Genomic DNA, 113,227 nt, shown 5'->3' with positions numbered 1-113,227 from the left:
AAGTGAAACCACTGTGTTAGCAGCACTGATGTGATCTTCCTTTGAGTGCAAGCCTGGGCAGTGTGTGGAGGTCCTGGGCTGGTTAACTTGTTGTCTGTGGAATGTAATTTATTAAATTTGTATACTGTACTTCAGCTGTAGCTCTTGGGCAGTTCACAACATAAAAATACAAGACCATTGACTTAGTGTTGTGTTAATCAGGCCACTGATGCAAAAGCATATATAATGGGGACTGGAATGAATGCTCTCTGCAGACTGAAAATCATTTTTACCTATGCAGAATAGCAGTCATAGGGAGCCCACTGCTCCTGCTGTAGCCCAGCCACCCCCCGCCCACCCCCAGTGCTATTTGCTTTAGGGGAGAGTTCCCATTTAGCACCAATATGGGTTTTCTTCCCACTGTAAACAGTAACTACAGGAGCAGAGGTTACACCCCCCCAGTTGCTATTTACTTAAATAAAAACCCAACCTCACCATTAATTATGTAAACAATTATTATATATAGTTTTAACTTAAGTACTGATATTTCAGTTCTTGAATTTTGTTACAGCTCAAACACACTTTTAGTTGCTGTGCCTACTCAAAATAAACTGGCAAAGCAAATTGTTGCAAGAGCCACCAGCAGCATAACATTTCATCCCATTGTAAGTCACCCCAAAAAAAGAAAAGCTAAGCAACCAGGTGACAAATTCTGAAATCCAAGTGGCTGAATACAGGTGAGCACAATGTAGTTTTATTGAAACGTGTTTACAAGGAGTGGACAGAACAGGCCACGTATTTATAAGAATGCAAGGATAGAGAATTCAAGCTGCCATGAAACGATATTTAACAGACATTTTAGCAGCTGTACACAAGGAAGCTTTTAATGTGGCACAGAGAGGTACCTCCAAAGAATAGACGAACTGTACATGTAAGTAAGGCATCTTTTACAAATGCTCTTTTACATGAAGAAATAAATGCAAGCAGTATTTCAACTGTTTATACACCTTAAAGTAAAAGATGATCAAGCAAGAACTCTCACTTGTGCTTGGGGTGGGGGAGGGTGAAGCAAGGAGGGGCGTAGAAAAACTGGGTGGTCTTAGAAGGGTATTTCCTCTAAGTCAGAAGAGGTTCCAGCTTTGCCGAGGGATCACTGAGGAAGAACTGTGAAATGCGGCAGTCAGTTCTTGTCTTAGCTCTCTCAGCAGAGGCACTGTAGACTCGCCTTTTGCGTTTAGAATTCTTTCAAAGAATTTACTCCACAAGTCACTGCCAGCAGACCTAAAACCAAAGGAAAGCAATTTTCATTCAGAATGTCACACACATGGATGCTTGAGGATTCTTGCTTATATGTCAATCTCTCAATTTTCACTGAAAAGGGTATTTTGAGTCCATAGTTAAGAGTAGATAAAATTATTAAATTTCTAGCCTACAACTTTTAACACAAATTTTAGAATATAATTTACAGTAATACTGTAAACTGTACACTGACTGGATGTGGCAGATTTGAAATTTACTGCAGATCACCTAGGACTAAAAACCAGCTAGTTGCCAGTAACTAATACAGAGCTACAAACTGAAAAACTTGCACACTCTTTACTGTTTGCTTCATTATGCCATATTGCTTCATTCAGTTTGTTTACCCAAAGGGCAGGCCCAGTTGAAGACAAATAACTCCAAGGAGGTATATATTCACTGCAGCTCTTGCCTCTTGCAATGCACCTTTTACCTGTTAACCAACTTTTTAAAAAATAGTGTACTGGTTGTACAAGAACCATACTGTAATAATTTTCGCTGGCTAAAAAAGGCAACACCACATTTGCATTCACATGCTTCATTAATTCAAGATATGTACTCAGAGTAGTGCAACAGAATTCAGACTCGCTTATAAGATATGCACATTGTGTCATAGAATTTGAACTTTAAGTCTGGTTGCTAATATTTGGCCACGTTTCAAAAGCAATAGTCTATATATATACACAGCTCTTTAGAAAGTTAGTTCTTGCTTTAATGCTACAGGCATGCAGAGATCTCCTTTCTAATTTCATAGATAGTATATGCCAAGTATTGACCATCCCCCTTTAAAATGGAAAATATAGTTGTGCTTAATTCAACAATCTAAACTCTTTTGCAAGGAATGCAATTTGGCAAATATTAGTTAATATTTGATCACTCAATTTTGTCAGCCTACAGCTTTCTGCTTAAACAGCAGCACTGGAAATCTTTGAGGACATGGTAACATTCAGCATAAACCTTTGCACAAGGAATCAAATTCTGCATGGGAGAGTTCTGTGACACTTCAAGTAGGAATGGGAAACCTCTGAGTGCTCCAGAAGTGTTGGGCTACAACCCTCATCATCCCTGGTCATTGGTCATCCTGGCTGGGGTTGATGTCCAACAGCATCTGGAAGGTTACAGCTTCCTCACCCCTGACCTAAAGCATTCCTCCTACCAGCTCTCCAGAAAAACCTCATCCAAGAACCAGGAATGAAACAAGTTGAAACAAAAAGCATAACAACACCAGCAGCTGCAAACCCCATGTAGTGCAAATGTGTTTAGTATCTGTATTTTAGAGAACCAGGCTTGCCTAGACAGAGTGTTAAGTGTTAACTGAAACACCTTAGTCAGTTTTGCCTATCTGGAAATCTTCTATCTACGTAATTTAAGATTCAATTTAAGAACAGGAACAAGGAGTTCCTGCATACATACACAAACACTTTTGGCAAAGGCATCTCTTTTTCTACAATATTCTGAGCCTTCCAATCAATGTAAGAAAGCGCTGAATATACTGCTCCTTGCAAACCCATCACACCCACACCATGAGCCAGCTCCATGAAGAACGGCTGCTGATGTAAAACTATCTATATTAAGCCCATCTATAAAAGCAGATGGCTATAAAAAGGCAGCTTTGTTCCAACTCTTTAGAACACATAAAGTGCAACAGATTTTCTTCTGCATTGGAACAGACTTAAACAGGAATTGCCAGGATGGCTGACAGCAAAAAGGAAAGGCGGAAATTTGCATCACACAACCATCTATATACCCCCTTGATTCTACTTATGTAGGGGATTAACAGCAAAGTATAATAAAGAGTAACAGCAAAATATAATAAACAGCAAAATATAATAAAGAGGATAAGTTGATTGGTAAACATTGCACAGCAGACCACTCTCTTGGGCAGCCTTCACCATTCGGATGCCCTATGGATGTTCTGCACTGCAATTCCCATCAGAGTCAGCCAGCCCAGTCTAAAATGTTAACATTCCTCCTTCAGAGAAAAGATTGGTGTACTACAGATCTAAAACACATATCATTCCATGTCTGAGATAAGTCAGCAGGTGCAAGGTCAGCCAAGTCAGTTTACTATGGCAATGGCCCAGTGCCATCTTTATAAGTAAGGCGAGCCAGTGAGTGCTGTCTATGAGTCGGAGTCTGTGTTATGTCTTGAATTGCTGGAGCAAATAAATATTTCCTACTTGCATGCAGATGTATCTGCAAAGCCTACGAACTGAAGCTTGATCTTCTGTACTTTGTTAACAGTTTTGGACCTTAAGCTATCTCTATGTGGTGACTAGAACTGGGGACAACTTCCACCTCGGGGGTATCTCACCTAAGATCTCCAACACATCATCCCTGACCATTGGCCATATTGGCTGAGGCTAAAGGAGTCAGAATATATCATCTGGAGGGCCACAGGTTCCTCACCCCTGGGTATAGGGCATTGGGAAACAGAGAAGCAATGGTATCACAGCTGATGATGTCTGGCCTCTGACACCTCGGCTTCCAAGCTAAAGATGTTGGCCTTTCCTGACCCAGAATGGTGTGGTTATAAATTTGCTCCAGAAAATCAAACATTAAACTGGCTTGAAATTCAGTTGCACAGCTACATTGGTATCCCTTCTCCTCCCTCAAGACCTGTTAGCATCCCTCACCACTTTACAATATAAATAGTTGGGGAATAGGGATCTCCTAACAACTCTCAGCACCCTTAAGCACACTTCCCAGTGTTCTTTGGGGAAGCCATTGCTGTTTAAAGTGGTATGATATTACTTTAACTATACAGTGCAGATGGAGCCTGCAATTTGCTCTGTTCATCAACTGATCAATACATGTAGTCCTAACTCAAACATGCACATACCATTAGCTGGCAGACGTTATCACTTCTACAACTATGAATCAGAACCAGTCAATAGAGTAGATAGAACTAATAGTCTAATAGAGGAGAGAGAACTAATAGTCTAATACTTACTGAGATAAGTCTCTCATAGTTTTCCAGTGGCCTTTCTCCTGATAAACTTTCATGGGCTCCCCAAACAGTATTAGATGTATTGTGTCTGCAATGCCAAGCAAGTCCACCTAAAATCACAACATCATTAGTCAGACTTGGTATTGTCCTCACCTGCAGTTTTAACACCCATCATCATTTAAGTTGCACAGTAAAACAATTTGAAAACTACTCCAGAAATACCATTATCAGCTTCTATGATATGTCATCATGGAGTCTTCCAGTAAGTGATGCAAGAATTTTTTTTTTTAGAAAACAATTCTTTCAAATTAAATATAAAAAGCAAATAGTGGCAATTAGCTGCACATGGGAATAAAACAACAGGAGAAGTAGGCTGCCACCTTCTTTCAGCCAATAGAAGAAATGAAGACTGAGATGAAAGGGGTGTTCCCATATCAGAAAGTCTTGCATGGTTTGTGTGAACAGCTCCACAAATCCAGACTACATGCCATCTACATAAAAGGTCAGCACATCTGATTTTTCATAATGGCCAAGGGCTATCAGTAATATTTTTTCTACAGCTACATGTATTCACCTGGTGAGGAAGTGATTTTTCATCAAGAATCTGTTTCCCGTTCTGGGTCTGAGCTATTGGAAAACTTTTTAGTGAATTCACTGCTGGCTGCAGCTGAAGGTCTAAGCTGTGGGAGAAATCCACTATTTTCAGAGCACTGGCGGTCTCTGCAACAGCATTCGGATTGCAAATTCTGAGGAAAGATGTGTGGACACAAGTTTGTTGAATGCTCCATTGCACTTGCACTTCACTATGCTGCTAACTCCCTCTAGTGTTTGTATTAAGAACTGGTACTAAAAAGAGTTTACACTAACAGCAAATTATTCTATTATAGTTCTCAGTGTAGAATTACTGTGGATGAAAAAAACGTTTCTGCTCCTTCTCCTTCTGTCCCCTTATTTGCCCCGCAAAATCTTCTCCAGAGGTTTGGGAGAAGGAGTTAAAGGAAGAAGTCCCATTGCATTAGTGCAAGTACACTTAACCAACATTAGCTTTTTCCCTATAAGAACACATCATTACAGACTGTAGAATAATCAGAATCTCACCCTCTGTTGGCATCAACCAGTATAGGACCATTTCTGCTACAATTCCTACGTTTGAAAGCCAACATCCCCAGGGTACTTGTAGAAGTAAGCGCATAGTATAGCTACATATTTATGATCAAGACCATCAAAGGCTACTGAAAGATTCAGCCAGGTCAACAAGCAGCTTAGAAGCCTCAAAAAAAGGTAGGGCAAAAATAGAATCAACAAAGCTTTAATTTACTAGCAACAACTTTCTAAATTATGATACTGTAATGATACAGTATATTAATAATATTAATAAATACTCTGCATATTCTATTAACTCACAGCACTAGTACAAAACAAACATCCGACATTTAAAGTTCCAGCCATCTGAACACCTTCTCCTCCCACCCACCCTGATCCAAATTACTTGTATCAATTCAGGATTAACTTTAGAAAGCACAAAGCCCAAGGCGTGGGGTATGGGGTCACTGGAAAGGAGCAGCCAACCTGTCTCCCAAGAATAGTGTCCTTGGATGCAAATTTCCATGGACTATCTCCACTCTGTGTAATTTCTCCACCACTTCTAGAAGATTGTTGACAATCCACATTACTGCTTCTTGGGGCAGGGTATGAATCATATCCTGAGAAGGAAAGAGCAACATAATCTATTACAGTACTATGCCACCATGGTCCAAGCAGGTACATTTGATCATAGGTGGGAACCTATTGGGCTTGAAGAGGGTGATTTTGTCAAAACGTAGAAAATAACAAGCATAATGTGTATTATAAGGACTCAGAATTGGCTTCCCCTTACTCAACCAAGTGATCACACTGATAAAACAAGTCTCTTGTACTTTTCCGCATTTATATGACCAAGACTCTGGATGGATCATTTAAACAGAAACATGTACTTTAAACCATTTAGCACAAGTTATACTGGAAGCGTTTGAGTTCATGCATAAGCATCAGCATTCTACTAGGTGGGGGCAGAGGGATCTGCATTATTAACTATATGACTCGGGTACCACTCAACACTGTAGCAGTGTGCTTTGGTACAATTGGGGTTACGGTCATACTCTAGATCAGGGGTAGGCAACCTAAGGCCCTTGGGCAGGATGCAGCCCAATCCCTTCTCAATCCAGCCCACGGACAGTCCGGGAATCGGCATGTTTTTACATGAGTAGAATGTGTCCTTTTATTTAAAATGCATCTCTGGGTTATTTGTGGGGCATAGGAATTTGTTCATTCCCCCCCCCCAAAAAAAAATATAGTCCGGCCCACCACATGGTCTGAGGGACGGTGGACCGGCCCACGGCTGAAAAAGGTTGCTGACCCCTGCTCTAGATAACAAGCATAGAAAATCTCAGAGTGCCAGAAAACAAGGCCAAGAAGATGCATATATCACCTGCACCTTTGGATTGATTCTCACATGCAAGTCCTGCTTGGCTTTTTCCTGCACTGTATTGCTTGAAGATGCAAACTGTAAACTCAGGGATTTATTTATGTGGCACCATCCAAGTTGCACATCATACTTGATGCAAATAATGAGGTGACTTTCTGCCCAACCACAGCAGACTTACACTTTAAACAAAGGCAAATGGGAGGTGACAGGAAATGGGGAAGGAATTGGAGGCAGGGATAAACAGAAGACTACTGTATGCTGTTACTGCAGTTCCTCCAGCTTAGTTATGGTAGGGATATGGGGGACTCCTATAATCACTTGGTGGGGGAAACTAGAGAAGATGGCTTCCAGCTCTGTCTATGCGCTGCCTAGTTCATAGTAAACATTTCTTCACATGGTTGTGTCTATGCTCACATGGCCACATGGAGAAGGATAAGTGGAACCAACATTTTCAGACTCATTTTCAATATGCACCTCAACTCTGCCCATCATACTAGGGTTATCCACACTGACCTGGACAGTAAAATCATTTATCCCCTTGTGCAGAGTCACACAGCCATTGTGGTATAAGAAACAAGAGCAGATTGCATTAAAGCTCTGATCAAACTCAGTCCCTAGACGCTCTTGGAGTTGCAGCGTGATATAGAAGTCCCATGGCAGAGGTTCTGAATGCACCTAAACAGAAGGAAAATAAAAATACCTATAGTTGAAACTGCACAGTTGACCTAAATGATTGTTCACACAGAATCCAGATGACTTCTGTGCTGGATGGCAGCCTCTATGCAGCATATTATAATCCTGAGCTGATATGACAGGCCTCACAGCATAACTAGGAAGCCCATTTTTATACTGTCATCTCACCCAACGACATCCATGCTTACAATGTGCTCTAGAATTACTGCCAATACAACTTATATTGGATAACACAGCACAGCTCCACCAAAGCAGTTTGGAAGAGATGTGAATGCAAAGTGGCCCATCCCAACCTAAACATCTTACAGTGAAGTTATAAAGGACCTGAAGAAGTGTCCATGGACACAAAAGCTCATACCAATAACAAACTTAGTTGGTCTCTAAGGTGCTACTGGAAGGAATTTTTTAATTTTGTTCTGAATTAGAATGTTCCCCTTCATGAAGATGCAAGAATACGGTAAACAAAAAGAGAAATCAAAACATGAGGACTCCTCATTAAAACTTGCAATCTTCATCAAAACTCTCACCCAGCTGAAAAGTAAAGTTATGTTATACTGCTTATTTAAATTGAACTGCTAAAAGCTGTTTTCCACACACCCCACTACCAATAATGTCTGGAACAAGCAAGCCTTCAACAGCATGATAGAGCCCATTCAGAATATTAAATATAAGATAATAACTAGTAAAAACAGCACATGGCAGAAATAGTATATCATTTAAACTTTATAAAACCCCAAGAAGTCAAGAAAAAAAGAAAAGGAACCAAACACATTAACCATAGGTGATCAAGGATAAGACCTTCTCCACTATAAAACCTGTGTTGTTGAAGTCCCTTCCCAAGAAAACTTCAAATGGTATGAAGTCTCAGTTATGGACACCAGGTTAATAGTTTTATTCTCACATGCTATTAGCTGAACTGAACTTATGATTTTTTATAACTGCTGCTCTTTGGATAGGCTATGCCTTTACATTTCAAAGTTGGTTTTATGGTGCCTTTCTGCTTTTATGCTGTTGTAAATTTAAGATACTTTATAATATCAACACAGCAACATTTTATTGTGTATTTTTGTTCCTAATTTGGGAGCTACCTTGGAGATTTCAACAAATTGAAATATGGGGTATCTAGCTCTTCAGAACAGAAATAAGAGGGCCCAACACAAGTCAAGCAAAAAAGATGAAGGGGGTTGATAAAGGAGTAGTGAAGATACTGTGGAGTTGGGTGAACTATAAGGAGGACACTTATATACCTTTATTAAAACTGTATTTGAGTCTTCATCTGCACAGCTGGTTGCTACAGCAGAAAACAGCTTGTCACCTTCACTGATCAGATGCTCCTGAGTGATAGAGTATTTTACACCCCCTGTTGAAACAGCATTTTAAGACTGAAGTAATCATGACCACCACATGCTGAAAACAATCTCTGGAGAGAACATTCTACAATATAGATAATAAAAATTTAAGAAAGCTGACTTCTGTTGCCTTTAATGTTTTCAAACCTGAAGTGTGAATCATGGATAAGATCATCCACCCCTTTCTACAAATTTGCAAATAACATGTTTTTCAATCACTGCCTCACAATGGGCAGGAGTCAACTAATGAGTCCCACCAGCAGAAGCACTGTGCAAGGACTTCCACTTGCACAATGTGGCTCCTCCCCCCCACCAAAAAAAAGGCTTTGGGGAGGGGAAGGAACCTACAGAACTGCATGTGGAGATGGGGGGGGGGGCGTTACATCTGGCAAGCCAAAATGCTTTCCCTGACATAAATTGTCTTACCATGACATCAAATTCCTGCCCAGAATTGACAGGTGCTGTCACATATTTTTTAATTAATTCGGACAGCTACAGCTTGCTTTGCTTATCTACTATGTATTTTGGAAAATGGCCCAAGGGTTCTCTATGCCTTTGGATACCTCTTAAGATATTGTAACCAAACTTTGCATTTTGGTTCCTAAGCTCAAAGTGTAGGCTTTTGTCTGCTTGGATACAATTAGACAATTTTGCGTCAAGCTGGAGGCTTCACCTTTTAAAACTGTACTAGTTTTGGTATTTCTTAGAATTTCTGAGCAATGCCAAGTACAAGGCTGCTAGTGTTACATAACAAAATACTAGTTCAAGCAAATAAGTAATCCATTCAAGATACCACAAGCTAGGCTTAAGAAATACCGTATTTTTCGCTCCATAAGACACAGTTTTTTCCTCCTAAAAAGTCAGGAAAAATGTCTTATGGAGCAAATGTGTGGTCAATCGCTGGCTCCCTTTCTGGCCCTGCCCCCTTGCCCAGGCCTCCATTGTTGAATGTTCTGCAGATGGAGGCTGTTTGTTTCCCCAGCGACATGTGACTGGCTGATTAGATTATCTGTCTGGAAACTGTAGAAACGGCTCCCTTTTCTTTCCTAAAGAAGCTACAGAACTGTGAGTTGAACCCCATAAAAACAGGATTTTTTCCCTTTGCAAAGTAAGCTCAACAACTTTGAGCTGATCCTCAAAAATAGGGGATTTTCCCCTTTGCAAAAGAAGCTGCACAACTGTGAGCCGATGCCCCCAAAAATGGGGCTTTCCCCCTTTCCTCCTCTAAAAACTAAGTGTGTCTTATGGAGCGAAAAATAAAGTATTCATAATACTACAAAGTTTACTGACAACTATTCTTCCACACAGCAGCATTATGAGACCAAGCAAGGTGAACTAGGTGGGGAAATAAAGCATACTGGTTTGAGAGCTTGTGTGTGCACATTTTTTATATTTCAAATAAAAAGAAATCAGAAACATCATATGCAAACTAGGCTACAGGTTTTAGGCTGCTCAGAAGAATTCTAGCATAACAAAAAATCTAATTATCTTTACCAATACAAATTTCTTTTCCTAGCTCCATCCAAGGCATAGGCTGAGCCTCCAATTTAAAGTCAGGAGACTTTGTCAACAAGTCTGGAAGGGGTTGCAACAGTTGTTTGCGCTGCTCGGCATTCCACAGCCTGTCAGGAGAGTAACCTAAAACAGGCAAGTAAGCAAAACTATCAGTTACAAGTTACAACTACTGATAAGGACTGCATGGGCATCTCTCCCCATTGAAGATATTAATATTTCTTTTATTTCCTAATACATTCTCAAAATTCAATCATTCAAGCAATTTAAACATTTTTGTTCTAGAATCAGTTCTGCTTTTTCTGCCTTAACACTTAAGATCACTTCTCTTTTAACCTCTGCTTACACTACTAGCTTTAGCTGATTTTTCACTGTCATTTGATAAAAATACTTATTGTGCCATCGGTCATTTATAAAGGTAAAGGTAAAAAAAGTAAAGGGCCCCTGACGGTTAAGTCCAGCCAAAGGTGACTATGGGTGCGCTGCTCATCTCAATTTTCAAGCCAAGGGAGCCGGCATTTGTCCACAGACAGCTTTCCAGGTCATGTGGCCAGCATGACTAAACCACTTCTGCCGCAACAGAACACCGTGATGGAAGCCAGATAGCACGGAAACACCATTTACCTTCCTACCACAATGGTACCTATTTATCTACTTGCACTGGTATGCTTTTGAACTGCTAGGGTGGCAGAAAGCTGGGACAGAGCAACGGGAGCTCACCCCACTGGGTGGATTTGAACTGCCGACCTTCCGATCGACAACCCCAAGCTCAGTGGCTTAGACCACAGCACCACCCACTCCCTATGGTCATTTATAAAGAACTTGGAGGAAGAAAGCAAGTCATCAGCAGCATACTCACTAGAGCCATTTTCAACATCACTGACAAGTTCATCAGTTGAGGTATGACCCAACTCCAGCTTCTCTGGGATTTGTTGAAATTTAATGGTGGATATATGTGTAGGGGAACATGTAGACACTGAAGATGCTGAAGAAATGGTATCTTCCTGACTTGCCTCCATAATTGGGCTATACATAATTGAGGAAAGATATTAAGATTTGCATCTGACAGATTTATTCATACTCCCTTGACAATTCATAATGCAACAGTTTAGGATCCTATCCCTTTAATGAAAAGAAGTTTCAAAAGCATCATATAAAGCAGAGATGTCCAACAGGTCGATCGGGATTGACTGGTCGATCCCCAGGAGGTTGCAATCGATCGCGGGCTCATTTTCCTTTGCTTTTGCCTAAGAGCACCCAGCCCTGGCCCCTCTCCCCTGCCTGGATTTTCTCCTGATATCTGTAACGGAAGATGGAGTTTTTGCTGCGAGGCAAAACGCTTTCACAGTGCTGTTTTGGTGAGCAACTAATCCCATTCCCCCTTAAAAGTCTCCCCCCCCCAAACAGAACCCCAACTAAATGGGCATTAAAAAAGTCAACAACTTTTACTGGAACCCCCCAAAAACAGGGGTAGATCACTGTCAGATTTTAATTCTGAAAGTAGACCGCAGTACCTCGGGAGTTGGCCACCCCTGATATAAAGCATAAATAAAAATGAACTAGTTCAATTTTTAAAGAAAATATTAACAGGTGCTTCAATATTCATACCAAATTGTCCAACTTGAAACCTGTTCGGAAGCTATTTCACCCCAGGATTCTACCCAGGATTATTTTGGGAGTGGTCCTCAAGATTGTGCACTCATCACCCATGCTCCTTACCACATTTTTGATACAAACCTGGAGGTGAAATAGCATCAAAGCAGATTAAGTTTTCAGTATCATGAATCCATTAAAGCTTTCAAAATTCTCACAGGACCCACAGAAAATGAAGTTGTTTTTGGAAAAGAATCAGAGAAAAAGGCATTACAGGCAAAAAAAATTAGATGTGTAATGAGAGCAAAATAGTAAGCAATATCTTAGTATATAGGAAGAATGTCTCCATGCTGCAGCTTGCATGGTTGCCAGTAGGCAAAGAAGGCCACTGAAAAATTTGAGCCACCATGGAACACTGGATCATGCAGTTCCTAGTATATGAAGGCAAGGCAGACATGTGTCCCACCCTAGATAAAACCACATGAAGCCCACTGAATCCTCTTCAGGTACCTCAGCTTCTTTGTAGAGAGGGCCTCAGCGTATTGATTTTCACTGAGAATTGTCTGCTGGCTCAGAGATATAGGCTTAGATTCTGGATGTTCTTCCTTTGGTTTGTCTTCAAGCTTGTCATCAAGCTGATTTCTCTGTTCTGTTGCCCCATGGAAAGGGGTTGATGCCAGGTGGGCAGCTCTAACAAAGTCACAGGTGTCTTCAGGATTAGGGCAAAGGGTTTTGTTCTTATACGAGCTTGTGACAATTGCATCTTCATTCAACGGTTCAATTCCATTGAGTTCAGCCTAGAGAGAAACACATAATAGCCACCACCAAAAGGTATTTTTTGTTTTCAGAAATTTTGTCCCCCCAAAAAAATCTACCTGCTGAACAGCATGCAGGTACATCTATGGTAAGAATTTACTTCTGCACCACTTTGCTCATTACCCAGGTAAGAGACCACCTTCTAAATGAAACATGAAACCAGGGAAATTAATTCAAGTCCAGCATCCAGAAGGGACCCAAATTTATAGCAGCTATGCAATAGGGCAGACCTCAACTTAACATGGTTATTCTAGCTGAATCACCAGTTACGAAAGTCTGCCACAAGGGGCATCAGTACAAGGGTTTTATAGGCAACACACAAACAGCTAAACATTTGAACATTCTTAAAACAAACATCCTTAGGATGGAGTCTGAATTCGGTCACCCATATGTCTTAAGTCAGGGAGTATCAATTTTGAATTTCTCAGGGGACATGCTCTTCTCAGATACTAGTCCTGAAAGCCAGAAGGAATTACGCGAGACTGTGGGTAGGCAAACTAAGACCTGGAAGCCAGATTTGGCCCAGTCACCTTCTAAATCCAGCCCACGGATGGTCCAGGAATCAGTGTGTTTTTACACGAGTAGAATGTGTGCTTTTATTTAATTTGTGGGGCATAGGAATTTGTTCATTCCCCCCCCTCAAAAAAATATAGTCTGGCCCCCCATAAGGTTTGAGGAACAGTGGACCGGCCTCCTGCTGAAAAGGTTTGCTGACCCCTGCACTAGACAAACCAGCCCCTTCACAAAGTCAACAGCAGCAGCTTCAAGAAATAAGAGCTTTACCTTGGGAATGCCTAGGCTACTGAAATCAGAACATTATTATTAAAGTGTGGAAACAGAATTATCTTTAAAACTGTTGAAATTTATCTCTCACACTTATACTCTCATAGGGTTGCTGGAGGCCAGACAAAATTGGTTTAGTGGTCTGACCCAGCTCAGAGTTGTCCCACCCCACCCCCCGCAAGTCTACACTGGTGTGAAACTGATTTAACACAACAGATCCTTCACACATGATGGGTGACATATATTTAAAGGTAAGCAGTGCATACATATGTACACTTTGGTCAATGTGTGAAGTGGTCCTTAGTGACAAGATGCCACAAGTGTTCATGTGTATGCCTTCATTTAAGAAGTAACAGGATATTCTACATAGATCTCAATGACTCTAAGCTATGAAAAACTTACAAATTTTTCAGGGGATATATTTTCCTTGGCAGTTATACTTTCTGAAGGTTTGCGAACAGCAAGAACTCGTCTGGAACGTACCACTGGAGGGCCAGTAGAAAGACTAAAGGAAAAAACAAATATATGAACAGGTTGACTTCGAATGTCAATTCATTCCATTCAAGAATTTCACCACTTGCATTCATTTTCTTCTGGGTTACAGGATTACAAACATACTGTACAAATACAGCTCTACACGTAGATTTTAAAAAAACTTATAGGTGGTATAACCCGTATTTTAATAAACTGGTTTTTGTTTATTTGTTTGTTCCCCCCCCCCCCCAATTAGGTTTTATTGTAATTTCATTGGTGTTAGCCGCCCTGAGCCTGGCTCTGGCCGGGGAGGGTGGGGTATAAATAAAATATTATTATTATTAAAGCATAAAGAAAGATCAATGAATTTTCTTGATCATGAAATTGATCCCAACATAGAATGCTTTTAAAACAAATTGAGATCACTCTGTCTCCTGCTGAGAAATTAGTTACACACAGTTACCTGGTACTCGCATTTTCTGATGCAGATTCCTCAACAAATATAGAAAATGTCAAAGGATTCACTGCAGAAGGAATCTCAAAATCTGTGGAGAGGAGAGCCAATAGACTTTAAAAGCTGTTTGGAGTTATTTGAGAATATACTTTTTACTGAACACATTGCAAAGGTGCAGTGCAATCAGCCAGTTCCAGTAGCCCATCTTCACATCAGCTGACCATCTAGCTCACCAGCAAGTTTCACTATAACAGTGAGGATGAAAACCTTTAGCAGGAGGCACATGGTATCCACTAAAGAAGTTCTCAAAGCAACACGTGTGTGAAGGAATGCAACTGTTTCAGCCATTTTAAATTCTGTTTGTTGTAAAAGGTTTAGAGCTTTCTGTGCAGGAAGAAGTTCTTCCTATGACACTGACACACAAAAGGAAAATGGCAAGTCTAGCAACTAAAAGGGGGAGAATAAGGAAAGGTAGTTAGGGGGAAATCAACACACATAGAATCTACTGTCCTGATTGGTGAAAAGGTTGCAAGACTTAGACAGAGTAACATGATGAACTCAGACTAGATGTTCTCTTGGCCTAACATACGTCACATGCTTACACTTTTGCGGATCTCACAGTTGCTAGGAATAGATTTTAAAAGAAACAAAATGGGTTTTGTTTTTAAAACTGTAAATTCTACACTTCTGTTAAATAATTTAGATAAACATGCTAGCTCCTACAGTTAATCTACAAAATGCATTTGAGCTAAGGGAGACTCCCTCTTGTCAAATGAGGAACCAATTTTATCATTTCATGTATTTGCACTCATTTTCATCTGAGGAAAACAAGCTGTTCTACTGTGACCAGCAACTTTCAAGTTTTCATTTTTGCTTGCTGCTTTGTTTTTGTGAGGGTGAGGATGGATCAAAGCAAAGTAAAGCAGGAAGGAACAATACTGGAAAGAAAAGATGGGTTGCTGACTTCTGTGAGTCCAGGGCCTTATGGGAAGCCTTCCAGAGTCGCACCCCAAAGCGGTAGGCCCAGAGTCAAAGAGCAAGCAAGGCTTCAACAATTATTAAGTATCAGTAATTAGTCAAATATTGGTCACCCAAAAGAGATTAAGCATAAGTAGACATAGGGATCAAGTGACAGGGGGGGACTGAGAAGTAGGGGGAAATGAGAAAGAAAGATTAGAGGCAGTCTCAGATTCTACTCTATCAGGGTAAAGAAAAACCTCAAAAACAAGTAGGCAGACACACACTGCCCATTGCCCCCTCCTGCTGCTCCTCAAATGATTAAAATTAGCCTCAGTCATTTAACAGAGTGTGCATACTGCTTAATTGTAACTAAAACCTCTGAGTGGTTTTATTGAACACATAGGAGGAAAGTCAAGAGACTTCCTTCAAGCAGGAGCCTATGAACAAAACTTACCACTGGAACTTGATTTCTCGTGTGGAACATTTCCAACCAGATCAAGATTGCTAAAAAGAAAGCATTGGATTAAAAAAAAATACAGGGCACCGTTCAGATCACAATATAGACAATATAGTAAGCCACCCCACACCACTCTGAAACATATTTTGAACTGGCATATCATTTAAATATCTGACAATTTAAAAACAGAATTTTCTTTTCTCCAGAGCCAACTCCCACCTTACCTTTTCAATGAATAAACATCTGAAAGGCATTCTTCAACAAATGCTTCATCATCCGCCAGAGAGAGCTGTCTTTCCTTTAAAGGATCCTTCAGAATCTCAGCCTCTGCCTTGTCAGAAGGCACACCTGCAGGCTCCTGCTCCACTACTTGCTGAAATAGTTGAAGAGAACAATCTGCTCACAAACCATACTCCAAATTACGTCCCATATGCTCTAGAAAGGCCACTGCACACAAATAGCCTACCAGAAATTAAGGTGGGATATTACCTTATCATTTCCTTGCTGCTCTCTCCAAATCTTCTCCAACTCCTCAATCTTCCTTTGTAACTCAGCTTTTTTCTGTGCTAAGGCCTGTAGTTCCTCTGTATGAAAGAAGGTAATAAATCACCACATATTCTCCACAATAGAAGCACAGCTAGAAAGACCACGTATAGTCCCAACCCTTTTCCCAGGTTGCCCTGTTGTAGACTTGGGGTGGGAAAGGGACTGCACATCTGAAGCACAAGGCTCCCACCAAAAGAAAAGAAAATGGACGCTAGTCCCATGTCAAGTTTATTTCCTACCACCTGCAACATGCAGTGGAACTCTGTTGCTGACTAAGTTGAAATACATTTCTCAGAGGAGAGGGAAACTGAACTGAAGGCTGCAATGATCCTACACAAACAAGGTTGCTGAACAAATAAATACCGTAAGGCATTTACACATTGAGTATTCTAGAGTAAAGACTTGACTAACTCAGCTTCCATCTCTGTTTTTTTGTTTAGAAAGAGGATTGCCCCAAGGCATAGACTTACACAGAAGGGCTTACTAGCAGACAAGGCAGGACACTACAGTACACTCTGCCCAGCTTAGAAAAATAATCTACAGGACGAGAATTCTTTGAAGAAATAGAGTATTTGATGATGAAAGCATTTCCTCGACTTGTAACATGATCCAAAAGTGCTTTTCAACCAATTTCTTTCTAAGAAACTAGCGCAGGCTCTGGAAATCTATACATTTTCTGACTAACATTAAGCAACACTGGAAGATTTTCCTGAATTTGCCCGTTTCTAATAGATACCATCTCTTCTCTTTTTTGCTTTCTGTCGGTAGATTTCAGCTCTGATCTCCTCCAAGGAAAACTCCTCCACTCCAGCATACACTTTCTCTTTACAATACATTGGCTTTTCTTTCTTCTCCTGGCCATCCTGTTGATGGCTTTGCACACGATGTAGGGGATCCTCCTCCTTTCCAGGCTTCCAAGTGCTTAGTACACAGTTTATGCTGGACTCGATTTTACAAGGAGTCCTAAGGAGGGAAGTATGAAGCAAGAGTGAGGATCGGACCAGGTACTTAAGTGCAAACTATTAGGACGAGCCCTCTATCTAATGGGTATGGGATTATGCAATGGAACAAGTAAACAGGGTTGTAATTTTGGTATTTAAAACTGCCAACTATGTTAACACAAATATCCCTGGGAAGTTACTGTCATGTTCAACAAGCAAATGTTTGAAACCAAAAGGAGGAAATGGTGATATGGTATAGCAACATACTCAACTTCATACGAATCAAATTATAAACTAAAATTTTACTATGTGTTCAGGAGCAATTTAAAGTCAAAATCTGTCTTGGTCATCCTGATAAATGCCCTTCTTCGTGAGAGGGACAGGACAAGTGCAACACTTGCTCTTGCTTGATCTCTCAGCAGCTACTGATACTGTTGGTCACAGTATCCTCCTGAACTGTCCCTGTGAGCAGAGGGTTGGTGGCACTTTGTTTGCGTTTCAGTGTTCTACTTCAGTTAATGAGGATTATGCACCCATGCCATTGCAGTTGCTATGTGGGATGCTACAGGGTGCTATTATGTCCCCCATGCAATTTAATACCTATTTGAAGCAGCTAGGAACACTCATTAGGAGTATAAACTGATGACATCCAGCTCTTTCTCTGCAACATTTGAATCAGAAGAGGGTGTGACTATTTTGAACTGGTCCTGGATGCAGTGATGAGCAAGATGCAGACCAGCAAGTTGAAACAGAATTCTGTTAAGAGGAAGACTCTGTGGGCAAGTGGTTCCCAGTTCCAGGCACTCCCTCAGAAATAACAGGGGGTGTTTGCGGGGTGGTAGTGGTGTTCTAGAACTATCCTTGTCAATGAAAGCCAACGTAACTTCTAGGGAAAGGAACATCAATCAATATAAGTTGCTACACCAACCATGCCCTTTTCTGGACAAGGATAACTTGCCATTGTGATTCAAGCACTGATAACATCACAGTTGGGTAACTGATCCAGGAGCTGTAGCTGATGCAGAATGCTGTGGTCAAGTTGAGATTATACCAGAAGGAATTGCACTGGAAGTCAACTGCCTACTGGGCCATGTTCAAAGTCTTGTTACTATCACACGAGAGCCCTCAACAACTTGGGGTCAGATTACCTGTGATACTGCCTGTGCCTTTATAAACCTATAAACTCATTTATTTCCCCATACGATCATTTAATCATAGCACCGCACCCTACAGAATATCACTGAGTGGGTGTGTTACCCAGGTTCAAGCATTTTCCTGCTATTTGTCTTGCATCCCTTTACCATGCATGAAGCATCATCAGTTGCTTTTGACATCTTGTAAAGACATACTTTTGTTCTGGCCTTTCCTAACCCATAAGATTGAACATTAGTTAATACTGAGTTTGTTTTTATTATACAAAGGCATAAAACCTACATTGTTTGTTGTTGTGCAGACTCTTCAACATATGGAGTAAAGCTGGGGACTACAGCAGGGGAGACAGTAGCAGAATCCAAATTGTTCCGAGGACGCTAAAGGGAAAGAAAACCAGTATCAGTATGTTCACATATGACCACACCAGTCTGTCATAGTGGCCTTTTAGATACTTCCATCAGATAAAGGGAACCCTGACCGTTAAGTCCAGTCATGAACAATTCAGGGGTTGTGGCGCTCATCTCGCTTTACTGGCCGAGGGAACCGGTGTTTGTCCACAGACAGCTTCTGGGTCATGTGGCCAGCATGACTAAGCTGCTTCTGGTGAACCAGAGCAGCGCACGGAAACGCCGTTTACCTTTCCGCCGGAGCGGTACCTATTTATCTACTTGCACTTTGATGTGCTTTCGAACTGCTAGGTTGGCAGGAGCTTCCATTAGATAAGCCCTTTACAAAAAAAAAGTGCACCATATCAGCCCTGCGAGCATTCCTCAAGAGTACCTAAATATAAAACCTGGGAAGCAACATCACTAGAGACTGAAATTTCTTCTTCATTGGTTCATTATAGCAAGATAAATCAAAGCTAAATACAAGTCAAGAGCCTTTACTGTCCCTGTGTAAAACCCACTACTTTGAAGTTAAAGCCGTGACTTCAATCTTCTGATCCAAGCCGCAAAGTATACCTTGGGTTTTGCCTCCTACAGAACAAATTTCTTTTCCCCACATTTCTTCTTATGCAAAACAATGCACAGAACACATTTCTCATCCAAGGATGAATGGCAAAGCATTTTGGAAAGTGTTTATATATCCCATCTAAGGCCTAGAGAATGAATAACCAGGAGCTGCAGATTCTCCAGAAGCCCAGGAGGTATCCCACACCCAAGGTTAAAACATCAGATGCTACCTGGTTTATGCATGCTAACCAGTGCTGCATGAAAATGGACTGAAAGATAGATTTAACTACCAGGACATTACGACAGGAAATACTCGGACCAAAAACTTTGAATGGTCTGAAATAGTCAGAGAGAGAAGAGCTTTAGTTTTAGACTGAGCCCAAGATTAACATTAAGAAAGCGAAGGTGTATTCCCCACATTCAAAATAAGCATTTACTTTTGAAAGATATTCCTACATAGGCACCCATTATGTTCCAACTGTAGTGGGAAGATTCACCCTTTTTCCTTACCCTGCCTGTGTTCCAAGGTCCTGCCTGCAGTTCATTCTCCTTAGCCTTTACTGCTGGCGGTACAACCCATGGCTGTGGTACAAGTGCAGGAACCTCAGCTCTAGGAGCTACAACTCTGTTCTCATCAAATATGGCAAAGCCTGGGCGATGTGATGCTTGCTGAGATGAATTATGGAGTCTCTGTTCTTGGCTTGGAACTAGAAGATGACACTGAAGTTAAAGGTAAGTGTTCATTGTTCACATGTGAGACTAATTGTTTCTAACATAGCCAAGCTCCACTTACGCTTCAAAGCATTTCCTACACGGCTGATTGGCGCTTTCACCATTTTCTTTCCTCTTCCCTTCAGTTCTGCCAGTGTAGCTCTTTGGGGTTCAGAAGCAAGAGCACCCAACTCCTCTTCCCCATCAGCATCTTCTAGATCTTGCAAGGCCTGTCGAGACACACGGGCCTGGAACTGCCTAGACACAGAAGTAGCAAGTTCTTTGCAGTGTCAACGACATTACTAGGGGTTTTTTTTGGGGGGGGGTTGCTTTCCGTATTCCCACAGTCCCAGTCTCTCTTGTGATAGGTTACCTGTGATGGGACTCTAGTTTATCTAAAGGCTCAGCTTTGAACTGCAACCCATCCTGGAATATCAAGTCAGCTTTCTGGTAATTCCCTCTTGCCTCAAGTTCCTCGGCCCAAGTGATGTAGAGTTGTGCCAGGGATTTGCCTATCCCTTGGCTGTACATATAGCTATATAGGTCCAGTGGTTCACTACAACAGCTACCCTGCAAAATGCAATAGAAAAGTAAGGCTTTGTTGTATCAAAAGGGGGAGGTACAAATGTTCTTTTTCTAGACTTCATCAACTTGCAATGCTCTGCAGCAATATGGAACAAAACAAAGCACACTTCTAGTCCTTGGGGGTCTCAGAGACATTGGACTATGGGAGAATGAAGTGTTCTTTAAGCTGTTCACTCTCATTCTGTGATAAGCATGATCACCAGGATACTAAACAGTGCTCAGTCTGACCTGTGTTCAACATTCAAACTGGCCCTCATCAAAACATGAGAAGCAATTTTAAATTCAAATCATTAGCCCTTAGTCTTTTCTTTTTTGGGCTTATTTTTATTTTTTGTAAGCTGCTTAGAGGTTTTATTGTAATCAAGTAGAAATTAATACGGTTATATTTACATATGGTTAAAACAATGTTTCTAAAGCAAGAAACATGCTTAGTTTTTAGATAACTCACACATGACATAGCAAGCATCCCTTCCTGGATGGAGAGAGAGGAAGAATGCTTCTTAAGAATCTACTTGGCACCTACAGATTTTTAAGAGATCACCTTATATAGTGTGAGAGTTTCTCCTAAAGGTCCCAAAGAGATCAGAAGCCTGCTCCACAGTAATTAGGAGCAGGGCTTTCAGTGTATCTGCCCGTTCTGTGGAGCAGCATTCCTATTGAGATATGGCAGGTGATCACTATCTACTACACTTTCAAGAAACAATTGAAGGCATTTTTATTCTGACAAGCTTCCCCAGTTGATTCAAGAAGTCCCTGCCATGGGCATCTCCTTATTTTCTAATTCATCTGCTGTTATTTATTGTACTGTTCTTAAGCCATTTGTATTATATTGTGTGCATTGTCTGGAGACGTATTTCAAAGGTGATTAACAATCAACAACAAATGTATAATATATATAAACCACCTGCTTAATCAGGGCTCCTTCTCAGTTTATTATTACATGTTATGTTGTTATAAATTATAAATATTACAAATATAATAATATATTTCCCTGCCTTCTTCCCAACCTGGGACTCGGGATAAAAGCGTTTGAATCCACACTAAGTGCTGTTCCAAGTATTTCTGTATTTATTGTTAAGGGTTACATTACCTCTTGAAGAATACTGCAGCATATGTAAAACAGTATTTTTGCACTTGCCATATTTTGTGAAAGTGATATGCAAATAGTTGCTTAGCACCTAGCCTGTCTCATGGCATTGTCATCAGTTTTGAGACGTACGGTTTTGATATTGTAATAGATGCAGTACAAGAGACATGTCATATTAGTATTAAACTCTTTTGGAAAACTAAGTCCAAACATGATACGGTTGGATGATTCAGAGGAGAGGATCAACTAGGTAAAGGTTAGATTCTCCTCCTCCCCCACCCATGAAATCTAACTTTTTTGCTGTGGCGCGTGTGTGATTTCATCATGGGCAAGAATTAGCCAGTGCAAATGAATGCACACATCCTCCCATAAATGGAGACAGTTCATGTGGAGTGAACTGCCCCAAGAAAACTCATGAAGTACAATAACTTCTGTGATAGAATAAGAAAGTCAATGAAACTTACTGATGTTCAGTGCATAAAGTAACCTACTACAGTCTGACAAGGCTTAGAGCTCAGCAAGCTGGAACAGAATACACATGAGAAAATTCAAATAATATATCTATCACTCACAAATTTAAGCCAGAGACTGAGATAGCGGGGGTCTTGGTAATATCTCTGCTGCTCATTCAGTGCTTTAACAGCTCTCTCCAAAACAGCAGAAAGGTTGCTCTCTTTACCACCTTGAGGAAAGGTTTGTTCTGTCCATTTAATATACCTAGAGATATCAGAACAATTATGAGCACAAGGAAATGACACCTCTATTTGAGAATTGCCCATGTTCTCATTTTATTATTATTATTATTATTATTATTATCCATCGATCATCTGAAGACCTCAGGATATAAATACAAAATAAATAAAAACAAGAACAAATAACCCCCCCACAACAAACCAATAATGCCCCCCCTTCACAAAAGCTTACCTGTCCCAGACATCCAGTGGATCATCTCCATTATAAAAGCGAATTTCAGATTCAAATTCCCTAGAATTAAAGCAATCAATACTTAAGTAGCTAGAAATATATATTTACCATTTCTTAGCATAATTTAAAAATTAGCATCAGAGGTTTTTCCTCAATTAAGTCTACTTTTCCTCACTATATACAAAGTATTTGATTAGCAAGATACCACATTTTGGAAAATTCTTTTTCAAAGGTAGTAAAGATTCCAGGTTTATAATAGTGACTAGCTTGTTTGAAATACTATTTTGAGGAGAACAGACAATGTTTTACTTGACTAACTTGTGCCATTTGGATCTCAGGTAGAAGGGCTAGGAAAATTCAGATCAAAAGTCACTGAAAGTTGAAGGAGACAATACTGAACTAGATTGACCAATGGTCTGAATGAATACAAGATAGCTTCTTATAGCTGGCTTATAGTAGCCTATGTAAATATGAGGTTCCTGGATCCAGCGCAGATTCAATTGCTTGCTGGAATAGCCCGGTCAGCCTGGTAATGGCCCTATGGATCCTTAAGAGAACAAAGGGAGTGACTGTGCCAGAGGGCAAATGGGTGGGCCTCCTTTAACTGTTAGAAAGAAAAAATGCCAGAGTTAGTAGTCATGTAAGCCCAAAGCTGAAAGAAAAGCTGCAGGCTGCAAAGGCAGAGAGGCAGCCATGTTTGGTTTCTATTTGAATCTAAGGCCACTTAAAAACAAAGACCTTAAAGCGGTGGTTTCCAAAAGGTGTGGCACTCTGGGGTGCCTTGAATGATGGTCAGGGGTGCCGTGGGCAACACTGGCCTCCATTCCTCTTTCCTTCCCTGCCTCCTCTGATGCCCTTTCATGTCTCTGCCTCCCAAAGGCTTGCATGGCTGTTTGTTGCAGCAGCCCTGGCTACAAGCTCCTCAGGTGAGTGGTGCCTCTGGGGCTGGCCAGGGGGTGTTGGTTGCCAGGAGCTGAGGTAGCCTCTGAGTAAGCAAGCAAGTGCGTGAGGAAGCCCAGCCAGCCAGTTAGCCAGCCTTTGCTGTTGCGAATGGACAGATAAATGGGTGGCCAGGCAGGCAGGCGCTGCACTGGACTTTCTTGTGCTTAATTGCGCAATGCCTGTCTAGGAGCTGAGTGCCCGGTGCTGAAGGAGAGCCTTTCTGCCATGCAGGCCCAGTAGTACCCGCTGCTGCCAATCGATGTAAGGTGCTGGCCTCACGTTCTCCTTTGGCCAGTCTCCGTTGAGCCACTAAGGCTGAGAGCATCCTCTTCGCAGGCCTCTGTGGGGTGGCATGAGGTGGCATTTCTCTTTGGGGCAGGGGGGGGCAGCTCAGAGACCAGGGTCAGCAGCCCAGAAGACTCCCAAGGAGAAGGGAGAGGAGAGGGTGGGAGGCTGAGGGAACTGCTGACATAACTGGGCTCCTGAGCCCCACAGGGGTGTCACAGAAAGAATGTAGTTGGTCAAGGGAGCAGTGGACTCAAGAAGGTTGAAAACCTCTGTCTTAATGGATAGAAAGACAAACCATACTATGCTCACCGCTTTTGCTGCTGGATGGCTGTATGGCTGGAAACATCCAGCTGAGCCAGAGCTTCCTGTAGGGTAGCCATCACTCGTCCTTGCCTAAGAGGTTGCACATTCTCCTTGCTCAGCTCCCACTCGCTCCCATCCGAAGACATGGTAAACTGTATTTTATGCACACAAGGCAACAGCGCCTAGGCGCACGACTCCAGGATTACAAACCCTAGTGATAAAGAGAAATGAAAACAATGAGGATATTTGTGTAGAATGATAGCTTGTTGGTATATTTCCTAGCAACCTGACAGTATACAGTTGCAGGCCACCCCAATCTGAGTGGTGCAAGATTCCAGGGGTTCCAGGTGCTTACCCTGGGTTCATGTTTCCTCAGAATGGGGGACAGCAGAGACAGTCTTTAGGATATATGGCTTATTTACACACATATATACAACCTGAGCTTACGATGGAGGGGCTCACAGCATTAACACCCCAGAGGATATTGCTTCTCCCATAGCCACAGCCTTGGATTCCAGGAGTAATCGGGCAGGCTACCTGCATCTAGCTCACTCTTTCTCACACACAACTCTCCACTGTCTACTTGCGTGTCACAACTGCAAGCAAACAAAAACGTGGGAGGAGAAAGAAGCGTGTAGGTTCTTATGCTCTTGCCATTCCCTTCGCGGGAGCAAATGGTTTAGCAAGAGCCTCGCCCCTCCCTAGCGCCGTATTTGTCCACCGGCTTAAGCGCGCTTAAGAACTGGCTCTCCACGCCAAAAACAAACGAACAGGGAGAAAGCAGAGACTCGCCACCCTTCGGCTTCCCTGCCCCGCAGAAGAACCGGCTCAGCTAAAGGAAAAGCAGAGCGACAACCGCTCACCTCAGCCTCTCGCACGGCCTGGGCCCGGGGGGGGGGGCGGGGAGGCGCCTTCCGAGGGAAGCTGCTTCTCCGGGCTCCAGCTCCGAACTCTCGAAGCTCCTCAGCCAGTCTCTCCTGCGTCCACGTTCAAATATTAACCGCCGCACACACGCACACCCCTCACGAGACCCCGCTCCGCCTTATTGGCTGCCTCCGAATATTGCCGCCTGCCATTGGATGGTAGGGAATGCAAAGCATGACGGGTCCGCCGGTGCATGATGGGAACGGTAGTTCCCTCTGGGTGTCGCTTGAAAGCGAGGAGAGCGGGCGAAACGGAGCTCGCTTCGCAGTGCAGCCTTCTGCAGGACTTTCGCTCCCAGCAGCACGCCCGCTATCTGAGCGAGAGAAGACACTTGGGAATATGCACAGTGGGGCTTCCGAGTAAGCAGGCGCAGGGTCGGGGGCGGTGACCGAGCAGTGTGCTTTACGGAGTACAAAAGAGCAGGTCCCTGCCCCGAGGATCTTACCATCTTAAAGTACAGTACAGAGGAAGAGAAGGGGAAATAGTGTGTTGCAGCGGGCAGGGGCGGGCGAACACGCAAGTCAAGAACATGCCTCGTCAGGGCCGGATTTGGGTTTGATGAGGCCCTAAGCTACTGAAGTTAATGGGGCCCTTTATATGTCCAGCTGTCCTTTGTCAACATCAAATTGTCACCATTTTTGTGTTGAATATATGCTATGTGGTAATCTATGGACCTAATAGGTATCTAAAGCCATGTGCACATGCAGAATGTAGGCACCCTATATATAGAAATGAGCATATTTTAGGGAGCATGCTAGCAGGCGGGCCCATTACTTACATCATAGGAGCCTATACAACACAAAATACTGTTGCTGTACATAGGTTTTACTTTCTTTGTTTTTTATCTTATATTTTGGAAATGTACATCCAGGTTTTTTTTTCTTTTAAATTTTTTGGGCCCCCCCCCAAGAGAGTGGGGTCCTAAGCTACAGCTTTTTTAGCTTATACAGAAATCTGGCACTGTGCCTCATGTTCATGCATGGGGACACTGGAGCGCCAGATTTGCACATATGTATGCACACATGCGATCTTGCTTTTTGCTCCTAGTGTTGCCAGGGGTGAAATATGTCGGGTGGGGAGAGACAGTGGCTTTCCAGGTGTTGCTCAACTCGCATCATCCCTGGCCTTTGCCATTGGCTATCCTTGCTGGGACTGATGGGAGTGGCCTTCAGCAACGCCTGAAGGATCAAAGGACCACTCCCCTCGCCCCACACACCTGCAATATGTGATTCTTTCAGTGAATTAAGCTAAGGCAGGAGCTAGGGAGCTGTGCCAAACAGAAGAGTAGTTCTTTGGGCAGACTTTCGAATGACAAAAGCATTTCTGGGTGCAGTAGAACGATTTCCTGGCTCCACACTTCATTTGCTACTGCTCACGCATATGGTCTAATTCAATCCCGAAGAAAAGGAGTCACGTTTTAGCAGTATATATTGGGAGTAAATTGCAGTGAATACTGCAATTGATGGGGTGGGGAAGAATGCAACCTTTGCTTGGCTCAGCTGTAACTTTAGTTCTTTGTTTTATTTTATTTTAAAAGGTTTTTGTTACTGTTTTTGAACAATACAATTTAAGCAACATGCAAAAAAATAAATAAAAAGGGAAATAATACAAGAAACAGAGGCATGGGTTAAGGCAGGAGTAGGCAACCTAAGGCCCGTGGGCCACAAACGGCCCACAGGGGTCGTTTAACCGACCCCTGAGCCACCCCCGAACCAAGCCACCTGCTCGGCGAGTCCCCGTGCACTGCGCTTAAACCAGTGCAATGCAGCGTGGTGACTCGCTTCCGTGGCACCAGAAATTGCGTCTGCACAGACACCAGAAATCGCCTTTGCGCAGATGCAGACGCTGGAAATCGCAGGTGCGCTCATTCACGTGCGCGCACAATCTGGCCCACGGAGGGATCTCTGCTGGAGTGAACCGGCCCAGGCAAGGTAAACCTTGCTAACCTCTGGGTTAAGGTGTTTTGACCATATCAGTTGTTAAAATACAAATATACTGGACTGCCAGCTATGATTAGGGTTGCCATATTTCAAAAAGTGGGAGCAAAGTTGTTGAGCATTTCCCACTAACTTTTCCAGTCCTGTAACTAACTACCTGACCCTTTAAACCTTTTCTTAAGGAATGTCATTTGGGAAGATAATCACATTGGGTGGTGCAGAGGAGGGGAGCATACAGAAGTAAGAGCTGATTACAGGGGTACCTCGGGTTACAGACTCTTCAGGTTATGTGATTTCGGGTTGTGCACCGCGCCGAACCTTGAAGTACCGGAACAGGTTACTTCTGGGTTTCAGCGCATGCGCAGAAATGCTAAATCACGCTTTGCACATACACAGAAGTGCCAAATCGCGACCCTCGCATGCACAGTCACAGCGCTGGGTTGCGAACACTGCAGGTTGCGAATGCTGCGGGTTGTGAACGTGCCTCCTGCACGGATCACGTTTGCAACCCGAGGTTGCAGTATATTGGAAGCAGGAAGTCAATCTCATTATATATCTCCCCTTGAATGATGATGCCTAGCCTTTCTATCTATCTATCTATCTATCTATCTATCTATCTATCTATCATCTATCTATATATCATTGGAAGCATATTTTCCTCTTAACGAATTCTGGGCAGTTTGAGCAGGGAATGTGCTTCAAATGTGCTTTGAAAGTATAGTATGTGGAGCAAGACATTTTCACTGTAGTTTGTTTCTTTGCATTTCTGGCCGCTAGGTGCTGCTATTAGGATAGGATATATATATATAGATATAGATACACACACACACACACACACACACACACACACACACACACCCACACCCCGACTAAACATTTCTTGTCACAATCCAGCTGCAAACATTTCCTCTTTCCTAAGACAAGCGTTCAGAACTGTACAATGTTCACCCTATGGAATATCTCTTGTGAATATAAACAGGGCCAGTCCAGAATAAGGGGCCTGTCCATATGGCTATTGGTAGGAAATAATTATTAACCCAGGTGCACTTGGTGAGTTTCATAAAGCAACAGATACCTCTTCACCTGACACCATGTGAAATGGCGTTACACTAGTGCGGGTTGGTATCCCTTCTAGCAGAGGAAGATGAAATCAGATACAGGATTCATATTTTTGAAATTAAAACCTGCGCATTTATTCTACTAGGCTAGATGTCTTCAAAACTTACTTCAAATAGGAGAAAGACTTCCTCAATTAACTATCCACAACCATTGGTACTATGTATCGTGACTTGAAGCAAATTGTTTGACTTAATAAACTTGTCCTGCACTCTTGATCAAAAGTAAAAGCAGTGTGTAGAAACATATCAGAGGCACTATTTAGGCAGGGAACAATTGCCCCTCATTCCACGTTACATTGCACATGTACTTATTTTTGTTTTTTGTTTTAATTGTATTTATTAATTTCATTTATATCCCACCCTGCCACCAAGGAATTCAAACATGGTTCTCCCCCCCCCCATTTTATCTTGCAAGGTGGGCTAGGTTAAGTGAGAATGACTGCTAAAGGACACGCAGTAAGCCAGGAACTGATGGTACGGCGCTGCAGAGCTGCCATCCCAAAACTGGCATTGCTGCAGCTTACCTGGATGCTGTGGAGGTGGGGTTATGACAGCAGCAAAAACAGAGTTGTGCAGGCACACCAGCGATAGCACCAGATTGGCTGTCAATGTGGGCACATTGGCAGTAGTGCCAGATTGGCTCTGCCGGCGAGTTTACATAGCCCCCAGTCTCATCATCATTCTGCCCTGAACCAGCTCTGCAGCTGGTTGTGCAATAGCCACACTGGAGTGGCTCATCCAGTGGGGTGCAGAAGCAGCAGTGTCCCAACAGCAGTATCACTGCTGTTTACTGGGAGGGTAAGGTTGAAGTAGTGGTGAAGTTGGGGTCATGCAGGTAGGCTAGTACTTGCTCAGCCTCAACCACACTGCCTCCTCCTCCGCCTGATAAACAGCAGCAACACTGCTGCTGGGAGGCTAGTGCTGTGCCTCAGCCCCATCAGATGAACTGTCTTGCACATCCTCCTGAAAGCCTGGCATGGCTCCCTTGAACCTCATTATCATCTTGAACTAAGTGGTGTTGTGTTTCTACACGAGGCATGTATTGTGGAATAGTCACACTTCATTCATTCACTGCAGTGGGTCAGTTTTATCTATCTATCTATCTATCTATCTATCTATCTATCATCTATCTATATATCATTGGAAGCATATTTTCCTCTTAACGAATTCTGGGCAGTTTGAGCAGGGAATGTGCTTCAAATGTGCTTTGAAAGTATAGTATGTGGAGCAAGACATTTTCACTGTAGTTTGTTTCTTTGCATTTCTGGCCGCTAGGTGCTGCTATTAGGATAGGATATATATATATAGATATAGATACACACACACACACACACACACACACACACACACACACACACACACCCCGACTAAACATTTCTTGTCACAATCCAGCTGCAAACATTTCCTCTTTCCTAAGACAAGCGTTCAGAACTGTACAATGTTCACCCTATGGAATATCTCTTGTGAATATAAACAGGGCCAGTCCAGAATAAGGGGCCTGTCCATATGGCTATTGGTAGGAAATAATTATTAACCCAGGTGCACTTGGTGAGTTTCATAAAGCAACAGATACCTCTTCACCTGACACCATGTGAAATGGCGTTACACTAGTGCGGGTTGGTATCCCTTCTAGCAGAGGAAGATGAAATCAGATACAGGATTCATATTTTTGAAATTAAAACCTGCGCATTTATTCTACTAGGCTAGATGTCTTCAAAACTTACTTCAAATAGGAGAAAGACTTCCTCAATTAACTATCCACAACCATTGGTACTATGTATCGTGACTTGAAGCAAATTGTTTGACTTAATAAACTTGTCCTGCACTCTTGATCAAAAGTAAAAGCAGTGTGTAGAAACATATCAGAGGCACTATTTAGGCAGGGAACAATTGCCCCTCATTCCACGTTACATTGCACATGTACTTATTTTTGTTTTTTGTTTTAATTGTATTTATTAATTTCATTTATATCCCACCCTGCCACCAAGGAATTCAAACATGGTTCTCCCCCCCCCCATTTTATCTTGCAAGGTGGGCTAGGTTAAGTGAGAATGACTGCTAAAGGACACGCAGTAAGCCAGGAACTGATGGTACGGCGCTGCAGAGCTGCCATCCCAAAACTGGCATTGCTGCAGCTTACCTGGATGCTGTGGAGGTGGGGTTATGACAGCAGCAAAAACAGAGTTGTGCAGGCACACCAGCGATAGCACCAGATTGGCTGTCAATGTGGGCACATTGGCAGTAGTGCCAGATTGGCTCTGCCGGCGAGTTTACATAGCCCCCAGTCTCATCATCATTCTGCCCTGAACCAGCTCTGCAGCTGGTTGTGCAATAGCCACACTGGAGTGGCTCATCCAGTGGGGTGCAGAAGCAGCAGTGTCCCAACAGCAGTATCACTGCTGTTTACTGGGAGGGTAAGGTTGAAGTAGTGGTGAAGTTGGGGTCATGCAGGTAGGCTAGTACTTGCTCAGCCTCAACCACACTGCCTCCTCCTCCGCCTGATAAACAGCAGCAACACTGCTGCTGGGAGGCTAGTGCTGTGCCTCAGCCCCATCAGATGAACTGTCTTGCACATCCTCCTGAAAGCCTGGCATGGCTCCCTTGAACCTCATTATCATCTTGAACTAAGTGGTGTTGTGTTTCTACACGAGGCATGTATTGTGGAATAGTCACACTTCATTCATTCACTGCAGTGGGTCAGTTTGTCTAGCTGTTAACAAAAGGATTGGTGGTTTGAGCCCACCCAGGGGCAGCTGTTGGCAGGATTCCTGCATCACAGAGATTTGGACTAGATGATCCAGCATGGTGTAGTGGTATAGTGGTTAAGAGCGGTGGACTTGTAATCTGGTGAACCGGGTTCGCTTCCCCGCTCCTCCACATGCAACTGCTGGGTGACCTTGGGCCAGTCACACTTCTTGAAGTCTCTCAGCCCCACTCACCTCACAGAGTGTTTGTTGCGGGGGAGGAAGGGAAAGGAGATTGTTAATCAGTTTGAGACTCCTTAAGGGGAGTGAAAGGCGGGATATCAAGTCCAAACTCTTCTTCTTCTTCTCTTCTTCTTCATCCTCAGGATCCCCTCCAACTCTACAAATCTGTGTTTCTATGATACAAGACATCTACACAACATCATCCAGTTGCTGCATTCCTGTGTTCCTCGCCCCCGTCCCGCTGCTTCCATTTTTACAGACTGTTGAAAATCTTATTTTCTTTTAAAAGAATGGCAGTAGCACAACCTTCATAGGTGTGGATGACCCCTTTTATTGTTTTTTTGGCTTTTTCAAGATGTGTGTAGTGACATACTGGGCAAGTGAGTCTATCACCTTCACTGTTACCTTTCCAGTCAGCACCATATCAGCTGCATATTTTAGTTAATCTTTTAATGTTATTACTGATACATTTCTTGTTATTAAAATATTTGTACAATAGCGTTTAAATAAAATAGGATGGTTGCATAAATTTTAGAAACTGCATTGTTGTTTTAAAAGGGAAAATTGCCATTCTGTTTTTTCTGCTCACTGCTATTTTTATCACTGTGTTGTTGTTTTTCCAGGTTTTTAAAGTTTATTTTCTCTTCTACCCTTTAACGCTGAAGTAATTGTGGAATGTGGGACGCGGGTGGCACTGTGGGTAAAACCTCAGCGCCTAGGGCTTGCCGATCGCATGGTCAGCGGTTCGAATCCCCGCGGCGGGGTGAGCTCCCGTCTTTCGGTCCCAGTTCCTGCCCACCTAGCAGTTCAAAAGCACCCCTAAGTGCAAGTAGATAAATAGGTACCGATTTATAACGGGAAGGTAAACAGCGTTTCCGTGTGCTTCGCTGGTGCTGGCTCTCCAGAGCAGCTTCGTCACGCTGGCCACGTTACTTGGAAGTGTCTCCGGACAGCGCTGGCCCCCAGCCTCTTAAGTGGGATGGGCACACAACCCTAGAGTCAGACACAACTGGCCCGTACGGGCAGGGGTACCTTTACCTTTACTAATTGTGGAATACTGCTGAAATTCAAAAAGTACTTCAGCAGGTAGAGGCTAATAGGCATTGTAGTCCAAAACATCAGGAGGTCTCCAAGTTGGCAAAGTCTGGATTAAGGTGTTGTAAGTCTTTTCCTTAAACTGCTAACAAAAAATTGTCAGTGAAGGACGTATTTCAAGGGAATGGTGTAGAGCTGATAGTTGTTCTTTAGGAAGCCATTCAAAATGACCAGGGGTTTCATTATTTCATTGTTTTCACTTGTAACAAATATTCAGAGCATTGTTGGCTGCCCACTCTCCACCTTAGAACAGATTTATGCCACAAGGTGCCATAGGAAGGCACTGGACATAGTAAAAGATCCATCGCATCCTGGTCACTGTCTCTTCGAGCTCTTGCCGTCGGGACGGAGACACAGGACGATGAAGACAAGAACGAGCCGTCTTAAGAACAGCTTCTTCTCCAGAGCGATCTCGGACCTGAATGGGAAGCCCGGACTTTGAAAGTCATCTAATCTCCCTTGCTGTATTATACTGTATTGTTTAATTAGTGTTTTTATGGAGCAGTCAAGTAATTTCGTTGTCCCTGAAGGGGGCAATGACAATAAAGATATTATTATTATTATTATTATTATTATTATTATTATTATTATTATTATTCTGCAGTTTGGTAATGATAACTAGGAACAGCCTCACCTCAAACCTTTAATTAGAAAGTACTGTACAGGAACTGGAAATTTTAAAAGAGTACCAAGCATCATTGGGTTTGCAACATTTATATGCCTTATCTGAAATCATTGAGCCCAGCTTGGATTTCACATGGCTGCAACTCAAAGCAGTAACAATGACATAAAATTCACAGATTAGAGGGCTTGTTGTATTAACTGACTGTTTCATTAAGTGCTTAACATCTCATCCAATTGACTATCCACATAATACAAGCCACAGAGCTTATCATAAGCAGTACATCATCACCAGAAGCCGCAATTAGGAGCTAATATTGTTACAGAATGGTGCTTGTGATATCATAAAATTGTAACAACCTGCACATTACATGTTGCAGAAATAATGAAGTATGATGATAACAACCTGTATGCATGCACACACACCTTACCCGGTACCACCCACAGAAACAAACATAAATAGAATCCAAATAAATAGAATTCACCTTGTTTATGATGGGCACACATTCACACTGGCTTTTCCTAAATTCCCTGGGAGTCGCTATTATCTATCCCTATTTTCTCTTTTGAACCGTGGCCCTAGTTAGGAGATACAGCTCTGGGAAGCTTTCCCACTCTTCAGATAGTTACTCTGTTACTGTGCATTTGTTTAATTAATTGCTCATTTTGTTCTCAGGCTGTTGTGTTGGCCTGGTGTGTTTAAGGTATGCATGAGTGCCTAAAAGGTGACAAGCCTCTGAAGGATGACTCTGTCCCTTTCATTTATTTATATGACTTAGGCACATGATCCCCTGTTAATTGCAGGCACTGTTAGCTTAGTGTGACTTGAGATAATGTAGTGTTGGCTCCAGGCCTCTTAGCTGGCCGTACGCTGGTATATTAACTCAAGCCTATATCATCAAGATCCAAAAGTGGCAGGCGTTCTCCCACAAAATGGGCATGCGAGTTCTAAAAATGTTTATTCTTCATTTGGCATTGGAGGCAGACAGGTTGAAACTAACCTACAGGCGAGTTCTGAAATTGCAGAAATCAATATAAGGACAAGGTGTCAAAAGGCATAAGAACAGAGTGTCTGTTCATAGAGAAAGCTTAGCATACCCAAAGAACCCACATCCAAGCACAGGACGATGTTAATAATATTCCCTGATCGCTTGAAGGCAATTCTAACTCGCAAGTACAAATCAGATGATCAAGCAAGTGGTTGTTTACTAGTCTGGCATTGGCCATCAAGACTAAGACTTCCACTCCATGCCAGCAAGGGTGATCTATCAATGGCAACAGGCTTCTGGATGTGGATCCCTGCACTGGAGGCAGAGGAAACGGGTGCTACAAGGGAGAAAAATGCTTCAAGCAGCTAGGATTCAAATATCATGCTCTTATTCAGGAATGGGAATATTTTAACAAGCCTGCTCAAAGATGGTAGTGCAGAGCATCCTGTTCCCCGTTGTATATGAGGGCCTCTATATCTTTCAGAGGGTTGCATGAGTTGTTAAGGTATTTTTAAGTATTTATTTCTTCATTGAAAGTTATAGCCACAGTATTATTATTATCATTCCCCACCCATCTGACTGGGTTGCCCTAGCCACTCTGGGTTGTTTCCTACAGAATATAAAAACGCAGTAAAACATCAAACATTAAAAACTTCCTTATACAGTGGTGCCCCGCAAGACGAAAAACTCACTAGACGAAAGGGTTTTGCGTTTTTTGAGCTGCTTCGCAAGACGAATTTCCCTATGGGCTTGCTTCACAAGACGAAAAACGAAAACGTCTTGCAAGTTTGTTTCCTTTTTCTTAACACCATTAATACAGTTGCCACTTGACTTCGAGGAGCAACTCATAGAACGTGGTGTGGTAGCCTTTTTTGAGGTTTTTGAAGACTTTGGTGATTTTTGAAGCTTTTCCAAAACTTCTTTTGCAGCCATTTGGTAAGTTAAACTTTTAAAACTTTTTTGGGGGTTTTTGGATTTTGGGTTGGGGTGTTTGGAATTCAACGACTTGGTGTTGGGGAGGGGTTTGCAAGAATCTGGAAGCTTGTTCCCCCCCCCCCTGCATTTTTATGATTTTCTGTGACCATTGGACCACTCTGCTGTTTTTTTAAAAAAATTCTGGATTTGAATTTCTGTGTGGTGGGTGGCTGGGGGAACAGTTAAGGAGGGGGTTCTTCAGCAAGAAGCAAAGAGTGGAAGAGGAACCTTCTTCGAGTTGTCCCCCAGAGTCTTAGAAAATGTACTGTACACTTTGTTGATTTTTAAATGCTTTTCTGTCATGTTTAGAAACTTAATTTACTGTTCCTTCAATTTTTGAAATGCTCTTTACAGTATGTGTGACTTTAAAGAGCACTTAATAAACTCTTGTTGTACCAAATTTGGCTTTGTTTGGACTTTTTTGACCATAGGAACGCATTAATTGAATTTCAGTGCATTCCTATGGGATTTCGTGCTTCGCAAGACGAAAGATTCGCTAGACGAAAAAACTTGTGGAACGAATTAATTTCGTCTTGCGAGGCACCACTGTACAGGGCTGCCTTCAGATGTCTTCTGAATGTCATATAGCTGTTTATCTCCTTGGCATCTTATGGGCAGGGCAGACACCACTACCAAGAAGGCCCTCTGCCTGGTTCCCTTTCTTTCTTTGCAGCACTGCAATCTTCAACATGCTTATCTGAATTTAAGGCCCCAACCCTGCTTACCTTGGAGTAAGTCCAATTGAACTCAGTGGGACTTATTTCTGACTACTCATGAATAGGATTGCCCTGCCAGCTTCAATGAAATCTGCAAGGATAAACACGTAAGGATTGCACTCTAAATCCCAAATAAACATAGTTAGGATTTGGTTGTACTTATTTGCCTGCTAGTAAGCCCTACTGAATGCATTGGGAGTTACATTTGAGTATACCTGTATAGCAGGGATAGCCAGTGTGCTTCCCTCCAGATGTTGTTGGACTACAACTCCCATCATCCTTGATCGCTGGCCATGCTGGCTTGGGCTGATGGGAGTTATAGTCCAACAGCATATGGAAGACATCACTTTGGCTACACCTGAAGTATAGGATTACATTTGTAAACCAGTCTGTCCTAAACTTTAATCAAATGCTAGGGAAATGACCTCAACATCTGGAAAATGCTCTGACTTGCTGTGTTTTCAAAGGAAGGACTAGGGAGCAGCCACATACAGTTATCTCTGCACCGTATACAGTGGTACCTCAGGTTACATACACTTCAGGTTACATACGCTTCAGGTTACAGACTCTGCTAACCCAGAAATAGTGCTTCAGGTTAAGAACCTTGCTTCAGGATGAGAACAGAAATCGTGCTCCGGTGGTGTGGCAGCAGCAGGAGGCCCCATTAGCTAAAGTGGTGCTTCAGGTTAAGCACAGCTTCAGGTTAAGAACAGACCTCTGGAACAAATTAAGTACTTAACCCAAGGTACCACTGTATATATTTTTTGTTCAAACTGTATTCCATGGAAGCCTGGAGTTCCTCAATGAAGGAAGTAATGTTCTTTGTTCATTGGATTTATATCTTGCTTTATCATAGCTTCAAGATGGCTACAATAATAAAACCCCAGTAGCATAAAAATTTTATTTTCCATGTTGAACCTGGAGATGGTCCATTATAGACAACCACAGTTTGAGACACAGACCCCCTAAGCAGTGGGGCTAATGTTAACTCCTCCTTCACTGGAGATTTCCTTTCTACATGTTCTACGCACAGAAGGAATACTCTGGAACAGCTACCCTGGAAATTAGGATGGTGCCAACAAGTCATTTTTAGGCATCTACTAAATACTTTTTTTATTCAACCAGGCTTTTCCAGGGCAGCATAACTGGATATTGTTCCTGCTGGTTTTACAAATAGATTTAATGTGGGGTTCCCACCCCCCTTTAACTTTGTACTTTGTTTTTATTTAATTTTTTTTTGGTATGCCTTAGCAGTCTTTTTGAAGGTGGGTGGTTTATACCGTATTTTTCGCTCCATAGGACGCACTTTTTCCCTCCTAAAAAGTAAGGGGAAAAGTCTGTGCGTCCTATGGAGCGAATGTGTGTTCCCTGGAGCCACATCGCTGTTGTCCTGTGCTCCTGGGCTGCTCTTTGGGGGTGGGGGGAGGAGCCACGGTGCTCTGCCCGCAGCCTCTGCTTTCCCCGAAGTCCCGACAAGGTTTGCAAGCAGCGGGAAGGCTGTGCGCTCCTGGGCTGCTCTTTGGGGGTGGGGGGGAGGAGCCACACTGCTCTGCCTACAGCCTTTGCTTTCCCCTGAAGTCCCGACAAGGTTTGCAAGCAGTGGGAAGATTGTGTGCTGCTGGGGTGCTTTTTGGGGGTGGGGGGTGGGGAGCTACACTGCTCTGCCTACAGACTTTGCTTTCCCCTGAAGTCCCGACAAGGTTTGCAAGGTTTGCAAGCAGAGGGAAGGCTGTGTGCTCCTGGGGTGGAGGGTGGGGGTGGGGAGCAGCAAATTGCTGTCTCTCAGTGCCTCCTAATTCAACTGCAAAGGATTGCCTAACTGGATTCTGAGCTCCATTTGAAGTTTAAAAATAGTAAGTTTGGGGATTTCTTCAAGTAGCAGTTTTGGGGAAATAGTCATAAATACATGCAAAGCATCTCTACAAACCAGTAATAGTAATTTCAGCTAAAACTGAGCAGGTATCTGGCTCAGGAACAGTTTAAACTATAACCAGACATCCTGTGTGTGTGGACCATGTTCCTAGTAGCTAATCTTTACTGCTGAAAAGAGGCTCTGATATTCCACTCCAACTCTATAATTCATTATACAAATTCTTACAAGTACAGTCCACCTATACTAAACCAAAAACATTGTGTTCTCTTGGTATTGAATGGAAGCTATTTATCTGCCCTCTTTTCCTCCTCTGTTCTTTGCTCAGTCACTCCATTTTGAATCTTCCTTTCAAAACAACCATGCCTGTTTTGAGAAAACTTCAGAGATTTAGGAACTGGAGCACAATCATTTGATCTTTCGCGTCACAGTATTTTAATATTCTTTTGGAAGCCGCCCAGAGTGGCTGGGGAGGCCCAGCCAGATGGGCGGGGTATAAATAAATTATTATTATTATTATTATTATTATTATTATTATTATTATTATTATTATTATTATTATTATTATTATTATCATCTTTTTGCTGTTCCTCCATACTCCAAGCACTTCTCATTTGCACAGCCCTGGTTTCTCTCCCTGACTATTAATACTCTTGATTAATAACAGTAAAAAGCTCAAATTTTAGTTTTTGTGACTGCTGCCAATACTGACTTCCCAGTGATAATGAAAACAGCTACATTATAATGGAATGTGTCCTTTTTCCATTCTCATCATTATATACCATGGCTTGCTTTAAAGCAGCAAAGTGGACAGGAGCCACACACTTTGCTGTTTTAAATAGTTTAGTACAAAATTTGAGTCAGATTTTTTTTCTTGTTTTCTTGCTCTAAAAACTTGGTGCGTCTTTTGGTCAGGAGCGTCCTATGGAGCGAAAAATACGGTAATTTTTAAAATAAAATAAACTAATATAAAAGGAGCATATTGGCTATTTTGGCTAGCATTCAGTATTCATTAGAGCAGTGTTTCCCAAACTTTTTTGGGCAACGGCACACCTGTTTACTGAAAAAAAATCTCGCGGCACACCACCATTAAAGCCCCGCCCCGTGACGTCAGCGCGCAGCGTCACGCCGGGAGGGACGCACGAAAGTGAAAGTTTTTTTCCCTCCCCCCTCAGTCCCTCGCTCGGAATTCAGCTCGTTTGGGGCATCGCTCCGGCTGCTCCCTCTCCCGCCGCGCAGGAGCGATGCCTCTCTCTGGCTCTCCCTCCGCGCAGGCTGAGGGAGGGAGGGAGGTGCGCGTGTGACCCGTCTCTGCTGGGAGACCAAACCCAGCGAGGCAGAGTCGCGCGGAGGCGCCCAGGCAGCGCTGCCGGCTGCGAGGAGGAGCGCCAGGCAGCAGCAGGAGGCGCGGCCTCTCCTCGCCGCCGCCGCCCCGCCTCTCGCCGCCCGACTCGCCCGCCTCCCTCCAGGCATCTCGCGGCACACCAGCCGATGTCTCACGGCACACTCGTGTGCCGCGGAACACCGGTTGGGAAACACTGCATTAGAGGCTGGGAGGAAACCACCCCACCCCCCACCTCAATTGATCTCTATTCAACATGAAGTTGAGATGCATATCTGTGAGCAGCAGGGAGTTAATTACATTGATGATATGCCGGCAATGTAAATAACACCTGCTGCCTCAGCAACTGAATACTATCAGTTATAACCACACCAGTATGTTTTCACAGTTACATATTACTAGTGGTATGGGCACACTATAGATCCGATAAACACACCCTTGTTACATTGTGCACTAGATTCTGCGTGACTAGGGTTGCATATGGATGACCAAAAGATATCCACCTGGGTCTCAATTTCTTTCAATGCAGCAGACGCTATTCTAATTATAATTAGGGTGACATTATTTACTGGGGTAAATAATACTTTAACACACAATGCTTCTTCCAGGAAGGTTGCTGACTTTGTGTAATTTCTGTTAAGGTGGTCAGGTACCACTCAGCAGAGCATGTGATAGATAGATGAGATTAGAGTTTTAAAAATGCCAGGATCAAATGGCCGTTTTCTGTTACTGACTTCCAGACAGCTGAGATAGAGCTCAGATACGACTATGATATGCACCGTAGAAAGGTTTACAACTGACATTTGTCATTGAGAAGCCACTGAATAAACCATCTACTCCTTACACAACAGTGTAGTACAGATGCTGAAATATCAGCTATCATCTTTTGATTGACATTTCTAGCTACACTGATCCCTGTCTCGTAAGATCTGGTGACTGCCCACTATTCACGCTCATCGTCTTTAAATATCTTGGGAAAGTAAATGGATCTACATTGTCACAGAAGTACATTTATTTTTCCTTCCTTAGTTGTCCTCCAAGGAAACCAAACATTAACCATTTATGAGAACATAAACATGCATACTTTCCCTTGCATTCAGTCTCAGACATTGAAGCTTACACGCCACTGCACAACCACACACCTTCAGAATGTATCTGTGAGGATTGTTTTGTGAAAGCACTTCCACGTCATTCGTTCATTAAATTTATTGGTTGCTTTTTTGCCACAGCAATTCAAAGCGACTTAGAATATTGTAAACAAACACATAATACATTAAAACCAGAATTTTAAAAGAATATATCTTAAAGGCAATTCTGTTTTTAAAAAGCTACGTAGATTAAAACTTCCCACTCAGCTTTGTTGGACTGGTCATGATTATCGTCTTCTAAAGCAACTACTCTATTCCCAACTTAAGAATGGAAAGGGAAATACCAGTGGCCAACAAAAGGGGTTTAAAGTATAAGCACTGATAATTGGGAAATACTGGCCTCTACCAAAGGCATCATGGACTTTGAAGAAGCTCAAAGTCAGGACGAAAGGGAGAAACGAGCTAAGAGGAAGGCACGTCTGGCAGATCCTCACCATGATCAACTCCCGTCCAGAAACCTACGGTATGTCCCTACTGTGGAAGGATGCGTGGATCCACAATTGGCCTCCACAATCACGGACTCACTTTTAAAACCATGTTTATGGTAGACCATCTACGAGTAATTGCCAAAGATTATTTTTTATGTTTTAGTATTGTAAACTGACTTTTGATCCTTGGATAACGGGGGGTTTATATATTTAATAAATAAATGCATAAATCATTGGCAAGCATTTATCAGTCAGAGTTTACAGCACTGAGTTAGGTGTGCCCATGAACTACCTCAGTATAACTTAAGGCAGCTTCAAGTGCCTTGCTCTTTCTTTTTGAAGAGTTAGTGAGTAATCATCTGCATGTGTCCATAAGCACCATCTTTCATGTACAGTGGTACCTCGCAAGACGAATGCCTCGCAAGACAAAAAACTCGCTAGACGAAAGGTTTTTCCGTTTGCGATTTGCCTCGCAAGACGAATTTCCCTATGGGCTTGCTTCGCAAGACGAAAACGTCTTGTGACTTTGTTAAACCGTTAAAACCGTGCTTCGCAAGATGAAAAATTCACTAGACGGCCAAACTTGCGGAACGAATTAATTTCATCTTGCGAGGCACCACTGTACTAAAAATAAAAGCTTTGGAAGTGTTTGGACACTATGTCCTCCATATATGTAAAAAAAATCCTTTAATGTGAACTGGGACCTTCCTGTGTACATAGATACCTGCATGAATTGACTGCAGTTTGCTGTCCACTGCAAAATAAATAAGAAAGGCTGGATGAATTGTATGAACAGAGCTCATTTGCTGTCAATTGTGTGTACAGGCCTCAGTTCATACTGTCAGTTGTATTCGTTGTGAGCTCAAAGTTCACTCCCATACTTCAGCGCATGTGAAAACTGTGTGTTGGGCCCACATGCAAACTGGACCTAAGAGATGTGTGACGGTTCTGTGGTCGAGAACGTATTGTGTAGGTTCAGTTATAAGAACATTATCTTTCAAAAAGCAGGCAGGAGGTGTGCAAACAGCCTCTCAGCAGCTTCTGCTGGAAGGGTGTTCAGTAGCAAAAGTGAGTGAGAAGTGATTACTTGAGTCTGTCATCTCCTTTGGCATCTCTGCCGTCGAAATCCTGGCACTCTTTCCTCAGAGGCCAGCTCTTGGCTGCCCCTGGCATCGCTGAACAATTGCTTTGTGAGGCTGTGTTTAGACTTTGGACTGGTGCCTGGTTTTCAAATCCGACGCACTTTGTGCAGTGAGTTAAGGTGCCCCCTGAAGGATTTCCTCCCTCCGCCTGCTGCTCAATCCCTGGTGTCACTGTTCCACAACAGGCTGAGACTACAAAGCTTGAGGCCAACAACTTCTCCATTACCTCTCAGGTAACAGTCAGCTCTTCCGATCAGATGCAGTCTCGAGAAGTCCCTGATAATGTGGTGTGCATTCCAGATTCCACTTCAATTATTCACACCGGGATTGTACTTCAGTATCTTTCGCTCAGATAGTCTCTATCTCACTTTTCTTTCTTGCTTCTCTTTTTAAATAAGACATGCCCCGCGCTCAAACATAGAGAAGAGTCATCAGTATTTATCCCTCAGCTTTAGTTTCTACCTCTTTTTTAAAAGAATAATTCAGTCTGAGATACATTCCATAAACTGTCTGAAAAACAATATTGTCTAGAGATACCGATCAAATATGTCTTTCCTAAGTTTTTATGTCCTTCCCCTCCTCCACTTGCTCAAAGATGGCTACAGCTAAAAATTGGGGCAGCAAAGATTGTGGGCTGGAGTTAGTTAACAAATTGAGGCTGCAATCCTTAACATATTTACACAAAGGCTGCATTTACACATCAGTTTATTCCATTTCCCCCCACGTTTCCCTAGCTGTTAATTTTCACTTTATATTTGAGCTTTCACGTGAAGTAAAAGCCACTTCCAGAAATATAGTGGAATATATTGCAAATTTAGCACTCATTTCCATGTTATTTGCTTTAAACAAAATTCCATTTTTGAATAACATGGAAATGAGCAGTAAACCTGTGCTATATTACACTATATTTCTGGAAATGGCTTTTATGTAATATGAAAGCTCAAATATACAATCATAGAATCATAGAATTGGAAGGGACCACAAGCGTCATCTAGTCCAATCTAGTCTGCAGAAATCTCAGCTTAAAGCATCCATGGCAGATGGCCATCCAACCTCTGATTTAAAACCTTCAAGGAAGGAGAGTCCATAACCTCCCAAGGGAAACCATTCCGCTGTCAAACAGCTCTTATTTTCAGAAAGATTTTCCTGAAGTTTAGTTGGAATCTTCTTTCTTGCAACTTAAAGCCATTGGTTCAAGTCCTACCCTCCAGCGCAGGACAAAACAAGCTTATTCCCCCTTCCATGTGACAGCCCTTGAGATATTTGAAGATGGCTTTCATATCTCCTCTCCGTCTCCTCTTTCTCAGGCTAAACATACCCAGCTCCCTCAACCACTCCTCATAAGGCTTGGTTTCCAGACCCTTGATCATCCTGGTTGCCCTCTTCTGCACACATTCCAGATTGTCAACATCCTCCTTAAACTGTGGTGTCCAGACCGGATATAGTATTCCAGGTGTGGTCTGACCAAGGCAGAATAGAGCGGTTAATAATGTGGAAATTAAATTAAGGAAACGTTGGGAAAACTGATGTGAATGCTGCCTTACGCTATATTCCAGGTGTATCCAAAACAAGAACTCAGAATTACTTCCTTTAGATTCTCAGACAAAACTGAAGAGAATCATTGCAAGCCTATTATCTCTGAATACCAATTATGTCAGGAAGCTGGACAAACAAAACCCATTGCTTCATTATGTCAAAAACCATTGAGGGCTACTGAGCTTAAATTCCTCTACGTTCAATGGGACTTTGCTCCTTAATAAAGTGCCTAAGATTTCAGCCTTACCGGATCAAGAGGGATTTATTTGTTCTGTCACTATCCAGTGAGAGGCAAACATTTCTAACGTTAAAAATTCAATGAACTATTAGTGCATAAAAAGCAAGTTGAAAAACGTAAAAGGAAGATGAGCCCTAATAATACTTTAATGATGCATTTTTTCAGTCGTATCACTGACTTTGCGTGCATATTGATGGTGTTTTAATTCATACTGTGCTTTAAGGTATCGCCTCAGGTTAGAATGAATCCCTGGTGCTGGCCCCTCTCGGCAGTAGCAGGTTACAGCCTGAAACTGGTCTTTGATTGACAGCTCCTTAGATACAGCAAGACTGGTGGAACCCAACTACAACCCATCCCTCTGTCTAGCCTTGGAGTCACTTTGGTCAGCAGTGGCCTGAGCTGAACAAAAGAGTAAGGAGACATTTGAGGAAAACACCATGCAAATTTAATGGTGTTCCAAGAAGGCCAAGCATAATAGACAAGAGCCAAGATCTCCCCATTCCCCACCCCCACCCCAGTACATTCATGAATACTTTTATTTACAATACACAGAAGCACACAGCGTAGAGCAGGCATAGGCAAACTCGGCCCTCCAGATGTTTTGGGACTACAACTCCATCACCCCTAGCTAACAGGAGTAGTGGTGAGGGATGATGGGAGTTGTAGTCCCAAAACATCTGGAGGGCCGAGTTTGCCTATGCCTGGCGTAGAGATTATACTGACATGCATGCACAAATGTGCAAATGCTGTAGGAAAATCCTAGCACATATACGGACAAGTGTATAACTGTCTAGAAAGTTAGGATGCATGATAGTCACCAGATTAGTATCTGAAACAGCTGCAACCTGATGATGAAATGTGCTGCTGATCATTTCCATAATCTAAAACTATAGACATAGGAACGACCCCCAGGATAGACACGAGAAGTTGTTATTCACATCACTGAAGCAGCCTACCCATTCCTTCCTTCCTCCAGAGCACAGATCATTGGCATCAGTGCAGTGGCCTGACATACAGTAATCTGTAGGGGCATCTAAAAAACAAATCTCGCTTGTAAGCCTGCACTGGGCATGGGTTCCAACCCTGAGCCAATGCAGACAGTGATCCATACCTGGTCTTCTAGGCCTGCTGTTTGTTTTAGTTAGTGATGGACTGTGCATGCTGAGCACCATTAAAGTGCAGTCTAATACAGTGGTGCCTCACAAGACGAAATTAATTCGTTCCGCGAGTTTTTTCGTCTAGCGAATTTTTCGTCTTGCGAAGCATGGTGTCGGAAAAGTTTTGGAAAAGCTTCAAAAATCACCAAAAACCTCAAAAAAGGCTACCACACCGCGTTCTATGAGTTGCTCCTCGAAGTCAAGTCGCAACTGTATTAACGGTGTTAAGAAAAAGGAAACAATCTTGCAAGACGTTTTCGTCTTGCAAAGCAAGCCCATAGGGAAATTCGTCTTGCGAAGCAGCTCAAAAACCGCAAAACCCTTTCGTCTAGCGAGTTTTTCGTCTTGCGAGGCATTCGTCTTGCGGGGCACCACTGTAATTCATTTAGCTGGTGTGAAAGTGCACTACTGATAAAGCACAATATATATATTTATTTCAATAGTGTGCATGTGTAATTGTTTTAAATGGAAAGGCAAAAACATGTGTTTGTGCTATGATGTGCACTGCCCATCAGAAGGTGCCACTACTCTTGCCAAAACTTTAGCATCTGCGGAAGAGGCATCAGAAAAGCAAATAGCTGTGAATTTTTGCTGTTTAACACTCATAGCCGTTTTTGGAGTACAGGTCTACTGGATCAAAAAAGAGGAGGGAAGAATTCCATCTGTATGCAAAAAGTACAAACTATTCAGGGGAACATTCTGCTATGCTTAACTGATGGATTGCTAGCAAGCTACCTCTCTTAGCACTATCAAGGCAAGCTAAGGGGATGCAACAAAATGAGGGCAAAATATCTTGTTCTTCACAAGGGCATCTTCTAAGATCTTGGGGATGGGTGGAGGAGATGAAGGCCCTGTAAACATCTTATCTGATTTAGGGAGGTGTCTTTACAAGGGGTGGGATGGAGAGGGGGTAGTAAGAGGATCTGTTCTGTCTCTTTAATAAATAAAGTATTTGGGTGACACAAGACCTCCTTGTATCCAATGGAGGACATTTCTTCCCTTGGGAACCTGAAGCTCACTTGTTATTAAAAATGAAAATCTGTTTCTGCCTTGCAACCAATTTTGTAGAAACAACAAATGCTTAAAAGGAGTAGAGGAGGAAAAGGAGCGAAAGGACAGAGGAGTCTTCCTGACACGGGGATCTGTGACTAACAACCCTAAGAACAGGCAGGACAAAGAAAAAGGGTGAGCTGTTCTCGTTTGTTTCTTTTACACATGGTATATCTCCATTTTCACGCACAGTGTAAAGGATGTGTCCCAGCAGCTGTGCCAGCCAATTCTATGCATGCTTACTCAGAAGTAAGTCCCACTGAGTATTACTGCCTACTCCATAGCACAAACTATAATTTCAGAAAACTGCTTGGTGCCATTGTCTGGAAAATAAGCTTCCTCCTATTATTTCTAGAGTCACTTCCAGATGACTTGTTTAAAGAGCATTCAGCCTGATTTGTTTGTGGGGAGATGATAAAACCACGGGCCCAGCAAGTGTTAACCGACACTGTTCAATCCATTTCCCTGTCAATTTCTGCATTGGTGATAGATCTTTGGAGAAAGCAGGTTTGTTTCACAAGACCTCCAAATCTTCTTTAATTGCAGTGCTTAAATCTGCCAGATTGTGACTGAATCTCATCCCCAAAGTGACTGCTTGGAAGCGCCCTTCGGCCAAAGAAGCTTTTAGTATTTATGGGAGTGAAAGCTAAATCAAAGGCCATTAGTAGTGGCTTCAAAAAAACCACACACTAGCTAACAAAGTCACCCCATGTATGTCTGATCAGAGGTAAGTCCCTTAGAGTTCACTGAGACTTACTCCCAGTCCCCAGTAAAGTGTATATACTTTGTCAAGGGCAAAGATTTTCATATTTGTTTTCAGCTTCCTTTTGGTTTTTACATTTAGGATTAGGGTGGAGCACGTTGCAGAAAAGAGTGCTGTGGATGCCCAGTGAAAACGGAGGAACTTTTCCGTAGCCACACTTCACTGCTACAAAGATTAAGTCTTTAATTTATGTTAGCACCTTGAGTAAAGCATAACGAGATGAAATGATATTAATTTACAATAATTTTAGGAAAGGGGAAACATTAGTGCACAACAGACAGTCAAAAAAGCAGGCATTTGTATATGCTTAACACTTTTGAATGGGAAAATGGGGAGAGCATTTTACAAATTTATTGTTATCCTACATTAAAACTTAAGGGGGGTTAAAAAATAAATATGCAATACACTTAGGTCAAAACAGACCCTCTCCTTCACTCGTTTCCATGCATTGCTAAATGTGTTGCTAACTATGTCTTTCAATTTAACCTGAAGGTTTTTAAAAATGCAAATTGCATCAACTTGGCGTGGGGCTGAGAATTAATTGTTTGAGAGCATGCATGGAGGGAGAATTTAGCTCTTTCCTTCCGTTCTATGTTCCTGAGTAAAATTCCTCCTCTGATGGTAATATCTGCTTTGGGAGGAATTCTCCCACTGGTGCCAAACCTACATACATTTATTAGGGTATAAATCACATTCAATGTAATGGAGTAAATATGCTTTACAATTGTGTTGTAATGGCCTTAAACCAAAATACTGTAGCCTAACTGATTGCCGGGTTATAATCTTAGATTGATTCCTTCTATTTCTGATATTTGAATGCTTATTTGTCATCCTTAGTCACTATACAGTGGTACCTTGGTTCTCAAACTTAATCTGTTCTGGAAGTCTATTCCAAAACCAAGGCGTGCTTTCCCATAGAAAGCAATGCAAAATGGATCAATCCGTTCCAGACTTTTAAAAGCAACCCCTAAAACAGCAATTTAACATGAATTTTACTATCTAATGAGACCAATGATCCATAAAATGAAAGCAATGTACTGAAGTCACACAATCAGTCAGTCAATCAATCTGTAGCTGAACTGGGTTCCACACAGTCACAAAAACAAAACAAAAAAGCCGCAAAAACAAAAAACTCAAAATAAATAGCAAAAACAGACAGACCTTAGCGTAACACTCAAAACGGAGGTGTGGCACTCAAAACAGATCACGTTCGGCTTCTGAAAAAAGTTCACAAACCGGAATACTTCCGCGTTTGCAGTGTTTGGGTTCCAAGTCGTTTGGGTTCCAAGGTGTTTGAGAACCAAGGTACCACTGTACTGAGTAAGGGCTCGTCCATACTTCCCCTTGTCTTGTGAGTAGAAAGCATGGGTCCAATTGCTTCAGTTAAGCAGTAAAGAGTGGGTTTTCCCTGGGGGAAAGCAGCGGGACAAGTGGGCGTGTGCAGGAGCCCTAAGGCTTGGTTCATACAGAAGACTGCAAAAGCATCTACCAATCCTGTTAACTTGGGAGAGAAAACGAAAAAGAAATTGCATTCTCTAGCCAGTGCAGGTATCACATTTTAACTGCTGCCACGAGAAACACAAGAAGCCAATTCTTAACCATGTGAAAAAAGCCCAAATTTGATTCAGATTGCAAAATCTGTTTCCAAAAGCATAAAACATTACCAACGATCAAGAAATCTGGCCTGCAAAATCAGGAAAGCAAAGGACAGAAAATCAGGAGGCAGAAATCTAAAACTTGCTGGAGATCTTTAAGCAGAGACTGGGTAGCCATGTATCAGGGATGCTGTAGTCCCATCCCACAACATAGTTCCATTGTAGACCCTGCATGGAATGGAAGTCTGGACTCGATGACCTCGAAGATTACTACCAGTTCCATAATTCTATGAGAACAGATGAGCTTGTAAGGAACAGGGCCACAGAGGAAATGCTGTTTAAACAATATGCACACTTTTCTGGGTCTTATCCAATGGTTACTTTGTGCTGGCAGAAGAACGGCTTGCACACAGTAGAACCAGGGCTGCCAACAGGATTTTCTGCGTCCAGAATTGGACCAAATATGGGCCCTCTGTGGCACTCAAAAAGAGGATAGAAATTTGCCTACTCTTGCAAATGTGTGCCCTCTTTTGTAGGTGGGGGTGGCAGGCCCAAGGAAATAGTATGTCTGACAGATATGGTGTCAACAGTTGAAACTTCCCCTTGGTTGTATTTCCACACCTGAAAACGATTTCCCTGTTTAATTTCTACTTGCCACCCAGCTGTTAAAGGGACAAAGGCCATGTTCCCCTACTCCATGTCAGCCTTAAACCATGCAAATAACTCAGGTGCCTTGAGTTGTGAACCAGTTATTACTGTAGGTCTTTCACCAATTGATCTTAGGCCAGCAATACAGGTGTTAAGTTGTGGGTGAACATATCAGACGACACAGTGATTCTTCAAACAGCTCTTGTTTACTCAGAGGCCAGAATAGAACTGAACTGAAGAGCTCAGTCAGCCTGCTTATATAGAGCTCCAGGACAACGTAACTGTAGCAACTTTCTAAAACTATCCAATCACTGAACGTCACTTTCGATCCTTCATTTGCATACAAACTATCCAATCACTGAATGTCACTTTTGATCCTTCATTTGCATAACTATCTACAGTATCCCCTGGCTGGCCCAGGGTGAGAACTTCAGTACATAACACCAGGCAACAGCCATTTTGCATGGGGGTTCTGTTCACAGCCCCCACCCTCATTGTGTTGTCTTCTGGTTCCAGGTTCCAAAACGACTCACATGGTGCCAGCGATTGCGCATCAACTGGACGCGCCTACCTACAATGGTCGCCACTTGTACTACATCCAATGTAAGATCAAACGTGGTATTTCAGATGGAGGGGCTGAAAAATAATAAGATTCACAGCAATCCACATGCTCCTGCTTGGATAAATTCAAGTTTGAAAATGGTAAAAAGGCAAGCTGTGTATTGTAAGATGATTTATGATTATTTATTAATAGATCATAATAAGAACAGCAATGTTGTCACACAGATGAAACAGTCACTATGCCCATTTAAGGGTTTATACCACAGGCAGCAACTGCCTTATTTTCCCCTTAGGGATGATCAAGCAATTAATCAACCCCTCCCTCCATCCTACTGCTACAATCAACTTCAGCAACCCACAAAAAAACACACACAGCTCCCCCCCCCCCCCCCGCAGCCAGTTCTGAACTAATGTGTTTGCCTGGTTTTGATATTATTACCATTGGAAGTGGATCAGACTTGGATATTCTTTCTCCAGTACAGTATTCTGAATGTGTGTGTGTGGACAATTCTGGCTTCTAGGATCAGTTACTGCTAGCAAGGTGCCAACAAATAGGGCTGCATTTGCTCATTGTGGAAGCTCCAGTGCAATGAAAAGCAACCGCACAAGAGCGCTATGCTTGTGCTGTTTCCATTCATCCTGAATGGGTCTTGCGCGTGCAGGAAAACTTCTCAGCTGATTGTTTCCTTTTGTCTCCCCTCTGCTATTGTGGCAGCTTCGTTATCGACCTTGAGCAAAACCACCGCTGCACAACTTGCTTCAGTTCCCTGTTTTCTCTTTCAGACACACTGTCTCGGTCTTGGTTTGGGTCTATTTACTCAGAGCCAATGCTTAACAATGACTAATTTCCTCAAGGAATTCCTCCGAGTCCATCCTTTCATGAAATCCTGCCATATCTCTCTGTAAATCATTGCAAGGCAAAATATCCTTCCAGACCTCTATTACTGCATTAGGCTGTCAGACATGCAACTTTTACTTCTCATCTTAAGGTGCTTTGAGCAGTCTCACCAAAATCAGCGACCACAACCTATTCTTTACATTCTGCTTACTTATTATACCTGGGGTCGCCAACTTGGTGCCTGTGGGTGTAACAATACCCTTCAGGTATTCCCCTTATGCCCACAAAAACTGAGTCCCCTTGATCATGAGGAGGTAAAGGTGGTGACTCCCCCCCCCCAATTACATAGAGCTGAAGAAGGAAGTTGGAGAATGGCACTCTTTTCCATTTCCTCTTTTAGCTCCCTGCGTTTTTCTACCCTCAGATTAATTCTACTGGATCAAACTACCAGATTGCTTGAAAAAGTGGCACATGTGCCCATGCGTGCACTTTCAGCAGGGGAAGGGATGTTCTGGTGAGTGGCCCGATTCAGGGAGGTGGGAGTGAAGTGCCAGAGGATGCTGTCCACAGCACCTGCTCAAAAAAATCCAAATGTGCCCAATCAGGCTTAAAAAGGTTAGTGATCCCTGTACATGGGGGCAGGGAGGCAACCCCCCCCCCAAATCAGGTAAATCAATAAAAACACAGTGGTACCTCAGGTTACAGACCCTTCAGGTTACAGACTCCGCTAACCCAGAAATAGTACCTCAGGTTAAGAACGGACCTCCAGATCAAATTAAGTTCTTAACCTGAGGTACCACTGTACTTAACTAACTGAGGTTCTCCCCCCCGCCAATAAATCCTGGCTATGCCCATGTCCCTGTATTATATAAGTTAGATGCCACCTTTCTTCCTTGATGGATTTACGGTAGTACAGGTTGAATTCCCACCTGGACTCTCCTCCTGGCACCAAGAAGACCTAGCCCTACCTTTAGCTTCAGCAAAGTGGGTGCATCATGTGTCTTCACCCCATGCCAGTGGAGTCCAAGGCTTGATGAAGCAGCTTCATCACCTTGGCTCTGTAAATGAGAGGGAGTCTGAGGAAAGTCTTAATAACCCTGTCTCTGCGGCATACACTGCTGGGCTAAATGTCCACCAGCTATGAGAAGATGTACAGGTGACTAAGCAGAAGACTCAAGGCTGAGTTATTTCTTTCACTCCACTTCCTACACTTCTTCATCTCTTAAGTTTTGGACCAGCCGTTCATCCCCCCCTTCAGACCCAGATGAATGTGCTGTACTGTTCCACTCCGAGAAATGCAGGACATGCTTGCTAGCCCAGGTAAAAGTATTTCATGAGCAACGTTGCTTATGTCTGCCAGTGTTCTTCTCTTAGAATTTGCACTTAGTTCTTCATTACTTGAACTTATTATGAAGTGCTGATGTTTACAGAATTGCTATCTAAGTTTTGTCTAACTGCATGCTTAGCAGCAGACATTACAGTGGTACCTCTGTTACGTACTTACCGTATTTTTTGCACCATAACACTCACTTTTTTCCTCCTAGAAAGTAAGGGGAAATGTCTGTGCGTGTTATGGAGCGAATGCCTGCGGGTGGCGGGGGGGATCTGCTGCAGTCGTGAGCAGAGGATCCATGGTTCCCCTTCCTTCCTTCCTCTGTGGTTACAAATCATGGATCCACATGGATCCTCAGGATTTTTGCATTGGGCTACTCCAAACTCATTGTCAGATCACATGTCTGTGGCCACAGCACGAACCACAAAAATCATATATCCACTATTTCATTTAGAATATATTTTTTCTTGTTTTCCTCCTCTAAAAACTACGTGCGTGTTATGGTCTGGTGCGTGTTATAGAGCGAAAAATACGGTAATTTGTTCCGGAGGTCCGTTCTTAACCAGAAGCACCACTTTAGCTAATGGGGCCTCCTGCTGCCGCTGCGCCGCCAGAACACGATTTCTGTTCTCATCCTGAAGCAAAGTTCTTAACCTGAGGTACTATTTCTGGGTTAGTGGCGTCTGTAACCTGAAGCGTATGTAACCTGAAGCATATGTAACCCGAGGTTCCATTGTATTGCGTTATGAGCTGCCAAGATATATCCCTTGCCTTCTCCCTGTTTGTGCAGTTCTAGGCAAGCATCAGAAACAGCAGATTTAATTAGCACCTGCGAGGCCACTCTATATGGCTGGACACATGCGTTGCAAAAATAAAAAGGAATACATCACAAAAACAAGACATAAATTTGCACAAAATATGCATACACTAATGTGTGTGTGTGTATACCTAGAAACAATACATCTCATCACTGTGGAGAAGACTGACCTGTGTCCCTGTTCAGTCTTCTATCCAGGTACTAGATGGGCAACTTCAAGGCCCCTGCTCTCCCTTCTTATGTACATATATCAGGTGGCTGGTGCTGAGGGGCAGGAATGGGCAGAGCTGTGGGTGCCACAAAACCCCTAAGCCAGCCTGCTGCCCTCAGGGGCATATAGCTGTTCCTTCAGCAGTGTTCAAGTAAGATTTAGTTGCCACTCTGATCAGCTTCTGTGTCCGAAATGGGGAGAGATGCCATCTTTGCCTCAGGCAGTAAAATGTCTTGAGCCAGCCCTATTTAAGAAGGTCTTTTGTGTGCAACATCTGTTCTCTTTTGTTTCTTCATTTTTTGGTGTTGCTTGATAGGGCTTTTCACAAAGGAGTCTCCCGAGAAATCTTTGCCCCCTTACTAACCTCTTTTGTTCCTACGGATCATTAATTTCCCCCCTCATATTAGGCACATCGGCATAAAAGCACATAAACACACATTTTAATGTGCTCCATTGTTTCCTTTAGTCTAGTAATGCACTGCTCAGACTTCAAAAGCCTCAGGGAGCCTCAAAAGCCCAAACAAACAATAGTTTGATTTGAAAATGACTGGCTGTTGTAGCAGAAGTCTGAAATCAGTTGCAGGCCCAGCCAAGAGCTTCCAGAGCATCTGTTATGATGGCACTGCTTTCAGAACTGGAACCAAGGCTGTCAAAAGTGGAGAATAATCCAAGGCTTTAAGCCCAGCGATATCTGACTAGCAAGCTCAAATGCAATTTTGTTTTGCTGCATATCCATTATGTTGTAATTTGCATTCCATTCTTGTTAGTCATGCATTCTTTTCAATTCATTAGGATCACAACAATTAGGAATGGAAAAGGACAAATCTAAACAAGCTAGTGTCAGACCAGCAATTTTTCATAAAATTCAAGGCCAGTGGGAGACTGGGTGGGTGAAAACACTCTCAAAAGATTCCATTAATTGGCACGTTATCATTTATATCAGGAGTGGGAACCTGCGGCTGCCTAGGTGCTGTTGGGTTGCATCTTCCATCTTTCCTGGCCATTGGTCACGCTGGCTGGAGCTGACGTGAGTTGGAGTCCAACATCTGCTGCAGGGCCACAGGTTCCCCAGATTATAAATTAGATTGCATGATGTCTATTAGAAAACCCCCTCACCTTTCTTTCTCTTTAAAAAAGGCAAAACTTAAGGGAGATAGTGCGGGTGGGATAAATATGTCAGAGCCAGCTGCTAGACAACACAGTCAGCTTCTGCTTCTAGCTCACCCTGAAAGATCTCACTAGAAATAAGTTCTAGAAAAGAGAAAGAATATTTGACATCAGGGTGATGAGTATGCTTCTAGAAGAGCAGGACAACTTCCATTTTTAGGTGTTATCCTAAAACCCATAGTTTTAAACTGGTTCCACATTGCCATAACTCTGGGAGGTGTAACTTTGTGATTCTCTGTTCTTAGTCTCTAGCCACTTAATAAATAACCCCAGAGTTCCTTGTTTAGAATACATGCTTGAAATCATTTGAAATTCCTGGTGTAGATCTGCAGCTGGATTTTGTGTAGAGCCTGGCTACTGGCAGTGGCGTAGCGTGGGGGGTGCAGGGGGGCGGCCGCACAGGGCACAACATCTGGGGGTTAGGGGGCGCAAATCCGTGGGTTAGGGGGCGCAAATTACTTGCCTTGCCCCGGGTGCTGACAACCCATGCTACGCCACTGGCTACTGGGAAAAAAATACCACCTTAAAAAGGTGATACAACTTTGATTATTGTGCCTGAAAGCTTGCCTTTAAGAAAGGTAGAATTGTCAGATGTGAGTCTTCACTTTCATACCTTCGCTGAGATTTACAGCATGGCCTGGTGTTTTTCTTTTGCCCCTTACAAAACAATATTCAGCATTCGTTTATTTCCAGTTCACAAGTGATTAAGGATATTCTTGCCTTGCAGTGCACAACTGTCAGAATCAGCTCCTGTTGTTCAAACATTTTTAATGGGATCAGTATTGGAGCCAGAATACACAACAACAGAGAAGAAACGTGTTTCCTACTCTAATGTTGATGATACTGGTTTTCAGTTCAGTGCTTGTGACATGGAATAGTTGATTCAGCTGCAAAGGTTACACATGCCTATTCCAGTGAATAGACAAATCTGGGACTATGCCCACAATTCCACTTGTCCTGTGCCTGAGCTGTTTTGACTTTGCCCTGCCACTGTCCCCTGGAAAACCTGCTCTTTACTGCTAAATCAGAGCAAACATCAATCCGGATAAAACTTAATTGATGTTTGCTCTGATTCAGCAGTAAACTGGGTTTCGTAGAGGTATGGATTAGCCCTTAGACTTAGACCCACCACCCTGCCACTGACAGCCTCCCAGCTCTAAGGAAGTGCTGGAGCTGGGACCAGTTACATCATTCCATATCAGTATGGCCTAAATAATGTGTCTCTTAAGGGTCCATTAACAGCTGCAATTTCCTGCTTTTTTGGAGCTTGAGTGAACATTCAAAGTCCTTAATACACCATGTTCAACTGAAAGGTTTTTTTTTATTGATTCTATTTCTTTACTAACATTGCAGGAAAACCACCACTGCAACTTTTATTATGCAGAGAGGTAGAATTCATCATGAAAACATAAATAATTATTTCACCTTTTGGGCCCTTGCCCAAACATTATGATTCGGGCTCCCCAAGCTGTAATTCTGAACAAAAATTACTGAAAGTAGCAAAACTGTATAGTGAGCTTGGTTTGGTGCATGTTACAGAGCAGCACAGCTCACTATTACGCATGTTGAATCAGAAGTAAGTCCAACTGTGCTAGGACTCACCATGAACACCTCCCTTGTTCTCTTGGGATGGCAATGACTTCCACTTCAGAGGTGCTGGAACTGAATTCTGGCGAGTTCCAACTGAAAAAAAGCCCTGCTCACTAGCAAAGGGATTCTAGGTTTGCAGCCTTGAGAGCACATAGCATTTAAGGCTTCCAGTGTAGTTCAGAACATCAGAGGGTGCATGGCAAGTCTGGACATGCCTCTATCCCAGAAGTACTTCATAGTGCATAAGAGCAGCAAACTGAAGAGGGGAACTTCCTGACTACGATGTCGCTGTGACCTGGTTTTCTTCAGCAGATGGTCTTTCATATATGGTAAGTAAAGCAGACCTGCAACTAATATCCATATTAAGTATGTAGCTGCACTAAAATGTTTCCTCTCCTACTGAGTTCAGGACTTGCTTTTGTCTCAAGAGCAACGGTGTAACTAGTTATTTCCGTACCAAAGACAGTTTCTCAATTCTGTGCGTTTTCCATTCTTGGAATCCAGCAGCACGCAAGCTCCTTTCAAATCACCTCGGCAATTATGATCCCCTCCAAACTGTCAGTGTTTTGTGTGAGGGATTCAAGGGTCTCCCAGGAAATTTAGATTTGTGTGATTAAAGGGTCCTATCAGCATCAACTAACAAAGATAGTAATGTTGGCCCATAAGAAAACATTTTGTTGGCCCACTAACAGCATAGCCCTGCCATGGATTTTGGAATTCTTTTCATCATACTGACATTTCAGCAACAATTTATGGGAAAACGTAACTTAAGAAAAATCAGGGCAATGCTCTGCATAGCTATTGAAATAAGAGCATGCAAAAGCACTGTCTACAATAGTCAGCCCAGAATTGATAGCTTTCAAAAACCCAACAAAATGATTTGGCAAACCACCTTACACCTAGATTGCCTCTCCGCATCTCTCAGCTGTGGCCATTGCATATCCCATGCTCTCCATGGTTAGTCTAAGGGCAGGGGAGCAGCCTCTAGTCACCCAGTGAGCTCCACAGCTGAGTGAGGGTTTGAACCTGCGTCCCTGTAGCCCTGGACATTGTGGTAGCAGTAGCCTTTTTGCACAGGGGTGAGCTAGACTACACTTGGGCAGTTTGTGGCTCACAGATCACATGCATCACAAGCCCAGTGGAGACTTATTGGCAGGATTGGAAAGTGTTGAGCTGGATGCCAGGGAGCAGCCGAGTAATCTAGCAGATGATGTCCCTGCCCCAGCAGTTCCAGACATCCCAGCAGAGGCAGGAGAGACATCTTAAGCAGTGCCCAGCCTGCCTCCTGCTAGTGTAATCTCCCCAGCAACTGGGTAGGCACCTGGGTCAGATAATGAACTAGTTGGGCAGACCCCACCCTCTGCCTCCAAAGATGCCCTGCTTGCCCAGTCCTGTTGTTCGGGATGCAGAGCACACAGATGATTTTGCTTGCTCTGCTCTTCCAAAGGAGGGCAAAGGGGGCATGTCAGGTGTTGGGGCAACATCTCACATCGTGCCTAGCCATGCATCTTAGGGCTCTGCTTTGAACCACTGAGCCGCGCCACCTGTAACCTGATCTAAGTTTAGGCCCTGTAGTGGTTTTTGGTTGGGTAATAATCGAGCTGAGAGTCCAAGGAATGTGCCTGCAAGTGGGAGCCAGGAGAACATGCAGCTCCCAAGGCAGTCTTCCAATCCCTTGCCCCCCCCCCTCTTGCCCCTCTGATCATCCATCAGCTGTGTGGCAGGAAAAGGACTGCTCTGCTCCTTTGCAGCTAACCAGCAGAGGATCAGTGCCGGGGAAAGTACCGTAGATTTTAACTTGCCCCACTCCACACTCCAGCACTCCTGACGCAGCCACGATCTCTGGCCCCAGACTGCCAATAGCTAGCTGCATAGGAACAACAATTTTAGCTGCATTGGGATTGCTGGGAACTAGAATAGGTTGGAACCTGCAGTCCTGATGCCTCTGGGGAAGGGAGGCGTTTGTGAGAGAGTGGGGAGGTTGTATGCCTGGGTGTATGTCTGGGTGCATATGCATGAGTGGGGGAAGGAAGGGTCTATGTCCGTGTGGATGCTGTCCCTGGTTCTACCTGCTGCCTGGTTTTGCCTTGGTGTGTGGCCTCTACCTGCCCACGCACTGCTGCCCATTGCTCTTTTTTGCCAAGAGGCTTTCCACCATCCTTGGCCTAGACCTTGAACGCAAAAACTTTTATTATGTCTACAAGGCTAGTGGAGATCCAGGTACTCTGATTTAAGGATGATTTTTTCTCTCGTTAAGAAGAAATGAGGGTCTCAGCCATGCCCACCCATTTAATGTGCCTTGGGATTCTTCAGAAAATGGAATTGCTTTAATGGCAAAGCTACCTGAAATCACCTGCAAAATAATATCATTACAGGACTGAAGAACCGCCTGTTTCTTTAGAAATGGAACAATGGTTTTAGGCAGCAATCCAAACTGAAAATATGCTTACGAAGCAGAAATTCTGTTTTTGTGGCCAATGCCATTAAAACACATTATAAAAAGGGGAACTAGAATGGATTTTAAATGCTGGCTCAATTAGCTGGAAATGTGGTGGTGATCCTGGAAGCACAAACAAAATCCTTTGCACATCAGTCCTGATTTCGAGAGGCAGGATCTCTAATCTGCCTCATAAGCTAATATAATTGTACTGTAAATGAACTTTGTGTGTCTAAAACTATCTTATTTGAATGCTAAAGCGCATATAGTGCATTTTCCCAGCCATTGTACATTTGTTTTGTGTTGGTGATGTTGCCCTCTACTGGTAGTTTCAGAGAAAAATAGTGTATTTCAGAGGGCATTTCCCAACTATAGTATTAGTTTTTCTGTAGTAAATGTGCAGCCACTACTGCTCTGTTGCACGCAGTCCAGACATCCGCTCTCTAGATTGTAGGGATATCAGCCACATGGCTATCACATTTTCCCTCACTATGGCTGCATTACATTTTGCCTTTGGGGAAAATGCAATTCTTCTCCCAGGGAGACGGGATTCTTGCTTTGTGGAAAGTAATAGCATGAGTATCACAACAACTGTTTTACACACTGCAACATAAATGGTCACGCGCAACAGCAATATTCTCAGAGTGCCTATGAAGCAGTTATTAACCTGAGAGCTGTAGCCCAGAATTGCTTGCAATGCCACACAAGGATAAGTGATACAACAGCAACTGTCCCCCGCCCCGCCACTCATACAGTGACTTTTGTTTAAAATGTGCCTTTGTGACTTTATACCTTAGAAGAGGGGCACTCCACTGTTATATTGCACTCTGCTGCAGGAGTGTGATATATCTAACTCTTTTTTAAAGCATGTCAGACATCAGTACAGTGGTACCTTGGTTCTCAAATTTAATCCGTTCTGGAAGTCTGTTCCAAAGCCAAACCGTTCCAAAATCGAGGCGCGCTTTCCCATAGAAAGTAATGCAAAATGGATCAATCTGTTCCAGACTTTTAAAAACAACCCCTAAAACAGCAATTTAACATGACTTTTACTATCTAACAAGACCACTGATCTATGAAATGAAAGCAGTAATCAATGTACTGCAGTCACACAATCAATCAATCAGTAGCTGAACTGGGTTCCACACAGTCACAAAAACAAACCAAAAAAGCCTCAAAAACAAAAAACTCAAAATAAATAGCAAAAACAGACAGACCACAGTGTAACACTCAAAACAGAAGTGCGACACTCAAATCAGAAGCGTAACACTCAAAACGGAGGATGTTGAGCTTCCGAAAAAAGTTCACAACCCGAAACACTTACTTCCGGGTTTGCAGTGTTTGGGTTCCAAGTTGTTTGAGTACCAAGGCATTTGAGAATGAAGGTACCACTGTAACAATATCTTAGCCTATTCTCAGCAATGCCGACTGGCAAACACGAGTGAGGCTGCCTTCCCACATTGTTACCAAATTCTAAGTGTCAGCAAGGTTATCTCTTTGGCTTACCAGTACTACACTAGCGTACCATTATTTTTATTCCATTCTCTGAAGGCTCTGTACACCTCCTTTCCCTTCCCAGTTTTGGAGTTGGTTCTAAAATTACCAGAAGCAGGGCCTTCTCAGTGGCTTCACCCACTTTGTGGAGTGCCTTTTCAAGTGAGATCTGTTAGGCCCTGGTGTACTATAGTCCTTTAGATATTTTGTCAAGGTGGTGTTTTGCTGAGTAGTACTTTTTAGCATGTTATATTAATGCTATCCCTTTTATGATTATTGTTCCGTGATTATTGTTATTTAAGTCATGACTCAATCCTGTTCCCTTTTGTAATCGCTGCTCCATGCTTCTTATTTTCTATCCATTGATGTGTATGTAAGCTTTGTCTTGCTGTTGTAAGCTGCATTTTAAAAAAGGTGGGCTGTATGTTTTAAAAATAAAATAGAGACATAAAATTGCTCCCGATTGTTCCTTTAAAAGCGTGGCTTGCACGGACCACTGTTTAAATGGGATGCTGAATGCCAGCCACTCTACCAGGCCAGATTCACTGGGAGCTCCTGACTGGGAGCTCCCATGTGAATCTGACACAGTCCGAAAGCAGCATGGTTTGCAAAGCTTGCAAACTGTGGCTTGCATTTGGTCCAGTTTAAATTAGCACCAAATACAAGCCACGCTGCCAAGTTGGATCTACTCTGAGTGAAGCTTCCTTGTGGATCCAACCTAGGCCAAAAGCAGCACAGCTTGCATCCAGTGCCAGATTTAAACAGCACAGAATGCAACCCAGGTTTGCAAAGAAAAATTGGGAGCAAAGGCTTGCCTTTGGCGCTGTTTAAATTTGGCACTGAAAACAAGCCATGTTGCAGCCAGCAGACATTGGATCTACTGGGGGGCTAATATCAGGAGCCGCTGAGTGGATCTGACCCTAGCTGTGCAGCTTGCCTTTGGTACCGACTTTAAATGGCAACAAATGCAAACCACATTTGCAAAGGAACAATTGAGAGCACACCCTTAAGGCTCCTGATGGGTCATTTGCAGCTGTGGCATTACCTGCCCCACACCTGGTATCATGTGATGTCAGGTGAGTGACAGGAGGGCATGACTGGGAGAAGATGGCCTTGCCTGTTAAATCAGGATCCCTAAAAATGCTGTAAGTTTGTACCTGGTACCATGTTTCATAAAAAGGAACCATTATACTGGGATGAGTTGAATTTTTCCTCTGCGTATTGATGACTAGGATTCTCAAGGCTAGAATTGTTGAAGTTCTTAACAACAGAACAGCATCTGCAAACAAAGTCTCGCCTGCCTCATCATCCTTTTAAAAGTCTGTGTGGCAGTACAATTTTATGCCTATTTACTCATTTCCATTGGTGGAAATCACTTCTAGGTGCATTTGAGGTTATAGCTTGAAAGTCTCAACAAACTATGCAGGCTGCTGGAGACAGACGACAATATTCAAAGGGGCAAGTTACAGGGGATCTTGGGAAACATACTGTTGGGTGCCCCCTCTAGTTAGCTCAACCTGACCTACCCAGGGCCGACCTGCCCATGAGGCAAGGTGAGGTGACTCCCTCAGGTGACAGGATCCACAGGGGCAGAAGATCTGGCCATGCTGCCTCCACAGTGCCCTCTCAGTGAATAAGAGGCACTACAGTCATACCTCATGTTACGTCCGCTTCATGTTACGTTCTTTCAGGTTACATCCCGCGGCGACTCGGAAGTACCGGAAAGGGTTACTTCTGGATTTCGCCACTTGCGCATGCACAGAAGCGCAAAATGATGTCATGCGTATGCGCAGAAGCAGCAAGTCACAACCCACACGCCGCTGCGGGTTGCGCTCTTTTCATGTTGCGAACAGGCCCATTTGCAACCAGAGGTACCACTGTACTGGTCTCCTCCCATCCCATTCCCACTGTCGATCTTTATTCCCTCTTGTTCCTGATGTAGATCACTCCCCTTGCCATTTTGTGACTTGCCTCAGGTGCCAAAATGTCTTGGGCTGGCCCCACCCAACCTTTAAGAGAAGGCAAGCAATGGGGTAGAGGTGGCAGAGCAAGAACACACTCTAGGGGCAGAATGGGAGGGACAGTTGGACTCTGTGGTGTCCAAAAACACTTAAGCTGTTCCTTCTGCTCACTTAATTTCTGCCCTTGCAGCATGGAGGATTGGCACCCTAGCCAAATAGCCTCGCTACTTTACTATGCAAGAAAGAAAGGGTGAGCAAGCAGAGGCTTGCCATTGCATTTGTTCTGGGGTACTTCCTTCTGAGCCCACTCCTGACTGCGCACAGAGGCAGGGTGAGCAAGCAGGTAGAGAATCCCAAAGGGAGAAGAAGGCGAATGATCAGGAGCAGTGGTAGGTGCTCTTTGTATCCCTTGCTTCCCCAATCTTCTCGAGTTAAAGGGTTAACAGTAGGAAGGGGATGAAGTGTTGCTGTGCACAGTGCAGAGCAGCCCCCCCCCCCTGGGCCCAAACTTTCCAGGGACTGATGCATCTCAGCAGCTGCTCATCAGCAGGCAAGACAGATACAGGAAACCTGAACAGCTTGTTTTACAGAAGCAAACATGATAAGGAGTGTGCATATCTCAAGCAGTAATCCTGTCTCTCTCTCAAACCACCTCCAGCTCTATGGAAAAGCTGTAATCTGTTTCCAGCCTTAGAAAAGTGTAGTCTTGCAGATGATTATATGCTTTGGCTGAAATCCCATCACATTTACAAGGGTGTAAGTCCCATTGAAGTGGACAGAGACCTTGACCAAAGCCTCTTAAGGATGCTTACTTAAGACTAGCTCTTTGCTGAGCCCCATCAGATTTACTCCTGAATAAACATTGCTATCATGGTGTTGCATCAATGGGCATTGTGCTTCACAGTTTCATGAGCAAAGTCGGGTATCCTATGGAGCTCATCAGCTAATGTTGACAATGGGGAGAAGAAACATGGAGAAGGGAGACTTAGGAAAAGGGTAGCAATAATGCAAGGAATGATCGCTTCTCGGCCTTTTGGCTAAGATCAAGTGTAATAATGCAAGGAATGAGTGCAGTTACATATACAGTACTTAATGTACACTTCCGGTCAGGTCATGGACTGTACCTTTGTTACAAGCAACCAAGGTGTCACAAAGTTAGTGAGCAAACTTTTGAGTTCTCCAGAATTCTTCATCAGACTGAATATTAAGCAGATGGGGGTGGGGAGCTGACTGTATGTTGAAGCCACAACGTCTGCATTTAGTCCAAGATGGCATGTATGAGATATAATAGAGCCTAATCTAATGATGTCTGCTAGGTGCTGTGCAGGTTTCAAGTTGCACCTAAGGACTGCCGGGACAAAGAAGCAAATGATGGCTGATCCCCATTTATGAAAGTATAAAACCCAGCAGTTATCTGGAGCTTTCTCCAACCCTTAAGCGACACACACAGATGGAAAGGGAAACGAGCTAATTGACTTGTTATTCATAATTAGCAGCATTACTATGCTGCTCTGTAACTGAAGTTCTGAAGGCGGCATATATAAAAATTGTTAAACAATGAACATCTTTTAAGAAAACAATATACAGTATAAAACGCAGCGCAGCAGAGATGACCAACAAAATTAAATCAAAACAGGCCGTAAAAACTTTTAAAACCCCAAACATCAAAATCTATGGGAAGTATAGAGAATAATAAAGAAATTATCACATGGCATTGAAAATAGAAAGCAAGATTCTGTCTCCTGTCCCACATTATGGACTTCCCTTGCTTTTTATTTGTCTTGGGGAATACATGTATAGTTACAGGAGTGAGGTGCCAAGAGTCATAGGACATGCCAAGTCCACTCGTGGAGCTACAAGCAGTTTCAAAACAGGAAGCAAAGGCAAGAACGGACAGAGGTTTTACAATGGAGGGAAGTAAGCAATGGAGTCTCCAAAGGATCTCCGCTGGGAATTGTGCCATCTTGGTGGCTTTTAAAAAAATATGAGCCCAATCTAGGGAGGACTGATCTACATAGCCACGTGATGTGTAACAACTAAATGGAACATCCCTGTTCAGCAGCAGTATGCCCGAGTCCCAGTGAGATGATGGGGCCTCGTGAACGAGAGTCCAAGCGACTTGTATGCACATGGGTGGGCCGGGAGCGCAGGTTTCCCACAACATCGATTCTCCCATCTCCAGCGGGGAAAGTCTGGTCGTGTGAAGGGGGCCTTTCGGGAGCGAAGAGGGGAGAGCCCCGGGGCAGCTGGCGTTCGCTTGGAAGCCGCTCCGCTCTCCCGTCCCGCCTCGCTGTGAGTGGAGATGCCGAGCGCCACTGGGCGAAGCAGCCACGTTGTGTCGCCCCCAGCGCCGCTCGCGGGAGCCCGGGACGCCTCCGGGGATCCCCATTGGCCGGCTCCGTCGGGCGCGTCACGGCGGGGGCGGGGCTCCCATCAGCTGTTTGGGTAATGCCAGGAAGCAAGTGTATTTTGGAAACAATGCCGTGTGCGGCTGGCGGCGGCGGCGCCTGAGGTTGCAGCCCGGGGACTTTCCGGCTCCCGCTCTTTCCGCTGGCCGCGCTCGCTGGCGCTGCTGCTGTTGCAGCAGCAGATCAGATCAGATCAGGCGAGGGTTCCGCTTCTCAGGGTTCGCTGATCCCGCCTTGCAGCGGCTCCCGAGCCTCTTGCCTAAAGGAGACGCTCGCTGGCCGCAAAGCCCCGACCACAGTCCCGCCCAGGCGGAGTCGCAAGTAGGGCAGCAGGTCAGTAGAGTGTGTGTGTGTAAGTGTTAGTCGTGCGTGTGTATATTGATATATAGATGTTTGTGGGTGTGTAATATTATTTGATCCGTGACAGGCGTTGCCTACAGACGGGGAGGGCGAGTTAACTCCTGACTAAGCATCGCTCTCATGGGTCGCCTTTGATCAGATCCTCATTGCAACTTTTAACGGGATTGTTGCATTTCCTAAGTACCTACTGTTACTCGGCTTCAGCCTTCACGATTAGGTGGGCTGTAAGTTTAAACGAATGAATGAATGAATTCTCCGAAGGGCTTCGTTAGAGGTACGAATCTTAATGTTCTGCTATCTCAGTGCACTGTGAGCCGATAAGTAGAGCAGAGGAGCACACCCTCCCCCCACAATCTCTGTATTAGTTTGGGGGTGGTGCTTTGGGGAGGGGGTTATCTTACTTTTACAATTTCAGCGTCTACAGTTAAGAAAAACGTTTTTTGGCAAATGTATATCTGCTTCACCTTTTCTTTACATGCACCAGAAAACTGGGATCTCATGAGGTCACGCAGCCTTACCCCTTCTGAGTTTCTGATGAAGGCTGCCACTTTTTTTCTGGCAAGGCTTTTGTGCCTCTAAAACAACTACTCTGCAGTCAGAAACTCAAAGGGAAAACTTAAATGTGTTGGATTTGTACCTGTCAGCTAGCTGTTAGGACTGCCACTTTTGTTCTGGGACAACTCCTATCTCAGACAGATTAAGTGAACTGGTGGATACCAGCAGTTCAACCATCTCAGTGGTTCCTAATCGCTTCCTTCACTGTGGCTTCTTGGCATGCTGTAAATAATATAGTTCAATTCATCTTTCACTATCTCAAAATAGAAATACTTGAGCCCCTTCCCTTGAGAGACATCCGTAGTAAGCAGATCTTGAACTCTTTACATAAAGCAACAGATCAGGCAGGTGCCAAAAGGAGTGATTTTTTAAAAACTGCTTATTTGCTTTGTGTTACTAATAAAAAAGGAGTCATTTCCTTTAGGTGGTTTGGCCACTAATGTGCTGCGAGACAAATACTTAACTAAAGGATCAAATGACTTTATATACCAGATGTGCTCTGCAAAGTACTGCGTTTGTCAAATGGTCTTAATAACTTTGGAGTTTCTTTCGTGTGTGTGTGTGTGTGTGTGTGTGTGTTGTAAGGATGTCTTTTGGCCTCATCCTGAATTGAATTGATGCATTTCAGTCTTAAATCTCTGAGGAACAGAAGGTGCAGGGAAGAGTTAAAAAGGGAATCGTGAAGTCCAGCTTGCTTTGTTTTGGTTAACTGGCAGTGCATGTGTGTCCTGCCTTCCTCTTTGCTTCGCTCTTGAGAGCAGGCAAGTGGCTGCAATGTTTTGTTCGAGGCTTCTTTTTTTTCTGAGGGAATGCTGGAGGGAGATGGAAGAATGTATTCATTGTATAGTTCCCAACAGGTGTTTCCAAGTTGGGAGGACTGCAGCACTATTCTAATTTTACATGATTTTATTTTTTTTTAGAAGTTGCTTGCTGAACTGACTTCCTTCTTTCAAAGGGATATGATTATTATTTATTATGCTTTGACAGCTCTTTCAGGAAATGTAGAGCAGCTTATGCGGGGCTCCCAGCTGCTGACCAGGCTGGAATTTTCTATAACGTGATAAATATAACAGCATCAAGTGCCCTGAACTTGCCCTCCTAAGTGATTTCTAGGGTAGGCCATGCCTGTGCTCTATATTACTTATCCTTAAATAACCACTGTAAAGATTTTCCTCCCTTAAAAAACTTGTTTCCTTCTCCAAGCTTATTTCTTTGCATCCTATCCTACTTCCAAGGATCGGAGACTCTCTTGTCAGCCTCCCAGTCTGGTGAGGTGGATAGCCTGAAGGAGAGTGCAGAGTTTCTCCCAAGCTTCATGTTCAACGAAGCCCAATGTCCCGGTCACTGCACAAAACCCCACACACAGGCAGCCCTATGGTCTCTTCTCTTGGACTGAGCCCCACGGAACACAGCTGAACTTGCTTCTTGGTAACCGTGCATCAGATTGCATTGTAAGGGAACACTTTGGCTTTGAGATCTGCTGTGCATAGAATCTTATTGAATGTTTCGACAAGTGCTAGGGAACCTGTGCCTCTCCAGAAGTTTCATAGGATAGTAGAATTGTAGAGTTGGAAGGGCCCCCAACGGTCATCTAGCCCAGCCCCCTGCAATGCAATAATCCTGCCCACAGCTGTCCATAGGTAGGTGGTGCTGGGCTGCAATTCCCAACAGCCCCCACCAGCATGGCCAGTCATCAGGGATGAAGGGAGCTGTAGTGCAACAAGCTCTGGAGGGCCTCGGGTTCTCCACCACTTTTATAGATCTCTGCAAGCACATTTTTTATAGTGAAATATATAGTATAAGGCCCTGACTACAGTGGCAGCCAGTGTCTCGAGACATTTATGGGGATTTGGGGCCTACCCTACTAGATAACCATGCTTCAGTCATGAGCTCGGGTGCAGGGCCGGTCGGAAGTACCGCGAGTGATAGCAAGGGCCAGCAATATCCTTCCTGCCCCCAGGCCCCATTGTTCAAAACATGGCCAGCTCTGTTCTCCGCTTTTTTTACTTTGTCCTTCCATTTGCAGTTTCAAGACTTGTCCTTTTCCATTTGCCCCTTGCTGACTTTTCACTTGGAAGGTTGTCTGAATTCATGTAACCGAAGGCACCTCCCAAGAAGCGGAAGGAAAAGCTGAGAAGATTCTCATCTGCAATGTGTATTGTGAGCTTCCAATGCAACTAGAAGGAAAAGCAGAGCATGTGATACCCCCCCCCCCCAGCCTGGACCAACAAGATATTACTCTTACTGTTTCAGGAAATGTTTACTCCTATTCCACTTACTTGTAATCTGTAATCTTCATCTTTCCTCTTGTACTTTAGATATGGTGTGTGCATGTTCTGGAACTTTGAGCTTAACAGCCCAGTGTTATGAATTCCTATATAGAAGTCACATTAACCTCAGTAGCAATGGACTTATTTCCAGGTAAGGGTGTTTATGACTGAAGCCATCTAGTATCAACTTGCACATCTTGACTCTGAAGTAAGCTCCGCTGAGTTCAATCGGAAGCTTATCCCAATTGCAATTTTAAAGCAGAAGTTCGGGGTGTCTCCCTTTTTCTTTCCCCAGAGACCTTGGAACAGGGATTGTCAAATGATCTCCAGTAGTGACAACCTATGCTTAGGCTCTGGATTTACATTACAGTGGTACCTCGCAAGACAACTGCCTCGCAAGATGAAAACGTCTTGCAAGTTTGTTTCCTTTTTCTTAAAACAGTTGCAACTTGACTTCGAGGAGCAACTCATGCTTCACAAGACGAAAAATTCACTAGACGAAAAAACTCGCAGAACGAATTAATTTCGTCTTGCGAGGCACCACTGTTCTTCTCTTTCAGTGAATTCAGAAACAATGTTGTTTATGTTGCTGCCTACTGATCTGTCTTAAAGTTCTTCTTACTGCTAGTTAAACTACAAATCTATGCCTGTTGCATGGATCTGAATAGCGGGCCGTAGCTGACATGAAAACCAAATCATATGAACACCAGAAGATCAGGCCAGCATCCTAACCGGTCCAGCTTCCTGTTTTCACAAGCAGGAGCTGAGCTCAACAGCAGTCTCCCATCCTGTGGTTTCCAGGAACTGGTATTCAGAAGCAGTATTCTGTTTAGTGAGGATATATCACATAGGTTGAGTCATTTAGACATAAGACAGCTTCACAGCAGAGTGAAACTTATCTGGAATTGGACTGTATTTGCAGCTGAATCCTATGCAGGTTCAGTTGGAAGTCTTCTGATTTCTGTAAGACTTATTCCCAAGGAGAAGCATGCAACACTCCTCTGTGCTCTTGATAAAAGTCTTGTAGGTTATATTGCACAAACCACCGCAAAACAAATGACCCAAAGATTGAATTTCACTTCCTTGTTCAGGGTCTGGAGGCATTTATTTGTGTGTGTGTGTGTGTGTGTGTGTGTGTGTGTGCGTGCGCGTTTAGATTATGCTAGTTTTAAAAGGAATAACAAGGGACTTAATTGCTGGTTGTAAGGAGCTTTAAAAACACTACATTGCCTGCTCTTGTAATCTCAGACCCAAGGACATGCCCGTGGACATCTCTGGTTTTATATGTTCAAGCATTTTATGGAACTGCTAAAAGGAACTGAAGCTTTTTCTTTTTCGCCACAGCTTTTCTTCAGAGGTGGTCACCAAAAACTTCTTCTTTTGAGCAGTTCAGTTTTAACAGAGAAGGGAGAGATATTTGGATTTGGGAATTCATCAGAATTTCCAATTTCTTGGAAGATAAGTCTATGTTCTACTCTGTTGCAGTATGCATCTGAATAACTGTTTTTGGAAATCAAAAGTGGAAGTAGGGCTGTTGCACTCATGTTTTGCTGTTGGGCTTACCACTGGCATCCATTTGGTCACTATCAGAACATGATGGTGGCCTTTGACACAATCCCAGCAGAGCTTTCCTTATGTTTTTCTGTCCTAGACTTGTGGCAATGCTCTGTCTGTCCATCTCAGTGCCTTTTGATCTTTCTGTGCAGAAGAATGAGAATTACAAGTTGTTGAACTTCCGTCCACTGCACGTAGGTGGCGGGTGGTCTTCTCTGGCAGCTGGGACACTCAATACTTCTAATATACCACTCAGGGCCATCATCATGTTGGCTCTTCTGTATTTCTCTATTCAGTCTGCTGGCATTTTGGTGGATGCAGAAGTTTTGAGAGGGGGGCTTGGTCTTACTTCTTCCCTGATTATTGAAAGGCCAGTTCTGTTGGGCAACATCCCAACAAGCCTCTTCCTCCCCAAGGCCCTCATTCATCCTGTCTTTTCGCCTGTTGACTACATCATTCAGACTGGCAACAGCACCCAACATCCTTCACTTCGTTGGGTTCCATCTTGTGTGGGCGTTTTCGGAAATCAGGTGGCTAATCAGATGGCTAGGAAGGCTTTGGGATAGAGGGACATTGACCTTGGACATAAATGGACACAGGTGAACAGCAAAAGCAGTGGAAGGTGGGTTGTATAGGTTGGAGGTTATTCTCCTTTTCTCCAGTATTGGAGGATTTTTGTATTTTTACAATGACACACAAGTTAGTTGGCTCAAGAATTTTCATGGGGCATTGTGCTCTCTGGGGTGGCTTGTACTCTGGATGTTGTGAGGTTTGTAGGATGGAGAAAACAATTCATCATGTTCTATGGGATTGCTTGCTGATATGGGAGACTGAGGACCTCTGTTATGTAGTTTTGTGATGTCTGTATGTTACAAGTTTTCTGTGGGGGTTCAGTGGGGTTTTTCTCTGGGGTTCAGTGTTTGATAGTTTATAGCAATTCATGAAGGATACAACACTGTGGTTGAAATGTGGCCTTTTCTTGGACTTGCTATGCCATTAAACCTGGAGGAGAGGCTGCAGTTATGAGCAGTCACCAGCAATTCCCAACTTGTTACTCAAGAAGGAAGTAATGCTGTTTCCTTAATGGTTTCTTTAAATGTAAAGGTTCATCATTGTTCCACCCGATGTGTATGTCTTTAAGGGGCCAGAGCAAAATAACGAGACCCAGCTTTACAGCTGTGAAACATAGCAGGTGCTGCTGAGTTGTACTGATTAAACTTTGTCAGCAATTGGGTGTAGAATATAAGGAGCAGCACCTAGCTCTCCCATCACCCTGGGGGATGGGTTGGTGGTTGGGTCATGGTTGTTTGTTGATGTATTAGTGTAAATGGAGTTTTTGTTTTTCTTATTAAAACCTTGTTTAAGTTATTTTTTAGTCCCTTTTTAATGCATGGTCTCCCCAGCAAGCTCTCTGCAACGCTACCATACTGCAAATAGCCAACAAGAAGCAGTTATAAGCCTCTTATTGAGAACTTCTATTGATCTGATCCCCTTACACTGGCAATAAAAAGTTCATCTTCTGTCTTGTCTTTTTGGCTAAGGTGGTTTGAGTTGCCAGTGACCAATCTGCTCCAGGAGTTTATAGGATCATAAGGGTTATCTAGATCCATTTTGATCTCGGTTTGGAATATTTTATCAACATAGGGCACGCTTTGGATTTCTTGGCTTGGTTACCAGTCACCATCCAGTCCTACTTGATCCTCAAGAGTTTCAGCAGTGTATTGCAACTAAATCCCAGCATTTTGTATATCCTGCTAGTTGTGATTAGGTTCCAGCACCTGGTGTCCCAATTCTATTCTTCAGGTACATCCATCAGTCCCGACCAATACCTTGAAACATTTTTGTTTGATTGTAGAATCCTCTGGATTTATTGAGGACTTTGAAATCTAAGCACTGGGTATGGAAGGTATACATGTATATGTGGTTGTGACAAGCTAGCATGGTATTTGGATTCTAAAACATTCATCATGGAAGGCTTTTCTTGGACTTCCTCCTTGTGGCTACCTAGTTCATAAAAAGTCTGAACCTTTGGGTGCAAAGGAGGGAAGATTGTCCAGTTGGCCTCCATCATTTATCTCTTATCCCAAGCCTAATTCATAGGCTGTTTTGTGAAGAAGGCGCAAAGAAAACCATGCATCCTCTCTAGGATATTCAGTGGCATTTTATCTACTTTCTTTTTTTGAAAAAAATTGCAGGTGAAATGGATTCCCCTGACTACCTGGAGGAGGATTTCTCCAATCTAGATGGGCTGGAGGATGATGTCTTCCACTCTGAAGACTGTGGACTTGCCAGTCAACCCAATGAGATGACATTTCCTGGCATTTTCACACAGAGTAAATCTTACAACTGCCTTCTGGGGAGATTCCAGCTCTTCCCACTTACACACTGTTGCGGCCCAGGCACCAGGCATGCCAAGCAGCAAGATAAGGCAACTCAAACCCTCAACCCATCCTCTTCTAGCCAGGATGTCATGTTACCTTGTGGAGTCACTGAAGAGCCCCAGAGACTCTTCTATGGTAAGAATGGTGGATGTTTCTATAGTTTTGCACTCAGTGAATTGTCATGTGTTAGTATTCATGGCATTCTTAGGTTACTTCTTATTCTTCTAAAGAAATATAGTTCTCTCTTTGTGTGGGACAAAGGACTGAAGTTGGAGGATCTTAAAATCTGTATGGTCAGTACTGCACCATGATGCATGAAATTGGATTTGGGGAAAACACAGTTCATTACCACAATTCATCTGAGTTCTGAAAACCTCAAAATATATATGCTATTTTAAAGAAGCAAGTTCCGTTCCTCATGGAACTTAGACTATTGTCAAAATAGCTCCTTTATCTTTCTTCTAAGGGCAACAAACTGCTTAGAGCAGGGTTTCCTAAATTTGGGTCTCCATCTGTTGTTGGACTACAATTCCCATCATCTCTAGCTAGCAGGAGTAGTGGTCAGGGATAATGGGAATTGTATTCCACAAACAGCCTGAGACCCAAGTCCAGGAAACCCTGGCTTACAGTATCAAATTGAAGTGTGGACATTTCAAGGTGGGAGAGGCCTGTCCCATATAATCCACTACATCTCACCAACTCCAAAACAAGGAACAAAACCTTGCAGCATACCTGAATGCTTTCTTCTCAACATAAAAAAATGTGTTGGTTCAGTGGTACTGTCCGTCACATATATGGCACTTATACCTGTATGTCTACCAATGGGATGCAATTAAGTTCATGCATCAAATATCCACCCATCAGCAGTTTATATTAGGCAAACAGACCTATAATGTCAGATATAAAGAGCAAGAACAGTAAGATATCAGCGGCTTCCCATGTTAGTTTCCCTGGACACAGCGTTGTAGATCTCAGAGTTACTGTTCTTAGGAACATCAAATCATGGGGATAAATGGTGCATGAGATAGCAAAACTGGGATTCATTCAGAAATGTGAGAGAATTAGCCTGGGGCTTCATAGAGATTGTTGTTTCTTTGCACAATATTAGCACTAAGCCTGCACCTTATGCACATCTAACTTGTGCTCATTCAGCTTCATGCACTTGGCAAGTTTAAAAAAAAAATAAAAAAGGGGATGGGCATCTGGGAAAAAAGACTTTGGCAATCCCACCCACCATTGAATCCAATGTGTTTTGACTATACGCAATTTTAAGCAAGATCCATGAAATGTACTCCCCACCGTGGTCTTACTGAGTTGCTGTCCCTTTAAGAACTGCATACAATGTTTTCTTTTGATCAGCTTTTAACAGACTAAATTACCTGGCTTTCCCTGGTTTCAATTTAGCATCTGAAGAGCTTTTCGCCTATGCAAGCTCATGCAATTTAGCAATTTAAAAGCTTCTTCATAGTGAAACAAATTTCTGCCCCACTCCTTATTTGCTATCCCCTCTCCTCTCACACGGAGCTCAGAAGGAAGTCCCATTAAATTACTCCCAAGTAAGTATGTACAGGACTGCAGTCTAATTGATTGAAAATCTTTTGTTGGAAAGGGGAACCTGGTGAACTGGGCAGGAGATCTTTTGAAAAGGTGTTAATTATTTTTAAAGCAGCAGTGCTTAGGAAGTGTGGGGACTTGGAGTAAATATTCTTCTGCCCCATGAAGGAGGGAATGCCTCTGCAAAGAGATTGCCTGCTGGGACACATTCAGGTACCAACTAAAAACAGAGAATGCATTTTTCATGAGCACCATTGTTCTATCCATATGCAGATGTCATCATTTAACATGGCAATCCTAATGGGAAGGAAAAACTCAGAGGTGGATCTGGCACCAGATACAAAACCCTATTGGTGGGTGAGGGAGCAGTGGGATACAGTTTTTCCTCTCCCACTTGGTAGAGAATTAACTGTGCCAGCTCCAGGGCTGACGTACTTTAGAACTATGGAAGGGAGTCTAAGAAACAAGATCCACAGCATCCTCAGACATGCAGACCTTCCAAATCTGATGGCAGAGAGCAGGCATAGGCAAACTCAGCCCTCCAGATGTTTTGTGACTACAACTCCCATCATCCCTAGCTAACAGGACCAGTTGCCAGGGATGATGGGAGTTGTAGTCCTAAAACATCTGTAGGGCTGAGTTTGCCTGTGCCTGGCAGAGAGGGAGGCCCACAGCATCCAACAACCCCCAGATGTTGGGCCTACTTGAAATCAAATCAATCACATAACAGGGGCAATTCAGGGTCCATGATTCTGTTTGGGGTTGTTTTTTTACAGAAAAATAATGTAGCATTTACAGTGTTTGCATGTACCTCTATGGATTTAAATCAGAGGTGGTGAACCTTTAGCCCTCCTGATGTTGTTGGATTACAACACCAATAACCCTTGACCAGTGGGGCTGGGGCTGATGGGAATTGGAGTCGAAGGACACTTGGAGGGCCATAAGTTCCCCATCCCCAGTTTAAGGGGATGTTTGAATCTTTTTATCTGCTCCAAAAAGGTGCCCAGCTGGCCCCGTGATACTTCTCATGAAGTTCTATGAACTGCTGTTGCATAAAGCAGGGAATCCGTGGTCCTCCAGATGTTTGCTGGGCTTCCAACACCCATCAGCCTCTTCCAGTGAGACCAGTGGTTGGGTGTGATGAGAGCTCGAAAATCAAGCAAAATCTGGAGGTCCACTGATTTCCTATCATTGGCTTAGAGAGTAAAAGTGACCTATAATGTGACACGTCCAAGTCCATAAAACACACAAAGGTTTGTGAACAAATTCATTGGAAAAATACCAAACGTTCATCCAACAATACTATAAGAAGGATAAATCCCACCCCACCCTATGATAAGATGAACACCACAAACAGGCCAGAAATTGTGCTGAAGCATGACACCAGTCAATAACCAAAAGCTTGGAGAACCAGGAAAGCCTTCTGGTGTTGAAAAGCTGACAGTGATAGTCCCACGTGTGTTTCCCTGGGGGGAGCATTCCACAAACAGAGTGGCCCATTTTTGCACTGCCAACCTCTGCACTTCCCTCAGAGGAGCACTGGGGAAACTGCCCCATGGAGGGCTTCCTCTTTTACCTGTGAGCATCCTTAGGTTTACCCAGCAGAGGCAGCAGTACTCTAGGGTGGCTGTGAGTGTCATTTCAGTTTCCTACAAAAACCCAGAGGTCCCAGTGTAGTGTCATCCTAGAGCATTGTGGGAATTTAAAATGGAGTCTTATAGACCCAGTTGCCCAATGTGGAGAGTCCTGAGCAGGTATTGCCAGTCATGGATCCCTTAGCTTTCTAAAAGGTGTTTGAGGTTTAGCTATAAGTGTTTTGCTTAATTCAAATGAGACATTTTATTTCCTTGATTATGATCTTGATTTTGCTGTATTCTCTTCCGGTGTGCTGTTCATGGCTGAGGGATTGTTCACATACGTGAGAGGCTATAAGCGCCTGACTCTTCTCTGATGTTTGGCAGGGAACGCCGGGTTCCGTTTACATGTCAACCCCATTGGTTTCTCATTGAGTCCACACCTCCGGGAGGAACCTCGGGAAAGCCCACAGGAACTGCGAACTGAAGTTCAGATTGCACGGAAGTTACAGTGCATTGCGGACCAGTTTCACAGGCTGCACCTACAGAGGGTAGGTTGTCTTTTGGGCAAGGAAAGTGGAGTGTTGGTGGTGGAGTGAGGGGGGGACTTTTATTCACTGTCGAGGATGCTTTATTTGGTTTGGCCAAATGTGTTCTCTCTTCTTTTTCCGTTAGATAGCCTATACACACACACACAAACACACACATTACTGTTTTAATAATATACATTTGGGAAATTGTTTTTTGAACCACATTTCCTCTTTGTTCAATAGTCTTTTTAAAAATAATCATTCTGCTTTATTTCTCGGGGATTTTTCCGCCCTCCTTCACACAAAGCATCAGACTGCAGAACAATATTATTTCTTTACATAAAGCCAATTTCTCTTGCAGCACGACCAACGAATAGGCCTCATGAGGAGTTATGAAGTTAGGAGCAGGCTTCATTCTTAATGGCCCTCACCAGATCCTGTAGGACCGAGCGAGAAGTCAGCAAAATGGTTGAGAAAGGGTCTATCTGCTCTTCTCAATAAACTGTGGGTTGGCTCATGCCAGAGAGCAAGTTTAGCCCCCACCCCAGATATATGCCTCCATACGTACATACCTTTGGTTTCTCGCATGCATTCTCCCCCTTCTCCTGCTCCTCTAGCTTTTTCACTTCAACTATCCCAAAGTCTTCTGCTCACTCAAATTCCCCTTGTAGAATCATAGAGCTGGAAGTGATTTAGTCCAATCCCCTGCTCACTGCAGGATCTACAAGCCATGATGCGAATGGGTGCCCCTAACAACTCTCAGCACCCTTAACAAACTACAGCCCCCAGAATTCTTTGGGAGGAAGCCATGACTGTTTAAAGTGGTATTGTAGTGCTTTAAATGCTTGGTGTAAATGTGCCCTTGGGCTGGACTGCAGTGTACATTATTGATAGCCACATTAAAGGATCCTGGCTCCAACCCACTATTTAGGAGTATTGCTTTGTGTTTTAATTTCTTTGCAAGGAAAGGCACCTGTATAACCACAAGGTGTCAGAAGTTTCACCTTGGGCTTTTCTGATTTTTTAAATATTTCAAACCAAAGGAAGGAAGTTAAGGTCTTGAACTTCAGATCTCTCTTCTTTGCAGTCTGAGAGGAGCTAAGGTCACCTCTGGGCATAGGGTGGCCCCTCTGCTCTACATCTCCCCCAGACCCCCAATTACTTCTGTGTAAACTACCCTCACTGTTGCTGTGTCTGGTCTCTCCTCAGCCCATGTGGAACATTCTTCAACAGAAATCTCAGTGCTGAAACAAAAATAAAAATTCCCAGAATTCTTTGGGGGAGAGCCAAGACCGTTAAAACCAGTTTGTTTTAACATACCCAGAATGATGCTATCTGGGCCTGGGCAGATTTCCACTTCAGCTGTGAAGACTTGCATGCCAGAGCTTATCATTGCTGTGGGTTCTGCTTCTCTTCCAAGGATGAGTGCAAGTTGTGTCACAGGGCCAAAGCCTTGGTCCGGGGCCAGAGAGTTCTGTAACCGAACATACCAAGCTTTCTAAAAAGGAAACCTGCACTTTTTAATAATGTGGGTGTCTCTTTGTAAGATAAGATGTTCATCTGAGCCGTTTTAAGGGATGTAAATTGAGGTGCATTGTCTTGCTGTGGCTGTTTCCAACTGGATGGAAGTGGGAGCAAAGATTCAGGAAGTTCTTGTGGGTTTGGGTCATGTGCGGAATGGATGTGGGCAGTGGCTGTGGAAGGCGAGAGTCTGACATTCTGCATCCATAGATGTTTCCTTTAGGCATTCTGGGACAGCTGTCTATGCAGATTCGGGATCAACCCAGGGAGAAGGATCTGCATGCACTTTTTTTTGGCTCATGTCCCACATGGGGCCAGACGTTCACATTCCAGCTGCCCATTGTTTATCTCAGAGTCTTGTGCTACCATCTTATTTATTCCCTTCCTTCCCAAGACTTCTTTCTACATTGTTGGTTGGGGTATGGTTGCACTTGAGCTAGTGTGTTCAAGGCAAAAGAGTGCAGTCTCCAAAGTTATTTGATCTAAGAAAGCAGATGTGAAAAAAGGTTAACTGGAACATTAAAAACCTGTCTGGTGGCATCCTATTTTGTTGCTTTGTGTGCACGTGGAAGGTTCACATGGGGAGGGATTTTTTAAAATAAAAAAATCTCCCCTACCACCACTATGGACATCATTATCTCCCCCATCCCTCACTCCTGCCCTTAGATAGTATTTCTTCAATATCCGTCCTGGAACTCATCTGTGGCGTAGCTAACTTTGCCCAGAGTAGTAAAGGTTAACTGGGTGCCTTTTTCCCCTCCTTCCTCTGTCAAAAGAGTCCTGAAGGGAAGCCACAGAACTGGTTGTAACTCGACCCTTTCCATCTGGGGAGTGTAGCTATCCGATGTCTTTGTCTGGGAAATGTGTCCAAGAATGCCCCAGGAGGAGGGGGGGGGAATAAAACCTGTAACCAAAAAAAGAAAATTGGCCGGTCCCCTCCCTTTTCTTCATCTTCGGGCAAGGAGTGTGTGTGTTGCCGTGGCACCCGGGTCCCTGAGGAACTGACTGCAGAGCAAAAGGAGGGCGAGAGAGAGACTTTCTGTGGAGGCCGGAGAATCGCGTGTCAGCCAAGCATGTGGAAGAGTTAGTAAACAAAAGCATCCCTCTTTACTACGACCTCATGCAGCCAAGAGAGGAGGGGCTCTTTCCCTTTCAGCTGAAATAATAGAGTGTTGTAAAGGAGAGGGAGAGTCCTAGCTGAACATTTGTTTTGTTTTTAAAGAGAGAGAGAAGCCCTGGACACAGGTGGGGAAGAACTTAAGCGCCGGGTCTTCACCGCTCAGTCTTTGGACTGATAACTGGCACTCTGCTGGCAGGGAGGCTTTTTGTGTTTGTACGGAGCGATGTTTGAGACCATTGAAGGTTTTATTTATCGCTACGCTTATGCTAATACCGTCTTTTCCTTCCCGCCTCGCTCTTTGCCAACTTTCTCCTCTCGTTTTTGGCAAGGATAACGGAGCGCTGTCCAGTCGCTTTTCTTTCGGTTGGGAAGGACGTCGGAGGCCAGGGAGACTTTGTCTTGCCCGTGCAGTTGCCTCCGTCTGGTTCAATGGCTCCAAATGGCACTTTTGGAGCAACCCAAAAGTTGGCCAAAGGCTGTGGCAAGCAGCTTCTGTTCTGCTTCGCTGACAGGACAGCACGTAAACCGCTGGGGGAGCCTCCAGGGTGCCAACTGAAAGCTGAACTAGAGTAGATGTACTTCTGGTGGCGTCCCACCAGTGGCAGCATCTGAAAGCAGAGCAATCTAGGAGTGAGACAAGGCAGCCTTCTATCCACAGAATACGAGGCTCCCCCATTCCCCTACATGCTCATAGATCTGGCCTGGTGTTATAGCAGCCACCATAGATAGGTCTCAAGGAGATTTGCAAATATACCACAAAACAGCTAAAACAGTTTTAAAAAACAACTGAAAATAAGCCTAAAAACAGTAAAAGATGAACACCTAAAGCAGAGACCTTTTCCTTGTCAATATTGGAGACCAAGATTCTCTGTAAATTTATCAAAGAAGACAAGCTATGGAGCTGCTCTTTGAGGTAGAAGACTATCCAAAACCAGGCTTCCAGCATTTAAAATGTACATAATTCCATGTGCATTTAAAATGTACATATTCCATGTGTGTAGTTTCATTGTGGTTTGAGCTGACTCATATTCAGAAAGATGCACCCAGCTCTCTTCAACTGCTCTATTAATTTATTAGATAAATTACACTTGCTTTAATATTCAGTTTATGTGCTTTCAGTGTAGTGGGCCCAAGCCTGTGGAACTCCATGCTAACGGAGATTAGACAGGCCCCCTCCTTGCACATACTGTAACTAATACTTCCTTGCTCCATTTTAAGGTGGTGTTTGGCTTTATGATATGTTCTTATTGTCCCATTTCCTGTGGATTTATTTTTACGTATACTGCATAAAAATGCAGTCAAGCAGTATTGATACAGGGTAAATAGGCAAAGTAATGTTAAAGTCAGATTCTGATTTGCAGGATACCAAAGTACATTAATCCATTGTCAGGGAACTGACATCGGAGCGAGAGGCGGAGGGAAGGCTCCCAGATGATGCTGGCGAAGGACCCAGCAGGAGGGGGGGAAACAGCTCAGTAGAGGGGGAAGCCAATCAGCGCAACACCAGGGATAAAGGGAGGCAGACGGGGGAATTGGAGAGAGGGCTCCAGGACTCTTCACTGGACATCAGTGAGGAGAGCCCAGGTCCTCCGCTACCCACGCCTTCCCTGCGCAGAAGACTCCCGCGCAGTGAGAGGAGGAGGAGACTGGGGGTCAAACAACTTTTATGTTGGAAGAGGTTCAAGAAACGCCCACTGACGGATTCTGCCAGTGACTGAGGCAGCCACGATGAGAAGGGGCTGTGCAGTCAGAAAGGTTTAACAAGGCAAATTAACCGAGAAAGGCACCAGTTTACGCACGAGTAACTCATACCTATTACATCCATCTTTTTTAAACATTAAAAAAAATGAACCATTTTGAGGTTCTTTATTTGCAGGGCCTCAGACTTGATTGTGGGATGTCAACCCGTCTAATGAACAGGTGTTGGATCCTTTGTGTGCAGAACATGGACCTATAGTGTTTGCTCACAAGTAAGACCTGCTGAGTTCACTGAGGCTCATGGTGCAATCCTAAGTATAGGAAGCTGGTGCAATTTATGACGGATTAAATTAAGTTGGTGTTAAGTTACCATTGGGACAGGCGTGGCGCTGTGGGTTAAACCACAGAGCCTAGGACTTGAAGATCAGAAGGTCGGCGGTTTGAATCCCCGCGACAGGGTGAGCTCCCGTTGCTTGGTCCCTGCTCCTGCCAACCTAGCAGTTCGAAAGTTGGTCAAGTGCAAGTAGATAAATAGGTACTGCTCTGGCGGGAAGGTAAACGGCGTTTCTGTGTGCTGCTCTGGTTCGCCAGAAGTGGCTTAGTCATGCTGGCTGTACGCCGGCTCCCTCGGCCAGTGAAGCGAGATGAGCACCACAACCCCAGAGTCGGCCACGACTTGACCTAATGGTCAGGGGTCCCTTTACCTTTAAGTTACCATTATTCCAAGCTCCATTCAGCAGCAAGGCTACTGCTGGCTGATCTGGCCTTTAAAATAGAGTTTGACTTACACAACAACCCTCTTTGCTTGCATATGTTCCACCGGGTTGCCAGGTCATGTGATTAGGCTCAAAGAGGTTTCGAATAGGTGCAGGTCTATCCTTGTCCTGCCCCACTTCTGCAACCCTCCCTATTTCGGACTTAAGTTGGTTCAAGATACACAGGCTAAGCCAGAACAGCCATGTTAAGGGACGCATGCCGGCATGTTGCTGGCTGAGCTGCGATGAGGGAAATATGCTTGCGTAGCTCTGGTTCAGCAAAGACAGCCCAAGATCTCCCTATTCTAAATTTACACACCTTGATATTAGATTGCTCTATCAGTCCCAAATAAGGATGCATGGGATTATAGCAATGGGTAAGACCTCTTGCAAATGTTAACTCAACAGTGTGCAGCCTTTTAGAACAGCAACCAAAGCAATCAGTTTTCACTTGACTGTATTTTGGCTAGAGTCTCCTGTAATAGACAGGGAGTCTGTAAGAAATGGGAGGCAATTTATTCTCGCGGCACTGAGGGCTGCATAACTGTCAATAAAATCCAGGAGACCTGACTCCAGTCCCCCTGCTCTGGCCTCCAGATCTTGCTGAGATAATGCTTTGGGGCTTCGGGGACATTTATGTTGAAAATGAGTTGTAATTGAGAGCTGTATATATTGACCAATAAAAGTTTATGGCAGTGAGGCAAGAAGGGGAGAAACACAAACTGTTAAATTCCTCCCTGCTTCTGCAGAAGACACATCAAGGGAGGCAAACCTGTCACAGCCTTTCAAAGGTGCTCTTGTCAGTGGCTCTCAATGGGATCATCGGGCGGAGCTTTGATTACCAAGGGCTCCCCCCAAAAGGGGATCATTTCCTTTACCCTTTGCTGCAGTTTCATGCAGAACGAAACTGCATTGCACACAATCTCCCCCTTTTTTTCCAATGTTGCTTTTATTAACCCTGATTAGTATGAGGCAATGGAGCCCCAGGCGATGACAACGAAAAGACACCAGAGCCAAGAAATGTACCTCTTTAGGCTGCTTGTGGGGCTTTTTGGGGGGGGGTGTTTGTTTTTTGAAGTTAGACATAGGAAGAAGAAAAAACGTCCAGGGCGTATGCATGTGTATGGCTGTGCGTGAGAGATGGAGAAGCTGGGTAGTATTTGCTCTGCGGCCAGCACTGTTTAAATCGCTCTCTATATTTAGCCTCTGAGTCATCACAACTGCTGACAAGAGGCTGAATTAGCTGAGACTTTGGTGCTGCACCTGACTGCTGGCCTTTGTGTGTCTCCAACAGAGAAGGAGTGTAGCTCTGTCTCAAGATTTTCTGAGTCGCTTCCTCCGGCAGACCTGAAAGTTCCACTTCTACCTCCAGTTCTGTGTAGTGTAAACACAGGCCGCTCCCTCTTCCTCATTCTCCTTGGGGCATCAGCTAAAAGATGGCTTAAGTGAAAGGATCCTTGTCCATTGGCTTCTTAGGAGAAGAAGGATTTTGTGTGTATGTGTGTTGCAAAATAAAGCCGTGTGCTAATAATAATAATAATAATAATAATAATAATAATAATAATTTTATTATTTATACCCCGCCCATCTGGCTGGGCCTCCCCAGCCACTCTTGGCGGCTTCCAAGAAATATTAAAATACTGTAATATATCAAACATTAAAAGCTTCCCTAAACAGGGCTGCCTTCAGATGTCTTCTAAAAGTCTGGTAGTTGTTGTTCTCTTTGACATCTGGTGGGAGGGCGTTCCACAGGGAGGGCGCCACTACCGAGAATTTTTCTGGCAACCTGCTTCCATTGACTTGCTTATACTAAATTTTAAGAGCAAGTTAGGAATCGATTTTCGGAACTGGATGGTTGCAGGAAGCATCACTGCAAGTTAGAACTGAAGGAAGTTTGCACTCCTAGGACTATCTGGTCTCCAACCAGGGGCCTTCTGCCTTCAGATAGCTACTTGGCAAACTGCCATTTTTCACTCTTTATGCAGCAGTAAGGTAAAGGTAAAGGGACCCCTGACCATTAGGTCCAGTCGCAGACAACTCTGGGTTGCAGCGCTCATCTCATTTTACTGGCCAAGGGAGCTGGCGTACAGCTTCCGGGTCATGTGGCCAGCATGACTAAGCTACTTCTGGCGAACCAGAGCAGCGCACAGAAACACCATTTACCTTCCCACCAGAGTGGTACCTATTTATCTACTTGAACTTTGACCTGCTTTTGAACTGCTAGGTTGGCAGGAGCTGGGACCAAGCAACGGGAGCTCACCCCGCCATGGGGATTCAAGCCGCCGACCTTCCGTTTGGCAAGCCCTAGGCTCTGTGGTTTAGACCACAACGCCACCTGCGTCCCTTTATGCAGCAGTAAAGGTAAAGGGACCCTTGACCGTTAGGTCCAGTTGTGGACAACTCTGGGGTTGCGGTGCTCATCTCACTTTACTGGCTGAGGGAGCCAGTGTACAGCTTCCGGGTCATGTGGCCAGCATGACTACGCTGCTTCTGGCGAACCAGAGCAGCGCATGGAAACGCCATAGTAGTAGTTGACCAGTATTAGTTGCTGTGAATATGTGTAAAGAGGACATTCCCAAATGCTTTGGAAAGGTACATAGCAAGGAAGTGCAGGTGCTTCTTCCTGGTGTGAGCATTCTGAATGCACATTTATCCTTCATACTTGGCCTTCATCACTGAGACAGATTGTTCATGCCTGTACAGTAGTGGAGTATAAAATGTGGATCTTCTTTTAGTGAAGACATTGGAACTACCAAGGGCCAGCATCTGACATCCATTCTAGAAGCACAGATGAGGGAGAGGATGAGCTGAAGAAGGAAAGAACTTTTTTTTAAGGCAGTTGGAAAATGAATTGTAGTCTGGAGCACGTATCCTATGGCCATACATGCACAGGACCATACTTGTGCAATTGTGCTGTAGGTTGAGAGGAGAGATGGCTTGAGGAAGGCAGAGGAAGTTGCCAGAGGATGTTGAGCTGCACTTTAATTCCCTCCTAGAATATGTTTCAGTTGGGCAAACTCTGTGCCAATCCTGCTGTTGATTCTTAATGCGTAGGATCAATGGGGAAGCCATCTGGTGGCCTATACACATAAAAATTCACAACCATTTTCTTAAAGCTTTTTGCTTTGTCATCTGAAAGCATACCTTGGGCCAATGAAATGAAGCCACATTTCCCTCTTTTTTGCTCTGATTGCTTTTTTATTTATTTTTTAGGATAGGCGTGAGTATACTTGCCTATATGTCATTTAATATTAAGGCTGTGTTTTAATTGTTATAACTGGCCCTGGGACCTTCAGGTGAAGGGCAGGCAATAAATTGTTACAACAACAGTTTGCGATGCTTGTATGCTTGTATTGCTTGGCTTGGAACCATTTTTCAAAACCCTTGAACAGAGTCTCGGGGATTGCCAATTCCAAAACCAACAGAGTTGAGAGCCTGTGTTGGGTATAGAGCACCCTTCCTTCCTTTTTGTTGCATACAGAGCAAGAAACTAAACAAACCATCAGAGTTAAGCAAGACAAGAAGGGCCACGTCTTGTGGGCCTGGGAAAATGGTGGCCTGCGGTTATCTTCTCTGGCTTGGAAGTCAACTGGCTCTTGCTACCACTTCCTGCAGCCTCAGTCCTGAAAGACAGAGATGGAAGAGAATGGTTATTTTTAATTGTAAGCATACTGAGGAATAGTCCACTTATACAACCTTACAGCAAATAGATTGGGTCACACATCAGAGGTGGATTTAGGGGAGCACAACCAGTTCGGTCCTCGGGAGGAGGAGGGCTGCAGCTATGACGTAGAATGAAAGGCAAGAGGTGGGGATGCCAAATTTTGGCATTGGACAGGGTGCCTCTGACATTTGAGAGGTCTGCCACTGCACACACACACACACACACACTGCAAAATCCTTGGGCAGTGTCTTTCCCCGTACAGACTCTGTGTTGGCCCTTCTTATTGCTTATGTGGCCAGGACATAACTTTTACCCCTCCCCCTGCTTACCAAGTCACTTTTTCCTGAAATATACTGCACTGTTCTGAAATGCTCAGTGGCGTCCTTCTTAAAATAGTTAGGTGGGTTTTTTTGTTTCAAGTCTAATGGGAAGACTATTGTGTGTTTGATGCATTTCCACACACACCCTTTTCATAAGCTTGCATTTTATGTGACAGGCGCATGGTACCTGAAGGATCTCTCTCATCTTCCCTTCTGAGTTTGGGTTGAAAATTAAATATTGGAGAACCATTAGCACAGCTGGACAGTTTTCTTCCTAGTTCACTACCTTCTTTTTGATAGTAAGAAGAGAGGTGTCTACGCTTGTGCTTGTTGTTCTGTGACTACTTCTGCTTCCCCTCACTCTGCCCACTGCCCGCCAACTTCCTTCTCCAACATGTTCCTGACCTCTGTTGCCTTGGGGAACAAGAGTGATTTCCTTGTTTTACCTAATGTGTAATCTGTCCTGTGGCAGCACAGTTTGCCTCCAGGCCCCTGGCAGGCAAAACAACTTTTCAAGTGACTCAGCTTCTGGCTTCTGTGCGCTGCATACTTTGTTTTGCATATCATACTCATTGGTTTGTGTTTTGGTTGTTGGAGTCCCCTTGATTTTCTGCTCCAGTCTTCAGAGTTCCATTTTATGTTGCCGGAATGGCAACTTCAGAGTTAATGCTGACTCCGTCTAGTCTGATAAAAGCTTGGCTGAAGGTTTGGAAGTGGCCACACCTTGGTCTTTTTTAAAGATTGGGCCAAAATGAAAATTTTTTTACATCCACGCCATTAATAAAAGTTTGCTCTCTTGTGTAAAGTGCTCAGCTGCTTGAAAAAATCTATTTCATTGCACCAGATGTCCCAATTAGCAACACTGTGATGGAAATAAGATCTCAGATATTTTGAAAAATTACTTGTAGATTACACTCTGTGAGTATTTCATCCAACATTATTCCTTTCTTCTGAATTCTTTCTCCTTATCCTCAAAACACACACTTGCACACCTGTAAATGTCTTAGGAAGTTTTTTGAATTCGACACTGGCTGGAATAACATATAATAGATTCCTTGGTATTTACAACAGCTGCTGGATTGACCGTATCCCACAAAGGAATATAATTTATATCATGCAGGACAAGGTTGAAGGGCACTTTTTTGAGAGAGAGAGGTGGGGTGAGGTGTCTGCAGTGGTCATGGGAGAAGCTGGACCTGTGACACTTAAGCACTGTTAAGTTCTGGAAGCAGGTTCTTTTTATTTTATGCATACAGTGGTGCCCGCAAGATGAATGCCTCGCATGACGAAAAACTCGCTAGACGAAAGAGTTTTTCATTTTTGCGTTGCTTCGCTAGACGAATTTCCCTATGGGCTTGCTTCGCAAGACGAAAACATCTTGCGCTTTTTTTTTAAAGCCACTTGAAGAGGCACAGTTGCGGCGGACCATGCTTCGCAAGACGAAAAGACTCGCAGAACGAATTCTTTTCGGCTTGCGAGGCACCACTGTACTGTTCTATGCTGCCAATTTCCTCAGCAGTGAGAAGTTTCCGTAGGACAGGAGTGGGAACCTTCAGCCCCAGGGCCACATTTTCTGTGGACAACCTTTCAGGAGCGCAATTTGGGAGCGGGGTGGGCAGGGGCAAAAGTGCATCAGACTCTTAGCTATATCAACAGAACACTGAGGTTTCTACAAATGCATCTCTCCATCTAGGCAAGCAACAGGCATGATCACAGTGCCAGGACACATTTTCACCAAGGAGGTCATGGAGCAAGGCTGGAGAGGGGTGTGGTCTGGGGAGAATCTTGAGGGCCAGGAAGAGAGGCATGGAGGGCCACATTGGGTCCCTGGGCCTCAGTTTCCCAGTGCTTTCTGTAACTGCAGCAATGCTCCCACAAGGAGAACATAAATGGAGAAACAAGCAGTATTGCACTCCTGTTGTGCATCCAATATACTACCTCACAGCTCATCCTCCGACAGAGGGATATCCTAGACCTCAAGGTGTTTCTTGCCTTCTTTTAAACTCTCTGCCTCTCCCCAGAACTGCTGTTCTGCACACATAATCCCACTCTTCTTAACTGGGTAAAAAGGTTGTCACTTCCTGGGTCTTGCACAGTACGGGTCAGCCAGGTTTATCTTGCCTGGGCCAGATCGGTTCCACAGAGATCCCTCCGTGTGCCGGATTGCGCTTTCCCCCTCGATTTTTGGTGTCTGCTTGTGCGCAGATGCAATTTTCGGCACCACGGAAGCAAGTCCCCGTGCCGCATTGTGCCAGTTTAGTGCAGTGTGGGTTCAGGGGTAGCTTGTGGGCCTGTCAAACTATCTCTGTGGGCAGCTTCCGTCCCATGGGCCTTAGGTTGCTGACCCCTGTTGTAGAGTGAATATATATGTATATATTCTCCAAAAAGGTAATTATTGGGAGTTCAGAGTTATATCCATCATTAGAGCAGCCCTGACTCCTGAATTTACCCAAGCAGTCAATTGGGGGAGTTGGTGGTGCTGCAAGGGAACCAACTGGTATGTTTTCAGAGCCCTTTCAATGTCACAGAAGATACTGGAGTGCTGCTCTCAGCCTGCCCAGCTGAGATATGAGCTTTTTCGGTCATGTGGCACAGCTGCTTGGGCTTTCTTAATGTCTTGGGTCAACCCTGGTCAGCTTAAACCAGGCTTCCATTCTCTGCCGCTTTGGAAGGAAATAAAAGGCCATTGTTAACAAACGAGGCATTATGAATGAGAATAAGCAGACTTCATGCTGATAACTGAAGGGAACCAGAAAGAGAAACAGTCCTGGAGTTGCCAGGGGTCCTTTGTTTTAAGGGGGCTTCCCCTTTAATCTACATCACAGCCTTATGGGATATAAGGGAGGCAGCACACGTCATAAACGTGCAGCTGTGTAGAACAATGACAATGGCTTGAATCCAGAGTCGGTCTTCCACAAATGGAAGAGCTCCTTCCACCCTCAGAAGGAGGTACAATCCAGCAATTGCCCCTGCTGTTTCCTGCACTGCTTCCCATTCTGTTCTGAATGGCCTTCTGACACTCCGGAGCAGATTTTGGGGGGCTGCAAAGGAAGGGGGAACTCCAATAAATCTCCTCCCCCTTCCTTCAGCAGCAGCATGCTGTGAACACAACTCTACTCACTGGATCTCTCCATCCAACCCTGTGTCTGCACACGTCTCCGATTTTTGAAACTGGGATCTGGCATCCAATGGTGCCTAATTTACAAAGCCTGATTACGCCATTTGACAGGGGATGAGTGGCCGGGTGCTCTTGTCCAAAGCTAGCAGCATAAGGTTTCAGGTTCTCCCTCCCCACCACCCCCCCAAACCAATTTTCTACATTTGCTGCTTGATAATGGGACCTGAAATAACCCCTAGGTTCCCCCCCCCCTGTTTTTGTTTTCAAGTGTGTTCTTGCTTAAGGTTTAATTGGCTCCAGTCAGTAGGAAAGGGCTCCAAGACTGATTATTTATGGCTTACTGTCAAAAGGAGCTATAAAAAGGGGCAGTATTATCTTGGAGATGCTGGGAAGCAAAGCATGGGGGGGGGTGGGGAGAGAGCGCGCATAGGAGTGTGTTTTCTTGTACTGGATAAAATCAGTTTTGCTGTCTCAGCAGTGTGGTTTAAATTGAAGATTAACCCTTTGACCTTCACGGTGTCAAATCACTTACAGATGGATCACCAGCTACACTTCTCCCTCTCTCCCTACCCTCTTTCCCCCCTTCTCTTTCTCCTATGTTTTGGGGGTGGGGAGGGGGGCACCCTCCTTTTTTTAAAAAAAAGGAGGGGAAAGAAGTTGTTTGTTCTTGCAGCTGGGGCTTTGAGTGGCTCAGAAGCCAATCTGATTAAAAACAGCACTTGGCTAAACTCTGCAGAATCCTGCAGAAAGGAGGAGAAGAAGAAAAAAACCTTAATCCTTTTGTGCACAATACATAAAGGGTCTGCTCTTTTCTTTTTTACAATGTTGGAGCTACAGTGATTCCTGGAGGATCTACACCTCTCTCTCTCTCTCTCTCTCTCTCTCTCTCTCTCTCTCTCTTTCTCTTTCTCTCTTTCTTCTTCTCCCTCTTTCACATTTTGGGCCTGCCCTTGAAAGCATAACTGGAGTTTTCACTGGAAACTTGGGCGACGAGTTTAATATGAGTAATCGTTGTTTAGACCCTTTCCCCTTTTTACAGCACCAGCAGAACCGAAACCAGGTCTGGTGGCAGATCCTCCTTTTCCTCCATAACGTGGCGTTGAACATGGAGGCCAACAGACACCACGCGGGTCGGAGGTGAGAGCTACCCTGCTTCTTCCGGGTCCCATCCAGTCTTCTGGGAGCACTGAACAAATCCAGGGCAGTCATGTGTATGCCACTAGACAGATGTGAGGCTCCTGTGAAACTGAGGACACTTGTACAAAGGACTTGCTTTCTCTCTCCGCGGCTTCCTGCCCTCTGAGGTCGGAAGCTTTGGTCCAACACTGTTGAAGAACAATCCTCCAATCAAATGTGTGTGGCTTTCACTCAAGAAGCAAGGAAGGGGCTGGTATAGGAAAGCTTTGGTTTTAGCCAGTGATGGGCGCATGCAGCATTTTGCAACATTGCTTGCCGGTTAGAATTTAGGGACGATGAGTCACAACGAATTGGGGTATTTTACAAATGAGGCACACTTGTTTCGGGAAACCGTTTCTTTTTTTTAAAAAAAAATCTGTTCAGGAATAACTATGAAATGGCATACGTGTACAGCTGGGGAATATTGAATCCTTACATTTTAATGCTGGAATACACTGGTTTTAAAAAAAGGAGCAAAGCTTGACTGGAAATATACCTTCTCTGGAATTCACGAAGCCATGAAGCTGGGTCCCCCTCCCATCTTTTACTTTGGGGGGGAAATCGAAAAATAAGCAACACCTTCCCATTTAAAGTACTAACTGCACTACTTTGAGAACACAAAAGTGTATTGTGTTTAACCCAGCAGATAAAATTGTGCTGTATCGTATATTTATGAAAATTTTAAGCATCATTGCCTTAATCTTATTCAAATATATCCAGTGTTAGAGGTGGAGCTGCAAGCTACTGCCTCTAAGATACCTATCTTTATTTTTGTGAGTTGGGAAAAATAGGAGTAAAAATGATGGGAGAAGTTCGCCGTCACAATCTTCCAGTCGTTCCATCAGCACAAGCAATTTCAGCTTGCCCCATGGAATGATATTCCTTCTCATCGCTGCGCAAACTGTTCTGGAGTTCTCCTGGCATCCCCCCTCCAGAGCCAGTTTGAGAGGGTCCTGGGGGTGCAGTGGGATTTCCCCCTCCCTCCACTAGCTCCCACTAGCGCACCTACTTAGTTGAATCCTACCCATTTTAACAAATATATTATTGATGGACTACAGAAACCAGAAACATCACAGTGAACTTGGGGTGGGGGGTATTACCAGGACTTAGATAGAGAGACCTTGATACACAGATATGAAACTAGTTTGGTACTCCAGGGCAAGTTTGGGACTTGTGACATTTTCAATCTTATGCAAGTAAAAAGTCAGAGGGTCTCCTTTCCAAAAAACCCCCCACCTTTCCACAATACTGCAGAAACAACATATCAGATATTTGGCAGAACTCCTGCACCAAATCGCCGAAGATGTTCTGCATTCTGCAACATTTAGAGGTCTCTTTGCTAACATCTAAGAGTGTTCCTCATTTGGTGATCCAGCCCAGATTAATAGCAATTATATCCTTGCTAACTCTACTTACTTCTAATATATCAGATCTAAGAAAATAAAAACTGAATTAATTGACTGTGTCAGTATGATTTTTAAAGGCTGCTTTTAAAAGCAGATCACTTGTTGTGAAAGAAAATTTATTTCACAAGGGTTTTTGATTCGCTGTCATCCCAAATTTCTAATTTTTCAACTTTTCCTTTGGGGGAGAAAGCAGGGCATGGGGAGAGACAGTTTCCTCTCCGCCCTCCCCCGCCTCTTGCAGGCCTTAATTCTACTTCATATTCCCCTCTGCCTTTGCTGCCTCATGCTCTCGGGAAGCTGACCTTGCAACATTTGCACGAATCAGTGCAACTATTTCTTGTTAGATTATTTCTCAACGTTTTCCAGGATGACGTGGTAGTTTACTGCTCAAAGGACTGTTTTCAGCCTGTTGGAAAGTGGTCTCCCTGGACCCATTCCAGACCCTGGAGAGTCTCTAATAGTTCATCACGATGTGAAAATGGATCATTTAGGAGGTGTGGTGGTGACGATGAGACTTTGTTGGCAGATTCCTTTGGGAGGTCAAGTTTGGGCTTTCGGCCATATAAATATATGCATACTCAGGGAGTTATGCTTCTCAGAGCAACTCCCGGGCAAAATCAGTTGCTGAATGAGATTGCGCAACCTATAATGGCCTATGGAGTTAGTGATGGTGTCGCTGGATTATATCTTCTTTTTTAAGGACTCGTCTAGTTTCATTTTTGGCAACCCCTTTCGCAGCTTTTCCTGATCAATAAAACTAATTCCTTTCCCATGTGTTACAGAGCTAATGCCTAAAGTCCATTTGATATATCCCCATTTGCCAGCAGTATTGGAGGTTGCCATGAGTGAATATTGGCTAGCAAAAAATAAATGTCATGAGAGTTCTTATTGGCTTTGAATCTGAATAATACACAGTATTTGAGCAATACGGAACAACGGATTATGTAGAACAAAGGATGGGCATCTTTAGTTAATATTGATACAGAATTATTATCGTTGAGTAATAAATAATATTTGATTGCATCCAACAAATTGTCCTGATAGCGCGAGGGCTTCCACTTGCTCAACAGCTCCTCTTCTCCTCATGCTCTCTCCCCCAAATTTGTTCTGGGGTTCCTCTAACTACCTGGAACGCCCAACTATAGGAGGTGGAGAGGGACAGGAACTCCTATTCAAAGGATGACTTCATTGGATAGAACCCTTCATGTGTTAATTACTATTATTATTGTCAGTATTGGCTGTTGGTTAACACTGAACAATTATAATAATCAATACATACATATTAAAAAGTGTGACCGAGAAGCAAGGCCTGCAGCTTGGGCTGCTTTGTAGGATGAAAGCAGACAGGGGCTCCATCCTATCTTGAATATATAAGGTCGCAAACGTCATTCCTGAGCGACGATCTGGGGAGCCTACAAGGAATTTCAGCTTCTCATTTCCTGGAGAACAGTAAAAGCTGCTACTTAAGAGATGGTAATAGAAAATGAGGAGTTCCACATTTGCTGCCTCCACTGTCCTTAGGCTCTTTTAAAATATTAAACTCAACTGCACAGGCTAGAAAGACTTGGCTTGTTATGGGTATTCCCTATGAGTTCTGCAGCTCCATCATGTTTCGTTTGTATACTTTAGCTGGTCTGTTTTTTCTGGTCTCTGTTTCTGGATAGTGTACATCTTTTAACCGCCTTGTGATGCCATATTAACATTTTGTTATTGTGACATGCTGGGGTTGCCCTCTCCGGGAGTCAGCTGTCTTCTCTAAGTGTCTAGAAGTGTAATCTTTGGGAGGAGTGAGTGCTCAAGTGTGTAAATGTATAACCATTCATTGCTCACACTGCCCCTGCATTTGTACAGCACTGGAGAAGGATTTTCCCAGTGGTCTTCAGTGCAAGGAGTACTATTGCTGTGAAATGCCGGAGGGCATACGTTTGTACTCTGTTGTGCATTTGAGGACCCCTCTGTTTTCTCTCAAGTCAATATTTCAGGCTGTAAGGCTGCATTTCCAACCTCCATTGCCCTGGGCTGGGAGGAAGAGGCAGACTGGGCATGTGGCCTCCACTTGCAGACTGTTGCCAGCATCACTCTCTAGCACAGAGCTTCTCTTCTGCAGGTGATATGCCTGCTGGTGGCAGCCCCCAGGAAACCCCCAGGAGAGGGAACAGGGCTAAGATGGCCTAGGATCCACTGGTTCCCAAGCCAGCCCTGCCCCACTGCCATAACATGTGACAGAACAGAACTGGTGCAGTTGTTTGCGATGAATGTGGTGGTAGCACTGGGGTGTTAGACATTATAGTTAGACATTTGCGAATGTCAGAGTTTTGGAGTGGTAGCTATGGACTGTTTGGAAGATAGTGAAATTTGTACCTTTTAAAGTATCTTTATGCATGTTTCCATAAAGCCATTGATTTATTTCATACATGTGCCCACTTTTTCAAGCACAAGTTTTAAGGTGAATTATTATTACTATTTTAAGTTGCATTCTGCACACCCTTCATCAGCATATTTGTCCTTGACTAAAAGTGCTTCCAGGCAGGGGTTTATTGTGGATTTGGTACTGTCATTCATCCAACTTTGTAGGCAGCATCCACACAATGTCATTGGCAACGAAACACCAGCTCATATTCCCTCACTGCCCCCTGCCCCCAGCTGCCAAAATATAATCCGGATTTACCCTTTTTGGGGGGGGGGCAAATCCAGTAAGGAGAAAGAACCCTATTGTTGACTACCCATTTGTGGTATCTCCAGGGCCTACTTGCAAATTAAGTCCCCATCTGGAAGCATCCTCAGAAAAGAGGATTTAAATAATAATAATTCTGGGCATCTTTTCCTTTTCTATCTCTTTCTCATTTTCTGTTCTTTCTTTGTCAGTCCTTTTTAAACTTTCCTTGGATGTTTTAAAGCCCGTAATAGTGCTTTTGCTGCAATTCTTGGAAACTGAGACAGAAATCATAACAAACTGCACTGCCTAAGGTAGTTTCCAGCTGCCAAGAATTAGGGCAAGGTGGGGAGAGAGGAGGGGAAATGGTCTTCAGATAAAAAGAGCAGCCCTTGGGAAGACCGGCTTTTCACAAAGTGCTGATGGTCTCGGTGCTAGCAGTGCTCTGCTGCACAACTTCTGTGGCTACAGATGCCCCGCTACCGTTTTTATGTCGGTTTCTGAGGTTTCTCTGTGTTCCATGGCCTTTTAATTTTTCCCATTGTACCAGGCCTGCCTGTCTTCCCCTGCCAACCTAAGCAGCCTGTTGGCAGCAAGTTCTTGTCTGTGTTCCTGAAGGATGGAACTCTCTCGTTTTGCATGCTGGCCCTGAAGCAAGGCTTTCCTGCTCTTCCAGCCTCTCTGCCGCTCGCGAGCTTTGTCCATATCAGCTGCTAGAATAAGGGAGCAGGAAGGGTAATCCAGTGCCTGCATAGGAGGCCATGCCTGTAGCTTTGCTTTTTCCTCAGATTGGCTACTGGTCTTGTTTTGCTCCATGTGGAGTATGAATAAGGGCTGTTTTGGCATGGCGATAAAGCCTGAGTTAGATAAAGCACCAAGATGCTGTTCAAAAGGAACTGCGAGCCGGTATTGATTCACATTAATAAGTACTTTGCACAAATAAGCACATACATAGCCCCCGATTCACAGCAATAGCTGGCTCCAAGCCCACTTGGACAATGCTGCCCTGTGGAAGTGGGCCAGGGATGGCATTAATCGCACATTCTGAACCTGGCAAAACAGGTTGAATGTGCTTCATGGAATTTGGCATGCACAATGGTTGGGAGAACCTTGAGCATAAAGTTGGAAGTATCAATGCCACTGAACAAAGACTTATGGCGGGGCTTAATAAAAATTGCCCACTAGCCATAAGCAGAGTAAGTGTATACTCAATGGAGAAAATGCTCTAAGCACCACAAATGAAACCAGTATATATATTTGCTACTCCACATTGTAGTCACAGATTGCCAAATTGCATTCTGGAACATGGGAAAGTGTCTTCTGCTGACACAGCCCATTGGCCCTTTCAGCTTAGCTTTGTCTACACTGATTGGTTCTCTGAGGTTTCCCAGCCCTACCTGGAAATACGAGGGATTGTTCCTGTGACCACGTGCCTCCCTATGCCCCTTTTTAAAAAATCCAAATGCATCTGTAGAGACTTTGCCCACCTGAACGTGCCTGTGTGTGCTGCCAGCTACTCTTCCACCATGCGCCTGTATCGCACACCCAATGTCCAGGGAGCAGGGATTGGGGTGGAAGGAAGAAATCACTGCAGGGCCAGCCCATTTGGGGAAATGGGGCAGCCAGCTTGACCAGCAAGTGCTGGTGAGCAAGGAACAGCTGTGCAGGCCTGGAGTTAAAAAATGCCTTGGGATTGGGCTGCTGCCTTATCACCGGGTGCATCAGGTGATTTAAAGGTATTGGGTACCGTAGGTTTCTGGGTGGTAACCTGGCGATCCAAACACACCGCTTTTTCTGGCATGGATTTTAATACCCATTGCAGAGCAAGCATGTTAATGATGACATGTGGGGATAGCCATCCTGGGTGTTGTTTTATTATCTCCTAACCCGCCCAGTTTTGTGTTCTGAAAGCAGGCATTCTTGCTCATTCTCCTATTACGTCATATTTTTAAATGATTTGAGTTCCGCATATTAGCAGTGGGCAGAGTTTACTGACCTGCCGTTAAGAATGTCACCGCAGTTTACCAGAACGGAACAGGGGGCAATATGCAGCAACAAGGTCAGCACTGTGCAAACGCCAATCCGACACTCACGCCAGTGCACTGGCAATGTGCCCACTGCACCACTGGGAATGGGAGGTCAGCTCCGTGCCTCCACCCTCCTGACAGTGGCTGCTTCCACTGTGGGTGATAAACTCAGTAGTGGAGCTAGAAATACGAAAAGCAGGACTGAGGATTGTTCTGGTGGAAGATACCAATTGCTGGCAGATTCCGCCAGCAATTTATTCGAATGGGATGGAGGGCTTTCCTTCATTGGCAAGCTTGTTGCATCTGAATTGCTTTGTATTAGTTGCAGATGAAAGTGTGTTCTCAAAGCAGCTGCTAAAATCCGAAGTGAGCTGAAGGCGCGGTCCCGTTGCACACCTGACTGAGTAAATCCTACTGAGCTTTGTAGGACTTACTTAGTAAGTCGGTAGGGGATTGTGCCCCATGTCACGTCAGTATCTCTGCGGCTCCTTCAGAGCACTTCAGCAAATCCTCAGAAATTTACCTTTGAAAACCTAGATATGTTCTCAAATGTCTCATGCGACGTTTGCGAGCCGCTCTCCTTTTGAGACATCCTTCGCAGTTGAGGGCTCACGTGCCTTAGCTACAGCTCATCTATTTCATAGCTTGGGCAGGGGGGGAGGTTGATAGGGATGCCAGCTTCTCAGCTTGTTGGTGTGCAACTAAAAGCTGCTTGATTTGCAGGATTTAGCTGCCGACAGCCCATGTCATAAAAAGGTATATTTGCTGGTTTCTGCACATCTAGCTGCTCTGAAATGTTAAAGTCTGAATGCTCCCCACCCCATCAGTTGGCAACCCTGGTTGTCATTCCAGTGATTATAATCCAAAACTGCTTAATACGGCCATTAAAAATAATAAAAGATTGCTTCTGATTCTTTAGCTAGCAGGGGGGAAGTGCATCAAGAAGAATTTCTTAGTGAGCTGTCCAAGAACTCTTTCAGCATATAAAGCACAGACTGGGAACCTGTGGCCCTCTGGATATTGCTAGACTGCAGTGTCCATCAGACAGCATGTGCAGTGGGCAGGGACTGTGGGAGTTGTAATCCTGCAACATCTAGTAGGTCACAGTTTCCCCACCTCTGACGGAAAGAGTGCTTGGGATCATTCAGTTTCATTTGTACATGGGCTCAGAACTGGTACAAAGTTCTCGTTCTTAGCTGTAAGTATCGGGAGAAAACAGGCCAAGGGTGTCTCCAGATGAGTGTTTATTGTGTTGCTCCTCATGCATGCAAGTTTTATGCAGCAGCCACACTATGTTGTCAGCATGTAAATGCCAGCAATAAATGAAATAACAATAAATGAATGAAATGAATAAATGAAAACAATAAATGAAAACAAAACCCCGTTGCCAACAAGCCACTTGCAATATCTCAACAACCCATTTGCAAATTAAGCCCCTTTTGGGAAATATCCCAAACACGAAATGTTCTGGAATATAATTGTTTATGTGTATAAATAAAATGTAGTCTCTTCTATCCCTCTGCTTGAGATACGGTTGCTCCTGTTTCAAGTGCCTTGCTGCCCTGGACCTCTATCAGCAGCTTGACTTGCTGGGCTTAGAAGGGGGGTTGATGTTCATTTCCATGTTGTAAAACGCTGTACCCAGTTATTTCATTCCAACCAAGCCGCTGTTGAAAGGCACAGCTACAGAGACCAGTTCAAATATTGGCAACCCTCCCTTCTGCCTGCACAGACACAAACACACACTTGTATAGGAAACACTTTCCCTTTGAAATTAATTTTGGAACTTGGCATCTTCCAAATTAAAATCTGAGTGAAGGTTGGTTGTGCTAAAATGAAGCTCTGCTGAAAGCAAGTGAACATCAGTAACTCAGGCCTAACTTTTCCCATTGATTTCGATGGGTCTCAAGTGCAACTAACTATCTCTGGGTGGGGCCTGTGTCTCAGGAGGGGGCACTGGAGATTATGGAAGCCATTTCCTGTGTTTATGAGAAGGGCTTTTGTCTATTTGAAGCCTTTGAGTAAAGCGGGGTATGGGATGGGGGAGGCAACTTAAGGGTGCTAAGGGGATTGAATTGTTTAGACGGTTTAAAATGGTGTTATGAAAATTATTGCGTGTACAATGCTTTTTCTATAAAAAAACCCTAATGATTTCTTCTGTATGGTTTTTTCTTCTGAAGAGCTTCAAGGAGTCAGATATAGGCATACACAACCCGGAAGGCAACTGTTACATAACATCCTTTAGATCACTTTTCAAAGTGCAAGGTGCTTTTTATTCTTACTCTTACGATCTTGTTCACCTTCACAAGAGCCACTTAAAGCCAAGCTGTCCAGAACGTCTTGGCCAAAGAAAAAATAGGCAGCTCTAGTTTGTCATACAGGGATGAAGAACAAATAAAGACTGAAGGACTGTCCCTTGTAAAGAAGGCTACATGGCCACTGTGCCTCCCCTTTCCAACTCCTTGACACCATATTCATCACATTGATGTAATATCCATTAAAGAAGGCTATACTATTTCTCTACCCTCTTCAGACAGATAGTCTGGTCAAGCGATGTGAAGAAGACCAAATATAAGTCAAATGTTTTGAAAAGTTGGGTTCCTAACTGAAGCATCAGCCTTCTTTCGGGGTTTTAGAAAATCCTGTTACTATAATGGTTTAACCTCCAGGTGAAGTTTAAATTTGGTCATTGTGCCTTTTTCTTTTTTCTTTTGCAATCCTCTCCCTTCCCAATTGCAGATTTTTTAAAAAAGGAATTTAGATATGCGCCACGATTCAGGAGTGGTATAGAAAGAGAAGTGTGTGTTGCTCCCGCACTGGACTCTTGTACTTTTTATAGAAAGAAGTTAACTTGACAATAGCCAATTGCACTGGGAAAGCAGGTAACCTTTCTAAAATTAAAATTAGTTTTAGCATATAATTCACTCATGCTGTCTCCCCTCCGATCCTCCCAGCTTGCAAGATGGCTCTCCAGCCAGATCCTTGGCAAACCTGGTCCTGAAGCGCACAAACCTCCTTTTCCATAGTCAGAGACCCAGCGAGAATGTAGCATTTTGTCTATCCTGGTTGTGTGCCTTCAGGACTCTTCTGCCTTGACCTGTGGCAACTTTAGAGGAGATCCTCCCCACCCCACCCATTTTAGTTTTTGGTACCTTTGCAATATATTTAGCTCTGGCTTTTCTCTGTTTTGGTGCTTTTAAATATATTCGTCTTGGATTTTTCCCCCATAACTGGTACAATTTTTAATAAAATGCTTAAATCAAATCCTCTCGTTCTGTGTGTTAATAATAGCTGCTCTTGAGTTCTTCTAGTTTTCACCTCGGTAAAAGATGGGAGATGCAAGCAGCACCTTTCCTATGGATTGGAGGGGACACGGAGGGGTGCATATGGGAGGAAGTGCCCCTTAGGTTACATAGTTCCGCCTGCAAGTCTTTGAAGGGCGTTGAAGGTCATCACAGGCACTTTCAATTGGGCATTCAGCACTACAGGCTTCTGAATGTTTTGGAAATGCAGCTCAATAGAGAGCGTCCTGCAGTAATCAACTTGAGAGATTAGCCAAAATGAACTCTGAGGTCAAATATTTGTGTTAAGACATGGGTGGGGCACCTTTTTCGGCTCCATGGACCAGATCCTTATCTGTATTAGCCTCACGGACCAAATCTGTGACAGGTGGATAGCCTGTCAATCATATGAGATCATTATGCCGGTCAAAATCCCTTGCATGGGGTTCCCAAGTACCTGACATCCAGCTCAAGCCCCTTGCCCAGGAAAGGAATGTTAGCGACTGGCCTACAGTTGCTTACATCTTCTAAGTCCAGTTTAGGTTACCACCAGGACCAAGAAGATGCCAGTGTGTTTGACGTGCAGAATCAAAGAAGCTCTTAGAGGTAAGTCTTGTCCAAATGAGGAGGGAGTAAAAGGAACGTGAACTCTGGCCAAAATAAATAAATACGCAAGCTGACAATAAGGGATGCTAAAAGAGAATTTGAGGAGCACATTGTTAAAAACAAAGACCGCCATCAACAAAATATTTTAAATACATTAGTAGCAGGAGACCATTTTGGGAGGCTTTGGACCCTTGGATAACAAGGGAGTGAAAGGTGTGCTGAAGGAGGACAAGGAGAAGAGAAGCTGACTGAATTCTTTGTATCTCTCTTTATAATAATAGTAATAATTAATAAATAGGGTGGGTCCTTGTTCCTGAACATTTGCAAGAAGTTCAAGGCCTAATAGACAAAATAAATGTGAACAAATTGTTGGGACTAGATGGCATCTACTCAAGAATTGTCAAGGAACTCAAATGCGAAATTGTTAATATAATAATAATAATAATAATAATAATAATAATAATAATAATAATAATAATATTTTATTTATATCCCGCCCTCCCCATCCGAAGCTGGGTTCAGGGCGGCTAACAACAATCAAAACAGTCCAACATTCTAAAACATTCATTATAAAATTAATTAAATCAAATTAAAATCAAATTAATGGCAACCATCAAGCAAAATTTTGTGTAGATTGCCAGAGGAGGGGGTCAGGCTGCGCCCTGACAAAAGGCCTGGTGGAACAGCTCTGTCTTGCAGGCCCTGCGGAAGGATGTCAGGTCCCGCAGGGCCCTGGTCTCTTGTGACAGAGCGTTCCACCAGATGGGAGCCACAGCCGAAAAAGCCCTGGCTCTAGTTGAGGCCAGCCTAACCTCTCTGTGGCCTGGGATCTTTAGGGTGTTTTTATTTGCAGACCGTAAATTTCTCTGTGGGACATACCAGGAGAGGTGGTCCCGTAGGTACGAGGGTCCTAGGCCGTATAGGGCTTTAAAGGTTAAAACCAGCACCTTAAACCTGATCCTGTACTCCACCGGGAGCCAGTGCAGCTGGTACAGCACCGGATGGATATGATCTCGCAGCGAAGACCCCATAAGGAGTCTCGCCACGGCATTCTGCACCCGCTGGAGTTTCTGGGTCAGTCTCAAGGGCAGCCCCACGTAGAGTGAGTTACAATAATCCAGTCTGGAGGTGACCGTCGCGTGGATCACAGTGGCTAGGTCAGGGCGAGAGAGATAAGGAGCCAACTGCTTAGCTTGGCGGAGATGAAAAAATGCCGCCTTTGTTATAGCTGTAATCTGCGCCTCCATAGAGAGGGAGGTATTGAAGATTACACCCAAACTCTTAACGGACGATGCTGGCACTAATTGCACCCCCACAAGAGATGGGAGTTGCCCCCTCAATCCCATATCGCTCCGTCCCAGCCAGAGGACCTCTGTCTTCGAAGGATTTAACTTCAACCGGCTCCCACGTAACCATCCAGCCACAGCTTCCAGACATCTGGTCAGTGTATCTGGGGCCGAGTCAGGATGGCCATCCATCAACAGATAGAGTTGGGTGTCATTGGCATACTGATGGCAACCCAGCCCAAAACTCCGGACAAGCTGGGCGAGGGGGCGCATAAAGATGTTAAAAAGCATCGGGGAGAGAATCGCACCCTGAGGCACTCCACACACCAAGGAGTGGCGCGATGACAATTCCCCCCCAAGCGCCACCCTCTGTCCCCAACCGGAGAGAAACGAGCGCAGCCATTGAAGGGCTGTGCCCTGGATCCCCACGTCGGCAAGGCGGTGGTCCAGAAGTTCGTGATCGACCATGTCAAAGGCTGCTGACAGATCTAGAAGAATCAGCAGCCCCGACCCGCCTCGATCCAGCTGCCTGCGGAGATCATCTGTTAGGGCGACCAGAGCCGTCTCGGTCCCATGACCAGCACGGAAGCCGGACTGGAATGGATCGAGAGCAGATGCTAACAAAAATAGGTAACTTGTCCCTAAGATCTGGAAAAGATAGCCAACGTAACACCAATTAAGTGATCTGGGTTGGTAGGTTGGTGGTCTGGAAATTACAAGCCGGTTAGTGTAAAGTCTGTTTGGGAAGGCTGGTGGATAGTATTGTTAAACCAAATAACCAAGCCTATAGAAGAACAAGGCTTGCTGAAGCAACAGTAGCAGCAACATGGCTTCTGCAAGGGTAAGTTCTGTCTCCCTAACTTACTAGAAGTAGCACACATATACAGTAAAGTAGAGGCAATCCAGTTGACATAGTGTTCTTGGACTTTTAAAACGTTTTTAACAAGGTATGCCTCCAAAGATTCCTGAGCAAGCTTACAGTCAAGGAGTAAGAGGAGAGGTCCTTTTGTGGATTAGGAACTGGTTAAGTGGCAGGAAGCAGAGAGAAGGAATGAATGGACAGGTCTCCCAACGGAAGAGTTTAGAAGGTGGAGTCCCCCCTCCCAAGGACTGCTTTTGGGGACCTGTGCTTTTTAACTTGTTCATAGACTTATCTAGAGTTAGTGAGGTGGCCACGTTTATTTCACATATATTTTCCATGGGGTCCGAACTGCCAGTGAGTGACCAGATCAGGACAGTAGCAACTGTGGAAAAGACAAATTTCATGCTAGGGATAATTAGGAAAGAAATTGAAAATAAAACTGCAGATATCATAATGGCATTATATAAATCTATGGTGTGACCGCATTTGGAATACACGGAATAGTTCTGGTGACCTCAACTCAGAAAAGGTATTGTAAAGCTGGTGAAGTTTCAGAAAAGGGCAATCAAAATGATCAAGGGAATGCAGAATATCCCCATGAGGTAAAGTTATAGCATCTTGGGGGAGAGAGTTTACTTTAGAGAAAAGGTGAGTGAAAGGCAGCATGATGCAAGTGTGTAAAATTATGCATACGGCATGGAGAAAGAGGACAGAGAAGAGTGTTATCCTCTCCTGCGCTAGAACTTGTGGACTTCCAATGAAGCTGAATGTTGGAAGATTCGGGAGAGAGAACACTGTGCATAAACTTTGGAGTTTGCTCCCACAAGAGGCTATGATGCCTTCAAAAGAGGACTGGACAAATTCATGGAGGACAAGACAATCAGAAGCCAGTTTGTGGGCTTCTCATGGACCGCTGGTTGGCCACTGTGAGAACAGGATGGTGGACCAAATGGACCTGATCCAGCAGGGCTGTTCTTATGTTAGGTTTCTTCAGGAGCAGTCTAATCACTGTCCCTGTTAAAGAGGCTAGGACTACTCCCTCACGGAAGTGACTACTACTTCCTGGACCCAACCAGCCCATAACTGTATCCAGTTATTTGTTCAACAACAGAAGTACTGCTTCTGGCTCTGATGGAAATTGCAAATACAAGTAGGTTTCAGCAGCATCCCATACTTCAAATACACGAACAATCTCTCCTGGTTCAACTATACAACTAGAATAGATAAAAGTGTCATTACTTTTAAAGGAGTTGATGGGTTATTTCATTTGGCCTTTCAGAAACTACAGTGGTACCTCGGAAGTCAAACGGAATCCGTTCCAGAAGTACGTTCGACTTCCAAAACGTTCAGGAACCAAGGTGAGGCTTCCAATTGGCTGCAGGAAGTTCCTGCAGCCAATTGGAAGCCGTGTTGGATGTTCACGTTCCAAAGAATGTTCACAAACGGGAACACTCACTTCCAGGTTTGTGGTGTTTGGGAGCCAAAACGTTTGACTCGCAAGGTGTTCAGGATCCAAGGCACAACTGTACTGCAGTCCTGATGCTGGAAGGACGCGCATGATGCACTCATCTCATGTGACTTTTGTAAGTGTCGTTATCAGTTTACCAGGGACAAATCCACATGAAATCCGGATCCCGTGCCACAATGGCAACATGAATCGACCCCATAACAGCTTGATTTCTTATGCACAAATTGCAGCCAACACTCTAAAAGAGAGCAGGGCACAATCCAGGTAAACGGAAGCACCATTTGAAGTGCCATCTGTTTCCATGAGAGGGTTAGGCATGTGCTTAAATTTCTCACATTCAAATCAGTGTGATTGAATGGGGCTTAATTTTAGCTGGCTTCTGACTCATTAAAAATAAATAAATTATGGAAGGAGGGGAAATCTCTCATTGAATTTTCTGAGAGGGGTTGCTTCAGCTCAGAACCCCCTGCCTTGTCCCAGCTCTTAATGAAAGCTCTGACTGTAATCCTGCTTGCAGGAGGAGAAAGAGGTGGAATTGATTCAGACAGCAAGAAATTCAATCTGAATTGTTTTCAAACTCTCCTGTAAATTTTTTTTAAAAAATCTTAGCATGGGTTGTAGTTGATGAAGCGCTTTTTTGTTTTTAAAGAGCTGAGTGTGCAGGTGTTGGTATAGAAAAATACAATGAAAATTGATGACAAGTCCTTCCCCTGGAGACAGAACAGGACTCTGGCACATTGAGCAAGCATTGTAATAATAAACAATTCTGCCATGAAAGGGCCAAGCCCATCTTTACTCAATTGTAAGAATAAAGATGCTATCGCAGGTTGTGCTCATATGAATACTGAAAAGTGGTTTGAAAAGAGAAGTATTACTCCGTAGAACCTGAGATGATCAGATAAGCAAAACCTGGACTCTCCTAACGCTCTCCAATGCTATCGCTGGGCAAAATGTCAATGATGCAGTCTTTTGTTTTGAAAGGATCTCTTTAAATCAACAGAGGATAAATTCAAGCAGAGGTTGCCCCAGTCCCCCTCTCCACATACTAACGAAATATAAACCTGAACGCATGTCAAAATTCAGTGCAGTCAAACTGTCGGTTGCTGTTCTCCCTTCTGCTATAATTTAGGTTAGAAAAATGGCCACTTGCCTCCTGTGATGGCAGAACTGTTGCTGCTTTATAGGGCTGCTTCAATCTTGTGCTTTTATTTTATCTAGGACATGAAGCTAGTAGGACTTTGAGTTATGTAAAAATAGTACTCACCACCCTGTGTAAAAAATAAAATAAAAGATGTTTACCCTAAGTTTTAGTAATACAGTGGTACCTTGGTTCTCGAACAGCTTACGTAGTTGTCAAACAAAACAGCTCCTGGACGCCACAAACCCAGAATTAAGTGTTCCAGTTTGCGAATGTTTTTCGGAACCCGAACGTCTTACGTGGCTTCCACTTGAGTGCAGGAAACTCCTGCGGCCAATCAGAAGCCACACCTTGGTTTTTGAACAGTTTCAGGAGTTGAGCGGACTCCTGGAACGGATTAAGTTCGTGAAGCAAGGTACCACTGTATATGTGATGCACACCAGTTTCCAGAGCAGACTGTATCTGACATAAATTCAAGCCACACTAAGAACCCACTAGATGCCTAGGGAGGAAAGCCACAACATGCTTTTCCAGCACGTGTGACACAACTGTCGCCTCTCTCCTCCCCCCATGCACTCTGCTGGGGATTCCCTGCCCCCCTGAGCTGAGTGGTGGGCCCGTAGGAAGTCCCATTGCTCCTGCTAGTGCACCTACTTAGTTGAATCCATCTGTTGGTGTTTGTTACAAAAGGGTACGGTAACTTGATGCAGTTCAATGCATGTATAGGAAAGGTGAGGAAACTGTGGTCCTTCAAATGCTGTTGGACTCCCGACTCCCATCATCCCTGACCGCTGGCTATGCTGGCTGGGATGGGTGAGCATTGGGAGCCCAACATAGGATTGTTCTTGAAGTACCAAATGATGGAGGGAATGAATCACACTGGAGGCAATCCTGCTGTTACTGTTTGGGCACCCACACGGCTCAAATGATTTGCAGGTGGTTGTTGTAGCCATGGCTATTCAGAAACTAATATGTCCTTTGAAAGCTGCCAGGCATTCTTCCCTGAATTTTTTATCCACTTGGAATGAAAGCAGCAAGGGAAACATGCAACATGATTTTTCAGCTTTCCCTCCAGTGACCTCTCTCCTTGACAAATTATTGCCTACAAAATGGGCGGGAGAATGGGCCTTCTGTGTTTTAATTTAAATATCTTCTTCATTAAAATATAGCCAAGGCTAATGTAGGTTTCCCTTGTGAAGGGACTGTAAAATTCTGATTTTATCTTCAATTTTTCAATCTTATCGCCCCCTTGTCTACCAACAGAGATCTGTCTGTATTTTCTGCCTCGCCCAATTTTGCCTCGGGATTCTTGAGGTATACAAAAGCTTCTGTGTCTGCTGCCCCTCGCTGTCACATGCTTTCACTCTAACCTTAAGAGAATCCAAAAGAATCCCATCCTTCTGTTGCTGGAGAGACCTCATTTGCAGCTGACACTCAAACCCTGTGTGTTGTGTGTGTGTGTGTGTGTGTGTGTGTGTGAGAGAGAGAGAGAGAGAGAGAGAGAGAACACAACAAACCCACATTGAGCAGATATAATTGGCTTTCAGTAAATAGGTCAAGTAGAAACTGAAGACCGCACCCACCAAGAAACACAAAAAGAGGGGGGTTTCCTTTCCTCTCTTTTCTTGAGTGTTTCAGTACACAGGCAACCAATTTTATTTCTGCACAGCTTAATGGCTTTTAAAGGTTGGTGTGGGGGAAATTGTGTGAGAAACAAGAAGGAACCATTGACTCAAGAGTCACACACTCCAATTGTATCTATTTTTATTTCTTTTGCTGTTAAATTGCTATTCCTATTTTTGCATTTTACGATTTTTTGATAGTGAAAGGGCCCCTCCAGGCTGGTGGGGGTGTCTGCAGGTGTATTCTGCAACATGTCATTGAGGTAATAATAGTGTGCTAGTTAAATCTCTACCTTTATCCCTAGCCACACTGCCGCCACCACCCAAACACATAAGCAGCGAATTTCTCACCGGACGGTTTCTCATACCTGTGCTATTTGTAATAATATGACATTTAGTGATATGAATTATGACAGCATGAAATAAATAATTTCTTGGTTCACAAATGAACAGGAGCAGAGATCTGGAATGAAACCAAACAATGCTTCATCTTGTGCCCCAGAACAAGCAGACAGGATCAAATCTGTCCATATGTTCCTACATAAATAGAGTGGAACCTTGGTTTTCGAGCATCTCGGAAGCTGAACGTTTCAGTTTTCAAAAGCTGAAAACCCGGAAGTAATTGTTTCCGTTTTCAAACACGCCTTGGAAGTTGAATGGTTTCCAAGGTGCATTTCTTTTTCAATGTATTTTTATTAAAGATTTCTTGGTTTACAAACGTATGTGCAATGTCGCTTTCAAGTTACATTTTCTACAGATCAGTTTCATTTGTTGAGACATTAATGTTACATTAGGAAGAAAAGGGGGAAACAGGTGGAGGGGGGAATGGTGAGTGGGGTTGGGGTTGGGTGGCGATGTTTCTATTTTACTTAATGTATGTGTGGAGTTTTGTGTCAGCGTCGCTTGTGCAGGTTCTCTTTGCTATTCGCTTGTGTTCCTTTGGTGGTGAGAGAGGTTGGAGTTGGCCTAGGGCAGGGGTCAGCAAACTTTTTCAGCAAGGGGCTGGTCCACTGTCCCTCAGACCTTGTGCGGGGCCGGATTATATTTTTGGGGGGGAAATGAATGTATTCCTATGCCCCACAAATAACCCAGAGATGCATTTTAAATAAAAGGACACATTCTACTCATGTAAAAACACACAGATTCCCAGACCGTCTGCAGGCCGGATTTAGAAGGCGATTGGGCCAGATCCAGCCCCCGGGCCTTAGTTTCCCTACCCATGGCCTAGGGTGTGGTTGTTTGTTTATGATCGGCTGTGGTGAACTTTGTTTTCATGTGTGAGTGGATCAGGTTAGCCGCATTGATTCGTATGCTGTTGGTGGATTCTTGTCGTTGTTTTCTTGGGCTGTGTATGTGATAAAGGGGAGCCATACCGGGGTGAAGGCGTCTTCTTCTATTTGTCCCTATGTCAGTTTCAGTATATTGGTTAATTTTTCTAGTAAGGCCAAAGCACATTTCTCAGTTTTTTCAATTGAATTCTCCAAATGCCCATTGCGCCTCGGTTGTCAAATGTTTTGGAAGTCAAATGGTCTTCCAGAACGGATTACGTTTGACAACCGAGGCTCCACTGTACACTTTAGGTCTCCTATGTTTTACTGTGCTTACTCAGGAGAAGCTGGCTTGCGATACACACAGGGCTTTTTTCAGCCAGAACTCACCAGAACTCAGTTCTGGCATCTGTCAGATGGGCAACACTGCCATTCTAAGAGAATGAGGGAGGCCTTCCTGGTGAGTTCCGGCACCTTTTTCTAGAAAAATATCACTGGATACTAGTTCTCTGAGTTCAGAGAAGGAGGCCTTCTGAAACATGAATGGCTGGATGGAATTCCCCAAGATGCTGGGGACTCGTGGTGTCACTGAGGAAACTGGACTGCAAGGTGCAGGTCCATGTGAGCATGCATGCACAGAGTGGCAGCAACCATCAGCTCGGTCGTCAACCTTTCCTCCAGCACATCTAGCTGTGCCTTTTGCTACAGTGTGCTCTGTCTGCATTAGCAGGCAATCATACTCACCTCTGGGTGATAAAAAGCTTCCCCAGCTTATTTTGGTACACTGCGCACAGGCAGGCTTAAGGTTTGTGTCTGGTGAGCTGACAAAGGAAAAGTGTCTAACAGAATTAGCTCCATGAGCATTATTGACATGAATATTATTATTATTACCGTATTTTTCGTTCTATTGGACGCACCGGACCATAGGAGGGGGAGAACAGGGAAAAATTTTTTTTTGCTTGTTCTCCCCCTCTAAAACAAGGTGCGTTCTGTGCATTCAAGGTGCGTTCACCCGAAGCCTCTGGAGCCCACTCTGCCTCCCCGCTGTCCCCCGAGCTTGTGGGGCTGGCAGTGGGGGGAAGCGCTGCTTTCCCCCCCCCCCCCCACCAGCCTCCAAACCAGGTCGGGTTTGGAGGCTGCTATCCGCAAGCCTTGGGAGCCCAGCGGGCACTCCCGCCGCGCTCTTAGGCTTGCGGATAGCTTCCTGAAGCCTGGAGAACAAGAGGGGGCGGTGCGCACCAACTCCTCTCGCTCTCCAGGCTTCAGCAAAAGCCTGCATTCGCCCCATAGGACGCACACACATTTCCCCTTCGTTTTTGGAGGGGGAAAAGTACGTCCTATAGAGCGAAAAATACGGTATATTTTGCCAAGTGAGAGGATACATGTAGTGAGTTTCAGGCAAAAGAATCCCAAATTGATAGCAGAACATGTAAAGTGAGGAAGAACCTGAATGGGAGGAGGCCATGTAACATGTATTAAGCAGGCTCTCGCCCAAACATCTGTACGTGAATCCCGTGTTTTGGTAGTGCCTGTGACGCTGCATGTGTAATACATGAAGCGTCCTTTGCTAATCATAACACAAGTTCTGAGATGTGGGCTTGATTTCAAGGGCCTTGTTTCCTGTGCTGGCAGCCGTTTAATTCCCTGGCACCGCGCAGGCCTTCTTCACCTTGCCAGGTACTGATTAAGCAGCTATATTGCAGGTTCAGCATTTTCCTGTACGCCTACCAGAGATCATGGAGGGGCACATGCATTTATGTGGCTTGATTATTAATTTAAACTGTGTATTTTATGCATCAGTTTCCCCTTCCTTTGCAGAAATCTAGTTTCTCTTCGCTGTTTCACAATCCCAGAGACAACGCTGGATGAACCACCCGCTTTGTCCTCTCAGAATTACTCTTGTAGGAATTTGATTAAACTCACAATGTTCAAGAAAATGTGTTGCTATGGCACGTTGGATCCCACAAGCTCTTTCCCCGTGCCCTTTTGACACAAAAATATTAAAAGAGCCTACTGAATCAGACCAGTGGCCTATCTTCTCCAACATTTTGTTCTCACAAGGGTCAATCAGATGCCTACAGGAAGCCTGCGAGCAGGACCTGGGTGCAACAGCACACTCTCCTCTCTTGCAGTTTCCAGCAACTGGTATTCAGAAGCACACTGTGGAACAGTGGAACTTGGACATAGTGGAACTTGGACATAGACATCTGGGCTAGTAGCCACTGACAGCCTTGTCCTCCTTGAATTTTTGTAATCCTCTTTCAAAGGCATCCAAGTTGGTGGCCATCACTGCCTCTTGTAGTAGGGTTGCCATATTTCAAAAACTGAAAATCCGGACACAAAAGTTGTTGATAAAGTTTTGTGTTTTCTTGCAAAATCTTTTTTTTTTTTGAAGTTTTTTGGCTTTTTAAAAGGAAATTTGCCAAAATCTACACTTCCGACATACCTCTGGATTTTCCCAGACATTACGGTGATTGCTGCCTGGTCACTGTTTCTGATAGCCGAATCCTGGTTGTGTCTGGGAAATTCTGGACGTATGGCAACCCTATCCTGCAGGAGCAAATCCCACAGTTTATTCCCTGTGTGGAGAAGTACTTTCTTTTCTCTCTCCAGAATCTTCCAACATTCAGCTTCATTGGATGTCCCCAAGTTTTAATGTTAAGAGAGTAGGAGAAAATCAGTCTGCTGACATTCTGCTTGGTTCCCACTGACGTTGTGCTGTGCTTGCCTGGTACATTACAGCCCGCTTTGAAACCCCTCCCCTTTAAAAAGACAGAAGATCAGTGCTAAAGGAATATGCAATCTGTGAAGACTGTTAGTCTCTTTTTCTTCTGAGAAATGTCAGATTTTCTGTGGTTTGGTTGGGGCGGGGACAGAAGGATCACAGGGAAAATACAAGACAGGAATGACTGAATAATGGTGGTGTACTGATGCCCTGTAAAAAATTAATATGTAGACTATGTGTGGCAATTCCATTCTAAACACCTAGGTTTGTATCCAATTAAGTTTAACGCACAATAAGCCATTGAAATTGATGGGCCCAAGTTAGTAACTCTTAGTAACTCTTGAACGGACATGACTAATTTGGGCTACAACCCCTAGTGTGGAAAAGTGCTCTATTCAGCTACATACGTGTTATACATCCAAATCCCAGGTGTTTCCAGATGGGGGTTTATTTTAAAAGGATTGTTCAGATATTGCAGATAGGGTGTTGGCAACATTTTGTTGTTGTTGTTGTTGTTGTTGTTGTTTCACAACACTTTTTTTAACTTAACTGTTTTTGCCCAGAAAGGGTAAATTCAGATTATATAAAGGGGGGGGGGAATGGTCTGACATTTTGATAACAATGATGCACAGACACTGCAAAAATCTTGAACTAGTCTGACAATAAACACCCATCTGGAATCACCCTCCATCGTGTTGTGGGGGTTTTTTTTGTTTTTGTTTTTACAAAAATTAAGAATGTTTACAATACAGAACTATTGATGGCAAGCAGTTCAGTCGCAAAATAACCTCACTATACTTTTTTACTCTTCAAAGACAACAGAAGACCCATTTCCAGTCCCTTACTGCAGACACCGATAACTGCAAATTATAACGCTGATCCCAGAAGAGTTCTCCATCAGTTGTTGATGCAGGAAGCCTTGGAAGATAGCAATAGCAGAGACATTTTGACATCTCCATTCCACCTTAAGGAGCAGACGTGTGGAACTGTTGCGTGTCACATGTCTGTTTACATTCCAGCACAGCTTGCTGGGAACTTCTGTTGTGTGTATAGCTTTTGCTTTTCCCTGTGTCTCTGAGAAGACAAAGAGAGAGAGACGACATGTTTCTTTGTCCTGATTTATGATTAATAAATCTGTAGTTGTAGTATACTTCCACAAGCCTCACGCCTATTCTGTGTGCGCAGTTCACTCTGCTGATAGTGTGCCCTGGCTTTGAAGCCTGGGTCGATGATTTACGTCAGGCAGAGGTCAATGGTCTTTGCTGCAGGAAGATTGGAAGGAGATGGCCCAACTAGGGCTAGCCAGTGGGCCTTGCGGCCCTCTGCATGTCGACAGCTTATCCACCAGATACTTATGATCAAATGGCTAGTGAAATCAGAATTGTATTTTCTTGTGGAAAATAACTTTATTCCTTATACTATGAAAAAATAATATGAGCCCACCCACCTAAAAAGTGCATTTCAGTTTGGAAAAATTAATAGTGGAGAAGCTTTCCTTGACTCAGAAGTTTACATTATTTCAGCACAGGGTATATATAATCCTGAATATGCATTTGGAGTGAGAACAAGAAAAAGAATGTTGCAGCTACAATAGAAGAAGGTTTTGATACAACCACAGCCAAATGGTACCACAGTAAATGTGAATATTCGTCAGGCATGGAGACCTTTGTGCTTATAGCCCCTTTATTTCTGCTGGAGTCTTCTTGCCTAGTGTACAAGCCGATGCCCTTACACCTCACTTATCGGTTCATCAGGGTATGTATTTCACAGTTGTAAAGGATCAGCTTTTGGCACCAGTTCACATATAAACTTTGAGATGTACAGCCATAATTATTCCAGATCATATATGTTTATTTTGGATGCGTTTCAGATTTGCATGAAGGATCTGCATTTTCCACTGCTGTCTGTGAAGATTAAGGTCCGTTTTCCTCCCCATATCCTCAGCACTTGTTCAGCTGTTGGTAAGAAAAAAGGGATGGTGAGGTTTGGAAAAGCTCTGGATCCTCAGAGAGAGGGGACATACACTCAGGTAAGGGTGGGATGCAACTGACAGGAAGTGTGTTTAGGCTTGCAGACTTACATCACCCAATATATATATCCATAGGGTTGCCAAGCAGGCATGGAATGGTGGCGAGTAACATGCTGAAATTGTGGGCCCATAACAGGAAGAAGCAAACATTGCAAAATTTATTACTATTGCTTTATTTTAATGTACTCGCTCCACCGCAATCCATTTTCCTATGTTCTGCTTTCGCTGAACCTTCCGTGTGTTTTCCATTCCCTGAAAATCTGCCAAGACTCTGTCCGGAGAGTATGAGGAAACCTTACTGAGGCCAAGCTCCCATGAACTGTATAAGAAGCCTCTTCTTCTCCCCCTCAAAAACCTTGAGCCTCATGGAAACTGTCTATCTCTATTAAGAGCGAGGAGATTAGGAGGGCTCCTCTTCAGTGTTGTTACCAAGAAGCCTTTCACTCCTGTCAACAGCCTGTGAAGACTCCCCTTCTCAATGGACTCTCATAGGTTCTCTTGGGATCAGCTTTTTCAAGTGCACTATGAAGCTGGGATAGAACTGCATGTGGGAGGAAAAGAAAATCAACTCTCTATTCAGGATGATTTGGGAGTGGGCTTTGATTCTTTTTCAGAATGAGCACAATACAGCCAAATACTGCATGCATCTGTTCTGCTTGCTAGACTTGAGGTCCTGCAGAATCTTGAATCTGATAGCAAGAATTAGGGCAATGGCAATAATGGGAGGGGAGTTTGAGGCTTCAGAGAGTTGAGGGAAACAATACCAGCAAGACAGTGGACACTGGTGGTCTGGCAAAGGGACTGGCAGGAATCTTTATGAAGATTTTTAACCACTCTCTGGCCCAAGCCATCGTTCCACCCTGTCTGAAATCTGCTACCATTATACCCCTGCCAAAAAAATCAAAGATAGACAGTCTGAATGATTTTTGCCCTGTGGCTTTGACACCCATTATAATGAAATGTTTCAAAAAACTGGTGAGAAACCGCATCATGTCTTGTCTGCCAGTGGGACTTGACCCTTACCAGTTTGCGTACAAAGGCAAAGAGATCCACGGAGGATGCTGTGGCAATGGCTTTACAGGCTGTCCCGCCTCATTTGGAGAAGCAAGGGAACTATGTGAGACTGTTATTTGTAGACTTTAGTTCTGCATTTAATAGTATTCTTCCGCATAGATTAGTGTCCAAACTATTAGACCTGGGACTTCTACCGTGTTTGTGTAGGATATTAGATTTTCTGTCAAGCCGTTCCCAACGGGTCAGGATGGGTTCCCACGTCTCTGCGGATCTCATCATGAATACAGGGATGCCGCAGAGGTTCGTGTTGAGCCTGCTTTTATATATGCTCTATACAGCTGACTGTGCCCCCAAATACCCCAGTAATAAGATCATTAAGTTTGCAGGTGATACAACGGTGGTTGGTTTAATCACGGCTGGAAATGGGGAGGAGGCCTATAGGAAGGAAGTTGAGCAGTTGGGGGAGTGGTGCAAGAAAAACAACTTACTCCTTAACTTAAAGAAAACAAAAGAGATTATTGTGGACTTTAGGAAATGTAAATTGAATATTCAGCCACTTATTATTGAGGGGAAGTGCGTGGAACAGGTCTCGGTGTTTCGTTTTCTGGGAATGGAGTTGAGAGACGACCTAACCTGGGGAGAAAACAGCAAAGACCTGATGAAGAGAGCACAGCAGAGGTTATATTTTCTGAGAATCCTCCAGAAAAACAATCTCTCAAAGGACCTGTTGATGGCATTTTACCATTGTACTGTGGAGAGTGTATTAACTTATGGTCTGTGTGTGTGGTTTGGGAGCTGCACGGTCAGGGAATAAACAATGCTGTCCAGGGTTGTAAAGACTGTGGAGAGAATAACTGGGTGCACTCTTCCCACCTTGGATCAAATCTATGCTTCCAGGTGCCATAAGAAAGCTGCAGAGATAGTACAAGATAGTGCACACCCCAGAAATGATCTCTTTCAGCTTCTGCCTTCTGGAAGAAGGTACAGGGTTATAAAGACTAGGACTAGCCGCCTGAGAAACAGTTTCTACCCAAATGCGATTTTGGTTTTAAACACAGTGTAAGGAGTCTCTATGGGAGTATATTGTATTTAAAAATGGGGAACCATTTGCCCTGCAGAGGACCTTAGAGGCTTAGAGGTCCCGGCCCCTAAGGAAGTTAGATTATCCTCCACCAGGACCAGGGCCTTCTCAGTGATGGCTCCGACCTGGTGGAATGCTCTGTGCCATGAGACCAAGGCCCTGAAGGATTTAACTACCTTCCACAGGGCCTGTAAGACAGACCTATTCTGCCTGGCTTTCAATTTGAACCTGGCCTGATCTTTTGTTCCCCTTCCTTCCCTCCCCCTCCCCTTTTTGTGAAGATTGCCCGCTCTGGGATCCCACAGCTGGTTCTCCCCTGGTCTCCTTGCTGGCCCAAGTGGGACTAATTTAGCCAGCTAGCCCTGGTGATCATCTAATGTTTATTGGATGGATTTTCCCCCTAAATTGATGTTTGATTTTATTTTATTTTATTTATGCTTTATACCGTATTTTATGCTGTATTTTTGTAGTATCAATTAAGTGTTTTAAGTTTGTTGTTAGCCGCCCTGAGCCTGGTTTCCTGAACCGGGAAGGGCGGGGTATTAATAAAAATTTATTATTAGAAGAAGAAAACTAGTGTTTGTTGTAACTGCTACTCAGTTGGACACATTTCTCAGGAAGTTGACCTCGCTGATGTCTATGGGAACTAAGTGCAACTAACAGTCTGGATTCATCCCATTCTTGACAACAGGCAAACCCCACTAAGGGAAGTGAAGGAACTCTGTGGAGAAAGAGAATGTTGCAAACAACAGACGGAGGAGTTTCGGAGCAGGAGGTGCACCCTAGGAAGCCCACAGAACACGTCATACCAAAATAAACAGCAAAAACCAACAAAGAGAAATGTAAGCCTCTGCACAGCGAGGGAAATTTTCAGAAGACGAGACCAATATGGATCAGGCTTTGAAGTGAATTGACATTTTCAAGCCCAAGCAGGTACATGTGCAGCTCGCAGAAACATGAGAATAAAACAATATTAAAAATGAAGATTACAGAGTGGAAATTTCAATCTGGAAATCTTCTCCCTCCCTCCCCCCTCCCCCTCCGCCGGTTAGTGTAACTATAAGCAAGAAGCAAGTGCCCAGAGGAAATGAGAATTTAAGAAAACTTAGACAATCTGGCAGGGTCCTGAAATGCCGTGCTTTAAATTTGGGAACTACTGCTTGAATGAAAGGAAAAAGAGAAAGCAGGACCAGATATTAGCTGGAGAAAAAAACAAGAGCGTAAGACCTTCTTTCTGGTGAAATTTTAAGATATACCATATTGTGTTAAAAATCAAACAATATGCTGCATTAATGTGGAATGCTTGTCATATGGATATATATTTTTAAAAATCAGTTTTCTAATGGGCAATATTATCTAACTTTCT

General features: G+C 43.9%; 2 protein-coding genes across 6 annotated transcripts; one reads left to right on the top strand and one right to left on the bottom strand.

The window, feature by feature from the left end:
- Positions 1–711: 711 nt before the first annotated feature.
- Positions 712–25,232, bottom strand: BUB1B (BUB1 mitotic checkpoint serine/threonine kinase B). Its single transcript, XM_081168847.1, has 23 exons — positions 25,076–25,232; positions 24,219–24,423; positions 22,680–22,739; positions 22,328–22,472; positions 20,457–20,653; positions 20,166–20,341; positions 19,883–20,079; positions 18,702–18,796; positions 17,063–17,289; positions 16,270–16,364; positions 16,005–16,153; positions 15,778–15,827; positions 14,373–14,454; positions 13,838–13,940; positions 12,347–12,633; positions 11,103–11,269; positions 10,226–10,369; positions 8,630–8,742; positions 7,203–7,364; positions 5,795–5,928; positions 4,800–4,971; positions 4,229–4,335; positions 712–1,260 (listed from the first exon to the last, which is right to left on the bottom strand). The coding sequence occupies exons 2-23, from the start codon at positions 24,356–24,358 to the stop codon at positions 1,101–1,103; spliced, it is 3,162 nt and encodes a 1,053-aa protein (XP_081024973.1). The 5' UTR covers positions 24,359–24,423; positions 25,076–25,232; the 3' UTR covers positions 712–1,100.
- A 20,211-nt stretch (positions 25,233–45,443) lies between these two features.
- Positions 45,444–112,874, top strand: BMF (Bcl2 modifying factor). 5 transcript variants are annotated; one of them, XM_081210203.1, is made up of 5 exons: positions 45,444–45,560; positions 70,180–70,500; positions 73,881–74,044; positions 109,608–109,766; positions 112,553–112,874. In XM_081210203.1, exons 2-5 carry the CDS (start codon positions 70,185–70,187, stop codon positions 112,676–112,678), a joined length of 765 nt encoding a protein of 254 aa, XP_081066329.1. In that variant the 5' UTR covers positions 45,444–45,560; positions 70,180–70,184; the 3' UTR covers positions 112,679–112,874. The 5 variants fall into 5 exon arrangements, with proteins under 5 accessions (XP_081066329.1, XP_081066328.1, XP_081066327.1 ...); XM_081210202.1 differs by lacking the exon at positions 45,444–45,560 and adding an exon at positions 63,320–63,578; XM_081210201.1 differs by lacking the exon at positions 45,444–45,560 and adding an exon at positions 66,479–66,581.
- The last annotated feature ends 353 nt before the right edge of the window (positions 112,875–113,227 follow it).

The sequence above is a fragment of the Podarcis bocagei genome, assembly GCF_964188305.1.
Source record: "Podarcis bocagei genome assembly, chromosome: 1".
Taxonomy (NCBI): Eukaryota; Metazoa; Chordata; class Lepidosauria; order Squamata; family Lacertidae; genus Podarcis; species Podarcis bocagei.
Note: the sequence above shows the minus strand (reverse complement) of the source record. Positions and strands in the feature narration are given on the sequence as shown.

What these genes read in the sequence shown, in the direction of transcription:
- BUB1B (XM_081168847.1), bottom strand. Translation starts at nt 24,358, where the DNA reads ATGTCTTCGGATGGGAGCGAGTGGGAGCTGAGCAAGGAGAATGTGCAA. An exon ending in AAACTAGAGTCCCATCACAG is followed by an intron (nt 20,342 to 20,456) that starts GTAACCTATCAC and finishes TTCTGTGTCTAG; the next exon opens with GCAGTTCCAGGCCCGTGTGT. An exon ending in TCAGAAAATGCGAGTACCAG is followed by an intron (nt 13,941 to 14,372) that starts GTAACTGTGTGT and finishes TTTTTCCTTTAG; the next exon opens with TCTTTCTACTGGCCCTCCAG.
- BMF (XM_081210201.1), top strand. Translation starts at nt 66,527, where the DNA reads ATGAATTCCTATATAGAAGTCACATTAACCTCAGTAGCAATGGACTTA. An exon ending in ACAGGCTGCACCTACAGAGG is followed by an intron (nt 74,045 to 109,607) that starts GTAGGTTGTCTT and finishes GATGCGTTTCAG; the next exon opens with ATTTGCATGAAGGATCTGCA. An exon ending in GAGAGGGGACATACACTCAG is followed by an intron (nt 109,767 to 112,552) that starts GTAAGGGTGGGA and finishes TCTTGACAACAG; the next exon opens with GCAAACCCCACTAAGGGAAG.